The sequence below is a fragment of the Podarcis liolepis genome (genome assembly GCF_965112155.1).
Source record: "Podarcis liolepis genome assembly, chromosome: 4".
In the NCBI taxonomy this organism is placed as follows: Eukaryota; Metazoa; Chordata; class Lepidosauria; order Squamata; family Lacertidae; genus Podarcis; species Podarcis liolepis.
Genome location: NC_139558.1, coordinates 82,407,529 through 82,551,707, shown reverse-complemented (window position 1 = coordinate 82,551,707; position 144,179 = coordinate 82,407,529). Strand labels below are relative to the sequence as shown.

The window sequence follows — 144,179 nt, the reverse complement described above, 5'->3', positions numbered from 1 at the left end:
TGTCTTCTCCCCTGTCTCTGTCTACACTGCCCTGCTGCGGTTCCAGTCTTTTTCTCCGTGTCCAACTTTTCCACCTCCACATTTCTGACTCATCTCGACACTATCTGCCTTCTCTTGCTAGGTTTGGAACTCTTCTGAGATGTCACCTCATCCTCTGGCTGTTTATGTTCCTTAGTTGTGTCATCAGCATGGCGCTCCCTCCTCAAATCAGGTAGTCAATCCCATGTGCAGCTGTGGAGCTGGCTCCTGGCAGCTGTGTTCCTGTCAGACTCTTTCCCAAAGGTGTGAAAGCTTCCAACTGGCTTTATACCAACCTTTGCCACCTGGTGCCCTCTAGATGTTTTGGACTGTAAGTTCTATCAACTTCCAACCAGCCAGCATGTCCAAAGAAGTCCAAAAGTTCACCAGGCTGGTGAAGTCTGCTTCACATACATACGGACAGGTTTGGGCCCTCTCATACCCTCCAGCATTTCTCCAATGAAAATAGGGACGTCCTGAGGAAAAGTGGGACATTCCAGGCTCAGATCAGAAACGGAGACGTCTTCTGTAAAACCAGGACTGTCCCTGGAAAATAGGGACACTTGGAGGAGAAAATCTGAGATCAAGAGGAGCCACTTAAAGAAACAAATACACAAGTTAACGCAGAAGGACTTGTTTATGGACCCATAGTATCAAACGTCAGGAGCATGCCCTCCAACATTTCTCCAATGAAAATAGGGATGTCCCGTTCCATAACGTTAATTTTACTATTGATACCCCACACATCTTACTGGGTTGCCCCAGCCACTCTGGGCAACTTCCAACATATATAAAAACATTAAAAAACAGTAAAAAACTTCCCTATACAGGATTGCCTTCAGACAGCTCAGGAGTCTAATAACTCCATACCCTCCAACATTTCTCCACTGAAAACAGGGACATCCTAAGGAAAAGCGGGAGATTCTGGGATCAAATCAGAAACAGGGACGGCTTCTCTAAATCAGGGACTTCCCTGGAAAATAGGGACACTTGGAGGGTCTTTCTATGGCATATAGATACTTTTATGATATATTTGTCAGGAGCCAGCCAGCAGTAAATCACACAGAGTAAGTGAAGTTAACTCTTCATTAGGGAAAAAAAAAGAGATCTGCACAGGGCTGCCCAGCCTAATGAGCACAGCAACTCTTCTTCGATAGGTCTTGCGCCTATGAGACAGTTGCAGAGATTGAAGGTCCCTGCCATCACCTCTAAGTCCTTTCCTATCCAGGATTTTCCCTGAGCAATCTGAGCGCCTGCCTTTTAAAAGGGAATCTAATGAGAATTTTATATGCCTGTTGTCTTTGTCCATGGAGTTTTCTTGGCAGGCATACTGGAGTGGCTTGCCGGTTCCTCCTCCAGGTGGATCATGTTTGGTCAAAACTCTCCACTATGACCTGTTCATCTTGGGTGCCCTGCTCATAGCTTCTCTGAGTTATTCAAGCCCCTTCGCCATGGCAAGGCAGTCATATCGCCATGTCAGGGTGAAAGAACTCACTTGCAAAAATGGCACTGTGCTACCCTTAGTATCACGTTTGCTCACATATTGAGATCACAACTGCAAAGCTGTTATTGCTTGCAAGGGGTCCACAGGGTGGCCCTGGCTTTCAGCTTTCAGCTTTGCCCTCCTTCGTGTCAGTGCAGAAATCAGCAGCTAGGAGGACCAAACACGAATTAGCCAGCTCTGCCTGCCTGCCTTGGCTCTGGCACCACTTCTCAGCCTTCCTCTTTACCAGCCTCAATGGGCACCAACCGCCACTGGATCCTAAACCCTGGAGAAATGGGCCTCTCTCTTCCCTCTGGGCAACATAAGAACAATATTATGATGATGCATTTTCCACTTTGCAGCATTTTAAAATGCTGATAACATTTACGAAACAACCTCCCGGCCCAGTCTCCTTTATTATACACTTTGGGCTTGAGAGATGCCTCCTCCCTGTGCTGTTTTGATCTGTGTTTCCAAGACGAATATTGTAACACAGTGACATTCACACCCTGCGCTTGGAGGTATTAAAATTGCAGCTGAGATTTCAGCTCTCTGGTGCATCTTGGCTTGGCGAGTGATTTCTCATCATTCGGAAAGGGAGGCCTGAGGTTCATTCTCAGCTTATCACTGAGCTCAGAGATGATACATTGGGATTTAATGCATTTGCATAATGAGTCCTCTTGTTTTCTATTGCTTGTCTTTGATGGCATGCAGCTGTAGATTTTAAGCAACCATTCCCCCCGCTGCAGCCCACCCTGGCTCAGTTGCACCGCTGGGGTTCAATGGCCATCAGCTCTTTTCTGTGCAATATTTTTGTGGTGGCTGGATTCCATTGCAAATCACCTGAAGGGTTTCTTTTAAATTAGCCACAGAACAAGTATCACTGCTGGCTGTTCAGGTTGTCCTTTGTGAATATTTTAGACAAAGACCATATTCCTAAATCTACACTGCATTAAATCCTGCGTTGGGTTGCTTCACATATTACTTTGTACACCAGTCTTCCGCAGCTTTGTGCTTTCAATCAGTGATTGCCAACCTGGTGCCCATGGGTCACCAGTGTGCCTGGTAATGCCGCCTATGACATTGGTGAAAGGTCTTGGTGAAAATCTCCTCAAAAATCCAGAATGCACGAGAGGTTCTTTCGTCTTCTTCTTCCTCAGTTCCTGTTTGCACTTGCTCATCCTCTCCTACACTAAACAAACATGGCCCTCTCTACTAATTGTATTTCTATGGTCTGAGTATCGGCCTATCTGCAATACAGTTCTTTGGGATTAGCCCCTTCTCTAGCAAGAATATGCATTTGTTAGGTTTGGCTGCTAATCTCCCACAATCCTCTCCTGCATCTGGATGCCGGGGAACAAATGTTAGCAGATGGAGCTTCTGCTGTAGTGGTGCTGCAGTGATGAGAGAAGTCATAGCTATTGAATATTTCCATGTTAATCAGCTCTTAAAATCAGAGAACTGAAGTCAATCTAGTCAATCTAGTCCAGCTCCCTGCTTGATGCAGGGAGTCTGAAGCTAGAACATGGATGGTTGCCATGCTTGAAGACCTCCAGTGATGGAGAGCCCACCACCTCTCTAGGTCCTTGGTTCCATTGTCAAACTGCTCTTGCTGTGGAGATGTTTTACCTAATGTCCAACTAAAATGAAGACAGGGAATCTGTGGCCAGATAACGTTGGACTACAGCTCCCATATTCCCTGATGACTGACCATGCTTGCTGGTGCTGATGGCAACTGTAGTCTAACAAAGCCTGAAGGGCCACAGGTACAAAAATCTACCCTTTGTAAAGTAGTTGGTTCAAAGCTGGCATCCCCAGCCTGCTAACTCACACACCTACTCTCTTATCCACTGGTCTCCATGATTCAAACACAGTAAGACCTGGCAATTGTGGGGGCAAGGGAGATACATGCCTGGCTGAGGATGGCTTGGTCCACCCTATCTGGTGGTATTGTGAACTTCATAGGAACATAGGCATAGTGAAAGCTGCCTTATTGGTGTTACGTATCTGCACTACTGACAACAGCTCTCTGGGGTTTCAGCCAGAGGATATTTCCAGCTGAAATATACTCGGAGTCAAGTGTGGATTTCATGCTGTTTATTCAGCTCATAGTAGTGAGGAATGAAAGTTTCCCTAAAATATCTGCTTTATATACATTATTTACACAATGGGCCGCACGTGACTGGCTAATTCCGGGATTCTCCCGTAGGCCAATCAGGTTGCGGATTCACTTCCACCTGGAACTGGATTGGGTGGCTCCTGTGGAGCAATCATACTGCTGCATTGTTCTAGGACCAACCCGACTGCTGCATTTTGGATCCTATTATTCTAGGACCAATCAGACTGCTGCATTTTGGATCCTATTCAACTCAGTACATAACACCAGCCTTACCTGGAAATGCCAGGATTTGAACCTGGGACGTTCTACATGCAAAGGAGATACCTTGCCACGTAGCTACAGTTGTTCCCTGAACCCCAACTAGCAAACCACTCCTAACATACATGACTAAAACACCCTGTTATGTCTCTCACAATATTCCTCACTAAATCCTTTCAGTGCCACCGTTTCTTTCCTAAATGCAAGACTTGGAAGTATAGGCATCCCCTCCCTTCCCTCCTGCTTCTTTCTGATGTGCAACCAAAATATTATGAATATATCAAAACAATGTGTTTCCCCTACTGCTAATCAAGCATATTTCTGCTATCTTTGAATAACACAACACAGCACAAGTTTCTCATTTTAGACCGTGTCTATTCATTCTCTTTATAAACATGCACTAAGGAGAAAACTATTTTCTGAACATATGGCCGTTGTCTCTGTTTTGGACGGAAAAACGTCTGGCATTTTGCTGACATCACTGCATTGTGAGTCATTAGGAAGCCCTGTATAAACAGCGAGGTATTTTCATCAATTAGAAATAGCTGGAATATTTTTAATGCCGTCTATTAAAAAGGTACAGTGAATTATTATTGCTCTAGCACTTATTCCTCAGGGGTCTTGGTGGAGTTTCTTGGGATTGGTATGTGCTGTGATGGGTAAAGGTCAACCTTCCCCAGCTTGGTGCCTCCCATGTATTCTGGACCCCATATTTTGATTACCTTAGGGATAGCTCAGTCGGTAGAGCATGAGACTCTTAACCTCAGGGTCATGGGTTTGAACCCCACATTGGGTGAAATATTCCTCCATTGCAGAGAGTGGGACTAGATGATACTCATGGTCCCTTCTAATTCCACGATTCTAACGCCCATCAGTTTTGGAAATTGTACTTCAAGACATCTAGAGGGAACCAGGATTTAGAAGGATGGTCTAGAGTCTGGAGATTAGACTTCCCCCATTGCACTTCCTAGTGTTGCAGAGGGACTTCTACTATAGCTAGGTATAGTTTAGTGGTGGATGCCAGGTACTATATGAAATCCACACACAGCACCTCAAAATGAGGGCCAGATCTGCATTTCACTATGCATGTGGCGTGAGCCTCCATCCATGGTTGAGAGGCATGTACCCAACATCCTTTTCTATACTTGGATCCCAGTCCACCAAGGGAAGCTTATGCTGAAGCCTGCCTTTTTTGTATTACCCTTACTAGATCAGGGTAGGTATACAATCACAGCCCTGTTGGATTTGGCCAAAGACACGTTGAGTCCAGCATCCTGTTTTCGCAATGGCCTACCAGATACCTATGGGAAGCCTGCAAACAGGGTGGTTGAGTTTACTGATACTCCAGATGAGTCTGATAGATAGTAATCAATATTATGTAGGGTGAGACTTTTGTTCATATACAGTCGTACCTCGGAAGTCGAACGGAATCTGTTCTGGAAGTCCGTTCGACTTCTGAAATGTTCGGAAACCAAAGCGTGGCTTCTGATTGGCTGCAGGAAACTCCTGCAGCCAATTGGAAGCTGCGGAAGCCCCATTGGATGTTTGGCTTCCAAAAGAATGTTTGAGGTACAACTGTATGACTGCTTGCTTCTACTGGTGTTCTGATATTATTACTGCTACTGTTAGTAGTGGTGTTAAAAATAGATACTGTTTGGGTTGTTGCTAGATGAATGGTGCTTTAAACAAATGAAGAATTAATGGGGTGCATAATTGGCATAAAGGCTATAGTTTTGGAAGCAAGGGATATCCTATGTGGTAAGATATGGTTGGCAGTCCTCCTCCAGATCAAAACATTGTTCTTGGAGCTGTGCTTGTCACAGAGGTTGACTTCCTCTCTGCATGTTGTTTTTGCTTTAATACTTTTGCCTACCCTTTGTGATTACTTTGTCGCAGTATTTGTGGAGGACAGCTTTCTTGCATTACTGCTGTTTTCCCTGAAATTAGGCTCCTAGAATCAGTTCACCATTGTATTACCCTAATTGTTATTTTGGAAGGAACCTGGGTACGTTTTGTACGGTACTTGCTCAAAATGCCAGAAGGAAGGATAATGGCAATCTATTAATTAATTCCTCCGCCCCCACCCCCAAAAGAACCCTCACAGAATTAAAAAAAAATTGAAAATGTATGAACAACCTCCCAATATCAATACTGGCAGTGGGGTTCACAATAGCAGTTTGTGCGGAAAAGGGGAAAAAAATAAAAAATAAAACTCTCTCTCCAAATGTAGGATACTACTTTCTTTTTATGCTAATTAAGCATGACTTCACTCTCAGCACAATCAAGACTATTCAAAGTTTCACAAAGACCCGTCAAAGGAGATGATGAGCAAAAAGCAATGTTGGTATTTACTTTAAGAACATCCTGGCTTGGTCTTCCACCCAACAATTTCATTTGATCCTTTGCATTGGCAGAAATGCCCTGTCATCATTAAAACCGTCTCTGTGATTACATTAGACGCACTCCCCCCCCCCCCACTCCCCATTCTGTTTATTGCTAAGCTGAAGAGGGACTCAAATGTACAATGCAAACTTTCAGCTTGGGATAAAAATATGTATTACCAAGGGCAACATATTCCAATTTGGGCAATAAGGAAGTCAGAATGAAAGGTTTGGTGGATCATCAGGGCGCCACGTCATTCTCCCTGATGGCCTCATTTAGGTGGAACTAAACTGTAATGGATTATCAAGCCAGACATGGCACAGGCGAATCATAAAAGATTGGCCGGCCACTCACTTTTGTGGGATGGGTGCTGCAAGTCAAGTCCAAAATCTAATCTGGTGTTACTGTGCTATGTACTTTACACTGCAGGTGAAGACCTTTGTCTTGCCCATAAACCAGCTTTCTCCAGCCAGATGCCTCCACCCAGATGTTTTGGGCTGCAGTTCCCAGCAGCCATAGCCAGCATGGCTAATGACCAGGAATGATGAGAGTTGTAGGCCAAAACAACTGGAGGGCATCTTGTTGGGGAAGGCTTGCCTAGTTTACAGAGGTGGAGAGCAAGCAACTAAGCTTCTGAGGGCAGTGCAACTACCAAGAGTGCTCCCTCTGCTGATCTTAACTCCCAAGAGGATTTGTAGAGAATAAGGCAGCCTTTCAGGTCTTTGGGGCTTGTCTCCATCCACTAGATTCCAGCCCGGTGGATCTCATGGGTATAGCACAAAACCAAGCAGATCCTGAAAGTCTAAAGCCCCTCATCTAGTTGAGTGTTTTGTCTTCAGCAATGACCAGGCAGACCCACGTAGGCCATGAATGATGGTGTAGTTATTCCCTCTTGCTTTATCCTGGCATCTGGTAATGTTTGTATATATTGCTTCTCAACACTGAACCTTTATAGTTTTAACTTGATTTAACACTTGGATGTCACTTTTCCAGCAACCAAGCTCAGAACAAAGAGGCTCTCAAGCATAGCAAAGCATTAAAAGAATAGTATTTCCAGAAATCTCCTCCTCTTCCTCCTCCTCTTCAATAGTCATTGAGTATTTCAGTTGCAGACCCGAGAGCAATGAACTACAGTAACAATTAAAATATATAGAAAAAAATAAAACAAAATGCAAAAATAACAGACTCCATAAAACTAAGCCCAGTAAATAACATAAGCAAATTAAAGGTAAAGGTAAAGCGACCCCTGACAATTAAGCCCAGTCGCGGATGACTCTGGGGTTGCGGTGCACATCTTGCTTTAAAGGCCGAGGGAGGCGGCGTTTGTCTGCTTTCGCAGACAGTTTTTCCAGGTCATGTGGCCAGCATGACTAAGCCACTTTTGGCAAGCCAGAGCAGCGCACAGAAACGCTGTTTACCTTCCCAGCCGAGCGGTACCTATTTATCTACTTGCTTTCATGCTTTCGAACTGCTTTCGAACTGCTAGAATGGCAGAAGCAGGGACCGAACAACTGGAGCTCACCCCGTTGCTGGGATTTGAACCGCTGACCTTTTGATCAGCAAGCCCAAGCAGCACAGTGGTTTAACCCACAGCGCCACCAGCGTCCCTATTAGCAAATTAACAACAAACAAATCTAAATAACAATGAGGGCAACAGTTATAATTTAATCAAACACCCAAGTAAACAAAACAGGACACCCATCCAACTAAAACAATCAAATGACCTTAGCAGAACTTCTCACCATATCTAACTATAGTAAAAGCACAGTGGAATATTAATAAAGCAAAAACAAATAACGCAGTCAGCAATTCATAGAGTTCAGTATACTTTTTTAAAGTTGCAACATTGATCAGAAATGTCTGCTGAGCAATAGCTTGATGTTGGTTGATAAAGTTCATCTCAGGCTTCCCCACTCAGTGCTGCAACAGAGACCTAGACAGCAATGGGACTAATTTGGTCCACATCCAACTCACTGTTGTACTTATTTTTCACCTGCTCCAAACCTGTAATGGCCACTAACTTGGATGGCTTTAGAAAAGGATTATACAAGTTCTTGGAGGGAAAGGCCATCAGTGACTGCTAGCCTTGATGGCTATGCTCTGTCTCAAGTCTATGCTTCTGAACATTGGTTGCTAGGAACCACAGGAGGGGAGAGTGATCTTGTGTTGAGGTCCTGCTTGCAGGTTTCCTACAGGTATCTGATTGGACACTGTGAGATCAGGATGCCGGACTAAATGGGCCATTGGACTGATCCAGCAGGCTCTTCTCATGTTAACCTACAACCCATCAGGGACATGATATCACCTGACCACTCATGTAAGCTGATGCTTCACAGCTTGCACCCAGAAAGAGAAGCTCTGCGTCGTTGATCCGGGATAACACATCTCCAGGAATGACCTCGGTATCCATGGATTGTGTAAACAAGCCCACAGTGGAGCTTGGCAAGACATCTGAAGAGGAAAGTAGGACATGGAAAAACATGTTATTTCTGTGAAGTCTTTTATATCCCTTGACTCAGGCAGGCGATTTTGCTATTTAGCTCTGTCTGAAAGCAAAAAATCCTAACACTCCCAAGAAAGAATGCCGAAGAGCGTTTTGGATTCCAGGAATAAGAAAAGACGCAACGTTGGAGCTGTTGAGATCTGTCACTTCTCCGTGATCACTGTGAAGTTCTTAGTCCCTGCAGGACTGAACCTGTAAATCTTAAAGCAGTCTGAGGGGCTAACGACATGTGACCTGCAGGTTGAAGCGGGATTTTTTTTTTATCTTTGTCTGTTTTATGGAAGGTACAGGTGGGTGTGTCCTCATCTGGCAGCTCATGTTGCTTCACAGACTGATGTTTTAACCTCAGTTGAGGTAGGTTTCACAGGGGTGTGGTGTTGCTGAGGGGAACCGATCTGATGTCTCTTAAGCTGTGAAATTTTGCAGTTTCAAGGGGTAAGTGAATCTTACCTCATTTCCAAATATGTCATTCAAAGAAACAAGCTGATAACAAAAGAAAGATCAAAATGGGAAGCAAATAGTCTTGGCACAGAAAGAGTCCCTTTTTTTGTTGCTTATTCAAAGGTTTATTGGCACTGATGACTTAAAAAAAAAGAAGCAGGTTTGTTATGATGATAACACACTGTGTTGCTAGGCAGGCTTGTGAATTCTGTCTTCGGTTTTTTTTTTTAATGATCAGAATGCTCAAGTTTGAACATAAAGGCATAGTTCAGGGATACAGCACATGCCCATGCCCCCAGGATCAGAGAATGTAAGGCCCCACCTTTACATTTAAGGCAGTATCATACCACTTCGATAGCTCATGGCTTCCCTCAAAGAATCCAGAGAACTGTGGTTTGTTAAGGCTACTGAGAGTTGTTAGGAGACACCTCCCCTCAAAGAACCACAATGCTTAGAGTTCCCTGGGAAGAGACATTGATTTTTAAACTACAGTGGTACCTCAGGTTACAGATGCTTGAGGTTACAGACGCTTCAGGTTACAGACTCCGCTAACCCAGAAATAGTACCTCGGGTTAAGAACTTTGCTTCAGGATGAGAACAGAAATTGCGCGGCAGCAGCACAGTGGCCCCATTAGCTAAAGTGGTGCTTCAGGTTAAGAACAGCTTCAGGTTAAGAACGGACCTCCAGAACGAATTAAGTTCTTAATCCGAGGAACCACTGTACTCTGAGAATGTGGCCCAGGTTTTTAGGATTTCCCCCAAAACTTTGATACATAGCATCAATTATCACCTTCCCCCCAAAAGATAAGCACTTCCCCTCCATCCTTCTGTGGTTTCCATATCTTTTGGGAAAACCCTTAAATAGAATGGATGGATGGATGGATGGATGGATGGATGGATGGATGGATAGATAGATAGATAAATAGATAAATAAATAAATAGGACTGTAGCCCCATGAGGGTAATAAAGTAAAGGGGCCCCTGACCATTAGGTTCAGTTGTGACCGACTCTGGGGTTGCGGCGCTCATCTCGCTTTGTTGGCCGAGGGAGCCAGCGTACAGCTTTCGGGTCATGTGGCCAAGCATGACTAAGCCGCTTATGGCGAACCAGAGCAGCGCACGGAAACGCCCTTTACCTTCCCGCCGGAGCGGTACCTATTTATCTACTTGCACTTTGAGAGGAATAGGAGTCTCCTAACGATTCTTAGCACAGCAAACAAACTTTCCAGGATTCTTTGGGGGAAGCTACGGCTATTTAAAAGTGGGTATAAGACTGCTTCAAATGCATAGTGCAGGTGGGACCAAAGCCAATTAATCATTACTTGGATAGATGAACCAAATGTTCAGAATATAAAAAGAAACCTCCTGTTTGAACAGTGCTCTATCAATGGGAAGAACTTGAGAAGGACACAGCGGCAATAGCCCCCTCCTGCTCATCACCCCCAGTATACAACCTCTGATGGTGGAAGGAGAACATAGCCATGAATCTGTCTAACCTCCTTTTCAAGCTTGAGCTGCTTTGTCGAACTGGACCAGCATTTTTACAGTGGGAGCTAAATATTTCTGGTCGTTTATAAGCAGGGCATGAAGCACTGGCAGTTCCCGTTGTGACTGCTAGGTTGGAAAGCAGGGAGCCTAAACAGGAGGTGGAGCCACAGCCAATGGCAAGGAGAGAGAACTAATTCTAGTTTTGTCCCTGCCGTCTTCCCTGCTCAGTTCTTCAAGGGTAAAAACCGATACTTAGGAGGAGGAAACTGACTGGCAGTGCCAACCCCTGGACTGGTTTTAAACAGGGAGAGAGGGAGGTGGAGGCTAGCTGAGGGCAGATTGGGGTTGGTAAGGCAGCGCTTCATTTGTGCTCATGGACCAACCTCCACTGGTATGGAAGTGATGGCCTGCCACTATCATTGCAGTGTCTAGTAGTAGACACTGTCTAGTAGTAGTATATTTCATTTTCCATTGAGCTATCATAGCCAGTGCCCATTAACAGACTGGCCGTCCCTAACTTTGGCACATCAAAGATTCTGGCCATCACCACATCCTGTGGTCCACAAAAACTCGCTCAGCTTTGTTTGCTTTGTTAGAATATTATTTGGGAGGGAGGAAAATGTTCTCTGATAATTTTAAAGATTTTAATGTATGTAAAGGTAAAGGGGCCCCTGACCATTAGGTCCAGTTGTGGCCGACTCTGGGGTTGTGGCGCTCATCTTGCTTTATTGGCCGAGGGAGCCGGCGTACAGCTTCTGGGTCATGTGGCCAGCATGACTAAGCCGCTTCTGGCAAACCAGAGCAGCGTACAGAAACGCCGTTATCCTTCCCACCGGAGTGGTACCTATTTATCTACTTGTACTTTGACGTGCTTTCGAACTGCTAGGTTGGCAGGAGCAACGGGAGCTCACCCTGTCACGGGGATTCGAACCGCTGACCCTCTGATCGGCAAGTCTTAGGCTCTGTGGTTTAACCCACAGCACCACCCACGTCCCGCTTTAATATATGTAGAGTGCATTAAATGCAACAGTTGCCATACAAATATGGCCAACCAAGCCTTGGTTCATTCAATGGGGCATAATCGGGCTCTTCCCTTCTCCCAGAGCAGAGGTGTGGGATGAAATGTGATTGGGGTATAACATTCTCTTTTGCAAGCAGTTACAATTTAGTGGATGGGCCTCTGCACTGGTCACATTCCTGGTGGATTGTGGCCCATGAGTGTGATATTGTTCCTTTATTTCAATAAAAGCAATTTCTGTTTCTGAAAATGACAGGAATTAAAACTGATTGCGTGTTAGTGACTATCTACAATTATTCAGGATATGATGATGGTGTTAGCATCATTCTTCAGCCAATCTAGACAAGTTTATGAAATTGTCTAAGAGGCAGAATTTTTCTCATATGCGTCAACATGCATATCAGCTTAATCACAGACTTTTGTAGACATTGCAAAACATTCCTCATAATTTTGGCAGACAAATGGAGCACAACAAACAGCAAAAAGCATTTGTTCACAAGGTGGGCTTTTTTTTTGATAGAGTATAAGCGTATAATAATAATTATGAATTTATTTATATATTTTTAGCAACTGGACTTCATTTTCCTAGTGTATTCCCAGAGGAGAGAAATTCCCCTGAAAGGGGAGAGTCAGTATTTCTCAAATAACATCATGTTACCAACTCAAATAACATCATGTTAAACCACAGAGCCTAGGGCTTGCCGATCAGAAGGTCGGCAGTTCGAATCCCTGCGATGGGTGAGCTCCCATTGCTTGATCCCAGCTCCTGCCAACCTAGCAGGTCAAAAGCACAAAGTGCAAGTAGATAAATAGGTACTGCTCTGGCGGGAAGGTAAACAGCGTTTCTGTGCGCTGTTCTGGTTTGCCAGAAGCAGCTTAGTCATGCTGGCCACATGACCCGGAAGCTGTACGCCAGCTCCTTCAGCCAATAAAGCGAGATGAGCGGCGCAACCCCAGAGTCGGTCACAACTGGACCTAATGGTCAGGGGTCCCTTTTCCTTTACATTACCAACTTCATTCACTGGCCTGTTTCCTATGGGCCTTCTCACTGTCCAATGTCATATTAAAAATTTCCTTCCTTCCTTTTTCCTCCCTATTTCCCACCCACCCCAATTTAGTTATCATTGAACTATAAGGAAGTAAGAGGGTATTTAAGGCTGCAGTACATGTTTACATGGAGTGGAAGACAGGAGTGCCTGGCGTGCTCTGGTCCATGGGGTCACGAAGAGTCGGATATGACTAAACGACTAAACAACAACAACAACAACAGCAACAACAACAAGCCCTGTTGAAAACAATGGGTCTTACTTTTAAGTAGACATAGATTGCACTGTAAATTCAACTTTATGCCTTGAGCACTATTCATGAAAAGTAAAGTTTATTTGCTTATAGCATTCAGGGCTTGCGAACAAGACACCAAACTGGGCTTCAGCCACCTGTGGCCTAAACTAAAGAAATACTTGGGTAGTGTGTTTTTTTAATTAAAAAAGGAAGTTTTCATAAAAAGCATGAATGTGAAAATATATTCACTGTGTAGATAGTGCCATTATACAGACCCTCCAAGTACCCCTATTTTCCAGGGACAACCCTAGATTTACAGAAGCCATCCCAGTTTCTGATTTGATCCCAGAATGTCCCACTTTTCCATAGGATACCCCTATTTTGCTCTGAGAAATGTTGGAGGGTTATCTGAACCCCAAGCCATCTGAAGGCAGCCTGGTATAGGAAAGTTTTTAATTTTTAAAAAATGTTTTATGTTTTTATATGTCTTTGAATCTGCCCAGAATGGCCGGGGCATCCCAGTCAGAAGGGGGGGGTATTATTATTATTATTATTATTATTATTATTATTATTATTATATAGGACATCCTTATTTTCCTTTACGAAATGTTGGAGGGTGTGCATTTTACAGTTTAGTCATTAGGTTTCACTAAACTTAGTTGTATCTTAGTGGAAACTTTTCTACTTTTCCTACTTTTCCTGTTCTGCTCTTACTACTAAAAGAGACAATAAAGTCTCTTAGGGAGAGCCATTCATCACCGCATCTCTAAAACAGAATAGGTTTCTCTCATTCTGTTCTAGAGTGGGGTCTGGACCGGCCGCTCACTGCTCAGAATATTGCTTGTTCTCTTCTGATCCATTTCAACAAATCTCATAAGATTTTACAACATGCATGTAAATACCTATTGAGCCCTAGTTTTTCCTTATGTCAACAGGCTTTCAGTTGGAGGGGGGTTGACCTTTAAGGCTGGGGAAATTATCCCTTTCTCCCCCCCCCAGCTCCTTGAGCCCAGTGGGTGGGGGCAGTGCCTGGCCTGCCTTCTTTAAACAGTGCCTCTGATCCTGGCCTTTAAGCCAAGGAAACCTGTGTTGACAAAAAGGCAAAACAGAGCAGGATGTTCCACAACGGGAGGGTCAATGAAGCCATGAAGGGCAGCAGCAGAGGTACTGGTTCCCTGGGGCCCTGGGTGCCCGACCAACTGCAAAATTCCCCATGAAGGGACAGGGCACCCACAAATTTTGGCACCAGGGCCATGCACACCGCATGGACACACTCTACTTGACAGTGTCTTCTGCTTGAAGAAGCATAACAAGGGAGGAAATGGGCCTTGAATTTTCCAAACAACAGGTGGACAGGAGACTGAACACACACATAGAACACCTGCCCTGAGTTTTCCCTGCTTTGATGAGATGTATTGCAGTTCCAGGGACGCGGGTGGCACTGTGGTCTAAACCACTGAGCCTCTCGGGTTTGCTGATCAGGAGGTCAGCGGTTCGAATCCCCGCGACGGGGTGAGCTCCCGTTGCTCGGTCCTTGCTCCTGCCAACCTAGCAGTTTGAAAGCACGCCAGTGCAAGTAGATAAATAGGTACCGCTCCAGCGGGAAGGTAAACGGCGTTTCCGTGCGCTGCTCTGGTTCACCAGAAATGGCTTAGTCATGCTGGCCACGTGACCCGGAAGCTGTCTGCGGACAAACGCCGGCTCCCTCGGCCAGTAAAGCAAGATGAGCGCCGCAATCCCAGAGTTGTCTGTGACCGGACTTAATGGTCAGGGGTCCCTTTACCTTTACTGCAGTTTGATTTCATTTTCTTAATTTGTTTCTAAATTGGCATCAATACATATAAATTAGCATACACGATTTTAATGCAAATCTGTGTCCACCTCCTCCCTTTTTTGAGGAGGTAAGGGTGATACATCACCCCATGGATCCTGAAGACTAACAAGAATTCATGTTAGTTTTGAAGGTAACAAACACTTTCACGACATGTGACACGATAACTAGCATAAATCCTCTGATTTAATAACCATTGAGCAGGTTGTTTCATTTCATTTCTTTTCCTCCCTATTTAAATTATTCAGGGGATTTTTTCCCGTTTTCTCTCCCCGCTTGTGAAGTGTTGCCCTGTTTCTAATTCACACTGACTTTCTTTAGAAACGTTCACACTTTTTTTTTGCTTTCTGCTATTCTTGCCTAATTAGTATTTTATCTCTGATTACTTCCAAGGCATTTGATTATCTGAAGACACTCTTTTCCTGCACAGCAAGATCCTTTCTCTGCTTGAGAAAAGTTACTTTGAATAAACTAGGGGCGGGTGGTGGTGGCAGTCAATGCGAAAATAAAAACCCCTTTTTTTGTGGGAGGAAAACTCCTTTACAACTTAATAAGGTCTATTGAAAAATCCTCATCAAATCTGCCACCTTTGTATGATATTATAATATTATCAGCACTCTATTTCTTCAGGGCTTCTTCAGACTACTCATTTAATCTTTTTTTTTTAAAAAAAAAATGCAATTGCATTTATAGCCTTTACACCTTCTCTGCTGCTGTTCTCGTTGCAAGTGAAGAAAACCCACAAAGCCTTCCAGACTTTCTGGAGACCTCTTCATAAGGCATACTTGAAGTATGTGTGTGTTTGAGTGAGTATTTATGTTCAATTGGATGTCCTCTCACCAAACAGCAGAAATTTTACCTCAGGCGAAGATTAGAAACACTGGCATTATTTCAGCAACTAACAGGAGCTTTGTCATAGAGCCAGTGCTTAAAAACACACTTTCTCCTGCTTTTGAACAGGTTTTTATAATTATAACTTCTTCAATAGTATCTTGCTTTGTTTATTCAGGTGATCATTTTAATAGAAATGATGCTAAACCTTAGTTTGTTATTTTTTTAATTTCTTTTTTTTATTATAAAAAAGCTAAGGTTGCAATCCTATCCATCTACCAGAGAGTAAATTTGCTTGAATTGAATGGAACTGAATAGACATGTATAGGATTGAGACGAGGCTAGTTATGTTCTCAGTGAAATCAGTTAAGTTATAACTAACTTGTCCCATAGATTTTAATGAAACCTAGGTTCAGCTAGCTCGGTCTGGGTCCAACCAGCAATTTGTGTTTGAGTCTCAAAATGTACTTAACATCTTTCTTTTTTTCTAATGCTGTAACCTCTGGGTTGGCTGGGTTGACGTTGATCTTCTTTTTCTTATCAATATAGGGGGATTTGGAGGACTTTGCCCTATACCCTGTTGGGCAGGCAACAGCAAGGATCATTCTGTTTGCAACTTAAGGGTTAATTCCATGAGGAAGGATGTCAACTGATGTTTGTGACTTTGCTAGCATGCCCATCAGTCTCCCCCCCCCCCCCCCGTGCAGATCGTTGGGAAGAGACTGACACAGGATCTGGAGCAGTTATGTTCTACCCCCTCCATGCTTTTGTTATGTTTGTTGCCCTTGCGCTTAGAATAGGCATAGGCATTTCGGTGAGCCCTAGTGCAAGACCATGGATTTAAATGGGTATGTTTCTGCACCACCAGACATGGTTCTCAGACCCAATGCAGACACCAACATCAATTGCAAGCATCAATGTGGTTATACAGGTTCATATTTTATTTCTTCCATATGACTGCATCCTTGGGCCACTTCGTATGGAGGTTTTAAGAGCACGTGCATCTGTCTTTAAAAAACACAGTTGTCACACAATAAAGCTTTTAAGTACCCTTAGGTGACTGCTGGTCATTTGTTTCCACCCGAAGTTTGGCTAGCTTCAGAAAATTAGAAATATTTGTCTTCTCAGAATTTTGTCATGTTTGTGATGGTTTGTTCTGCATGTGCATTTCGCAAATGTTTTGCTTTGCATACCACTGACACTAAGCCGTCTTTAATTATTATAAACAGGAAAGTGAAGACAAGAAGGAACATATTTTCTATTACTCTTTCACTAGTTTTTGCAACATCAAATAGCATTTTTTAAAAAAAAGATGGACCATTCTATCACAGCAAAGGCCTACCATTTCTTCTTTGTCCTGAGCAAAGCTTGAGATGTAATGTCTGTGTTTTTATAATTTTTCATTTCTTTTTTACCATTTCATTGCAATTCTATGGTATTCTTTATCGACAGAAAAATGTAAAGAAATGTGTAAGCCCTTATATGTACATGACTGAATAAATAACCAAAAAGGTTAGGCCAGAGGTGGAGAACTGTGGTTCTCCATATACTGTTGGACAATTGCAACCATTCCTGAACTTTATATATGCTGGAAGGGGCAGATGAGAGTTCAAGTACAACAATATCTGAAAGGCTACAAATTCCTCACCTCTGGGTTAGACAATCTAGGGAGCTACTAGAGGACTATCTTGTGCTCGTCAATCACGTCTAGCAAGTAAATAGAGCTGGACTAGTGTGCTGAAGCCTTGTTACTTAGGTCAAAGAAAAAACATGGGGCAGAGCAGTGAAGTGTTGAGTTTAATGAACTGCATTTCTAGTTCTTTAGATGTGTGATATTCTAGAACAGTGATTTCCAATTAGCTAAGGACTGTGGACACCCTGTTTCTCAAAAGCCAAGCCATGGGCCCCCTACTTTTGAGCATTTTAATATATCCATGGTAGTTTTTGTTATGTGAGTGGTGCCATGGACCCCCTGGGCGGGCTACGCAGACCCCCTGGGGTCCACGGACCATCAATTGGGAATGAGTGGATGAGACTAATAGTGAGTCCAACTGTCAAGAAGTGAGGGGCAGATGGTGCTTGTCAACCTGGGAAGAGAGCCCATCCAGGAGAAGGAAAACTCTGATCCTAAACCTCTGCTCCATTGCAGGATATCTTGGTGAGAAGAAAAGTCCAAGGAGCGAACTCTACACAAATCCAGAGTGGAGTCTGTAAGATGGTTGGGTGGCGCCCTGTACGCCTCCTTCTGGCAACTTCTGCAGCTGAGCTGGTGCCAAACGTCTTGCTCTGCTTTCCTTTGGACCACATCAGCGAGGCAGGGGAGGAGGTGTCTTGTCGCCAATCCAGGACTTCCATACATACTGCCCAGGCTTGTGCTCTGGGAAGGTCACTTCAGTGCTGCTAACACAGCAGTTTGACTTCATCCCTGGAGGCACACTCCATTGTCTATTGAGATAGATGGATGCCAACATCAACAACGTTTCTTACAATTAAGATAATCCATTTTTATATTATCTAGTTTATGAACAAAATGAGTCAGTGGAGTCTACTGATATATATCTGAATATTTGGTACAGACAGCACGATGGCCTGATGTTCACAAGTAAACAGTGAATATTTATGTATCAGGAATTCGATCACTCACACCAGTATTAAATTCAAATCAATATTTCAACGGCACAACTTTAGTGCAGTTATTTTTTAAGATGCAGTTTAAAGCAGGTCTGTAGGAATAGTTTACTTTCAGTTTTGGTGAAGTAGCAATTTTTCCAGAAAAAGCACTGGGTTTGTGCAAATCTCCTTTTAAAATCCTGTTCGAAAACACAGTTTCTGTATGTATGTGTATATGTGTGGGTGTGTGGGTATGGAAAAAGCATTGAAGGATCTTAAAAAGGGTGAGTTTTCTAAATAGATTATTTAGATTATTTGTGCGGGGAGGGGAAACTGCAAGTAGGTTGAGTTCAGCTCTACTTTGAAGCAAGGTTTTAGTGAATGCTATTTAATAGTTGAAAGACAGTGTAAAATTGGATACAAAATGTAGTTTATTAAGACAGTTACTATTATTAGGTGTGACATTGAGAAAGTATTATCCACCATCTACATATTTTATGTCCCTGATCACTATTTATGCCAAATTTTATTACCTCCTGTGCACAGCACAGCGGTAAGAGACCCAAGATATGACTCATGGTTTTACGATGCCAGTTTTCTAATTCTCCAAATTATGGCTTCGTCCAATCCCCTCCTTCATAACAATATGGTCCTGCTGCAAAGCCATCGCAAATGCATTGGAGAGCCATTGAATTATACCTTTCTTTCTAATAAGAGGTTTAACATTGTCTTTGTTCTTAAATATAATTTTTTCGCAGGTGCTCATATGTATATGATGGTAGACACAGACTACAAAGAGGATATGGATCTACTGGTGTGATTAGACTCTCTTTAATTATAATTTTTTCATAATTTTTGCTAAGGCCTTCCCCCTTCCCCCCAAGAGTGATTTGCTTTATACTCTACAGAAGTCTTCAGTGGACTGATTCATGTTTAAAAACATAGCTCAATAGCCTCCTATAATGGGATTTTCCAGAAACACAAACTCCACAAGGGGGTTATTGATTTACTGTAAACTAGGAGACCTTTCCTTAAAGAGCAGCGTACGTAAAGTTGACGGGCAGCTAGCTTTGCTCAATTATAAGGTGAAAGCAGTTATTGCCACAGAGAGATTCTGACACTTTGAAAAAAATTAGGTGTGGCTGCTCTGAAGACTTGGTTGGTATGCAAGAGCTTCAGCTTGCCTGTTTATTTACATTGCCCTCCTCACATGACAAAAAAAGAAAAGGGATTTGGAGGGAATGTGGTGGTGGGGGGAGCAAACTCAGCCCACAGGTTCTTGTTACAGAGTTCTTCTCATCATCAGATGGAATGGAAATAGTTTGAGGAGAGGAGGCGCCAAAGGTGAGATGGTGGAGAGTAATGGATCCACCTCAGCAGAACCAGGGCAGTGGCCCTGTTTCCCTGCTCTTGCCCTGCTATAGCATGACAGAATGGCTGCTGTCAGTTGAGATGGAGAAGGCCCAATGGAGCTAATGGCAGGCAGCCCTGCTTCCCTTCTCTCCTTCTGCTGAAACCAGATGGGAAAGCAGCTGCCAGGTGATGGACGGAAGCATCCTACGGAGATGGTTTCTCAGCAGAAGAGAGCATCATCCCATAAAGACATTTGGTTGGCTGTGTGGCACTCCTTTCCCTGCATGGCCACAGATGAGATGGGATCGCTCATCTGACTGAATCATAATAATTATAACAATAATAATTTATTATTTATACCCCACCCATCTGGCTGAGTTCTCCCACTCATTCATTAATTCATCGTTTTATTTGTATGCCGCCTTTCCATAGTTAAAACAATGCTCAAGGCAGCTTACAACATGACAAGATTTACATAATTACCAACATAACAAAAGTCATAAACAAAAATTCATAAAACACATCAAAAAGTACACAACCAAATGGAAAACAATTTCCACAAAAATCATAAAATCTAAAACTAAGAATGCAGCATTAATATCAATCACAATTCAAAATGATACAGATAAAAAATAAAAGCAATTTAAAAAGAAAACAAAAACAAAAACTGTGCCCTCTCTGCCCAGCAGCAGCAGCAATCCTTTATGTAGCCTGTCTGGCCCCACCCCAAGCCAGGCGGAAAGAAGCAGGACAGGGCGCAGGACTTCCAACAGAATATTAAAAACACAGTAAAACATCAAACACCGAAAACTTCCCTAAACAGGGCTGCCTTCAGATGTCTTCTAAAAGTCAGATAGTTGTTTATTTCCTTGACATCTGATGGGAGGGCGTTACACAGGGCTGGTGCCGCTACCAAGAAGGCCCTCTGCCTAATTCCTTGTAACCTCACTTCTTGCAGTAAGGGAACTGCCAGAAGGCCCTCGGAGTGTCCGGGCTGAATGATGGGGGTGGAGATGCTCCTTCAGGTATACTGGGCTGAGGATATATTGGCATGCTTGCCCTCGGCTCCTCTTCTGGCTTGGTTATCATTTCAAGGAAAACAGGGGAAAGCCCGGGGTGGTGAACTAGCGGCCCTCCAGATGTTGGCAGACCACAACTCTCAACACCACCAACCATTGGCTGTGCTAGCTGGGCTGATGGGAATTGGGGTTTCACAACATCAGGTGAGCCACAGGTCTGCCATCTGTGGGTTAGGAAAGAAGTCAACGATGCTTAGTTCTCATTGCTTCTTGAGAATTCTAAAATGAGGTGGTGAACTCAAACGCATTTGTTCTTCAATTAGAAGGTGACCATGTGAACCAGCCCTGTGCAGCTCTGATACTACACCTAATGTTCTGCACCAGAGTGCAGGAAGCCCCTGTAACCAGCAAAATTATAAAAAGTGAGAGGTATTTAAAATGAAGCAAATTATGCTGTACACAACCCAAAATAACCAGTCAGCTAGTGAAGACAGAAAGTTATTCTTCTCAGAGAGGCACACCCATCTACCTACGGCTGAGCTCTCTCTTTAAAGGATCAAAATATGTTAGTGGAATCAGATCCCTATCTTACTGAATAACAAGCAATGGAACAACAGATTCCTGGTAGCATTCGGTTTTTAACATTTAATCATGAAAGAATATGTATTTCTAAGAGATAAACGGTCCACATGATAAGGTAATTAATCATTAGAGAAAACACGAGAGCACAACTTAACCATCAAAAATAAAAGAGAAAGAATGGAATGTTCCACGAAGGAATGTAATGGAAACTCCTAAAAATGTCAGAAAGGAAAATTTGGATTCTGCTTCCTACATATATGAGTTCTAATCGGAAAAGGGGATGTTGATGTTACCAGCTGCCCATAAGTGGACCCTGATGCATTTGACAATGCATGCATTATTTCCCAGGGGTCTTTACATTGACTTGTATCCAGATCCCTACTTCAGATGTGATTGGGAATAACTTTTGTTCATCCATGTGTGTGTGTGTTGGGAGAGCAATATTTTCTGCACCAGCCCTTCAAGTTACATAGGTGTACCCCCAGCTTATGGGGAGATTGTGTGGGTGTAGGAGGGCTGCCACGGGGAGCAGAACATCACTCATAGCACTTTGGAAGTTGATTGCTGTCTGCTTACAATTCAAACTGTGCAAGGCTGGTTTTAAAACCCTGAATGTTAGGGACGCTTACCATATTAAATACCAGGGCTGTTTGAAGTGCCCCCTCGCTTTGGGGCCTGCTTCAGCACTTTGGACTGGACCCTTATTCACTTCAGATCCCTTCAGCAGGGGCCTGAATCTGAAGAAATATTTGGAAAATCCAACCTAGTCCTCCCGTTGACCTGCACTGGGAAACCAGAAAGGGGGCAAATGTGCAAAGGTGTATGAAACTCACAAAGTAGTCACCTAAGAAGAGACTATCCTGCACCAATTTTAAGAGCAGTAGATGCAGGCATTCCTCTGGGTTTTTTGTTCGTTTATCCCCTCCCACAAATACCCATAATAAGTAAAACACTAGAGCTAAGTTTTGGGGAGAAGGGGAGCAAGTGAGAACAGAAGACTAATTAGTGTAACTAACTAACTATCAAGACACAGATAAATGACAACACATATTTTATAATAAAGTAGGGATTGTGTTGGGTTGGGAAGGATGGAAAGGCCTGAAAAACAACTGAAGGCATAAGATTGATTTAAAGCAGGCATCCCCAACCTTCGGCCCTCCAGATGTTTTGGACTACAGTTCCCATCATCCCTGACCACTGGTCCTGCTTGTTACGAATGATAGTTGTAGTCCATCCTGAGAATGCAGCTGTAAATAATGTGTAAAATGTGGTGGCTCTGTCGAAGTAACTATTCTGACTGAAGAATAATAGCATGTAATTAAACCCCATCAGCACTGTGCATTTAAAGCTGTATCATACCACTTCAAACAGTCAAAGAATCCTGGGAACCATTGCATGTTCCGGGTGCTGAGAGTTGTTAGAAGACCCCTCTTCTCCCCACTGAACTACAGTTCTCAAAATGGTTTAACAACCAATCCTTCTACCCAAGGAACTCTGGGAACAGTAGCTCTGAGGGAGAATAGAAGTTGCCTAAAAACTCTGACGAGTACTCTGAGCAAACCAAATTTCCCAGGATCCTTTTCCTATACGACTTAGTTCCAGTCTATCAGAAGGATTATATTTTTCCCATATGAACCTGGCTAGCTTCTGAGATCTTAAGGGAAGGCCCTTCTCTCAGTCTCTCTACCTTCACAGGCATGTCTGGTGGGGATGCAGAAGAGGGCCTTCTTGGTGGCTGCTCTCAAGCTTTGGAATTCCCTTCATAAAGAAGCTAGGCTGGCTCCCTCCTTGCTGTCCTTCTGAAAGCAGGGGAAGACTTTTTAAAATTATATTTGCATTTCAGTAGATATGGTTTTTTTTACATTGTTTTAAGTCCAGAGAGTTTAATTATTTTTTAAACAATAGCCTGTGTGTTTTATCTCTGTGTGTTTTTGTGAGCTGCCTTGAGCCCTGGTTTTAGGGAAAAGGCGGAATATAAATAAATAAATTTGGGGAAGCCATTGCTGGTATGAGAGTCCTTTAAATGTATAGTGTGGATGTGATTAGAGACGGATGGCCAAGTAGGACTTCTCCAAGTCCTCCCCCCACCCCCAGTTGCTGGTTCCTTTGTGTCTTTCAGCTGTGCAGCTCAACATCTGTAATAAATAATGAACCTGTGCTGGGTGTAGCCCTTGCATCTGTTTGCTTTCAGACTGAGGACTCTGCCACACCTGACATTTTTTCCTACAAGGCTGTAGGAAAACCTTTTATCTTAATGTGTACCAGAACAAAGCAGTCAAAGGAAGCGAGGCCCAGCCAAGCAACTGGAGAAGGAATGAGAGAGAAAGAGAGAGAGATTGTTGGGAAGACAGAAGCAGGAAAGGGAGGGCATGGTAGTCAAACTGCACTTCTGAGAGTACTGCAATTCTGAGATCTGTTATGCTTGTGTATTTATTTCATTGAATACCACCCATGGTGTTTGGGTTTTATTTGCATTTTATTTTGTTTTCTGCAAACTGCCCTGGGAGCTTTGCTGAAGCAGTGTAGAAATATTTTTTAATAAATGGGCAGAGAAGGTGAAACTCAATAGCTTCCTGCTACCCAGGCAGATCAACGTTGGGCAAACCACTTGATGCAGATCTTCCAGACTGACTTCAGACATCCGTGCACTAACCTTCCTGTAAATGCATCCAGGCACTTACTGCTCCAGCAAGAATGTCACCTTAGAGACACAATGACCCATATTTGGGTGATGGAGGAACCAAGATGAGCCGGGGTAAATGGTACATCAGAGCTGATTATGTTTTATTACGAGAAAGGAACATCCGTATTGATTTTGCCATTTCAATTAAAACCCATATAGGAAAAATGAAATATTGATGCCGTATTGTGTTCTGTGCCGCTTTTAGCAGGTCCATTGAATTCTCAGTGGGAACTTCATCATGCAAAGAGAATGCATTCTGGGTTTCAAATGACACTTGTTCTATATATGTGATGTATGGCCGGGCCATCTGTTTGTTAAATATACATACTAAGGAATCTAACAGGTCTATCTTTGTCCCGTAGGCAATGCAATGATGAAAACAGCCCAAAGACAAATATAGCAATAATTCTATGGAATCTGGAAGATTTGGAAACTTCGGTTAATTTTGTATGTGTAGTTTTTAGCCCAAAGGGTGGCTGAACAAGGGATGCCGAGATCCACAAACGACTGGTCCTTCTGGAAGGCATACTATAATCAAGAACTGCAATTTTTAATAGGGGAAAAAATCCTATCATTAAGAGCACATGTCAAATAGCAAATTAGGTCAGGAAGATTTGATATGTAGGCATTCAATGCTCCCATGGAAATGGGAACTCAAATATGAAGTGGGCAGGAGTAGGGAAGTGAGCACGCTATTCTCCCTAGAGAAGATAACTAGATTCATTCTAATGTTCCTGCACTTAATATGTGTACAGTGGTACCTCGGGTTACATGCGCTTCAGGTTACATACACTTCAGGTTACGGACTCCGCTAACCCAGAAATATTACCTCAGGTTAAGAACTTTGCTTCAGGATGAGAACAGAAATCGTGCTCTGGCAGCACAGCGGCAGCAGGAGGCCCCATTAGCTAAAGTGGTGCTTCAGGTTAAGAACAGTTTCAGGTTAAGAACGGACCTCTGGAACTAATTAAGTACTTAACCCGAGGTACCACTGTATTGGGGTGCCATTCAGAGAAAGTGACAGATAGGCTGGGGTGTGTGTATAAACTAGCTTACTGTACTTTTGTTGTCCTGCTCACTTTGCCTCAGGTCTAGAAGGGAATGCAGGCTTCAGGCTGAAGAGGGCTCCACACCCCTCAGTTAGGAGTCAGGTCCTTTAAAGGAGAACCCTGTTTCTTCTGGCTGTAAATCTGTAGGTAGCGGCAGCAGGTTATTTGTGGGGAATGCTAAGGTGAGCCTGGACTCAGTGGACCAGTGGAATGAGTTACCTAGTGACCTCTAGGGATCCAAGGCATTGTAGGGTTCTCTCAGAACACCACACAACATTCATTCTTCCCTACATTAAAAAAAACTGCCTTATCTTTATAACTTAATGTTTTATATCTGTGGCTTTCAAACTTATCTACTCTCAGGGAATCCTTTCAGGGAACTGACTTGACTTTGGGGAAACCTACCCCCCCCCCCAGTTTGTGGAGGATTCTGGGATGTATACTAAGCAAGGTTGATTCAAGCAGAGCACTGGTCCAGTCTGCTAGACTTCACAAGTAGCCTTGAGCAAACAGAAAAGGAAAAAGGATACAGGATCCTAGAACACACACACACATCTCTTCTGTGCCTGAAGATTGCCAAAGAGAATAGATAGTGGTAGCCAAGCTGTCTTTCATTGGAGGAGGAGTGTGGTTTTGCATGTGGAAAGATCTTTGGTTCAATCCTCATCTCCAGTTAGGAATGGGAGCACCCCGTCTGAAACCCCAGAGAACTGCTGCCAGTCTGTGTAGACAATACTGAGCTAGATAGGCCAATGCTGTGACTTGGTACAAGGCAAGTTGCTTTGCCCTTAAGTTTTACTTGCTCAGAATATATTGTTTATCACTGCTGATCTTATCACTGAGAGTTCTTTGGTTGGAATTTCCGAATTACCCCAGGGTTCCCAGTCTGAGAGTTTGCTACTGTTCATGATCTGTGATTACAAAAAAGAAATCCACATGTCCCAGATGAAACTTTGGGGTTTACATTCCCGTAAACCACAAACTATGGAGGTTTCCTTGAATAAATACCTGGTATGTTCCTACAAGGGGACGCGGATAATGTTGTGGTCTAAACCACAGAGCCTAGGGCTTGCCGATCAGAAGGTCGGTGGTTTGAATCCCCGCGACGGGGTGAGCTCCCGTTGCTCGGTCCCTGCTCCTGTCAACCTAGCAGCTCGAAAGCATGTCAAAGTGCAAGTAGATAAATAGGTACCGCTCTGGCGGGAAGGTAAACGGTGTTTCCGTGCGCTGCTCTGGTTTGCCAGAAGCTGCTTAGTCATGCTGGCCACATGACCCGGAAGCTGTACGCCGGCTCCCTCGGCCAATAAAGCGAGATGAGCGCCGCAACCCCAGACTCGGCCACGACCGGACCTAATGGTCAGGGGGTCCCTTTATCTTTACCTATGTTCTTACAAGACTCAAGCTGTGATCCACAAATCAGTGAAGCCAGCGTACTTGTGTTTATGCTAACAAAAAAGAAAAGAAAAATAATTCATCTTCCCTCTACCATGTAGTTTCAGTGATAGCAAGTGTGGGGCAGTTTAGTGCAACAGTAGCTGCCCATCATCAAATGACTGCAATATGTTTTTTCTAGCTTCTGTGAGTATCCGCTGACCGAGTGCTGGAGTTTAACTACATAGAAACTGCATTTAGCAGCTTTTTTACAGGCTCAAGAGGAGTCAGAGATCAGACCAAAGAGTGCTTCTGGTTCCATGCCAATGTTTAACTGGACCACATGGGATTCCTGTACACACAGGGTGCTTCACGGAGAGCTTCGTTCCATACCCAGGAGAAGAATAATATTATTTTTCCAATCCTAAGTAAAATGCTAACATGTGTTCCAAGTAGGTTAAGTTGTTGTTACCCAGATAGGAAAGTCAAGACAATGTATGTTTTCTTAATAATGTAATCAGTTCCTTTGGTTCCAAGGTGGAGAGAGGGAGAGGCCTCATAAGCCACTATATATTTGAAGCACATCACAGTCACAGCTTCCCTCCGAAGGATTCTAGGAACTGCAGTTTCTTTAGAATGCTGGGAAATTGAAGACAAAATTTAAAGAAGTTAAGCAAGGAATATTTAAATTTGTAGGAGGGTCAGAAGAAGTTCAATGCTAGATTTACAGCCTGCATGGAAATCTCTAGCACATCCAAATCAAGCAGGATTATTTGTGCACCTCAAGCAAGCAGGATTCAATCCTTCTTTCTGTAGGGTTTGGACATGGACCTGAACACAAACAGCATTGAATTCCCTGTTAACCAGCCGATGCACAGTCACAGTCTTTTATATATTTCAACCAAAACATAGCACCCTGTGCTGTACCTGAGGGCAACAGGCGAATGGTGGTGGCTACACAACACACCCTTCTATCTTCCAACAGTAGGGCTCAGAAGGAACTGCTGCCTCCCAGCATTTGCCACCTGAAGCAATTGCCTCACTCTTTCTAATGATAGGGCCAGTCCTAACTTGATAGGATTACTGTTTCTAAAACTACATTTCTGCATACTCTGTGTTGTTTGCATCCTGCTTTCTCACGAAGCTGGTCAACAGCATCAAGTTGCACAGGGCAATATGTAACGACAGCAAAAGTTCTGAGCCAGTCCAAAGCAACGGAGCTTAGTTAAACCGGGAATGCGACAGCAGTGCTAACATAGTGACTTCTTCCCTGTTGAGAGCTCTCAGCCTACATCACGCTATGTAACCCTATAACACATCACCATGGAACTCAGTAAGTGTTGTCCGCAGCATTTTAACAACTAGAGGTTTTAACTAGGTGATGATAGAAGTGTCCATGGGCATCACCCTATCTCATGCAGAGGGACACTTAACACGGTACGAAAAGCATGTACTTGATGCTGTCTGGCCCTTGCTATTTTTAAACGACACCAGCAGAGTTCAAGAGCTTCTTTATTCCCTGAGTAGTTTCAGGGAAAATGCAGGAAAGGTCTCTGCCCTAAAGGGCTTACAAATGAAAAAGAGGGAGGCAAGAGAAATTTTCTTTACATGATTTTAGTTTGAAAAATTAGCTTCTTATTTGAAAACAGCTCCCCCCATCACTGGCCCCATTATGGATCTCTCAACAGATTGATTTTTGAATTATGGCATGCAGAGTTGAGTACATTACAAATACAGTGGTACCTCGGGTTACATACACTTCAGGTTACAGACTCTGCTAACCCAGAAATATTAGCTCGGGTTAAGAGCTTTGCTTCAGGATGAGAACAGAAATCGTGCTCCGGTGGCGTGGCAGTAGCAGGAGGCCCCATTAGCTAAAGTGATGCTTCAGGTTAAGAACAGTTTCAGGTTAAGAATTGACCTTCGGAACGAATTAAGTACTTAACCCAAGGTACCAAGGTATAGACATGTAAAATATCAGAATCGCTTAGCTTGGATCAGACCAGACCAGATGTTTAGATGTTCTTAAAATGTTAAATGTTTCAAATTTATCTTTATTTGATTTTTTAATTGTTTTGTTTTTGCTAATTTGTTGTTTGCCACCCAGGGCTCCTTTTAATTAGTAAGCGTGGCATCCTGTGGCCAACTGTAAGCAGACAAATGCATTTTTGTTGGTAACAGCAACAGGTGTATTCTCTAAATGCAGAGGTTTCATTTTAGCTATCCTGGTTAATAGTTAAGTGGATAGACCTATCCTCTGTTAATTGGCCCAACTTCCTTTTAAAGCAATCTAAACTAGTGGCATTAATAACACCTTGTGGCAATGAATTTCATAAGTTAACTACATGTTGTGGTGGTGTGTTTGTTGTTGTTGTTGCTGTATAATAATAATAATAATAATAATAATAATAATAATAATAATAATAATAAATTTATACCCCGCCCATCTGGCTGAGTTTCCCCTGCCTCTCTGGGCGGCTCCCAATCGAGTGTTAAAAACAATACAGCATTAAATATTAAAACCTTCCCTAAACAGGGCTGCCTTCAGGTGTCTTTTAAAGATAGGATAGATTCAGACCTACTGCTGACCAGTTTCACTGGGTGACCTCCAAGAAGGTGGGGCCCTAGCAAAATGACATTTGCCATGCTCTCTCAGTTCCAGGTTTCAACACAAAACGAGAGGCTGCCCTAGCAGAGAGGGTACTCTTCCATATTCCTGTGCACGGGGTGCCTGAAGTTTGAGTGAAAAGCAGCACTCCTCACAATTTCAGGAATCCTAATGCAGCTTCCACCCCTGACGCCCTGTAAATTTAGACTTGGTAAATAAAATAAAATCGAATCTGTGTTGCCAGAGTTTGCATGCTTTTTATTTTCCTCATTTGGCCAAGATTCCCCCCCTTTAATAGAAAACCTCTTTGGTTCTGTAATTTCCTAGACATAGCTCATTCACCATGCTGGCACCACCTTGCACTTCTTTGTACCTTTCCAAATCGGTGGCATACATTTTATGCCACAGATTCTATCACAGGAGTTTTAAATTCAGGAGAGGTTGAGCTCTTCTGACTTCCTTTCAACTTGCTTTTTACCTGACCACTCATTCCTGAAACGTTTCCTCCCTCAGAATTAGATATGGCTGTTTTGACTTTCTATTCTTGGTAATAAATCAGATATGCACGGTATTTATTTTCACGTTTCACTCATACACACATATCGCACAGTTTTGATATACAGATAAGGAACATCGCTCGAAAAAGAGCACGGAGCATGCAAGACTTCATGCGTAAGATTCACAAGCATATGCACGTATATTTACACTGTAAAATTGTTCTATATTGCTTTAGGGGTCTTCTAAGCGCACAATAACCACATTTCCCCAAGATTTGTTGTGTTCTGCATATCGCACGCTTGAGAAAGAAATTTCAGCCTGTGTTTTCAAAATGCCAATGGCGATCTGTCCTTGAATCCTTCGAGGATAAACGAGTTAAAAAATAAATAAATTGGAGACAGAGATGGTGTAACATGAAGTAGGGAGTGTGCTGGAGAATCATGATTTATGTATGACAGCAGCAGGCTGGTGATAGACTCATGCAAATCCCCTGTGTTTTCCCCAAGCCTTAGTTCAGATGCGTCTGCTGCTGAAGCAAGAAAGGGAGGGAGGACTTAAGCTAAATAATGAAAGTGAAAGCTTATCCTTGGTTCATTGATCTGTATTTCTTGCTGCTCCGCCCTATGCTGCCATCCTTATCCACAAGAGATAACTTACAGCCGTCCAGAGAACTACACAAATCCTTAGCATCTCAGATGTTGTCCTTCTGTTGCTTAAATTGCCATTTCACACAGCCAGTGCGGCTAGCGTTTGAAAGTCTCCATGACTTTTTAAATCAGCTGTCTGCGAGCCGTTTACTTCCAAGAACTTTCACTGACTTCAGTGGGATGAATTTAAAATGAGACTAATAGAGCTGGCAGTCCGAAAAGCGCTGTCGACAGTATGAGTGCTGTTATTTATTTGTTTGTTTCGTAAGATTTGTGCGCCGCTTGATTGTTTCTTAAAAAAACAACAAGCCTCAAAGTGGTTTACAAAAGATAAAACAGTAAAATCGATTAAAAAAAAAAGTACAACCCTGTTTTAAAACATGCAGAAGTTAAAATACTAGAACACCATTTCCAACCCTTCCCCAGCAGATCCCTGTCTCAACGTATATAGTTATTGGCATGAATTGTCATAGAATCATAGACTTGGAAGGGACCACGATAGTCATCATGTGGTGTAGTGGTGAAGAGCGGTAGTCTCGTAATCTGGGGAACTGGGTTCGCATCTCCGCTCCTCCACATGCAGCTGCTGGGTGACCTTGGGCCAGTCACACTTCTTTGAAGTCTCTCAGCCCCACTCACCTCACAGAGTGTCTGTTGTGGGGGAGGAAGGGGAAGGAAAAGGAGAATGTTAGCTGCTTTGAGACTCCTTTGGGTAGTGATAAAGCGGGATATCAAATCCAAACTCCTCTTCCTCTTCTTCATCTAGTTCAACCTCCTGCAATGCAGGAATCTTTTGCCCAATGTGGGGCTTGAACCCAGATATAAATTTAAATATATGTTAACAGAAGAAGATTCCAGCAGCCTAGTTTGGCCCAGGAAGAGAGCAGCTGCTCTAGTGGGGATTGAGACATTGTTGACTTGCACCCAGGTCATACGTGTATTTACCCAGAAATAAACCCCACTGAGTTCAACAGGACTCGCTGCCATCTTCGTATACCTGCCTAGAATTGTTGTCTCAAAAGGTTTAAGCCAGTGGGTTGTGTTGAGTGTGATGTTCCTGATTTCAAATTCATCTTTTGGCCATGGCTTATAGGAATCAGATGTTTAGGACCACAATGCCCATCAGTCCAGTCAGCAAGTGCCGAAACTCATGGCTGTGGTCCAAAGCAGCTGCAGAGCTCCAGGATGGTGAAGGCAGCTTGATAAGAGTTGTGTTTACAAACGGAGAAACATTTGGACCGAAAGAAAACACAGCTACTGCTTCCCTGCTGCATTCCTTAGGCCTGCAGGAGGACTTTCACAACCCCTGTCTCAGGTGCTGTATCCTTTAACCTAGGATGTTAAATGATGCCCAGAATAAGCTGGCTTTTATGCATTTAAATAATAGCATCAAAGCCTGCTGCTGTCCCACAACTGCAGTGGCTATTCCTCCCTCCTGTTAAGCTTGCAAAGTCACAGCTATCAACTGCGGCACACTCTGTGCCAAAATCGTGCTGTTAAAGAACAAGTGCATTGCCCAGTCAGCCGGCTGGCCAGTGGGAATTTCAACGAGTCCTTTGCATTTATCATCTCATTGTCCATGATGAGTCAGGTGAAAACGATTGCTCACCTCACTGCGACAGAAATACTCCTATTCTGTCCTTTGACTAGCTACTCCTTCCCTGATATTGACGACAATATCAGCTCTCTGCTCAGAATTTTTCTCACACCAAATATTGGGTTTATTTTCTAACTGGGGTCCCTTCAGACTGCAGGTTGTGGGGTGGAAAGTCTGTTTCCCCTTATACACGAGCTTCCTGCACATAAAAAGCTGATATGTTACAGGGAAGGTTTTCAAGTTAACCCTTCCCATGACATCTTAGTTTTCTGAATATAGACAGACTTCTTTTTTTAAATGGAGGAGCAATGAAACTTTGAATTCCATCCCCCAGCATACTGAAGTAGCACAGTCCAGAAAGATATATTCCATATGAGCCTTCCAATTGTGTAGCTCCAATGGTGAAACATTGTTTATTTCCATAATTTATTTAAATAGTTTATTTAAATATTCCACATCTCCCCTTTCTGCTCCACAATGTGGATAACAAGCAGAATTTGAAACATAATAGAAGGGGCCGCCAAACTTTTTTGGACCAATGAGCATATTTGGAAGTCTGTCACAAAATGGCTGTTGTAGGATGTTTGACATAACACAAAATGGCTTCTGTGGGAGTGTGGCATAATGCAAAATATCTGCCACATATAGAAGAACAAAAAAAAGAGATGGTAACCCATTAGCAGGAAAGGCATGTATATAAGCAACCATGACACTCACAGAGAGAAGCACTTTGCACTGAGACCATTCGCAGGCAGCGCAGAAAGTATGAGCCACAGGCGGCAGGTTGGCGCCTCCTAAAATACAAAAATATCAACAACATAAAAATTAAAACAGCAGCAGCTGTACAAACAGATGAGCGAACTAAAAAGGAAGGGACGGACCATTTCAGTTGTTCTTTATGCCAAAGGCACATTGGAACAAAACAGTCTTGATGCTGAAACACCAACAGAGAGCAAGCAAGTCTCTCATGGGGGCCACAACTGATGAGGCTGCTCCTCACTGACCCACCAGCTGCACCTCTGCAGCACAATCTTGATTTGGTATTTTAAATAGTACAGTCCTGGTTGGGTAGTTTAAACAGTACAGTACTGTTAGGTTATTTTGATATCTGGACATGGAGAGGATACCTGGTGTCAGCTGGCTGGCTTTCAATCAAAGGAACAATGTTTTTGGTAGGATAAACTTGATATCAAAGGACTTACAAAGGCAAGCCCAAATCTACCAGGCGTCCCTTTGCTTTGATCAAGAGGGAAAATGTGACTTGTGCTCCCAAGTGTCCCTTTTTAGTGGACTTGACACAACAAAGCACCCAAAGTACCTGACAATTTCTTGTAATGCCTTGAAAGACAGGTGTTCATTCCTGGGGAAGCTTTGAAGCTAAAAATAAAATACAAGAAAATTAAAATTAAAGGATATTTCCAGGTACATAGCAATCATCTTAATACTTACATTTCAGGGGGTTTCTCTCTCTCTCTCTCTCTCTCTCTCTCTCTCTCTCTCTCTCTGTGTGTGTGTGTGTGTGTGTGTGTGTGTGTGTGTTGCTGACAAAACTCCTGAAATGGAATGCAGACAATGAGGTAGAGAAAAGCTTTTGTAAGTCATTTGAGATCAATCAACAGAGAATGCCTTTTACTCAGCCATGTCATTATCAGATTAATAGCCGAGTTCCAATTCAAACTGGAATTATTTGGATAATGAAATCAAAAGGGACATTTTCACAAACAATTTGCCTTGGAGCAAAACTAAAAGTGCTCTCTCCTACCCCACTACAATTTCTATTGATTTTTTTTTTGCCACCACACCCCTTGCAATTCCTGCCACAAAGTGCTGTTTCACAAATAAGCCACCAGACCCTTACCTTTAAATTCTTTGTATTTTCCCCACCCCGCCTCACGCTTTAATGTAAATTGAGATAGCTAGTCTTCTCTAAACTTCCATTGGAGACTTATTTACTTTGTAAGCAGAGGAAAAAACACCCCCCCCAAGGGTAAGGCCTTTTGTAACAACCATCTGAGTCATCTGAAGGGACTCCCTATATTAGATGGGGATCGGCCAACTTCTTTTGGGGTTTTACTGTATTCTCCACCAGGGTGGGCCCAAGACATTTCAGCAAAATGGCCCCCTTCCCTGCCAGGAAATGGGGTGGTGGTGGTGGTCAGGGAAGATCTACTTCAAGACCAAGGGTGGAGAGAGAAAGAAGGTTCAACATTGGGATCTGCTGCCCCAGGTAGACCCTGCCATCTGAGGTGGTTGGTCACCTTGCCTCATGGGTGGGCCGGCACTATGCTTCACAAAGCGGGATGAAAAGTGTATTTTGCTGCATCATTTGATCTCCTTTGGAAATGGTCAGGGAGCCCAAAATAAAGCTGGTGTTGTCTAGCCCCAAAGGCTAGGTATTATTTATGTCTTTGTAGTAGATTTATATCCCATCTTTAACCTTGAAGTTCAAGGGCTGTATTCCTCATGGCATGGGCATATTTCCCTTCCATGTCCTCAAATCCCCTGTGGCAGATTTTGAGGGCACGAGGGGTGCAGGCAGCAGTAGAGAAAGGGGAAGGTTGCTTTTGCGCACGGAAATCTGTTACACGAATGGAACTGCAGTGTTGGATCCAACCCCAAGATGGCATGCATGAGGTACACAGGTAGCCTCTCATCCTGGCACTGAGCAGATCCAAACCTGCTCACATTTACGTGACCCCAAACCATGTCCTAGGACCTGCACAGTTAAGGAACACTTGCTCTTACACATACAGGTACAAAAGTCACGTTTACGTACAAAATCTAAAAGGTAGGGAATCAAGGTAGGGAATATATTTATTTCTTACAACTTGAAACTATATTTTTATTCCTTACAAGTGAAACCATGAAAAACCTTTTGCCATTATCTTGGTGAAAGAGTGGACTTTGGGGCATCCTCACCACATAACGTGTGTCCGTAGTTTCTCCAATGCTGTTCTGTATTGTTTCTGTTCATCTTACTCCAAATAAGCTGGTGTGATTCATTGATTATATAGTAAATTCAAGGCAGTTTACGAGAAAATTCATAAGACGTATGGAACGCAGTACAGTCAGAATTGTTGAAGTCCTATGTGTTTGTCAGTGCTCTTTTTCCTGCTCTGGTTTCTTCAGATCATCTGGTTCAAGAGCATTTAGGGTTTGGGGCAGAGACAGGGAATCTCTGGTACCCCAGATATCATTGGACTACAACTCTCATCCGTTCCAGCATGCATGGCCAATGGTCAGGGATGATGGGAATTGTAGTCCAACAACATCTGGAGGGCTGGAGGTCCCTGATTTAGTTCTTTAAAAAAAAATGTAGAGAAAGGGTGGCCTTAAGTGAATGGGTGTGTGTGTGTGTGTGATTATTTATAGGGAGAATTGGGGGTTTGGCACTGAAATATTTATAAGAACATCCCAGCATCCCATAGTACACTTGGCCACAAATACAGCTGCATTTCTATATTTCAACAAAATTCTAGGCAGTTTGCAACGTAGGTTGAAACATCTTAAATAAAGACAGCAAATACAGCCCCTCATTAATTCCTATATTCAATGAAAAGCAATTAACAACTAAATATAGTGTCCTTAGATCTTTAAAAAATCAATATACAAAAATAAATTATTTCTAATTAAACAACAGCAGGACTGTACTGAGCTGGAGCAAAGTAGCAGGAATAAACAGGACGAGGGCACATTCAATCCTGAGATGTTGGGTAATACAAATATGTACATTTTTCATTTTAGAGACCTCTGAAACCACCTGGAGCTCTTGGAGCGAGCAGGCTGTGAATCCCAGGACCCCAGCCTATCACTCTGCTTCATTTGCTGTTGTGCATCAGGCCCCATCCGTTGAAACACTCTCCCCATGGGTGTCTTGTCAGCTCTGTCAGCCTTTTGCTTTCACTGACAGGTAAACGCTGTTTTATTCTCAAAGGCATTTCAGTCTGCGCTGTGCTGTTGAGGCTTGGTTTATATACTGCTATTTGTTGAACTTTGCTACAGTTTTTCCATTTCCTGTTTTTCTTGATTTTATCAGTAGTTGTCACCTGTGTTGTTGTATTTGTATTCTTCAAGAATCATGAATGCCGGCTTGGTCCCATGACGGTGGGTGCCCAGGGCCGTGGGAGCTATGCAGTGTGCATGGCCCCTTCATGGGGAATTTTGTGATGTCCTTCTGTGTGTTGGGGGGGGGGGTATTAATAGCTGTCCTTTATTTACACCATCTGGTGATGCTGGGAAGTACAGTGGTACCTCGGGTTACATACGCTTCAGTTTACATACGCTTCAGGTTACAGACTCCGCTAACCCAGAAATAGTGCTTCAGGCTAAGAACTTTGCTTCAGGATAAGAACAGAAATCAAGCTCTGGCGGCGTGGCGGCAGCAGGAGGCCCCATAAGCTAAAGTGGTGCTTCAGGTTAAGAACAGTTTCAGGTTAAGAACGGACCTCCGGAACGAATTAAGTACTTAACCCGAGGTACCACTGTATAAAGGATGGCATTTCCCATGGTTCCCGGCATCCCTAAATACTGCAGTGAGCATTCAGGAGAAAGGAAGTAAGCTCAGGCAATATTGCAGCCAAGAGAAAGACCAGATAAGAACTGAGCACCACCACCACCAACCCAAACTGTTGACCTTCTTGCCTGCCTCTTTCCCCTGCTTTCTTTTACTGAGTGCTGGGAGGTGTGAGATAGAGAAACTCCAGCAGGTGCAGAATGCCATGGCGAGACTGCTTACAGGGTCTTCGCTGCGAGATCACATTCACCCGGTGGTATACCAGCTGCACTGGCTCCCAGTGGAGTACGGGATCAGGTTTAAGGTGCTGGTCTTAACGTTTAAAGCCCTATACGCCCTAGGGCCCTCGTACCCTCGGGACCGCCTCTCCTGGTATGATCCACGGAGGACCTTACGGTCTTCAAATAAAAACATCTTGGAGATCCCGGGCCACAGGAAGGTTAGGCTGGCCTCAACCAGAGCCAGGGCTTTTTCAACCTGGTGGAACACTCTGTCACAAGAGACTAGGGCCCTGCGGGACTTGACATCTTTCCGCAGGGCCTGCAAGACAGAGATGTTCCACCAGGCCTTTGGCCAAGGCACTGTCTGACCCCCTCCTTCTGTAATCCTCATAGAACTCTAGCCCAATGGTTGCCATTAATTTGACTCTGGATTGATTTTAGAATGTATTTCAATTAATTGATTGTAAATAAAATTTTATTGTTATTACTGTGAGTTTAAATCACCTTAGATGAGTTTGTATTGCATTATCAGGTACAGCGCAGGAGCCATCCTGGTGGACTTCTAAGACCCATTTCAGTGGCAAGGTTAAACCTGTTCACCAGTCTCTTCCACTAAAATCAATGGGACTCAAGTGGATTGTGATCCACGTTTGGAAGCACCAATTACGCCTATTATCGTCTCTTAAATCAGCCAGAGAATTTATAATTAATAAGCAGAGCGGTATATTCTTGTAGTATAGACATTCTCGGCTAATTTGAGGGCTTAAAATATTTTACATCATAACGCACGCAATCCCCATGTGTGACTATCTTGGTCCAGTGTATATATAAACCTCTTTTCCCTGGAAAATGTGACTGTCGTCGCTAAATTTTAGAGATGGCACTCTCTCATCTAACCTGAAATTACCATGGATTTTTTTCTTTATGAAAGGGAAGTGTTGGCAGTTCTAAGTAGCTCCCAAAGCAATCATCACTAATACGCAGCTGACTGGAGCGAAGACATAAATTTTAAAGACAAAGATAATCATCTTTAGAGCTTGCAAGCCCCTTATTAGTATGCATATAGTGTTACTAAAACTTCAAGCTGTGTATTATGAGATGGCCTTTTAAGCTGTTTAATTTCATTTTCCTCAATATTTAGTAAGTGGAATCTGAGAGGCTGAATGGCACCTCACCAGCTGGACTCGGCTCCTGTTTAGGCAAGGCTTCTAAACTTCTAATATGAAGATGGAACTGGTGGAATTGAGCCAGGGTGAAACATATGGAATTCCAGTTCAGACATCACTTTTGAAAGAAACCATTCTCCTAGTCTTTTCTCCCACCTTCGGTGACTTTTGAAAAATAGCAACAACGTTGGAAAGGGGTAAAAAAAACAACCAACCCAAGTGTGTGGTCTTTCAAGCCTATGAAGAAGAAGACGACAGTAAGGATACTTTCAAAGGTGGAAAAGAAGAAGGCAACAATGGCCGTTCCTACCATTAGGCAGAGTGACACTGCCTCAGACAACCAACAGTGGCGAGCTGCTGCGTTGACCACAAAGCCTGCCTTCAGTTCCCTAAGTTGACCAACTGTCCTCAGGTCTGATGAAGGATGCTCTCCCACTGCCAGTAAGATTCAAGGGCCCACCCAGTCACCTTTCGAAAGTGAAATGGGAGGTGTTATTTTGTTCATTTTCGCAGACCGCATAATGTCCTGGGCTGACCCTGTTCTACGGCGTATGCAGGTCAGAAGCTCTTACAGAAGTGCCCAAGTTGCCATGTTGGTACATGACTTAGATTTTTTTTAAAAAGCATTAAAGGGTTTCAAATTACCTTTAAACACTTCAACCCGCAATATGTAGATGCCATCATGTGAGGAACCCCTAGCATGGTGTAGCAGTTGGAGACTAGGGAGACCAAGATATGAATGCCCAGTCAGTCAGGAAGCTCACTGAATGACAAGGCAAGTCACCTTCTCTCAGAGTAGCCTTCCTCAGATTGTTGTGAGGATGAAATGGGGAGAACCATGTTTGTTCCTTGGAGCAAAGTGGGATATAGATAAATAAATGCTGGTGGCTCCTCGCTTCAGATGTTTGACCTCCTATTAGTGGAGACCAATGGAAATGATGATAGCGGGGTGGAACTTTGTGTGCTCATTTGCTCTCCCAAACGGGTTGATTTTATGTGCATGTACTATGGGTGGCACTTTTGGTTAAACCACAGAGCCTAGGACTTGCCGATCAGAAGGTCGGCGGTTCGAATCCCCACGATGGGGTGAGCTCCCGTTGCTCAGTCCCTGCTCCAGACAACCTAGCAGTTCAAAAGCACGTCAAAGTGCAAGTAGATAAATAGGTACTGCTCTGGCGGGAAGGTAAACAGCGTTTCCATGCGCTGCTCTGGTTCGCCAGAAGTGGCTTAGTCATGCTGGCCACATGACCTGGAAGCTGTATGCCGGCTCCCATGGCCAATAAAGCAAGATGAGTGCTACAACCCCAGAGTCCGTCACGACTGGACCTAATGGTCAGGGGTACCTTTACCTTTTACTATGTCTGGACAGCTTTTGTTTTGACCTTAAACATTTGATTTAGTGCATCTTCCTGCAACAATGGTATAATAAGGGCACTGAAATTCTTCTGTAACATGCTAATCTTATCTTATCCTAGGTATTCTTTTTCAGTGTAAAAACCCCCAGGATGAGTTATGTGAGTGAGCTCCCACCTCCCCACTTAGATCTCCAGAGTCTGAATGAACAAAAGAACATCAGTTGCTACAAAGCTTTTTGAAAAAGCACATTTTCAGCCATCCCACATGGGTCTTGGGCTTAAAGTACTTTTGATCCATCATTTACATTTTTATTTCATGTTTCCAAGGAGAGCAAAAGTTTTGAGCTCTGGAAAGACGTGCATTTAATGGGAAGATAGACCTCCCTCATGCCTAGCAAACCCTTGCTTTGGGTAACCAGCAGACAAATAATGTGTCTATCAAATTTATTAGACTCCTCAAATAATAAAACAGGAGACTTTAGGTTCAAAGAAATCCAGGATGACTTTATTTCTGAATGGATTGGGGGAAGTTGTGCATTAATTCTGACATCAGCTGGTTGAACTCACAAAGGACTAGTGGTAAGACTTACAAATAGTTCTGCACCACATGAAGAGGGGACTCCTCAATGTGTGGTTATTTGGGAAGGAAAATGGGAGACGATCAACGTGTTTTCCTCTGACCTGTTGGATGCTTGTAAAGTTTGTGGTCAGCTTTATCAATCTTGTTCTCTGGAGAGGTTTCCGAAAGTAGCTAACCAAAGTAGCCTGAAGGGAGACGATTGAAGGGGGAAGGAGAATCAAATAGATTTGCCATGTCTCTTGTCATTTTTATATGATGTTTGACGTACAGCCATTTCCTTTCACAATGCATAGTTATTTCACCCTTGTCTTGCTTTCATTTATGCAGCCAGACTCTGAGTCACACAGGACTTTGAGGCAGAAACCCCATTCAGCGGAGGCACTCTAATAAGGCCACTAATGTAACCAGGGGAAAATGGTTTTGAATTTGCACAAAAAATAAAATCCTTTCTTCAAACTGGCACAGAGGGGAGTACGTAGCTGCTGAAAATGCAGTTTCAGAAAGAGAGAGAGAGAGAGAGAGAGAGAATAAAGTAGGGGACTAGTGTGAAAGAATATCTCATACTAAGATTCCTCACATGTCCAAAATATGCATATAATTTAAATTACTGCCATTTATACCCATTTGTTCAATTAATGGGGGCGGTACCTTTTCTCTGACTTCAGTGGAACTCCTCTTTGCAGGCATTTCTTTAGGGCTGCCACTTTTATTTCTCCATAATGGCTCAGATATTAAATGACCTTAAATTTCAATTATGGATGCCTATATTTCCCCTATTACAATGCATTTTTTGTTATTTTCACTCATATAAAAATGTATATATTAATGAAATTAACATATATCATCACACTTTGGGCTCCCCTCCCAATTTTGTTTTTTGAGGGCGCCAGGCCCCCTCAATGTTCAGAGGGCATTCACCTCCGCCCCTTGGCCCCTCACGATGTTGCACGTGTGATGTCAGGATGTTGCACTGGGGCCCCTTCTCCAATCATCTTGAGAAGCTGGCACCTCTGGTTGCAGCGTCTGTTTTGCTGCAGCTGGGGCAGATGAAGGCGTCTGGTGCTGCTGCTGCAGATGCATCATGGTGTTTCTTCTCTCTGAGCTCCTCCCAGCAGTCATTTCTCCTCTGGTCATTTCTGGAGACACAACCTGTCTCCAGGCACAGCAGTCCTCTGTGATGGATTCCTACATGCCAGTGTGGTGGAGTGGTTAAGAGCGGTAGACTTGTAATCTGGTGAACCGGGTTCGCATCTCCGCTCCTCCACGTGCAGCTGCTGGGTGATCTTGGGCCAGTCACACTTCTCTGAAGTCTCTCAGCCCCACTCACCTCACAGAGTGTTTGTTGTGGGGGAGGAAGGGAAAGGAGAATGTTAGCCGCTTTGAGACTCCTTCGGGTAGTGATAAAGCGGGATATCAGATCCAAACTCTTCTTCTTCTTCTTGGTGTTGCCAGCCTTCGTGTCATGTTTGCAGACATCTTTGTAATGCAGAATTGGTCTGCCAATTGGCCAGGTGCTGGAAGCCAGCACTTCCAAGACTACTCCTCAAACATCTAGAGAAACTCACTGTGTAATATCTCATCACTGCTGTTCCCTCTTCCTTTCCCCACACCACTGCCCACTACTGGTGACAAAACCCACAGGGCAATGATATCATGTCAATCAAAGCATGTAACGAGCTTCACAAAGTGTGACAGAGAAGCGGGAAAAGGAGGCTCAAGGGTGCCATGTCCGGTTGTGCCCTCGTGAAGCAGTTAATAGGCTCAGACATCTGCTCAGTGTGAGTGTGTGATGCAAGACACTGGCAGAAGAATGAAGGAAACCATGAGAAAATTCAGGCAGATTCTTTCACTCCTTGGTTTCTTGTGAGTTCTGGCAAACGCCTTCACATTCTTTATGATAATTCGCATTCGCTCGCAAGCTTTTGCATTTTTAGCAGGACATAGTCATAAATAATTCCATTTTATAGTGCAGGAGACATTCTTGGTTTCAGTGACCCTCAATCCTTTTTTTTTTTTTTAAGCTGTGCAAGTTGAAACATCCCTTAGTTGTGTGTATGTGCTTGTGTGTACATGCACACCCTGGGGGGAAAAACTGGAGGAGTAAAAAGCAAGCTTTGTAGTTCAGAAGCTTGCAAAATATTGCTGAGGTCAGTGCCCGACCCCACAAGAGGGTTAAAAAGAGGGTTAAAAAACCCCACCATATTCATATACACCCATTTTGACCGTAAGTTGAAACATACTCTCTTCTCCTTCATGCGTGTGATTTTGCTAAGAAGCATATATTATTGGCAGACACAAAGTGGCATTTCTTAAGACTACAGTGGTACCTCGCAAGACGAATGCCTCAGAAGACGAAAAACTCGCAAGACGAAAGAGTTTTTCGTTTTTTGAGTTGCTTCGCAAGACGAATTTCCCTATGGGCTTGCTTTGCAAGACGAAAACATCTTGCAAGTTTGTTTCCTTTTTCTTAAAACCGCTTGAAGAGGTGCAGTTGCGACTTGACCATGCTTCGCAAGATGAAAAATTCGCAAGACGAAAAAACTCGCAGAACGAATTAATTTCATCTTGCGAGGCACCACTGTATAGCAGACAACTACACTCAACAAACAAAATGAGCAATTACTATTTACTGGGGAAATGTTACCTAAGAATGAATTTGTGATGGGAACCCCACTAGTTCATAAGCGGTTGGCCTTTGTGGGAAATGGTGTGCTGCAGTGGTGACCAGTGCCCTGTTGAGATTGGCAGGGAGGCCAACAGTAGATGGCGCCAGAGAATGAAAGGCAGAGTCAGAGCCAACTCATTCTAGTTTTATCTCTTGTCTTCCTCCCTGCTGAGTTCTACAAGGAGAACACTGAGACTAAGGAGGAAGATGACAGCCAGTGCTACCCACTGGACTGGTTGTAAGTAAGAAGTCAGGTGGGTGGGAGAATGACTGAGGTTGGTGGGGCAATGCCCTATTTACCCTGTGAACCAGTTGCCACTGAGGTGCATAACTAAATGATTACATAATGATTAACTAAAGAACTGAGGGAGGGGCGCAGGTGGTGCTGTGGGTTAAACCACAGAGTCTAGGACTTGCCGATCAGAAGGTCAGCGTTCGAATCCCCGCGACGGGGTGAACTCCCGTTGCTCGGTCCCTGCTCCTGCCAACCTAGCAGGTAAAAAGCATGTCAAAGTGCAAGTAGATAAATAGGTACCGCTCCGGCGGGAAGGTAAACGGCGTTTCCGTGCGCTGCTCTGGTTCGCCAGAAGCGGCTTAGTCATGCTGGCCACATGACCCGGAAGCCGTGCGCCGGCTCCCTCGGCCAATAAAGCGAGATGAGCGCCGCAACCCCAGAGTTGGTCACGACTGGACCTAATGGTCAGGGGTCCCTTTACCTTTACCTAAAGAACTGAGGGCAAAAACTGTCTGGGTGTAGAAGGCCAAAATTAAGCTTGAAAGGCAAGTAAGGAAGATGCGAAAGAGTTGGTTAGTTTTAATTTGAGGATGGATGGGTGTTGAAAGAGGCTTGGTGCAATGTCTAAATTATAAGGAAGAAAATAAAGAATTTTTCTTTCCTCCATAAACACCACTAGATGCCTTTTCAAAGGGAAACAACATATTCACAGAGGAGAAAGCTATCAATGGCTACCACCCCCATTGGAGGCAATATATCTCTGAATGCCTGTTGCTGGGAATCACAACTTGGGAGAGCCCTGTTGCAGTCAGGGCTTCCAAGGGGAACCCGGCTGGCCCCCGTGAGAACGGAACGCTGCATGAAATGGGCCTGTTCTGGCAAGACTCTTCTTACCTTCTTAGGAAACATTCTCCCACGAGTTGATGAATATTGCCATTTCTGATGTTATTTCCTGTGCTTCTTTATTCTTTCGCACACAGAGCCTATGTAGAACATAGAAGGAAATTGCTGGCAGATGATGGCATAAATCTACAAAAATGTTTATATTCAAATAAATATGCAATAAGATGCTACATAGTTGGCCTTGGTGAAGATTTGATGTTTTGGTTTGAGTTTCTACTGAAATGGGGCTGCATTTTAATGTTGTATTTTAATCTTGTTTTTAAGTTGTATTTTAATCAATTGTTTTTATACCTGGTGTTAGCCGCCCTGAGCCCAGTTTTGGCTGGGGAGGGTGGGGAATAAATAAAATTTATTATTGTTAAAATTTATTATTATTACATCACAAACTGATGTGGAAATGCGAAGTACAAGAGTAGGGGGAAAGGGAGAACTGAGAAAATAAAAAATTGTCCATCTGTATTCCTAGTGTAGGGTTTTAAAGGTCAGTACCAGCACTTTAAACTCAACCCAGAAAATAATTGGCAGCCAGTGAAGCTTTCTTCCTGCTGGTGTAATTCTATCTATCTAGACGAATGGTCATTTATGGACTTTATTTAACAGGAAGGTTATAGCAATTGAATCTAGAGGTTGCAAAGGTATACGTGACAGTGATACACAATGAGAAGAGAGCTAACGTACATGTACACAGAACCTGTGGCCTTCCAGATGTTATTAGACTACAGCTCCCATCAGTCCTGACCATTGGCCCTGTTGCCTGGGACCGATGGGAGTTGGAGTCTGGTAACCTCTGGAAGGCTAGAGGTCCCCCATTTCTGGCATAGACTCTCCTGGACTACATGGACCAATGCTCCTGTAGAAAACAACCACAACCACTTTGAGGGTGTTATTTTTATAATCAAGTGGTATGTAAATGTGATAAGACAATAAATAAATAAAATTTTACACTTTGCATTCTCCAAGAGGAACGTGGAGTGAGTTTTCTGTGTGTCATCAGTAACATGGATAAACTCATTACATATGTATTATGTAATATTATTTATTAGATTCATATTACTGATTGCACAAACTCATTGCTTATTATTCACCTCATTAAAGGCTACATTAATTATGCCTAGGCTAAACAAGTCAATAACAAAGAACCTGTTTTCCTTTGTCACAGGAAAAAGAGAGAAGAAACAATCCAAAAATCTTCTCTGAGCTATTCAGCTCACAGAGACGAAAGCTAGAAAACACATTAATTCTTGGTGTTCTACCTCATGGAACAGATGCGTCTTATTCCAAGATGAAACCTGAGAGCTATAAGCCTGTGAGCCGTCAGTGAGCTGGAAGTCAATGCAAATTCTTAGACAGTCTCGGTCCTCAAAAGATTCTCAAAATGGTCAAGTCTTCCAAGGAGTCATGTCTTGCAAGGTTCTCTTCCAGGATTACAAGGGTTGAAGAGTTTTCACCACTCCATTTGGAATTTTAAAAGCCAGGATGTGTTTATGCTAGTTTTGTACAGAATGCAAAAGGATGCAAAAGTTATAGACAATATGTTTGGGTTATTATTTCAGGTTTTTTTTGATATTGCAAACCCATTTACATGGCTGAGAGCAAACCCCTCATTATTTCTGAGTAATGCCTAGGATTGCACCCTAGATCTCAGTTCCATTGTCTGATATCTGATGCATATGTAGACAATTAAAAAAATGCAACATATGTTTTTCAAACATATTGACTGTATGTTTTAACTTGTTTAAAATGCTTAACTGTTTCTTTGGCTGTTTCTTTGTCCCAGAATGTTACCAAATGAACATGTTTGGTGTCATTTGTTTAAACTAGTGAATAAAACAAGAGTCACAGGTTTTTTGTTCTTTTTTACCCATATGAAGGACAGAAATGTCTAACTCTTGGCAGCCAGCATGAAGATCACATTTTCAAGTGTATCAAAATTCCATTTTATCAGCAAGAAAGGGTCACATTGTCTAACTAGCATAATGAGCACGCAGAATTTTTGCTTATGTTCCAGATGGAACTAATATTTTAAAGTGTTTCTCATGGTGGCTAAACAGGAGTTTGATCGCTCTTAAAAGCCTGTTACAGTTGTAAGTGATGAAAATTGTGATTTCATTCTATTCTTTCTCTGCACACAAAAAAACCCCAAAATATGTGTTTGGCTATATTATGTTCTTTCCCCTAGGAAAATTGTGAACTTGATTGGATTATTCTATTTCCCTGATCAGTCAATTGCCTGGAGGGAAGAAGTGTGCCTACTATCTCGTTCTATCTACTAAGCCTCCTCTAGTAAGACCATGCATTTATCCACTGGGATAGAATGTCTGAATATGGTCCAATTTTGGGAAAGCTAATATTCTTCCATCAGTCACCTGATTTCTGTCACCAAGGGATCAACTGCATCATTTTGCCCTACATGTGAGCCAACGGGCCAAATATAAATACCAGCATAAAGGTAAAGGTACCTTTAAGACCTTTAAGGACAGTTAAGTCCAGTTGCGAATGACTCTGGGTTTGCAGTGCTCACCTTGCTTTACAGGCCCGAGGGAGCCGGCGTTTGTCCGCTTCCACAGACAGTTTTTCCGGCTCATGTGGCCAGCATGACTAAGCCGCTTCTGGAGAAGGCAGAGTACAAAGCCCTAAATGGCTTGGGACCCAAGTACCTATAACAGCACCTCCCCAATACAAACCATTTCAGGCCCTACGATTGACAGGGTCCTCTTAGTGGTGTCACCACCAAGGGTGAAACCCTGGAGAGCCACTGCCAGCCAGTGTCACCATTACTGGATGGAGCAGTGGTCTGACTTCGTATTAAGCAGCTTCCCATTCTCCTTCCTGTATCCTCCCAAGGATGCAGACACAATTGAGAAGGGAAGATGACATAACCCTGAAACGGTTGCTTTTATTAGCAACTGCCTGTTAACTGCAATATGTTTAGTGGGGAAGATCTATATGGGCTGCATATAAAATGCTGGTAAACAAAGATGCCTGTTGACTTTTCACATTCTTCTTTTGCTGGTTTTGCCATCCAAATCCAGCATTTCTTTTTTGTTTGCTATAAACATCTGGACTCAGTTTTCTTCTGACATCTTATCCTCCCACATGGTTTTTAAACACCAGGTCCAGGCTGACTGTAGGTTACAGACCTACTATTTGGGGGCCATGTTGTTGCTAGGTAAATATGCTTTCGAAGATTTCAATTTCCTCTGTGATATTGGAGATGCTGTGGCCTACATATAAATACCAGGATCCTTCCTACGCATCCAGAAGGCCAGGCTTCTTTGCAAGATTTCATTGCTTTAGCAACACACTTGTTTTCTTTTATAAGAGAAGCGCAGAAAGGCTCAGGCAGGCTGTGTATGCTCGAGCTGGTGGTGAGAAAACGATGGCAGAGAAAGAGGAGGGGCCTTTAAAGAACATCTCCCCCTTATCTGCTAGAAGGAGAGATTCCTTTTAGAGTCAGATCATTGGTCCATCAGATTCTGTGTTGCTGACTTTCATTGGCAGCAGCCCTATAGGGCCTGTCAGGTTATTTCGGAGAAGAAGCCAGGCCCAAATGGTTGTTTTAACAGCGGAACAACTTTATTGTGAATGGTCTAGAACAGTCTGTTGCGAACAACCACATGGCTCACTGCTTCCACTGGACACAGCACCACCTAAAATTGAAGCAGCAGTATAACAAATAACTTTACATCAAAGGGCCTAAGCGGGAGTTCCCCCCAGTTTGCTTACCTGAAACCATTTACTTGGAGATGAGGGGGAATGAACCTCTTGCACTGACACACCCTACTCATGAGCTAGAGATTACCTCTACACAGAAGGCTAAAGGTAAAGGTAAAGGGACCCCTGATCATTCGGTCCAGTCATGGCCGACTCTGGGGTTGTGGCGCTCATCTCGCTTTATTGGCCAAGGGAGCCGGCGTGCAGCTTCCGGGTCATGTGGCCAGCAGGACTAAGCTGCTTCGGGCGAACCAGAGCAGCGCACAGAAATGCTATTTACCTGCCCACCGGAGCGGTACCTATTTATCTACTTGCACTTTGACGTGCTTTCGAACTGCTAGGATGGCAGGAGCAGGGACCGAGCAACGGGAGCTCACCCTGTTGTGGGGATTTGAACCACTGACCTTCTGATCAGCAAGTCCTAGGCTACTTTGTATGAATTTAGACCATTGGTCCATCTAGCGTTTGCTCTGACTGGCAGCAGCAGGAATCCTTGCCAACTCTACCCAAAGAACCTGGATGCTCTACCACTGATCTGTGGCTCTTCCCTTCCCTTCCCTAGCAAAATTTGGTGGGGAATGGAAATGGAAACATAATCAGATATTAACCATAAACAAACATACAACCAAGATACCATTGGAATCTTTGTCATGCCAAGAAGAAAGGGTCTTGTGGAACTTAAAGACTTACAACAGATCTATTGTGACATAAGCCACGATTGTGGACATTTACGTCACTTGTGAAGTGGCACAATCTGTGGCGCAAGGTCCCTTCATTGTCGCAATAGCATTCCTGCTCTCTGCGTGATAAAGGTGGTAAATAATTTTACATTTAAAAAGGTTGTCGGTTGATAACTCAAATTCTGTCATTGAAATAAACGGTAGGATTCAATCAGTGACATCATTTCAGTGGTTAGGATAGCTCAATTGGTTAGAGTGTAGTGCTGATAATACCAAGGTCACAGGTTTGATCCCCATATGGGACAGCAGCATAGTCCTGCATTGCAGATGATCCTCAGAGTCCCTTCCAAATCTGCAATTCTATGGTTCTAAGTCTGGGCTGCAGTGTTAAAAATGGACAAGCATTAGTGGTATATGAACAAACAGATAGGAACTGGGGCTTTCTGGGGAGACTGAGATCTATGCTGACAGAAGGGGGTGTCACCTACTTCTCAAGGATGCCCTGAGACTATGTCTAAGAAAGAAGATGCTAACAGATTTTAATTTTCTATAATAATGAGGATTAGAAACTTGCTCTGTTGTTGTTTTTAAAGCTTAGGTTCTCATGACCCTGTGCAATTCATTATTTTCTGTGCTCAGCGCTGTAGTCATAACCTCATATATGTTAACAGATTATCTTGCTTGAGATATTGCCACACATGCTACTAGGCACTGCAGGAATAATAGAAACACGGGGAACTCCATCTAGTTCAGCATTGCTGACACGGACTGGCAGAAGCTCCTCTGGGTTTCAGACTGCGGACATTCCTATAGTAAGGAAGAGAGATAGTAGCATCAAATAAATTAATTTGAGAAGATCCAGAAACCTTTTGGCCCAAGGACAGATTTAATCACAACCTCTGTTGACAGGATCTTGGCTACCTCTATCAGGAAAAAATGCTGATGTTTTCTCACAGTACAGGGCAGAGCTGTGAGTATGATATTTCCTGCTGCAATTCCACATGTTAGGACAAAACTGGCCATTTCGGTATTTGTAATATCTCAGGGCCTCTTGACTGGAAAATCTTCTTTGGCCTGAGGGCTACATTCGCCCTTGACGTGCCCTCTGGGTGCCACATGTCAGTAGTAGACAAGGCCAAAAACTGTGTGGCCCAAGTGGACAGAGGTCACGCAGGCTAGAAGTAGTACCCAACTATAAAAGTTCCACCAGCGCAAGGAGATTTAGCTTTCTAATGGAACTTCCCTCCTCTTTCTGTGCATTCCCATGTGCCCCCTGAATTTGTCTCACAGGTTCCCCCAATCCTTCAAATCAGATTTAAGGGAAAACCAAGTGGATGAGCACTCAGAGAGGAGAGAATATGGAAGTGCTACTGTGCAGCTAAAACTCCTTGTGCTAGTAGAACTGTTTAGCTGGATACTACCTGAGTTGACGGCCAGAAGATTTCTCTAGATCCCCCTCTCTAGCCAGAGGCGGGGGGGGGGTACAAGGGGTAACTTTTTGTGAAAAAGGACAACAGACTCCAGTTTCAGAGAGAGATGAGGAAAGTCACAGAGATGTGATACTGCTGAGTTTGGGTTTTGAAAGCTAACAGCATGGGTCTATCTCTGGTGATCTGATATGGGAGCAAGTTGACTTTGGCTGTCTGTCGGGGTGCCGGCAAAAACAAGTAGGACGAAACTGCATACAAAAATGTGGTTTTTAATGGGAGAAATTAAAATGCTGATTACTTTTCATGAGGACCTGCAAACTTGCTGCAGATTAAAACAAACAAACAAACAAAAAACCTGCAAAATTGCTGCGGAAGTATGGAGAACTGAATTCAAGGTTGGAACGATGAGACTTTGAGAGAAACCAAAATTGACAGATTTGTCCATCTTTACCATAGTTGAGCTTTACCAAAATGATCCACTCTCATAACATTACATTGCGAATCTACTAGGTATTTCTCTGTCCCCCCTTTAGCCAAAAGGATTTTAATAGGCAGCATGAAGGGCTCTTGTGGACTTTTATGCTGTGGTCCATCTCCCAGAAACTTGGAGGCTGAAGGTGGTTCTATGGCTGAGAAAAGATGACAACCAGTATTGATTTGCTGGCAGAGAGGATTTCCTGAAATGGAACTCCCCATTCCCCAGTATGGGCTGCCACCAGGTCCCAAAACAATAAAACAAGTTGGGCTGGGGGGGGATGTACCCAACCCAAATAACCCATGTATATAATAATTCCAGTGACTGTAACATTTGAGGTTGGTGAAGCTCTTGTGATCTACCAATAAATCTTGGTAGGCAAAGTTCATAAGTAAGCATTTCATCAAGCAATTTAGATAATGAATTCCAGACTGTTCAATTCCTGGCTATTGAACACAGGTTGAAAAGCTGCAGACCACACATTTCTTAAATGGATGCATTTAATCAGATTTATCTTCTTAACAGTACAGAACTAATACGGAGTATAGGAAATGCAAGAGTGATCAGGAGGTCTCATTTTGGACTTGCAGAAAAACAACACAGAACAATCCTAGTTCAGTGCTGAGAAAGTAAAAATTATATGGCAAAACAATTTGATTTGGCAATATTGTAGCTCTCTTAACTTTCAGGGATCTATAATATACCAGCTTCGCAAAATCAGTATTCAATGTCAGTTGCAACTATTGATCAGACTGTGTCTATCTCTATCAACCATTGCTTTCTAACTTAGATAGGATGACCCCTGATATACCAGCCTTAAATTCTAACCACCACCTAGCTAGGAAGATAAGAATTGGCACATTTATAATTCTACTACAAGTTGATGACATGATCATTAGAGCTAGCTGAGGCGAGGGAGCACAAACTGATTCAGCACGAACAGGGTAGATGACAGAAATTAGTTGCCAAGCAGATTGTGCTAAGGGCTGGCTCACAAATGGATGTACCTCCCTTGAACTCTCATCACTTAATTACTCAGCACTTGACGAATGTCAAACGCATTAACTGTTTCTACTGAAAAGAATTGTGTTTGAGTTGATATTGGGTTTATATGGAAGTGCTGTCTACAGTGATTAATCAATGGTGGCTGTTTTATACAGCCAAGCAACGACTTGATGCAACAGTTAATGGGCGGTTGTGAACTTGCCACAATTTAATATCACAGAAACAATGTTTTTTTGAGTTGGTGGTGTGCAGAATTTACAAGTTATTCTTTGGGGTGTCGAAAGAGTTGAGAGTCCTAGACTGCAGGAGTGAGGTTTTGGTGTAGCTAATCCCAACATGGTGAGATAAATCCTCAAAGCAAAAGCAACGAGAATGAAAATCGTGATAAAATTGTCCCGCTTATATTGCAGTCCGCAGATGCCCATCTCATGGTAGAACAGGAGCGAAAGCCTTCTCCGTTCTTGCACCCAACCAATGGAACCACCTTCCCTCAGAAACCAGACAAACCGCAATAATATTGTGCTTTTGGTACTTGTTAAAAACTTTTTTGTTTAATTCAGGCCTTTGGAGGCTATTAGTGCTTCCTGCATCGCCATCATGCTTTCTAATGCTTTATTATTTTCACAGGGACTACCAGCACACATAGTGTAGGCCTTTAGTATGGATAATAAATACACATATGGGTGGGGGGACCTTGCTTTCCCTCCCTTCCTCTTGACTGAGAGCAGGTGGGGGGAGGTTTCAGTCCATGGCACCCTCCAAAGGACTGAACCCCAACTCTCGCTCCTCAAATACCTCACTGCCAAATATCACCTCAGCCTAATCCCTAAGCTCCATTGCCACGGCAACTGCCCAGGCTATTCTCCATCTGTGCACCCACTCTGCAGCAAGTCCGGGCTCAACCTGGGCTCTGCCAGCTAAGGCGCCCTGCTCACTCCACCCCTGTCAGGACCTGGCACCTCTGATGTGGACAGTCCCTTGCAGCCCAGCGGTGGCTGGTGGTAGTAGGCCTGGGAGGTTGCTGTGGCAACCAGGCCTTGGGAATAGGCCTGGCAGGGGAGTTGGGATTTTGTGGAGTGCTCCTTCGCAAATACCTTCCCTGTAGGAAAGGCATTTGTGATGGAGCATCGGGTACCCCACAGGATCAAATCCTCTGCTTACCAACCAGTGAGTAGTAGAGGATTCAGTTCTGTGGGGTTCTGCTTCCGCAGCATGTTCACTGTATGGAACACTCTGGCAAAGCAGATCCCTGCAGCTTTCCTGCCCAATGTCCCCTGACAGTTCTGGATCACTATGGGTGGCCTGAGCACAGAGATCCAGGGCTGTTTCTATCCAACTTAGTCAAAGCCCAGATCTCCCCCACACCTGAATCAACCTGATTTGTTCTGGGCTTCAGGCTTCAGGCACAGCTTTTGTTAATCTAGTGTCTTCCTCTTCAAATCCCATTGAAATATAGTCCACTAGCTTGCGGGTGGCACTGTGGTCAAAACCACTGAGCCTCTTGGTTTGCTGGTTGGAAGGTTGGCGGTTTGAATCCCTGTGACGGGATGAGCTCCTGTTGCTCTGTCCCAGCTCCTGCCAACCTAATAGTTTGCAAGCACACTAACGCAAGTAGATATATAGCTACTGCTGTGATGGGAAGCTAAACGGTGTTTCAATGCACTCAGGCACTTGTCATGGTGTCCCGTTGCACCAAAACCCATTTAGTCATGATGGCAACATGACCCAGAAAGCTGTCTGTGGACAAATGCCAGCTCCCTCAGCCTGAAGCAAGATGAGCACCACACCCCATAGTCAAGTTAGATTGGATTTAACCATCCAGGGGTCCTTTACCTTTACCTTTTACTAGCTTGCCCTGATGCAGTAGTGTACTCTTGTACAACTTGCATTAATTTCAGGGAGACTTGTACAGGAGATCCTCCAAGTGTATTGTGCTTTTGGACATAAATGAATCAGTGAAATGGCTTTCATGGGTTATATTTCACTTTGCTTGTGCCTCTTGCCATAGAATGATCCTAAAGGACGGCTTAGCGGTGAGTGCGCGTTTGTCATACAAATGAAATATTTAAGCTCCTTGTAAGTTCCAATAAAAGAAACAGTCTCTGCATTGTAGGAATGCAGTGTTTTAATCCCCTTTCTCTAGAATATGTATTTCCCAAGCACTGCACATTGACGCAAAACACATTAGTGCTAATGTCAGAACTCTTACAATCCACCTGGCATTAAAGAGCTGTAAAATGTTGCCATGTGGACTTTCTGGACAATATCATTTTAGAAACAACGTGTGCTATGGAATTAATTAACAGGGCTAACATGTATAAAACATACATTTTTATTGTTTCTTATGTACTATAAAATTTGCAAGAAAGACGGGCCTGGGAAAGCCATGCCGTCTTGCAAGGCATTGTGTTGGAAAGGGCTGGGCAAAAGCAGATGGAAAGTCTGAAAATGAAATGAGAACAGATGGTGAGTATGATGGTGAAATTCAAACAGGAGTAATTTGGAATTTACATTGCTGAGCTCAGACATGCATTTATGGAGTTCTGATAAGGAGAAAGAGTTAAAATGTATAGGCTTCACTCTGATTCAGAATACCTCACAGAATCCTTGTGTCTCCACAATCCGGAAATCACATATATCCTTGGATATGTAGCAATCAGTGGTGGAGTAGTGAATTTTGAACTTCAGCAGCTCATCAGGACCCACAATCCCAAGAAGTGTCCTAGCATGCAAGCAGCTATGTTGATTCAATACAGATAATAAACACACACAGTGAGAGGGACTTCTCAAAGGGCATCAGCATAATAATTCATTAGGGTTAGCTGACAAACTTAGAGTAGATATTTATAGAATAAAGTCAGCTTCTAAAAGATGGTCAAGCTTTAACAAAAAGACCTTCAGCCAACTGAAATGCAACCCATTCACTTTCAATCTTGCAAAGGAGTCTTACCATTTAAACTCCTAGCATGAAGCAGGAATTCTACCAAAAAAAGAGGGAATAAGTACCTAGCCTTTGCTTGATTATTTTCCTTCTAGAGAAACACTGATCTTTAACAAAAAATACCTTCAGCAAGTTGATGAATTACTAGCACTGTGCTAGATGCTCTATATATTTAATTGAATTTTTATTGCTTCTTCTATTTCTTATATATTAGATTGCAATCCAACTTCATATAATTTTTTTTAAAAAAATAACATAAATATTTAATGTGATGGCTGTACCTGTTGTGTCCGTCCTGCTTACCTGCCAGGTGGACTACTGGGTTCTAGGAATGACAGAGCATCCACTGGGCCCCTTTTCTCACAGCTGCTTCTGCTGTCCTTCCCAGATGTGCCTCAGACCTTCGGAATGAAGATTATGAGCCACTGGTTGTCTGCAGACCACATTTTGGGAATCCCTGCTTTATGGCAATACTTATCCATACTTCTGGAAGTTGACAAAGGAGTGATAATAGCCTGGGATAGTCAGGTGATACCACTTATTGATACAGGACCATTTGGGGATTGTTTGAACAGGAAAAATTGATCAGAGAAAAAGGTTGGGGTCTACCTTCCCACTACATTCCGCAGCCAACAAAGGATGATATAATCTAGGTGTATTTGTGGTTATTCCAGATGGAGCCTTAATGAGGCAAAGTGATCATTTGGATATTGCAAACAGGTATCTTTCTTTTACTTACCAGGTTTTCCATGGAAAAGGTACCATAAATCTTGTTTAAATGCCGGTGTGTGTGTGTGTAGTTTGGCATTTGAATGTCATTGATATCATGCTTAGCTTGGAAGACTGAGCAACCTGTATGTGTGGACAGAATGCAGTTTTTTAAGACAGACAAAGTCGCTACTATTTTGTCTTCTTGTCTGTCTTACTGTTGCTTTTAATGGTTTTACCTCTTTCGTTACCATTTTATTGGCTTGCCCCTCCCTTTTCGTTTCTGGGCTGCTATTAGTGTTGTGTTGTTGTTTTTTAAAGGGGTATACACATCTTGAAATAAATAGGCAGATAAATAGATGTCATTTGTGATGGTCCACTTTGGGAGATGAAATACAGAATGGCACAACACAATGTTTCAAAGTAAATGCAGATGTATAATTAACAGAGAACTCCTACCTTCCTTGGGTGGGGTGGAAGAGTTTCCACTGCATCCAGAGATCTGCTGCCAAACAGTGTCTAGGTTAGGATGGCAGCTGGTTTATTGTTTGCCCCCTCCCATTGTGGCCAAGGGAATGGAATTAACTACAGCAACTTCAGGGTTGGCATAGTTTTAGGTCCTGAGCGCAGGTATGTCAGGGGAGCAAGGGAACATAGGTCTCCCTCCCCCAACTGCCCTTCCTTCCTTTCTACCCCCCCCCCGCCAGTGCAAAGGGAAATCGGCTGCATCCTACTGTCCTCTCAGAGCCACCTTCCCAAACTGAATACTGTTACAGCTTTAATGGAGGAGGATCCCCCTGAACCCTATAAATTAATAAATGCCAGGGTTTTGATTAATTGGGATATGGATTAAAGTGTAGCACTGTGCCAGATAGGGAATTCAGAGAATTTCTGGGCTGGCTTATGCAAACCAGCCTCAATGGCCCATCTAAAGGTGTTGATGGGCCATTGAGGAGTGAGATGTTACCAAAGTGACATGTTTGAGGGTTTCTGGAAAGGAGGAGGAGGAAGAGGCACTGAGATCCACCTTTGGAGGAGACTGACTACAGGCTGCTTGCACTGCTACCTCTTGAAATGACCATGCTGTAAGATCTACCTCTTGAAATGACCATGCTGTAAGATCTGGACTACCTCTATGAAGACTGATGGTGTAAATAGGTGAATAAACCATACTTCTTAAAGCCACGGCAGTCCCTATTATCCAAAGGGACACAGACCCTGTGTGTCTGCCTAGGACCTCATGGGCCAGCGGTTCTCAACCTGTGGGTCCCCAGTGTTAGGATATTTCCGTTCCACCTTAAAAGGGAGCAGGCTTTGTGAGTCACAGAGTCTGCGTATTTCCTGTTCACAGGAAGTTTATGTTTTCTGTTGCTTTCGTTTCTCTCTCTCGGTGCCTGAACAGTGAAGCAGGCGGTCATGTTTTTTCTTTGTTCTGACCAACGCTGAATAAACTTAAATAATGCTCTCCTGCGTGCATCTTTCGCTGTGCATTATCTGCTGATAAGAGCGTGCATCAGCTCTGGAATGTGGCAAGCTATTTCTGGAGCTCATGTCGCTAATTGCTGATACTGCGTGTCTACGGGAGACCGATGGACGTCCGGAGGCGACGTGGGGCCATGATGGACTTTGTCTCCCTGGCAGTATCCCAACACCCAGATGTTGTTGGACTACAACTCCCATCATCCTTGAGCTCTGGCCTTGCTATCTGGGGATGATGGGAGTTGTAGTCAAACAATATCTGGGGACCCACAGCTTGAGAACTGCTGCCATGGGCTCTTGCCAGCGCTTGGCAGAGAGAGGGGCAGGCACATGCTTTGGTAACAATACGATTACTCCCTAAAATAGTAATTGAAATATAGCTGTTGTTGAGCATAGAAACATAGAATGCTGTCTCATACTGAGTCAGCATTGACCCATCTAGCTTAGCACTACCTACACTGACTGGCAGCAGCTCTCCAAGGTTCTAGGCTGGGTTCTCTCCCAGCCCTACCTGAAAATGTGAGAGATGGAACAAGGAGATTTACCAGGGATTCAGCCTGACGCCTTCTGCATGCCAAGCAAGTGCTCTGCCAATTGATCTATACTGATAATTTTCATCTTCGCCTTCCAGAAAACAGAAAAGCACCTAAGGAAACAGATAAAATCTAAAACTTGGTTTTCTGCTGTGACCCTCAGGTGAGTGGAATCATCTAGTTTTCCAGCTTAGGTATTGCTAGCCCCAAATGGAAGGGGAGATTTGCAAATCTCCTTCCCCCTGCAGCTACAGACTCAGACTTTAAATCCAAGGTAATTTGGTGGGTTTATTTCATTACAAATTAAATTGTTTATGATGCTTTATGAAACACCCATTTCAGCGTGCACAAAAATGGAATGCTGTATTTACGAGGCAATACATATGAGAGGCAGTATAATTTTAGTATTTCAGAGTTATGGCATACCAAAAATATACCTTTGTCATTAGGGAATTGTTACGGCAAGCAATTGGAAATAGCCAAAACTGGAAGGTCCTAATAGCAAAGTAAAGTTTAACAATGCATTGTTCTCTGGTGGTCCAGCAAAAAAGAAAAACAAAACGTGGCTGTCCAGTCATCCATTTGTTCTGCTACTGCTTGGTGCAAATCTCCTCTGAGTGCCTGCTTTGGCAATGCCCTCCTGACTCTTGTCTTCCATTGGAATAGAAGAAGAAGAAGAGTTTGGATTTGATATCCCACTTTATCACTACCCGAAGGAGTCTCAAAGCAGCTAACATTCTCCTTTCCCTTCCTCCCCCACAACAAACACTCTGTGAGGTGAGTTGGGCTGAGAGACTTTAGAGAAGTGTGACTGGCCCAAGGTCACCCAGCAGCTGCGTGTGGAGGAGCGGAGATGCGAACCCGGTTCACCAGATTATGAGTCTACCGCTCCTAACCACTACACCACACTGGCTCTCCAACACACTGGTGGAGTCTGCTCCAGTGCCCCAGAATCTCTGTGGCTGGTGCGACTCACCGGTCATACTCTCTTAAAACTGCCTCTGATCTCTGGCATCTAGGTTGTGTGGCTTCCCCTGGGCACTGCCCCACTGCACTGGGGAAACCTACACAATAGTCTGTGCACAGGCTTCTGCGAGAGCTGGGTCCTGCAAAGATGGAGGGTTTGGGACAGGGGATACAGTTTTAATGTCCCTTGATATTGTTTTCTGAAGGGAATGGACAGGAATGATGGGAGACGTAGTCAAACAACACCTGAAATTTCCCCACCCTGGTTTATGGTGAAGCAATCACTCACGTGACAATGTAATCTGCACCGGAATACTCCAGGCTTTTCTGAAGAAGGATGCAGTCACAATGCTAGAACAATGCATGCCATCAAGTGTGCTGGTGCCATTCCTGCCAGAAATAGATCCGGTCTCACGATTCTGCTTTGATCCTGTAAATCTGGTGCAGAGAAGTCCAAAAAATGCCAGGCAAGCCCCAGTACAGAGTGGCGATTGCTCTCATCACTGCTCAGGATGCCACTCATAAAACATTTTGAGAGGGTTCCCCCCCCCCCAACCCTGGCATTGTGAAGACCTCACGACAATGCGAAAGATGCAAAGGGAATGCTTTGTAGCCAACAACGCAGGAACAAACTCAGTTGTGTCATGGAACCAAACACAAGGAACGTGACCGACTTCAATAAAAGCAAGCCACCAGGCATGAATAGTCCTTTTCTTTCATTTTGTAGAAATGTAATAACACTGAGATTTGCAAGAAAACGGGGGGGGGGGGGAGAGAGAGAGAGAGAGAGAGAGAGAGAGAGAGAGAGAGAAAAGAAAGAGAAAAGCTAGGTTAATAGCATTGTGGTGACGACAGATGGCAGCTGGTAGGGTTCCCTGAAAGAGAAGTAATGTACCCTGACACAGCTCTGATGCAGCCCTAGAAGAATTTATCCCAGAAATATTGGGACCACACATGTACTGTGATTACACTTAAGTTAAATTCCTTTCTCTGTCTGCCTGTTTCAAATACTCCAGTGTTTCAATTTCATTCCCTGTGTGGTTCTCTCCCCACCCCACAACCCTCTCTGCTCACATATATCCCAATTCCTGGACTGACCTGTTTTACATCATTTTCCAGGTCTTTCTAGACCTTCCAGAAACTGAAGACAATTAGGGTTGGATCGGGACTAATGAAATCAGTGAGACTCGCGCGAGAGTTTGGCACCGAAAACAGACCATCCAATCCGAAGCCGGAATGGCTTCTGTAATTCCAGGATGTCTCAGTCAATTCGTGGTAGTTGACTGGTATTGAACATGTGCTTGAACCCTCATAATGATACTTGTTTGTCTGTATGGAAGATGGAGAAAGAGGTATATGTAGAAACGAGCCTGCAGTACGAAGGTAAATTTCATGTTTGTTGCTCCAGCCACTTTTGCTCTGGTCCTGTCCACTATTGGCATGTGCCACCCCCGTCCCCCCGCGAAAGAAATCCCATCACCAGCCTCAAGTTGCCTCAGACTGTCTTTTAAAGAAGCATTGACAGAAATTCCCTTGGCAAAGAGATTCTCTCTCTCTAAAAAAGGGTCAGGAACGTAACCATTTTTGCAGTTGTCTTTTATTATTATTATGATAATAAGGATATCGCTTCCTGAACCCCCCACTGCTGCCGCCACCCCTCGCCTCCACTGCCAAAAATATCCTTAGATAATTCTTCTGCCACCCACTGTACCACCAGCACTGTACTTTTATGTTGTCATATTTTGAATCGGAACGCGGGTGAAACACACAAATAAAACCAACACACAATGTGATGATTAATAAGCCAGACACAAATATTTGGATGGCTTTTAGCACGAGCATCTGTTTTGCTTCACAAGCACGCTATATTGGAGTTGACAGAGAGGGGAAAACACTTCTTTAGTAATTTGCACTATCCAGCTTTAATGCAATCATCAAATGCACCTCTGACTCAAACACTAGAGTAGCGTGAGGAATTTCTTGCTTCAACTAGAGCTGGGCTTGTTTTTCTTTGTGCCAGGAAAGTGCATAGCCGAATGCACTTGGGAGGCAAATATAGTTTTGGGGTCATTACACCTGATGTGCTGCTTTCTGAATTAAAGAGCAATCTTCCATTAGAAATGTCCATCCTATTTAGGGTGTGATACTTCTGTGCCATGAGTTGTTCACCCTCCCCACCTCTGCACCAGACTCATTTCCTTCCTCCTCAAGCTCCAGCTGTATGTTTACCTTTGCAGGTGCATGCCTGGAAGGCAGCAGGAAGAAAACCATTATTGATTATTTATTAGTTTTTTTATGCCACCCTTCATCAAAACATCTCAGGGCGGTTCACAAGATAAAAATACAAGATAAAAGCACAAATAAATTGTTAGCATGAAAACAAAACAATACCCAACTCTACCATAAACACATTTATAAGCCCATAGAATATTAATCAGCCAAAGGCCTGGCTGAAGAGGAACATTTTCGCCTGGTGCCTAAAGATGTACAGTGGTACCTCAGGTTACAGACACTTCAGGTTACATACACTTCAGGTTACAGACTCCGCTAACCCAGAAATAGTACCTCGGGTTAAGAACTTTGCTTCAGGATGAGAATAGAAATCCTGTGGCGGCAGCAGTGGGAGGCCCCATTAGCTAAAGTGGTACCTCAGGTGTCAGGGAACTGCCATCAGCTCAGAGGTGAGAGGTGGAAGGGCAGTTGGGTTACAGGGAGCCTCCGAAGATCGTGTGAAGCAGCTCTTCCCCCATCGAGGAGGGAAGCCCCGCCTCCAGTGGAGAAGGGATGCAGGGATCGGAAGATGCTAGAGAGAGCCACAACACCGAGCCTGAGCAAAGTGGGGGAGAGGCAAGTCCCCCTCTTTGCGCAGTCGGTTTACGCGCAGAGAGGGGAGGAGAAGGATGGGGGTCAAAAGACTGTTATGCTGGGGAAAGTTTAAGGTCCGCCCACTCCCAGATTCTGTTAGCAGACATGGACTTGAGACGCTCTGCACTGTAAATGTTTTTGTACAGACAATAAAGCCTGGAAAAGACCAGCGGGAGTCTTGCCTGTTGGCTCTCGAGCAACCACGCCGGCACATAGCATCAGGTTAAGAACAGTTTCAGGTTAAGAACGGACCTCCAGAATGAATTAAGTTCTTAACCTGAGGTACCACTGTATAATGAAGGTGCCAGATGAACCTCGCTTGGGAGAGCATTCCACAAATGGAGAGCCATTGCAGAAAATGCCCGTCCTTGTGTTGCCACCCTCCGGATTTCTTGTGGAGGAGGCACACGAAGAAGGGCCTCGGAGGATGGCCACAGAGCCTTGGTTGTTTTACTTGGGGAGAAGCATTCCTATTGCGGTCCTAACCATGAGGTGGGGTGAAGTTGCTGCAGAAAATCAGCAGGTAGGGAAAAGAGGTACAGTGCCCCTGACACTTCTCTAGGGAAAATGCTGCTCTTTGTAATGGCTATTGGGTCTTTGCAACATGCATTTGCATGTCGTGTCATGCGCATGTCATGTGTCATCTGTCCATGGTGCTAGCTTAATTGTGTCAGGTGTCCGTCCCAACTTCTGACAAGTTGGTCGGGGCAAGGGGTTTGGGGTCAGGCAAGGATTGGTATGATTTGGCAGGGATGCAGGTGGAGGCTGGATGCAAAGACAAGGGCATCATTTCTATTGGTTAACCTTTTGGAAATAAGGTCATTCTAACTAGATATAAAGGGACGCGGGTGGCGCTGTGGGTTAAACCACAGAGCCTAGGACTTGCCGATCAGAAGGTCGGTGGTTCGAATCCCCACGATGGGGTGAGCTCCTGTTGCTCGTTCCCTGTTCCTGCCAACCTAGCAGTTCGAAAGCACATCAAAGTGCAAGTAGATAAATAGGTACCGCTCCTGCGGGCGTTTCTGTGCGCTGCTCTGGTTTGCCAGAAGCGGCTTAGTCCTGCTGGCCACATGACCCGGAAGCTGTACACCAGCTCCCTCGGCCAGTAAAGCGAGATGAGCGCCGCAACCCCAGAGTCGGCCACGATTGGACCTAATGGTCAGGGGTCCCTTTACCTTTACTAACTAGATATAATATTATATCATCATGATCCGCTCAAAATGGTGGATTTATTTAAGCATCAGTATACTGCAAACTCATGTAAAATATCAAGGCAGTGTGCTCCACATAGTAAAATATAAAACACGATTAAAAACAATGCAGAATAATCATTGAAATGACAGGCTAATTCATAAAATTTGAACAGCTACATCGTAACAATGTTTACCGAGGAGCAAGTCTCATTGAGTTCAGTGGGGTTTGCTTAGGATTCAGTCTGCATAGGATTGCACTCTGCAGCGTTTTCTGTTTCTGTGTCACTGCTTGCTTTCCAAGATACAGTGGCCCTGCTTGTAAGTGTGACCTACATTATCATTATATAATGGGATGAAATTAAGGGTAATTGACGCTGATCATCGGGGCAAAAATGTCCAACAATGAGGTCTATTTGAATTGTCAAATCTCTTTTGGGAAAGCAATGAAAGACTCAGCGCTGCAGCATTTAAAGTTGCCCTGGACAAATAATGTAAAGTGGGAAATACTGTTGCATTGGCTGGGGAAGAAGGTAAATGATTTTTTTCTTTCTCCACATAAGTACATAGAGCCTTTTAAACCCTTCCCCCACTTGCATAACTTTCTGAAAAATTCTTCTGCTCTGTGCTAAGCTGATGAGAGGTTGTAATTAAATATTGTTAAGTATTGGCGATCGTTAGCATTCCTGGGGCTTTCCTGCATGCTTTGTTTATGCAACATGGAATTGAGAAACGTTTCTTTCAGCCTTTATGAAATATTGGCAGTGTCATCTCTCATAACCGTCAGGCTGTCAATTATTTGACAAAATGTGCTGATGATTGTAACTGGGCTGCAACTGGTTCCAGTGCCAGAATACTATTAGCATGTAGCCTTTTCTGCTTAGAGGACAAAGAAGACATTCTGGGAGCCTCTCGGGATATTGCCACATGGCATACTCTAAACTTTCTAGACTGTTGTATTTGGAATCTACTTAATACTGAGAAATGTTGCTTCTTCGATCCCAAAAGATAGGCTGCAGTATTGATGTCTAGTTAATGTAATTTATTGGGCCACCTTCTGTCAGTTTTTTGAGATATTTGCATTGCTGTTAACTTGCTCAACACACCAGTTCAGCTTTAATCTGGTTTGCATCTCTGCACTTTCTTGTGCTTTTCATCCCTGCCTGAAGAAGGGCTTTGTGAGGCTCATATGATTGTATACGGTTTCTCTGACAGAAGTTATTTCCATATAAAGAAAGTCTTAAACAGCTTGGGCTTTGATGCTCTGCAAAAAGATAGTTAGTACAGAACATGACAGAGACTTGTAAGATTATATATGGCTAGAAGAGAATGAATAGGAGAAATTTTTCACTCTAAAAATGTACCTCTACTATGATGGCTGGATAACAGTTCTCAGACAATAAAAAGTGCATCTTCATCTACAACAGGGGTGGCTAAAGTTTGACTGTCCAGAGGTTGCTCACATAACCCTTATTAGCCATGCTGACTGAAGATGATGGAAGTTGTCTAGGGGACCACAGGTCAGCCTGATTGAAAACTTCACTAACATATTGTTATGAGTTGTGTGTGTGTGTGGGGGGGTCAGTTTGGATGAAACCCTGGGTCCCGTTCCAACTTTCAATCCCGTATCCATGAGGATAGAACATATAAGGTGTAACTTGCCAGCCCAGTTCCTTATGTTAAGGTAATGGCTTTGCTTGGCTAGTTAAGTACCACCATTTAGCATATCCAAAGAAGTTGCCCTGCGCCATAAAGGTGAATGGGTGGGCCTTTCCTCGCCTCCTCACCTGGCTGGTAGTAGAAGAGAAACAGCCAGAGTTGTGTGTTTGAGCTGGAGGACACAGAGCCATGTCTCGCTCTATGCTGCTCCGTGCTGGGTTTTGGGGATCCTCTGGAAACCTAAAGGGGAATCATGGCCTGTAGGAGTGTTAATGATGTGAGCCCATTCATGCAAGTTGTATATCTGTGTAAATGAAACCCCATCGCTTAAGACACCTCCACTGACCTTCATTCCAAGAAAACAGAACCTGTGCAAGTGCAGGTTGATCGGACAACTGAAGAGAAGAGACAACATCAGAACTAGAATCAGGTGGTTCAACATTAGCTAACAAGTTATTTGGACAACCAATGAGAAATTTGCCCCTTGTCTCATTGTGCATCTTTTTATATATAAGACAGTACAACATTCAGACTGTCTAGATGATTCACAGTTGTACCAGTTTGGAGGAAGAGGCTGAATATAACCAGGTAACTGGCCCAAAACTAACAAAATGAATTTCAATGGTGACAATTGTAAGGTTCTCCACTTAGGCAGGAAGAACCAGCTGTACAAATATAAGATGGGGGACATATGACAAGGATCTAGGGGTCTTAACAGACCACAAGCTTAACATGGGTCAACAGTGTGATGCAGCAGCAAAAAAAGCTAATGCTATTCTAGGCTGCATCAACAGAAGTATAGTGTCCTGATCAAGGGAAGTAACAGTCACTGGCGGGGGGAGCGCACCACCCCTGGCAGTGCAATCCTGGCAGGGTGCCATCACGGCTGCCCCCTGCCTGCGCTTGGTGCCCCACCCCCGCAGGCGGCGCCCCCACCCCAGGACACGCCCCCGCCTGTTCTCCACCCCCCGGTGCCAGAGCATGAAGCTCCGCCACTGGTAATAGTACTGCTCTATTCTGCCTTGGTCAGACCACAACTGGAATACTGTGTCCAATTCTGGGCATCACAATTTAAGAAGGATGTTGACAAGCTGGAAGGTGTACAGAGGAGGGTGACCAAGATGATCAAGGGTCTGGAAACTAGGCCTTATGAGGAATGGTTGAAGGAGCTGGGTATGTTTAGCCTAGGAAATAGGTTCCCACAAGGTGCAGGATAAGATGAAGTACAAGAGGAGGGCAAGGAGGAGGAGTGGAGAGAAAGAACCTAGAAGGGGTTCTCACCAAGGACCAGTTTTTCAAAAACAACCCCAGTGGTGTCTTTGTGGTTAGCCTCCATCTGAAAAAATATATATCATTGAGCCATTGTAGTTCGCAGATGAAAAGGGCATGCAAAATTGACAAGAGGCAAGCGCTTATAATCCAAGGCTATCCGCCTATGAGGGTTAACATTAGCCGGTTGGACGTTTTTTTCAGACAGGCCCTTCACAGATAGAAATACACACACACACACCTCATGACCTTCAGGGATTCGAAACTCTCATCCTGTTGGGCTTATTTTAAATCAAAGGCCAGCATGCCAGCAGCTGTGCAAGTGAGGAACGCCTAAGAAAATAAATACTAGTTAGAGTGCTATTTAATGCCGTTAACTGCAGTGGGAGGAGGCTGGAGGGCAGTAGCTTTTCACAAGTTTTATTTGAAAGACTAACTCTGTGCGGTTGTCACGACAGTTGTCTTTGTGGCCGGAGCTGTATTGCTAACAGATGGAAATCGGGGAGCTTTCTCTAACTGATGCAGGAGAAGGACATGGGCTAAGTGAATCCTTGCATTCACCTTCATGCAAACCTTTGCCCTGACCCTGTTAATAAACAGAATATTAAGTAAATATGATTAGTGACATGTTGGGAGGAACAGTAAACATATGATTGCTTTGTGTTATTATATAAGGGAATATTTACAATCTATTTATTATGGTATTTCTTAGGTTTGTTTAATGTATTATTGTATATTGTGTATTGTTCCTATTTACATCTGTTAGGATTTTCTTAACAACAACAACAAACAACAACAACAACAACAACAACAACAACAACAACAACAACAATTTATTATTGGTACCCCGCCCATCTGGCTGGGTTTCCCCAGCCACTCTGGGCGGCTCCCAATAGAATATTAAAAACAGAATAAAACATCAAATATTAAAAACTTCCCTAAACAGGGCTGCCTTCAGATGTCTTCTAAAAGTCAGATAGTTGTTTACTTCCTTGACATCTGATGGGAGGGCGTTCCACAGGGTGGGCGCCACTACCGAGAAGGCCCTCTGCCTGCTTCCCGGTAACCTCACTTCTTGCAGTGAGGGAGTCGCCAGAAGACTCTTGGAGCTGGACCTCAGTGTCTAGGGGGAACGATGGGGTTGGAGATGCTTCTTCAGGTATACTGGGCCAAGGCCCAGAATTATTATTATTATTATTATTATTATTATTATTATTATTATTAAAACAGAATGCTTGAAGGCCATTCTTGTGAGGGCTGTTCTAACAGAAACGTATAGCAACATCTCTGTCCCCCCCCTCAAAACCGAACAAGAATATTGCCACAAGCAGAAAAGGCCTACTCAGCTGGAAAGCAAACACACCTTGATGATCAACCAGGTCTAGTGCAGGTTCTGTTTGATGTACAGAAAAAAGGGCTTCCCCATTGCCTTGGATGTCAGTGTCCGCTCCATTGATAAAGTGTGGATGTGCTTACAGAATGCAAACATCAGCTAGACCCTGAATGTCCTGGCAAAACCAGCTAGATCAGTCCCTGCAGGCAGCACCTTTTCAGCAATACTTCACTGCTGCTATTTGGCCCAATGCCTGGTTTTCTTGTGGCCTTGGCTGAGCTGACCAGTCAGAGCAAGAAGAAAAATCCCTTGGTGTGACAATACTTGCTCCCCAAGTCTATATATAGTACATTGAATTCTCCATTCTCCTCCTCTCCCCCTCGCTCTCCTTCATTCTGTATACTTCCCATGCACATCTTTGCTAAGAGAGCAGGAAAAGAAGCGAGGCACTTTATGGCTTGGAGCCGTTGCAGTGTCAGCTGCATATCAGTTGCCCTTGGAGTCCCGCAGAAGTCATTGTTCTGCTGGATCCTGCTGTATGACAGCTACACCTATTGCTTCTCATGCCTGCTAACAGAATGTGTTGCTAAATTTAGCACAAGATTTAGACCAGCTAGTCCTATCCCTACTGATTAGCCTGACTGTCTCTCCTTAGCTGGCTCTGATAATCAACTAAAACCACTCACATATGCAGTAGGAGGCCAGCTAAAAGGCTGTTTTCAGCCTTTTTCAATTAATATGCTTTGGAATAATAATTGACTTCTTGCAATCCAGTTCAGAAATCTGCTATTCTTCATAACGTGCAATTTACTTTCTTCAAAAGAAGCGCATAGGGCAGCAATCCATTTACTTAATTGGTTTGCCTATTATGGCAGGATGCTTTCATTGTAGGGTGGTTCATGGCAGGGTGGTTAATCAAAAGAAAAAGGTTAAATGCCCAGGAGAGCAAAGCATTGTGTTCTTTTCAATCACAGGGTAACGATTAGGACCAAATGCTGATGCTTCCTTGCACTTCCCTTCCTGTTTTATTGGAGAGATGCTCACCTCTGTAGATGAACAGGGCACAGGTCCGAAACAGCAGTGTGGCTTCTTTTCTTTAGCTTATGGGTTGTCAATTTTGTTATCAACACAGGGGTGTCTCCAACTAAGTTCTGCTGAGAGTAGTCCCATTGAAATGAATGGGCCTAAATCATTCCTTAACCATTCTGTGCGACTGCCATAAAACTTAGGGAACAAGCTGTACGACCAAAATGATTAAGGTTTTAAATGACAATTTTAGGTTATATTTTAGCGATCAAGATTTAATATATATTTTTAACTCCCACTATATCTGAATTGTCTCTGTTATACCTAATTGCAATTCAATGTATTCCTGTTGTGTTTTATGATTTTCCTGATATTTTAAGTGAGCCGGAACTGGTCTGTGACCGTAATAATAAAATTCAAATTCAAATTCATAGCCATTCATTTTAGTCATTCTACTCTGGATACAGCCCATCATCTGGGAGTCCCACTCTCTAAAGCGAATGGAAATTTTAACAGAGTTGGAAAGAATGGTGGGGGGTTTCAGAGACCTTGAGGGACAGGTGATCTTTTGGAATTTTTAGGAGGGGGTCTTAAATATGATGCATTTGCTCCCCTTCCTGCCTTTTTATAAAACTGGAAAAAAAGAAAAGAAATCTGTTGCTGCTTTGAGTGCTGCCTTGGGTGTTCATCAACATTTCTGGGTCAAAAAATGCCACTCTGGAAGTTATGACATCGTGAGACAGCATAATTCTCAGAGTCATTCTGTCCCAGGAATGTTGCCAAGCTGCCAAGCTGCCAGCTTTTTGTATGAAAGGAAGATAATCTTAACCAAGCTGTTTTGTAAGCTAAGACCACTCTTTGAAAATTCTTAAAATTTGCCCACTCTTGAAAGATGAATCAAATATTCAGGGAGTATTCTCTGTTTCCACCCCCCTGCAAATTGCAGAAAATCACCAGGTAGAATACTTTGAGCCAGTGCTATCCAATTCCTGAATTGTAAGCTGTCTGGGACAAGAAGGAGGTTGCATTTGCCAGGGCATAATGCAAGAAGACACTTAACTGACATGTAACTAGGTATGGATAAATCTGTCAATTTCAACTTATTTAAGTCCATTTCTCCAATCATTACTTCACTTTGCCACATTTCTGCATCAGTTTGCAATTAAAAAAAACACCTCATGAAAATTCATCAGTGCCCATTTCTTCTAATAGACAGATTCTTGCAAACAAGTTTCTATAATAAAATTTATTTCAATAATATAGATATTTCAGGCACACGTCCCCTTTAGATATGCAGTTCTGGTGGTGATCTGCATTTGAAAGACAGCTGTATTTGTGTTCATGCATTATTTCATGTAGCTCAGATTTGATAGGTTTGCATTAAAATATGAACTTGACCAAATTTCTCCACCTCCCATCCATCTACATACCTTCCTGCCTAGTTACACCTATTTTGACCACATTCTGATATGATTACGAATAGAACCAAGGACGAGGGCAGCCGCAGTTCTCAACGCAAATAGGAGCAAGTCTGATTTCCAGTGGCTGGCGTCACAAGTGGCGTCACTAACCTCTTCCTAATGCTTGGCTCCAAGTGTACCTCAGTGTTTTATATACACAAATGGCTGCCGCCTTCATTCGCATTGATGTCCACAGGGGAGGTGCAATTGAAAAGTTATTAGGGATGGGTGAACACGCAAATTTTGGGTTCTATCTGTTTCTCATTTTCCCAATCTTAAATTGAGTTCTCCACATTTCCACATCAGTTTGCGATATTGACTCATGGAAATTCCTCAGCATTTTAGTGAGAATTTCTCCTCATATACACATTTTGGTATGCAGTCTTTCCTAATAAATGATTTTGCAAAGCAATTTTCCAATAGTGCATTTTTTATGTTATTCACTGATCTTTGCATTCATAGGCACACTTTGCCTCAGTATATGCAATTTTTGGGGGGTACACATTACAGTGGTACCTCAGGTTAAGAACTTAATTCGTTCTGGAGGTCCATTCTTAACCTGAAGCTGTTCTTAACCTGAGGTACCACTTTAGCTAATGGGGCCTCCTGCTGCCGTTGTGCTGCCGTCGTGTGATTTCTGTTCTCATCCTGAAGCAAAGTTCTTAACCCGAGGTACTATTTCTGGGTTAGCGGAATCTCTAACCTGAAGTGTCTGTAACCTGAAGTGTCTGTAACCTGAGGTACCACTGTACTTGGCTGGGGAACTGAATTGTACAATTCAGTGATGTGTGAATTTTCAAAGGATGGCTGTGTGTTGGTTTGCATTTTGTTTCAAAAAGAGTGAATGGAGCAAGTTTGCCTTTAAATGTGAACTGAATTGAGTAGCTCCCCCATCCCTGTGGTAGATACATTAGATCTCTCCAGTGGGCTAGGGAATGGAGGGCCGTGGAGACAGCAGAGAAGGGAAGACAACAGAGGTTTATAAAATCATCAGTGATGTGAGGAAAATGAGCAAGCAGGGATTATTCACTTTCTCCTTAATTACAAAAATCTGGGGCCATCCATGCAGATGGCAAGTTTAATAAAAACAAGAGGAAAACAGCATTGGGAAGGGTGTAGCAATTGTATCTAAGACTGAATGGCAGGGATGAGAGTTGAACAAATTAGGGATAAAGAAAGAGTAGTAATTAAGATGAGAGAATTCTAGGCAATAGATTAATGCATTCATTAAACTAATAGGAATTAAGCATTACAATCTCCCCAGCTTTGAAACTTCAGCCTTGCCATTTTAAATGTCATGTCATTCTTGGTTACTTCACAGAAGCATAGGATTTATTTATTTATATTTATTAAATTTGTATACTGCCCTTCATCCAAAGGTTACAGGGGGGCTCACAACATAAAAATGAGAAGACAAAATACATAATAAAACAGAAACAAGAACAAAGCAATCACCACACTCCCACAAACATATTTAAAAGGCAATAAAATGTTAATCAGCCAAAGGCCTGCATATCCTCCAACATTTCTCAGATGAAAATAGGAATGTTCTTAATAATAATAATAATAATAATAATAATAATAATAATAATAATTTTATTATTTATACTCTGTCCTTCTGACTGGGTTGCCCCAGTCACTCTAGGTGGATTCCAACATATAAAAAAAATAAGAAAACAGGGCTGTCTTCAAATGTCTTTGAAAAGTTGTATAGTTCAGCTTGCAGGTCGCATAACTCAATACCATCAGATGAAAACAGGGACACTCTACCATACCCTCCAACATTTCTCAGATGGAAATAGGGACATCCTAATGAACAGTGGGACATTCTGGTAGAAACCGGGATGGCTTGTGTAAATCTGGGACTGTCCATGGAAAATAGGGTCTGGACCTGGTTATACAGAAACATTTTGTTTCTGGCACCTAAATATATGTCATGAAGGCTCCAGGCAAGCCTCCCTGGGGAGGACATTCCACAAGAGAGGAGACACCACAGAAAAAGGCTCGTTCCGTGATTCTACTCACCGGTTACTGCTGTGTTTTTGACTGTGAAGAATGAAGAATATCCTTATGTATTACTCTTGTTACAATGGTTAAAAAAATTGTTTAGAATATCAATAACAAAAAGATAGAGCTGGCCTACTTGGCTACTCTCGACAGAATTACATATTTTCCACTTGAGGCGCAGGTGGCCTCAGTGGTTAGGAGCAGCATTTACCAGCTGTAAGACAGCTACAGCCATTCCAGGACCAAGATAGCTTGACATTCTACTGCATCACTTAACCGTGAACCTGCCATAAATGTTGATCAACTACTTGTTGCTTAACATCATTCAGTTCATCACTTCAGTTTATCTGCTACTAGCTGAAAGCACCCGGTGTTGCTCAGGAATTCTAAAGAAACCGAAACAATGAAGGGGTAATGTAATTGGTTAGTTTCTATAGTTGCCCACACCCCTTTCTTTTCCCAACCTGAACTGGGTAGACCTGGGGAACACACAAACCAATCACTGCTATGTTGTACTGACTGTATGTGGTCAGTAGCTCTGCTAGACTGAAGGAGGTAGAGTGAACATCTGAATGGTGAGACCCATGGGTTTGGAAGGGGCCCCTGAGCTTACCTGGGTGCTTCTGGAAGACAACAGGGCAGGCTGGAGCAAGTCCACCTTCAGACTGGAAGGAGACCCATCCCTTGTAAGTGGGGTTCCAGGAGGCTTCTCTGATTGGAGCTAGGTTGCCCTCCATCAAACCAGTACTAAGCAACCTTCCTTTTAAAACTCCCACAATGCTCTGGAGTTACTTAGCTCTCCAGTGCATTGTGCAAATGTTAAAACGCGTAGCCACGTGTCCTGAGGTCAGCGTCTGTGAGCTGCGCTGGGGAGTGCCGGCCTCAGCAGCTGCCTGAAGATGTCTGATGTCTACGTTGGCCTTGCATGTTGCAAGGTTTTCTGTTTCGAATTTCACAAATAGTTCTGAACTAAACATTTACTCATGGGCACATCAACATACCAGTACCTTCTTCTTTTTTCATTATACATGCTGTTAAGCTTAGCTTTTTAATGTCACTATTAAGGATTTTTTTTATTGTATTAGAGTAAGGGGTTTGGGTAACTTTTTTTTGTTGAAGTTTTGTGGGAGAGCATCTCAAATTTACAGAACTGCCACCTGGATTCCTGGAAAAATCAGGGAAACATGTAGATATAGAATTGCAAAGCAAAAAATTCATTGCTTCCTTCCATTTTAATGATGAGAGAGAGAGAGAGAGAGAGAGAGAGAGAGAGAAGACAACAAAGGAAATCTTAACTCCAAGGGAACACCATGGTAATGAGGTTATAAAATGGTTCTAAAATGTTCCACGTAGCCTTTCCATGAGTTTCTTTCAGCTGCCAGGCGGAAGTGGAATGGAAAGAGGTGGGTTGTGTGGTAGTAGAAAAGCCCTCAGGCATCTTTTTAAAAGTATTAGACTGGGAATCATTAAATTAAACAACTCCCTCAATACTTATTTCTAAGTGCAATGAATAAATAATATTCCTTGCTTTTATTTTCACTGATCAGCAATTTGCTGGCATTAGTCATTGTTCCTAGGAGCAACAAACCTAGAGAACTTTTGTGGTGTCATGCGAATTCTAGACAGTTTGAAAAAGTTCCAGACTTTGTGGAAAACATTTCAAGATGCAGAATGCAATCTAACCAACCTAAATACTTCAAATCCCTTTGATTTCTGATGGGATGTGAGAACTGGTATAGATATTACTTTTGCCACCGAGAATTTCCCACCGAAGCTCAGCCGTATCATCTGGTACAAGGATTTCCTGATCCAAACTGTATGAGGGTGCACTCCAGGACCTATGAGAAGTTTGAAATGTGGAATCTACCATTCTGTGTCCATCTGAGTAGTGACAACATTGACACACACTGTTTCCAGTGACCCCAGTATGAGCTATGACCCCAATAAGGGTGGTAGCTCAGTAGTAGAACATCTGCTTTGCATGCTGAAGGTCCTAGATTCAATTCTTGACATCTCCAGGTAGGGCTTGGTGAGGCCATCCATGCCGTTAGAATATTCTGTTCCACCTTAAGAGGAACAGGAATGACTGTTGTATGTCACATGCCTGTTTACACTCCAGCACAGCTTGCTGGGAACCTCTGTTTGTGTATAGCTATTGCTTATGCTGCTTGCTTTTGGACATGAAGGGGAGAAGACATGTTTTTCCTTTTGTCCTGATGTATGCTGAATAATCTGCTTGTAAATATGCTTTACACAGCCTCTCCCTGCCACGTCTGTTGTGTGTTTACTCTGCTGAGTTGCGTGCCCAGCTTCTGAAGCTTCTGAAGCTCTGGGTCGCAGATTCATGCTGCGCCAAGGACTGGAGTTTGACTGGCATGTCGGCCAGTGGGCTGGAGCCAGCTGGGGGCTTGCCAATTGCCCCCAATTCCTTAGCAGCATCCCAACATGCCCTACATCAACATCATCCCAAACTTGCTCTGAGGGCCCCTCAACTCTAAGAAGTAGCTTTGGGAGGGACACACACAGGGTGAGCAATTCCACTTGTGCAAGCATGACTATGCTCATGCAGCCTCATAGATTCCCCACCTCTTCTCCATTTATACTACTGTCAAGCATTCAGTTTATATCACGTATAAGAAGTATGCACCAGCATGGAGAATTTTGTTTGGAGCTGCTGATCATGGGGGAAGCAACATCTACACCAGGTGTGGGGAAACTTTGGCCCTCCAGATGTTACTGAACTGCAACTCCCATAACCCCTGACCATTGGCCATGCTTTCTGGGGCTGATGGGAGTCATAGTCCAGCAACATCTGGTTCCTCACCTAACTCTGAATTTGTATAGCTAAATGTGTGATGACGTGATAAAAAGGAAGCCATATCAATTTCTGGTTCTCCAAGGCAAGTGCAGCCTGGTGGTTAACTATCCACATGTGAAAACATGAAGTTTATTTGAGCCCCTGATAGGCTGCCATATGTAGCCAACAAACTACATTGAGCTTGGTAGGTCAAAGTTGTGTGAGTCTCTGGAGAAATTCCCCCCCATTGTAGGTGATCAGCGAAAAAAGCCTTCACGACTTAGTTCTGAAGCTCCTTGTATTCTGTTACGCTGTAGTTTTCATCCTTTGCCCTGCCAGCGTCTACCTGCTGTCATCAGCCCGTTTAGGGTTACAAACAATAGCAAATGGTCGCCCCCAAATACAAAGACACTTTCCACCACAGTATCTTTAGTTTCAGCAGCCTCTATATTGACTCAATGGGAGTTTTGCTTTTCCGAGTGTGTTCAGTGTCACCAGCTTCAGAGCTACAGTATCGGAGTTCAGCAAAACATCTGCTCAAGAGATTAGAATTACATCGATGCTGGTGGCATTGCAGGAGAAATGGGCTGAAAGTCACTTTGAAGATTAAAAAGTCCTATTCAAATGTTAGTCAGGCACAAAAGTGATTTAGCCAGCCACAGAAATTCCATCCTCAGTGTCTCCTTCCCCATGAAATGTCCAGCACAGACACTCCAAATGTTAGGAAATCCTGGTCTGGCCTCATACCAGCTAAGTTATATATGCATACCTATAGCAGATTCTGCCCATTCAGGCAGAAACAAAGGATTATTCATGGATTGTTAAGGGTCCCTTTCTATTCATTGGCTTCCATAGTGCCAAAATTAGTTGTGAATGAGGGCCAAATTAGATGTTACATGGAGATGCACTGAGGTAACTTAAAAATTAACAACAGTCTTAGGAGGCCCCTCTCAGGAGTGGAGGAATAATGAAAATCTCCACATCTCCAAAATGCCATAACTAATTTTAACTGGACCAGGGACACTATCTAGGGCCAATGGACACCTTCTGCCCTCTGGGGAAGAAGAAGATTGTGAGGAAGACAGGCCAAAACCATAACAGGACCTGCTCAAGCCAGACTGGTCCCCCTCCCACTGGGCCAACTTTGCATTTTATATTATTTATTTCTATTAGTATTTTAAAACTGTAAACTGCCTTGGCTGCCTTGGCAGAAGGGTGGTATATACCTGTAATCAATTAAAAATAAAGAAATCATACATGGATACTTTATCTTGACCATATAATAGATTTTTTAAATAAAGAATCCTTATCCCATATTATTTCTATGGTGGCCTCTTTCAATTATCTTTCCCTTCCCCAATCTGTCTTAAATCCCATCTCACTATTTTTTGTGTCTTTCTGCTGGTTTTTACCTGTCTTCTAAACAAGATTTTCTTTAAGAAGAGTGTTTCTGGGTTTTCTTCATTTACTCCTCTGTCTTTCTAAGGGGGAAATGCACATGGGGTGAGGAACAAAGAGAAAGGGAATCCCAGCATTCCCAGTGGGACCTGCTGTATTGCATTGAAAGCACATGGCACTGGGAGGAAGCCCAAGGTCAGCAGAACAAAAACTAAGCAAAATAGTTTCAAAAAACAAGACAGCCCAGTGGAGACTATGTGTGATAGCAATGCGATGTTGATTGTCAGTTGCAAAATAAAAATGGGTGGGAAATAGGGTTGGGGAGAAATTCGGTTTAGTGCTCAATTACAGCTGGTTTTATAATATTCACACTCTCCAAAACGATATGAGAACTGAAACACAACCATCCTTTAAAATCTGCAATTATACACATTTTGCGATGCAGCTCTCCAACAAAAGAGTGTTTATTAAAAGGCACATATTAGGGGGAAATATGCATAAAAATGAACGTATTGGCGAAAATAATGGAGAAAAAAATGCATTGTATTTGGAGAAACGGCATGCCTGAAAATTGCACTAAATAGCTGGAGAAGTTTCATTAGTTTTTGTTGTTTTTAATGCAGATTGCTGCAGAATTGTGGAGAACTGAATTTATCGTCGGGGAACGTAGAAACCAAGAGAACCATCACTGACAGATCCTTCCATCCCTAGCAGGGAAGGAACGGAAGGGGATATTCTGAAAAGGGTATGGCTGTCCTGAGTCCTGCTGGCTGGTGGTAAGGAGACGATGCAACTTTTTGTGTGTGTGGGTCCCACTTGTAAGAACAATTCACAGATAAGCATTCTGCAATGCGTGGGCATTGTCCGCAGGCGTAAAAGGTTTGAAGTCTAAGGGTAGGAATGATTCGCGAGTGAATATTGCCAGCATTTGCATATCAGAGCGCTGGAACATGACTCATATACACCCAGTGACTAATTTTATTTCTCCCCTTATAGTAATAGAGGGTTCTTACTTAAAAGCTTTTCAGATCTATATGAACAATGTCAAGTAAAGTGATTTCTCTCTCTCTCTTTCTCTCTCTCTGTCTAGAATAATGTGTTGACTAATAATAATAACAGGACTGACTGATTGAGAAGGCTAGGTAAGAGACCTGGTCTGATGTAAGGATGACTGTGGGAGTATTTTGACATAAGGCTGTTAAGGAAAGGGAGAAGATGAGTCTCTGCCATTTGCCTGCCTGCCTGCCCACCCACCCGCCGCCTACCCCTGTAACTGATCTCTGTGTCGGAGGTCACAAGCCAGCTGTCTTGCTTGCTGTTTTTGCTTAGCATTCAAATGAATTATATTCCCTTTTAGTCACTATATCTTGGGTGGCTGGGGCTGGTTAAATGCTTTTGTTTCTTAAATTAACCTCTCACAAAGACATTGAATGAAAAACGCAGTGTCAGTGCATAAGATTTCATGCCCACAGGTTATCATAGCAGCAGGAGTCGTGGATGTCATAATTTGGGTAACGTTCGAATTACCGGCGGCACAGGAGAACCTTTGATCTTGACCATGTTCTGCTAATTATTTAATCTTGAACAATATAATAACATGTTCCAGCCCATACCTTAAGTAAGGGCACAGCGCTTACGCAAGGCCTCCTTTGTACACACGAGCCTGCAGCCTGCACTGTGCAGAAAGGCATTGTATAAAAATCTTTTGGGGGTGCAACTTTATTTTCTACACAGTTCATTATTCTGTGTAAATACAGTTCTCTGTGTAGCCATCGTGTCCATTTCTGTGGCCCACATATTTCAATTTTTTAATGGCTGCAATTTCGTTTCTTCTTATCCTTGAACGAAATGCTGAGAGCAATTCTATTTTCTCTCTCTTTTGCCCTCTCACTTCTTGAAACAGGAAATGGGGGGGGGGAGGGCAAAGCAAAGGATTGTGGCATTGCCATGCACACACGCACACAGTCTCTCTCTCTCTCACTCTTTTTAAAAAGAGTGAAGTTTGTGATTTCCCCAGTTCAGTTCTTTTATTAATTCTCAGGTTTGTTCTGCCCTGCCTCCCACGCCTTCCCAATCCCAGTTTAACTAGGACATTTCAAAAATTAATTCTCGGCCAAAAGCATGTGCGACGTGCCACAACTTCCAGCTTCTTTAGTACATTTGCATCTTTGTCTTCTCCCACTTTACTAAAGTGAATTGTTTTTTTAAAAAAATAATAGTTTTAAAAATTTATATCCCATCCATCTGGCTTGGGTTTCCCCAGCCACTCTGGACGGCTTACAACATATATAAAAACACAACACAACTGCAAACATAAAAAGATATCCTATGCAAGCCACAAATAAGCCAATAAATCAATAGAAACCAACAACAACAACAACAACAACAACAACAACAGTTTACAGTTATACCCAAACTGAAATAACTGCCAACCCCAACTAAACATTTAACCAACACCAACCCAATAAAAACAAAACAGAGGAACCAAAATTAGAACCATTAAAACATTTTACAACATTTTAGCCAGTTGCCCCAACCCAAGAGTTGTTCCAGGAATGTCCCAGTGGCCTCCCAGGAGCCTTGCAGCAGAGAAGAGCAGTCCTCCTTCCAGCACTCTTGGCAGCAACAGTGTCGCAACAGCAGCAGCAATGTTTATTGAATTTATATCGCACCTACACTCCTAAAGAAGCCCAAGGTGGTAAACAATAAGTGATAAAACAAAAAAAGTATTTACAATCAATTCTAATACAGATGTAGGCTAGGATGGATCTCTACTTAAAAAGCTATTTGAGAAAGAAGAAGGGATCCAGAAGACATTGAAAAGAAAACAGAGGTGTCACCTGTCTGAAATTTAATGGTGGTGGTGGGGAGTCCAAAGGGCAGGTGACACAAAACTAAAGCCTTGCTTCCTACATTGGGCAGAATGGACCTCCTGATAAAATGGTATCTGCGGGAGGCCATCATTATCACCTGTGGACCAAAGTGATGCATTAGGTATCTAAGAGGTGAGATGATCTTTCATGTATCCTGATCCCAAGCTCTCCAGAGCTTTATGCACCAAAACCAGCAGCTTGAACTTAGTTAGACATTGCCAATCCACAGGTTGGGCTGCCCAGATGATGTGCCTTGCTGATGTGGTCCAAAGGAAAGCAGAGCAATATGTTTTGCAACAGCTTGGCTGCAGGAGTTGTCAGAAGGAGCCACCCAACTGTTCTAGGAACGCCTCTCCAGATTTGCGTAGGGTTTACTCCTTGGCCTATTCTCCTCCCAAAAGGCAGCAGAGGTTTAGGACCAGTGTTTTCATTCTCCTAGATGGGCTACCTTCTCAGGTTGAGGAGTCCCAGCTACCCCTCACTTCCCTTTACAGCACATGCAGAAACTGCCTTCTTGGCTGTTGGGTCCACTTTTGGTCTCATCCTCTCAATCTGCCAGAGCCTGTATGCATTGAGGAAACACTCAGTAAAGCAGTTTTGATGTGATTAGTGTCAATATTCTTTTTGTATGGAGAATGAACAATGCAAACACGAGTCCTTGCACAACAGCATCGTGCCGCACAAAAAGAATATTATTAACTCATATTTTAAAAGAACAATTTTATACCACTTTTTGGCCCTATGGGTAGAGTGAGCAGCATACAACAATTCTTCTCTGTTGCCTGTCAGAAGCCGCTGCTACAGAATGGACTGACTAAAACCCCAAATGCCTATTTGCTTCCAAAGTTCTGAGAGCCCCCAAGATTTATAGATCTCTCCCTGGATGCTGTATGGGCCTGCCTGTTATCGCAGCTTCTTTTAAACCTGACAGATCCTCCCTTACTAACTTTAGCTCTTTATCTCAAAATCCAGCACGGTGCAGAGGGTACCTTGGGAATGTCTGCCGTCACACCGCCAGCGTGCCTTCTCAAGCCCATTGCAGAGAGGCCAACCCCCAAGGGTGAGAGAGCCTCTCTGTGTTTGTCCTTTGTGTGGAGACAGTGAACAAGGGCACTAATTAGTGCATGGCCTGAGTATTCCAAACAAATAGAGGAAGGAACAACAGAATAAAGAAAGATATGTGTTCACTACTGGAATTGTGTTTTGACATTTATTTTGGACTTCATCAAGGCAACAGTCTTCTGCATTAATTGAAGAAGAAAAATAAACAGTCTCATTACCATCAGATCTGATGATGGGGGGAAATGGGCTGGAAAAAAATCCTGGATCTTGGCTGAGTCCCGTTCTACATTTAACAAAAGGGTAGAAGCACATTCTTCACGGCTGTGCCGTTTGGCTATTATGTTTAACAATCTAATTAGAAGGGCTGCGTAGTGTTTCCCCATAATAAAAGCAAAGACAGCACACACAAGCAAAACCAATTAGATAGCTGTAGTTCCACAGAGCTGGACTGCCCTCCAGCTAGTTTCTAACAAACCATCCAAAGGCAGCTCCTGCCCACTGCCTGAACAGGAACATGGCAGTGGTTTTAAGGGACAAGGCACTGCTTACAGACCCTCCAAGTGTCCCTATTTTCCAGGGACAGCTCCAGATTTATTTTTGATTCCAGAATGTCCCACTTTTCCTTAGGACGTCCCTATTTTCATCAGAGAACTATTGGAGATTATAGAGTTATGCAACCTTTGAGCCAAGGAGATAAGTAACCATACAGCCTTTAGAAGACACCTGAAGGCAGCCCTGTATAGGGAAGTTTTAAAAATATTTAATGTTTTATTATGTTTTTATATAAGGTGGAAGCAGCCCAGAGTGACTAGGGCAATCCAGTCAAATGGCTGTGGTATAAATAATAAAATTGTTGTTGTTGTTGTTGTGGAATAGGACAGCCCTGTTTTCATCAGAGAAACATTGGAGGGTATGTGCTTATTAGTGGTCCAGTGCCAAACCAGTGACAGGCTTCAGAGTTTACTGGTTTTCCCCACAGTCATAACTTCTAAATACCCTACAGTCAAGACCTCCTAAGCATGAACAAAACGTTACTCAAGTAGAGGAATTTCCTAATATTCTTCTACATGCAGTGTTGTCAGAAACAGGCCAACATGCATCTTCTTCAGACTGTTTGGAGTTGGCAAGCCTAATTCAAGAAAGCAAACATTTAAGCCTCCTCAAATTGTTTTATCCACGGGGGCCACTGTGGATGCTGCGATGATTCTCTGCCTGCCCATTTTAGTGAGCTCAGCATCCTCCTCAGAAAGCAGCAGGATGTCTTCGCAGGTTGACTGAGCTCTCCCAGCTCAACCAATTGAAGAATCCCAGGGTTACTATTAGCTCAGTAGCGGAGCATCTACTTTGCTTGCATAAGGTCCTCAGTTCAGTCCTGGGCATCTTAATCCACAGAGGCCATGTGAAAGAAGCATGCCACTGATTTACACTTCTGAGAGCTAGGCTAGCTCTCCAATTTGAAAACCATAGGCCTAGTCTAATGTTGCTAATAACTAACCCAGATCTCTAGATTCTCCTAAACTTTACTCTTGAAAAGAGTATTTTTTTGAAATACCACTGCCTTAAAAAATCTGTTCACTGAAGCCATGGTGAATGGTAATTCAGATAACATCTGAAGCAGGGAAAGGTATCCCACAGTAAAGGCAATTTTCAGGTCACCACCTTATTACCGGGAAACACTGGCCTGCAAGCGCTCCAATTGGAGAACAGCCTTTACCAAAGGTGTCATGGGCTTTGAAGACACTCAAACTCCAGACGAAAGGGAGAAATGTGCTAAGAGGAAGGCACGCTGGGCAAACCCTCCCATGATCAACTCCCACCCGGAAATCTATGTCCCCACTGTGGAAGGACGTGTGGATCCAGAACTGGCCTCCACAGTCACTTACAGACTCACTGTTAAAACATTGTTTATGGAAGACAATCTTACTTGGCTATGAGTGATCGCCAAAGAAGAAAGAAGAAGAATAACCTGAAAATGTAGAGTGAGGTACCATGAGTAGAATTTCCCCCAGATAATCTAAGTGATCTTTTAAATCTATGCAGGTGATATTTCAGGGAGGAACATATGAACAGGTGGGAACATATGGACATACTTTCAACTGAGTCAGACCATTGGTCCATGTAGTTCAGTGTTGTCTACACTGACTGGCAGTGGCTCTCCAGGGTTTCCCACATGGAGATGCCATGGATTGAACGTGCCAAGCAGATGCTCTACCACTGAGCCATGCCCCCTTAGTTGGTGGGCAAATTGCCAAAGATCTATGAAATGCTACCTTAATGCCCACCCCCCCTTGAGATGCATTCCAATGCCCATCCCCTCCCAAGTTCAATAGCATGCAAACAGGTGACCATAAATCAAAAACGTTGCTTTTGCTTTTATGAACATTAGGTTCCGTACACAAGGGACTCCTTTTAATTTGAAACAGGACCAGAGCTATACATTAAGCAACATAATTGCCATGCTCCTCTCGGCCCCTTTTCCCTCTGCCGCCTTCGATCATGTATGAATTAAATTAAGGCAAAACTGTACTGAGCGGATTGCTCCACTGCAAGCTTAGTCATCTGCTTAGCATTTTGTGTGTCCCACAAGGCAATTGTGGTTATTCACAAGTCTATTAATTAAAACGAAAACTTGTAAGGAAACGACTCGGTGGGTAGATGGACCACTCAACCACTTCAAAATAAGGAAAACATAAAAACAAATGCAAAGAAAGGGGGTTCTTGCATTCCACGGACTGAATTATCTGATAGCGCCAATTGTTTGAAGTAAACTTTTACAAGCCTTGTGGACAGCGAGCACTTGTCATTGCGGCGTTTACACACATTTTTAATGCCTGAGAGTTAATGCAGGCAATGCAACGCTTGCTAGAATCTTGGAGATGGTGTTAATACCGACAGCAGAAACAGAAAACCTCTGGGTCTGGGAGGGTTTTTTATGCTGTGATTTGCAGGCTGTCTTTCCATACAGATTTGAGGTGGCTTATAAAAATAAAACAGTAACATCATAATAGGTGCTGGTGGCTTATCAGCCACTGAACCAATTTTAAGGGCTTGCTACTTACATATAGGGACGTGGGTGGCGCTGTGGGTAAAACCTCAGTGCCTAGGACTTGCTGATCGTATGGTCGGCGGTTCGAATCCCCACGGCGGGGTGAGCTCCCGTCGTTCGGTCCCAGCTCCTGCCCACCTAGCAGTTCGAAAGCACCCCTAAGTGCAAGTAGATAAATAGGTACCGCTTTATAGCGGGAAGGTAAACGGTGTTTCCATGTGCTGCGCTGGTGCAGGCTCGCCAGAGCAGCTTCGTCACACTGGCCACATGACCCAGAAGTGTCTTCGGACAGCGCTGGCTCCCGGCGTCTTAAGCGAGATGAGAGCGCAACCCTAGAGTCGGACACGACTGGCCCGTACGGGCAGGGGTACCTTTACCTTTACCTTACTTACATATAAAGGGACGTGGGTGGCGCTGTGGGTTAAACCACTAAGCCTAGGACTTGCCGATCAGAAGGTTGGTGGTTCAAATCCCCTTGCTCTGGCGGGAAGGTAAATGGCGTTTCCGTGTGCTGCTCTGGTTCGCCAGAAGCGGCTTAGTCATGCTGGCCACATGACCCGGAAGCTGTACGCCGGCTCCCTTGGCCAGTAAAGCGAGATGAGCGCCAAAACCCCAGAGTCGTTCGTGACTGGACCTAATGGTCAGGGGTCCCTTGACCTTTACCTTTACTTACATATAAAGCCATTAACAACTCTAGAATGGGTTACCTCAGATGGAATATGGAAATCTTCGCCTACACTGCCCAGTAAGAACATCAAGATCAGCGGCTTTTAGTATCATTAGTTATGGTGTTCTTCTGGAGCAGCTTTCTGAGCTGAGGGTGGATGGCACCACTTTGTGATGGTTACAGTCCTACTTGGATGGTTGTTTTCAAAGGGTAGTGCTTGGGAGTGTTGTTCATCCCCATGGTGTTTTATGTGCGGGATTCCACAGGGTTCATTTTTTACCCCTGTGACGTTTAACATCTCCAGGAAACTGCTGAGTGAGGTCACCTGGATCTTTGGAATACTTTGTCAACAATATGTTGATGACACGCAGCTCTGCTTCTTCTTTACGTCTGCAGGTGTGGCAATGAATGTGCCAGATCAATCATTTCAACTCTCTCAATTGTTGCGCCATTTTATTGTTGTTGTTGTTTAGTCGTTTAGTCGTGTCCGACTCTTCATGACCCCATGGATCAGAGCACGCCAGGCACTTCTGTCTTCCACTGCCTCCCGCAGTTTGGTCAAACTCATGCTGGTAGCTTCGAGAACACTGTCCAACCATCTCGTCCTCTGTCGTCCCCTTCTCCCTGTGCCCTCCACCTTTCCCAACATCAGGGAGTCTTCTCTTCTCATGAGGTGGCCAAAGTATTGGAGCCACAGCTTCAGGATCTGTCCTTCCAGTGAACACTCAGGGCTGATTTCCTTGCCATTTTATTGGGCTTGCTTTATTCTGCATTTTCATTGTGGGTGTTTATTTTGATGAAAGTGTTCTAATGTGTATTTCTATTATATGTGTGGCTTTATACTTGCAAATGGCTTAGAAGCCACTTTGGCAAGTAAACAGCATACAAATAAATAAAGATGCAATTAAAAAACAAAAACAAAGTAGCTGCTTTGAAACAGGATTCTTTCTCCTATATGCAGCAGTATTCTGGTGCCCAAGGCAGAAAAACTAAATGGTGCCACACCCAAAGTATAATAATAGGTAAATATTTCACAATCTGCTGCCTTCTTTCAGTATCTCAGAAACTCTCTCACCTTGCCTCACCCTACCTAACAGTGAGGTTGACCTTCTTATGCTAATATTATTTCAAGGTAGAAGGGGGAAAGAGCATAGCTGTGTAATTTACTTTTGTAAATGAGGTATTGGTTATGAAAGGCGGTCAACCTAAACCTACACCAGATCCACCAGCAAATATTATTATACCTGATGATCAAGGCATAGGTTAGCCAGCTAAACCAATATTCTGTATGATGTTATATACCAGTGAATGTGTTTCTTGGGGTTCCATGTCTATTTAACTGACTCCCAATGAATATTCTTAAATAAATCTTTAGAATAATAAGCAAAATGTGTCTGGAATTCCTAGGAGGTTAGGAGGAAGGCCAAATATACTATATGAAGGAGTTGGTAAAAAAAGAAGTGTGTGTTTGGGGGGGGGGGGGAAGAGGTCAGATTACTAAACCAAGAATGTATCATGTATTTTTTGTACTGAATGAATACTGTTGTTTGAAAGAATAAGGTGAAGGAACTGGATGGGCAAGACTTGGAGATTATTGCAAAAATTCCTTCCCATTTGTCTGTAATTATCCCACACTTAGTAACTGAGGTTGCAATGGTTATGATTATGTCCTTATGCTGTAGTATTTCCAGATAGGGGTATGGGAGATGTTCATGTTTAAAGGTGAACTTGCCTCATGCATGCTTTCCAAAACAATATGGAAACTGAAACTCTGCCATGCTTGTCAGTGGCATTTTTTTATTCAGCCTGCCTGTTATTTTTCCTCAACCCAGCTACCATGTAGATATATATATATATTGTTTGTTTCTTGTCTGTACCTTAAAGGTAAAGGTAAAGGTAAAGGGACCCCTGACAGTTAAGTCCAGTTGTGAACAACTCTAGGGTTGTAACGCTCATCTCACTTTACAGGCCGAGGGAGCTGGCGTTTGCCCTCCCCACAGACAGTTTTTCCGGGTCATGTGGCCAGCATGACTAAGCCGCTTCTGGCGCAACACAACACCGAAACCAGAGCAGTGCACAGAAACACCGTTTACCTTCCTGCCTATTTATCTACTTGCACTGGTGTGCTTTCAAACTGCTAGGTTGGCAGGAGCTGGGACCGAGCAACGGGAGCTCACCCTGTCGCGGGGATTCGAACCACCGACCTTTTGATCAGCAAGCCCAAGGCTCAGTGGTTTAGACCACAGCACCACCCGTGTCCCCTAGTGTCTGTGTCTTAGTGGTTTATATTATCTGTCTTTAGTTAGAATAGTTCCTTGGGCAGGCGTCATTTCTTTCCCCCCTCCAGCAGCCCCATCCCAATTTGGCCATTGTGTTAGTTGTTGCATTTTATTTAAACTGCATCCTCTCTCAATCAATCCTATTCATTTATTCATTAGTTTATAATGAACATAAAAACGTAACTAACCACCCTTGCTCTCTTTGCATGAAAATACTTAAGGTGGTTGTCGGGTGTGCAGCATGCAGGAGCCAGGCTCTGTGACCAAGAGGACTCTGCAGGACTGGGGCGTTCCTAAGTTTGTTCTGAAGAGGCAAGGCGCAGCCTCAGGTGAGGCTGATTGGTAAGTCATAGCACCTGGTGGCAAAAGCCGGGAAGGGATATAAGGTCAGCATTTTCCCTTCGCCTCTTTGCCACAGCAACACGTTCCCTGCCTTGCTGCTTTTGACTCCTTGACCCCTGACTTCTTGATCCTCAGACCTCAGACGTCGTGACTCCTTGCTTCTTGATCCTTGCACCCCTGACTTCGTGACTCCTTGCTTCTTGATCCTTGCACCCCTGACTTCGTGACTCCTTGCTTCCTAACCCTCGGACTCTTGACTTTCTGACATCTGGCTTCTGGACTCCTGTTCCTGCTCCCACCCCGCCATCTTGACCCAGTTCCCGACGTCCCCAGCCAGGACTTCAATCGCCTGTGAACCGGACCGTGACAGTGGTAATCTGAATAACTGGGTGTAGGTTCCCCCCCCCCAGACAAAGCCTACTTACTCTTGGAAGAGTTCCAGTCTATTTCCATTGACATAATATTAAAATTCATTTTACTTTTAATGGGAAGAGGACTGCAGCTTATGGGGATGATTAAGTCAAGCACAATCTGGAAATATATGAAGTTGCTTTTTACTAGGTCAGATTCTTTGTCTATCCCTGCATCATCTACTCCAGACTTACTCCAACCTTTCATCCTCCAGGTGCTGTGGACTACAAATTAGGGCTCTGCATTGGATCCAGCTTAATCCAGGGTACCAAACGGAATTGGTCTGATTTGGATAAGCCCAAGATTTGGCAGGATTGGATTAAGGAGGCCCAGGATCACCCTGGGTCAGATCGGCTCCATCTGGAGCAATTCAGGGCTGCCAAAAGGGGTGGTGGTCTAGCAATAAGGAGTGGGGAGAAGGAGATCCACAGGCAGCCTGCATGTGTCTCCTTTTCCCTGTTTAAACATGTCCTTGGGCACATCTCTTTCTCCCCCTGCAACCATGTGACATTGCAAACCCCCCAAATCAGCCCAGGGCCCAGATCTGATTACACCCATACTCTACATCCCATTGGGACCTGGGTGGCGCTGTGGGTTAAACCACAGAGCCTAGGACTTGCCAATCAGAAGATCAGTGGTTCGAATCCCTGTGACGGGGTGAGCTCCTGTTGCTCGGTCCCTGCTCCTGCCAACCTTGCAGTTCAAAAGCACATCAAAGTGCAAGTAGATAAATAGGTACCGCTCCAGCGGGAGGGTAAACGGCGTCTCCATGCACTGCTCTGGTTCACCAGAAGCGGCCTTGGCAATGCTGGCCACATGACTCAGAAGCTGTACACCAGCTCCCTCGGCCAATAAAGCGAGATGAGCGCCGCAACCCCAGAGTCGGTCACGACTGGACCTAATGGTCAGGGGTCCCTTTACCTTTATACATCCCATTATCCTTAAACATTGGCTGTGCTGGCTGGGGCCAATGGGAGTTAGAGTCCAAAACATCTGGAGGTTGGCATATGACATAGGAAACCAAGACAAGAATCAAAGGAACCACACAGCTATTTCCCCATACCCAAGCAAGCTTTGAGCTTGTGTTTTCCTTTATCAGCAGCCTCCTTACCAGTGGCGTAGCGTGGGGGGTGCAGGGGGGGCCGGCCGCACCGGGCGCAACATCTGGGGGTTAGGGTTAGGGGGCGCAAATTACTTGCCTTGCCCCGGGTGCTGACAACCCACGCTACGCCACTGCTCCTTACCCCATTCGTGCAAGGCAAAACCTTCTGAAACTAAGAGAACTTTCAAAAACATTTTTATTTTATTTTTTGCATGGCATGGCAGAGGGGCCTGCTGTTTAGAGGGGGCGGGGAAAAGAGAAATCCCATTGGTCACGCCCAAGCACTTGGGCATGCCTAAAGCAGCTTTTGTTTCGGATCCCAGCCAATGTTAGGGGAAGAGTCCATTCAGTATCTTGAAAGTACTTCATTTTACTTTGTAAATGACAGCCAAAATCAAAAGCAGATTGATTGCCCTGATGCTCTAGAAAAAAAAAATAGAATCACTGTGCAGAGCATCCTGGTAAACCCAGTATGGTAATAATAATATACACAGGAATACTCTTTATTCAAACACATTCACACTGACTGTACCCTGGGTTAAGTACTTAATTCATTCCGGAGTCTGTTCTTAACCTGAAACTGTTCTTAACCTGAAGCACCACATTAGCCAATGGGGCCTCTTGCTGCTGCTGCGCCACCACTGCACGATTTCTGTTCTTATCCTGAAGCAAAGTTCTTAACCCGAGGTAATATTTCTGGGTTAGCGGAGTCTGTAACCTGAAGCATATGTAACCTTGAAGCGTATGTAACCCGAGGTACCACTGTAACTTGGTTACAATAGAAAGAAGAATAAACCCAAATCAGACTATTTCCCTAAACTAAAATGATATTTTAAACAACAAATCTGATGGTAGCTGACTTAGTATGGACTTCAACAAGTTAAGGTGCAATCCTAACCTGTCTTACCTGGGTGTCAGTCCCATTGAAGTTCATGGTATTTACATCTGAGTAGACATGGTCAGGACTGCAGCCATAACTGTTTACCAGCAGCAAAACTATTCAAGGTGCAGTCGACTTGATGAATGTGATCCCAAACTTTCTCCAAGGTGTTTTGAGCCTGGGAACATTTACAGTACATCTGTTATTATTTTGGCTCACCGAAAAGCTTGTTTTACAGTTTCATTTGATGGCTGCTTGTACAAATTACAGAGGAGGAAGGGCCCAGTGACTATGCTGCAGGCCCAGTTATTTATTTATATGGTGCCAATTGTGGTGGAAGATGGTTGGTTAATGATGAAATGATGATGCCACAATTCCTTGTCTTGCTCAGCTGTCATAGGAAAAGATATTGACCAATCATACTTGACAAACTGGATGGTAGCAACAAGAATCGGAAAGGAAGGGGCAATTTAGTTGAATCAGGAAGGTTTCTTGGGAGGTGGTTCCAGCCTTTGCTATGAGCTCATTAGCTGGGGTGGAGGGAGAATAAGACACAATTATTCTCTGATTCTTCCTGGCACACAAGTCATCTGTCCTTGAACTATGGCAATCCCTCTTCCTTGCCTGGACGCAGAGTGGAAAGATTTTGTGTGTGTTTGTAGAAACCTAACTTTTGCATCACTGAAACATCGCCTATTCTACAAAGAAAAGAGCCACATCTGTGGCTACCTCTGCTTCTGACCTCACACCCACCACTTGACATGTGACCTTTGGAAGATTGTCCACGAGAGGATGTGGTCCCCCCAGCTGCAAAGTTCACCACACCTGATACAAACCCTATGACAAATTCTGTTTTTCAACATCTGATAATGGAAACAGAGACGGGAGTCTATTCAAGGATGGTGGTTCTCCTGCGCCAGTATTTGTGGAGAGAAGATGAGTGCAATAAATGCTGCATTTGCTGTTTCATAGCAAGACATTTGGATATTAAATAAGTACTCTGCAAACCACTTTTTCACTACAGTGGTACCTCGGGTTAAGAACTTAATTCGTTCCGGAGGTCCGTTCTTAACCTGAAGCTGTTCTTAACCTGAGGTACCACTTTAGCTAATGGGGCCTCCCGCTGCCACCGCGCAATTTCTGTTCTCATCCTGAAGCAAAGTTCTTCACCCGAGGTACTATAGTGTGTAACGTGAAGCATCTGTAACCCAAGGTACCACTGTATATAAAAGCTGGATATTATGGCAGGTGAGTACATTTCCTGAACTTTTCAGCAGAGGAGACATTCTGAAGTGTCTTCGTTCCACTGGCCACTTTTCACGCCTTTAAATAGCCCTCCCTTCTCCTTTCACTATTCATGCTGCAAATACTTGTCCACTTTTATGTTTGCCCCATTAGCTCAGCTGAGTTTGCCGTCTGCGTTTAGCTCTTTAAATCTTTGCTCACATATTTCAAGCCCACCTCCCGCCCCCTATGCTCAGGCAAGCAGGCCAGTTGGGAGAGAGAGAGAGAGAAAGAGAAACCCTCCCATGCAGCTGCTCTGTTCCTTTTTCTGCATCGGTTCTGCAGAAAAGCAAAGGCACTCATTTCACAGCAACGAGCTCAGGAATTCTATTCCTGACTCTGCCACTGATTTTTTTTTTTTTTTAGGGGGGGCCTCCAATCCAGCCAAGCAGTTCAGCTGCTAATTCAAACACGTTTAAGGCTCATTAATTTGATTGAAGTTTTCGTGCGCTGCGTTACGAAATTGCCTTGCTGATTTGAGAAATTATAATTTTATTGAATGTGTATTTGGCGGTTATATGTACAAGAGAGCATCTTGTTCCTGGTCTGTGTATAAATCTGCTGAGAGCAGTGTGGCGGCGGGAGGGGGGCTGACTGGGGAAGACACTGCAGTAAAGATCTGCAAAAGGGGAGGGCCATAGCTCAGTGGTAGAGCATTTCATAGATAAATACCATAAGAAGAGCCTACTGGATCAGACCAAAGTCCTATGTAGTCCAGCACTATGCAGTCACAGTGGCCAACCAGATATCAAAGGGAAGCTTGCCAGCAAGATCTGAGCACTACAGCACTGTCCTAGCCTAGCACCTTTTGTTCAGAGCCATTGCAGCTAGTAGCCATTGATGGTCACCTAGTAGCCTTATGTCTAATCCTCTTCTAAAGACATCCAATTTGGTAGCCATCACTGCCTCTCATGGAAGTGAATCCCATAGTTTAACTGTGTGGAGAAGTCCTTTTTTTTGCCTTGACTCTTTCAACATTGAGCTTCCTTGGAAGTCTCTGGATCCTAGTACAGTTGTACAGTGGTACCTCGGTTTACGAACTTAATCCATTCCGGAAGCCCGTTCTTAAACCAAAACCATTCTAAAACCAAGGCGCGCTTTCCCTAATGAGGCCTCCCACCGCCAGTGCCCTTCCACCGTTTGGATTCTGTTCTTAGACCGAGGTAAAGTTCGCAAACTGGGACAGTACTTCCGGTTTTGTGGAGTTCATAAACTGAATCGTTCGTAAACAGGGCTATTCTTAAACCGAGGTGCCACTGTTCCTTGGATCTCAAATGCCTTGGGTCTCAAACAAATCAGCTCCATCAGCTCCTGGAAGTCAGTGTTCTGGTTTTCAAATGATTTTTGAAAGCCGAACATCCGGCGTGGCTTTTGCGGCTTCCAATTGGCTGCAGGACGATCATGCAGCCAATCGGAAGCCGCGCCTTGGTTTTTGAATGGCAACGGACTCCTGGAACGCATTCTGTTCAAGAATCAATGTACGACTGTACTGTGTTATGTAAGACGGAGAAGGAAGAACAACTTTGCCCAATTTCGGTGTGAAAGGATAGATGCCTCTTTGCATAGGAAATTCAGTGTACAAAGTTGGCTCCATCTCCTGCACAGGGATGCTGCAAGCTTAATCACATTAGGTGGTTTTGTTGGTGCTATTAAAATTGCCATGACTTTGTGGAGGAACAGTGTGGCATTTGCCCTCCTAGGTGACATCATGCTGGGTCATAAGGAAAGGGTTAAATGAGTGTGAAGTGATTGGCTGGTGGGAACCCAAGGGGAGGAGTTAGAGTTAGAGTTAGTGTTGTTAAGGAGTCAGTCAGGTGTTAGAGAAGAGAGAGGGAGTATAAGTCTGTGGGTTGAGATAGTTTGATGTGTGTGTGAGAGAGAAGAGGAGTCAGATAGACAGTTGGGATAATCAGTTAGGAGTTATTAGGAAAGGTATAGGCTGGTAAAGTAACTTAAGATTAAGAAACTGACAAGAAAAATTATCTGAAACCATAAACTGGTTAATGCTTATAAAATAAACTTGTTTATTTGGTTTAATGTTAAAAACTGTCTGGACTCCGTGTGTACCCAAGAGAAATGGGTTGGTGGCAGCGAGGAAGCAATCACAGTGGTAGCACAGGGATCAATAGACCGTCAAACGTCTGGGGACCCTGTGTGATTGCCACAAACAGGTTCGCACAAATCACCTCCTGTGTGGAAGGGCAGCCCGTGTGGTTATTTTTCAGCCAGTGCCATCCTTCAGAGTCGAAGACCTGTAGCAAGCATTCAGAATGTGATGCTGATGCTTTGCTGTAATAAGTTAATAGAAACCCCAATAAAAGCCGTCGAAATGTGTTGGTCCACTGCAAATGCGAGTAGCCTTGAATCAGTTTAGCAATGTTTGAGTGCAGTCAGCTATTTTTGCAATGCTGTGTGGAGAGAGAGTGGATTTACACATTTTACCAGACATCCATTTAGGAGAACTTTAGGGTCTTATTCTGTGAGTTTGAGTTTGACACCTCTTATATGCTGAAGAAACTACTGTAGTATGTTGAGGCTTGCCAAGTCTACTGTTTCTCCCCAGGGACTTTGGCCTTTTGGCTTTCTCTTCTGGGAAATCTAGCCATTCTGCAATTTTTCACTAGCACTAGTTTTAAAGCTTAGTGCAGAAAATGAGAGAACAATTTGCCTCTACTAAATAATAGGCCTGGCGCTGAATTGCATTACAGTAATCTTTTGTTCCCTTGTGTTTTCTGAAACCTTAAATGATCCAGAAACACATTATCTACATTTTCTCACAGGACCTCATTCTTCTCGCCAAATATTTTCTTTCTCTTTCTGTTTTCTCCATCAGTTTTCACATTTCTCCCGCTTATTTCTCATACGGGTTTCGAGTTTGCCACAGAAATCTCTAGGGATTAATTGTGCTGGGCTGTGTCCAAATCATGCCCTCTGGTTTAAGAAGGAAAAGAATAGTCCAAAATTAAGCTACTTTTAAGATTCTGCGTGACTTCAAAGAGAGAAGTGGGCAAGCCGAGGAGAGGGCATCTCTCTGCTTAAAGCAAAAGAGAATTTAAAGTGTTTATATTTGGTTCCTATTTCAGACATATAAATATAGGCTGCCATTTTTTTCCAGTCCCATCCAAATCCCCACCATCTAGGCTCTGTAAGAGCAACCAAGCCACTGCTGAATCCACAGCTTGGTCACAGGACAATTGAGCTGGGGCAGCAATCAGGTTCCTTTAGGTCCCAATGCCAGTCTCTCTTCTGCCCCCATTTTGTGTTCTGTGCCACCCCCAGATCTGCTCTGGAGGGTTGTGGGATTGTCCAGAACACATTTAGGGAGGGTATGGGGGTGAGGAGGGGGGTAGAGTCCCCTTGCACAATTATTAAGTTGAATACCACTCTGTGTCCAAGTGACTGATGTGGCTGGTCAGCCTGCTGCCCAGGTGCTAAACCTTGATGGAAAACATCATGATCCCCTCTCCTCCTTCTTACAGGTCTTTATCTTAATAATAATAATAATAATAATAATAATAATAATAATTTATTTATACCCCACCCATCTGGCTGGGTTTCCCTTTGTTGGGCGGCTTCCAACAAAACACTAAAATACAATAACCTATTAAACATTAAAAGCTTCCCTAAACTTTTAAACTGAAACTGGATTGGCGAGGAGTCCTTCGAAGAGCAGACTGCCCTCCATAAGGTGGAATCCATGATCAACCATTTCTTTACTATCTGGTGGTTCCTGGTGTATTCAGCTACACCTGGACTAGCCAACATGATGACCTCCGAAATTTTGGGCCAGAGCTCCCATCACCCCTGCCCTTTGGCCGTGGTGGTTGAGGCTAATGGGGACCGTAGTCCAAAACCTTAGCACTACATTGGCTATCCCTGTGCCACATAAACTTCGGCTGTGTTCTTTCTTTGGTGTTCAACAGGTTGTGGGTGTTTATTCAACACTCCCCTTCTTGCCCCTGGTCTGAACTTGTAGGCTTCCAGCGTTCTAAAAATCACAGTGCCTATTTATTTCCCCATATTAGTTGGAAAAGCCAACAAACACACTTGCTGTATCTCTCGCAAAGGTAAAGAAAAAGCCCAGGGATGTGAATGCAGACATTCTCCAATTACTGTTCTTCATTGAGGGAGCCACCAAAACACTATTAAATCACAGTAACAGCATTACTAATTCGATTTCCTGTACATAAACAATCTTCCCCGGGCTTTGAAGAGTTTAACTGAAGGTACAAATAGGTTCAAATTGCAATAATTCAGCTGAAAGCATAAGGCTAATCCATCTTCCTTATAAATCAGTGACACAGAAGTTAATTAAAATGTAAACAATGGGTTGCATTGTTGCTGAAAGCTCTAGAGAAGGAAGCTCTGAAATTCTTTCTGTAATGGCTTTTACCTGACTGTTCTCACCACTGTGGGCGAGGTTAAGTACAAGATCACATTACCAAACTCGTCCTTTCTTCCCCTTTAAATGAAATACAATTTTCGGTTCATCTGACAACAGCATGGCAAACTGTAATCAAAGAGATGAAATGCCTTTGGTGATTCCCCCACCCGCTGCCAGCAGATTATCCTGCCTTAAATTTGCTTCCAAATAGCTTTATTAAATAAATATCAACAAATTGGTTAATTTGGGGGAGATTACTAATTAGAGAAGCAACAGCACATAACAACCCCTCCAAAAAGCATTGCAGATTCTTTCTCTCTCTCTTTTTAAAAAAAGTTATATTCTATTAAACTTCCAAATATTTCAAACAAGCATTCCAATACATAATAGATTTTTCTTTTGTCGACTTCCCATCCCATTTTCCATGGTGCTTTTATTTATTTATCCCCCTTGCTGCACCCTATCTTCCCTCTCTTATATCATAACAACAATACAATAATTTCTAAATCCTTCTGTGGCTCACAGTTCAAATCCTGCTCACGAATTCATCATACTATAACATTTCTTTATATAGTTCAAAAAAGTCTTCCCTCATTCCATAAAGCAGTCATCATTTTCTCTTGTTTTAGCTGTAAACTTTGCTGATTTTAATTGTCTTGCAGATTCTTAAAGACTAAAGGTGTTTTGGCTTCATCAGATGCATGAAGCGTTAATATCACTGGCCTGCCTATCTATCTATCTATCTATCTATCTATCTATCTATCTATCTATCTATCTATCTATCATCTACAGCTACACACTGCAGTATTAATAAAAAATATAAACAGTGGGGCCAAAAAGTCATGAAACGCAAGAGGTATCTTTACGCAAAATTCTACTAGATAAGCACAGTGGCCATTCACAACTGCAGTAATTGCTGCTATCTTCCTAGATTAATTTAACACTTGCAATGGACAGGAAAACCTTGATTTTAACTGAGTCCTGAGTTCCTGAAAGATCACTTAGATCATCTGGGGAAATTCTCCATATGACCCTACACCATACAGAATATCACAGAGCAGTAACACGAAAACAGGCCTTTTCTGCTGCTGCCCTTGTGGAATGCCTCCCCGTACACCATGTGGGAAGCAACAGCCTACAGCTGCTTCAGGTGTAAAGAAATATCTTTTTGCTGAGGTTTCCCCTGCCCCTGTAAGAGATCGGACCTCATTTTACATATTTGAATCTTCTGAATTTCTGTTTTATTCGCTCTAGTAGGCTTTCATGTGTTTTTATATACCCGTTTTATTGATTTAAGGTTATGCTGTCGATTTTCCCTTAACGTTTTAATCGTATTTACATATTGTACACCACCAAGAGATTTTTTTGGGAATATTAAGTGGTATATAAATGATTTTAAATAAAGTAAAACAAATGCTGGGAAATAAAATTTGCTGATAGGGCCTAGTGTCATAAATCTTAATTCAGTGCTACAGTCTCCCTTTGAATTCCCACCCAGCCACCCAAAGAATGTTGATTTCCAGTTGAGCATCAGAATGCCCTGGGAGATTTCAGTGTTCTGCTACTGAACAGAAGTAGAGAGCTGGAGCTGGTATGCTAGCTTCCCAGCAGGAGGCCCACTGTTGTTTACTAGGAAAGGGAGGGATAAGGAGGTCAGTGCAGTGCAAACGCATTGGCACAGGCAATCTGGCACTCCCTTCCAGGGCATTTGCAATGTACCAGCCTCCTTGCCACCTAGCCCCCCCCCCTCCTGGTAAGCAACAATGACTTCCCTACCAAGAGGCTAGTGTAGCCTCTCTCCTCCACCTGGTGAGCTGCTCCTTTGTGTTAGATATACAGCCATTCATTCTTCTATACTGACATCAATCTATTTGTTCTAGGTAAGAACTGCAAAAGGACGTTGTCGACAGGTGACGACAGGCATAACTGAAGATGAAGAGGTGAGTGGTATGACAGATGTTATGTGGTCCTGTAATCATGTTGCTTGGGTTTTATATATTGCAGAATTAAGTTTTGCTCGCTATGGAAAAGAGTTTTAGGCCAATACAAGGTGTAAAAGCCTTGAGCTTAGCATGCTGATACTGAATATTATTGCTTTATTTCGTCATTTGGAAACTGCTAATCATATGACGTTTCATAGCAGTGTGCTAGTAAAAAATCATTCCCTGGAAAAGACCCTGATGTTGGGAAAAATGGAGGGCACAAGGAGAAGGGGGTGACAGGGGACGAGATGGTTGGACAGTGTTCTTGAGGCCACAAACATGAGTCTGACCAAGCTGCGGGAGGCAGTGGAAGACAGGAGTGCCTGGCGTGCTCTGGTCCATGGGGTCACGAAGAGTCGGACACAACTAAACGACTAAACAACAACAAACAACAAGTAAAAAATCATAGAATTGGAGAGTTGGAAGGGGCCCCAAGGCTCATTTAGTCCAACCCTCTGCAATGAAGGAATCTCCACTAAAGCATCCATGACAGATGTGTTAGCATTCCTGCTCCGTGATTACAGTCATGGGATTGTTGTCTTTCACATGACAGTGTATGTTTTGATTCCACAAAGTGGGAAGTGACGGAGACAGGATGTTTGTGTTACTGTGTTCCGTGAAGTGGGACTATTGTCCTTTGTTCATTCTCTTTGCTGTCTGGTGATAGAGAGAGAGGGAGCCATGTTGCAGTGCTCCGTGTGTATTTATATGTAAATAAAGTAGATTAGCTAAAATGCTGAGTTGCTGAGGTCTGTTACACAAGCTGCAAAGACTCTGTGGATCCCTAAGTGTGCCGGTGTCGGATGGCATCGGTCGCTGTGATGTTCAGGCAGAAGAAAGCTTTTGAAGCTCCTGAACGATTGACCAGGAGGGAGGGAACATGTCAGTCGGACATGTGTCTCTGCCAGGGTCCTACTCAGGAGTAGGATGAGCTCCTGACAAGATGGCCATCCAAACTCGAGTCCACAACTTCCCAAGGGAGTCCATTCCATTGTTAAACAGTTCTGTTCAGAACGTTCTTTCTGATGTTTAGTCGGGATCTCCTTTCTTGTAACTTGAAGCCATTGGTTGAGGTCCTACCCTCCAGAACAGGAGAAATCCTGTTTTTGCTGCTCTTGGAGGAAGCAAAGATGTGCCAGAAGATGGAGCAGAAATCCTGGCATTTCGAGCCTTGGGGGGGGGGATACCTGCCAACCTATTCCCATCCCTTTATTTTGGCCACAAGTTCTGTAAATAGCACACCTTGTAACTGAACATGCACCCCAAATATTCATGAAAGTTGCATGAGTTTGAAGGGAAAAGGATAAACCACCGAGGTAAAAGCAGTGCACTACCAATTGCCAGCACATGCAAGCAAGTGAGAGCCTATCTGTGGCTTGCCTCCTCCGTGGTGTGCAGCTTGCTGAATTATTTGGATCACCTCATGTAACCTGCCGCACCGAAAAACCATTAGAGCAAGAAAAACTCCTGTATATCACCGTTGCTACGCATCTCATATAAAAGAGGAAAAGAAAAACAAAACAAAAGTTTGTTCCATGTACAGTACTTCTCCTGCTGCTCTGGCAGTTGCATTTATCTCCCAATGTTGCCATTATATGTGAAAAAGTCAGGCTTGCGGTATTTTTCTCTCACCCCTCACCCCAGCAACAAAACATGTCATTATGTCCAGGAAAGGGTAGGGCTTTTGCAAATGAACTTTCTCTCTCTTTATTTGCAAACTGTCCGGCCTCACTGTTTGCTTATTGCGGCTCTAACTCACAGTGACCTTGTAAAGCACATGAAGTATGAAGATGTGGCTAAATAAATAAATAAATAACAGCAATAATAATAATAATGCATTACTGTAATTAAAGGCCATATTAAGTTGGAAAAGAAAGGAAGAAAAGGTTCGGCAAATGCATGGACCAAATACTGACATCTTCTCTCTGAGGAAGGATTCTAGGTTAAATAAACAAAAGGGACCTCTTGGCTTCAATATCTCCTCTCTTGGTCAACAATGATGAATCTTCCCAATATAGTGCTTGCTGAATGAAAGCAAATGAGCCTACACTCTATATCCCAGCCCACCTATGTTTGCAGAGGTGACTAATGTTTCTTCTGGAGTTGAAGACGAAAACCTTGAAGAACAGCTAGCGAGAGCAAGGGATGGAGAAGGAATGTTTTCTTATACAGTGGATTTGGCGGTTCCTACACAACTGAGCTTTGGCCACATCCAACTGCCTTGTCCATAAAGTGACGAAGGCTACCAAATTTCAGAATGATAGCTGTAGTGGTTCTGTCACTAAGGCACCTATGACACACACCCCAAATCCATGTGGAAAGCAAATATGGTTTTTAATTCCCCCCTCAAATCATTGTAATTGGAGTGCCCTGGGAAAATATTTCACTGTGATTGAAAGCTAGACCTGCTCATGAAAAGGAAATGTTCCCTCCTCTTTCCACAGTTTTCCTCTCAAACTCTGGACATTTCCACAGTTAGCTTGGTTTAATTTCTCTTGCGTGTGGGATATAAAGCTGTCAGTCAAGTCCAACATTCTGAGAGGACTAACTGCCTCTATGTGGCAGGCAGTTTTGTCAGTTGGTCAGTTGGTCGGTTGCTGCTAGGAGTGTTAAATGATAACTGCTCAGATGCAGTCTTCTCATGACTCACTACTATCTAGTATATAGTTTACCTGTTATGTAATCTAAGCCTCCCTTCAGGAACAACTCTGTAAACCTGAATGAATCTGATAGTAAGGTAAAGGTAAAGGTAAAGGTAAAGGTAAAGGTAAAGGTAAAGGTAAAGGTAAAGGTAAAGGTAAAGGTAAAGGTAAAGGACCCCTGACCATTAGGTCTAGTCGCGGACGACTCTGGGGTTGCGGCACTCATCTCGCTTTATTGGCAAGGGAGCCGGTGTACAGCTTCTGAGTCATGTGGCCAGCTTCTGAGTCATGTGGCCAGCTTCTGGCGAACCAGAGCAGTGCACAAAAACACCGTTTACCTTCCTGCCAGAGCAGTACCTATTTATCTACTTGCACTTTGACATGCTTTCGAACTGCTAGGTTGGCAGGAGCAGGGACTGAGGAATGGGAGCTCACCCCGTCACAGGGATTTGAACCACCAACCTTCTGATCGGCAAGCCCTAGGCTCTGTGGTTTAGACCACACTGCCCCCCGCGTCCCTGATAGTAAAGTAGTTTATGTTAATATGATTCAGATTCATGTGTGTTTTCTTTAAGAGGGACAGAAAGGATTATCAGCCAGGACGGTATCATTATTGACAGGACTCAAACAAAGTAAGCAACCCGCTTGTCGCTGCATAAACTCAAACGGGATCATTTAAACTCTGCTAAATTATATAAATGTTCTCACAGTGCACAGGGGGAGAGGGTCAGGATGAACAGCCATGGGGTGGGGTTTGTTTGACAGCTGAGACCATAGAGCCTCTCGGAAGCTGAGTGAGTCCCTGATCTGCCTAGTGATGCCTTGGACTATCCAACTCAGAAGTGTGAGAACCTTCCCCAAATCATTCCATTTCATCTTGTCATTTGGGGTGCACACAGATCTAATGCAGTGGAGGGAGGTTTCTTGCCGGTGCCCAGGGTGGGCACACTGGGACCGTGGGGTGGGGTGCACTGTGAGGGCGGGGCAAGCTGCCAGAGCGAACCCTGTCCACTGGAGCCAAGTGGGGCCATGTGTGGCGCCTGCCCAGCTGTGCAATGGGAAGCCCTGCCGGCCAACTCATGGTGCCCTGCGACCCCAGAACCATTTTTCAAGACTCACAAAAGTGGCATGGGGCTGGCAGGGCACATGCCTGTTGTGTGCCTCTCATGCAACAGTTCACAATGCCCTGCCAACCCCACGTGAGAAGCAGGCAACAGCTCACGGTGCTCTAATTCCCCCCATTACATTTTACACTACTGTTCTGCCCAATTATATATTGTATATTTTTTCTTACATTTTTGCTTTTACTTCTAAACTGCCTTGAGAAGCCCTTTTGCTCTGAAAGGCAGTGTAAAAACCTTTTAAATAACAGCACCGTCCAATGCTGTTCCCCAAAATTGTCTGGATAGGTAGCAAAAGAAGGATCTCTGTAAAACAATGCCCCTGCTGCCAACTCCTTCAACAGGCCCAGATTTAGATTTTCTACCACATCAACAGCTGCAGCGATGTAATTCTATCATTATTAATTATGGATTGTGGCTGAGAGTACGACAAAGAGCGAACACTTTCTCAGACTGCAGATTATTCATACACATTGAGGTCCTTCAAATAAATTGGAACAGCAAGTAAGAGGGACCACCTGCATTTACAAGGTCCTCCTCTGTTTTCTCCATTTTCAGAATTGAATAAAACCTCTCCTCTGTTTTTCTTAGATTTTGAGAATTTTTATTGTCTTTTATAGTGGGTTTTAATCATTGACTGTCCTGAATGTTGCATAAGCTCTATTTTTTCAATTCACAAAATTTATATACTGCTTAATGGTAAAAAACAAAACAAAAAACCAAACCAAACCCTCATAATGAATTTATCAGAAATTCATAATGAATTTATCAGAAAAAAATCAGTTAAAATCAGCTATTTAAAACATTAAAAATAATTAAAATCAGTGATAAGCTAAAAACCAGATTAAAACACATGCCAACATTCTAAATGTCTGGAAAGTTTTTTGCAGGTGCTCAGAAGAAGAGTACAGTGGTACCTTGGGTTGAGAACTTAATTCGTTCTGGAGGTCCGTTCTTAACCTGAAACTGTTCTTAACCTGAGGTACCACTTTAGCTAATGGGGCCTCCTGCTGCTACTGTGCCGTGGCGGCGGCGGCAGCAGCGTGATTTCTGTTCTCATCCTTAAACAAAGTTCTTAGCCCGAGGTACTATTTCTGGGTTAGCGGAGTCTGTAACCTGAAGCGTCTGTAACCTGAGGTACCACTGTACAGTGAAGGTGCCTGTCTGATGCCAATAAGCACAGAGTTTCGAAGTGTGGGTGCTGCCGCATGAAAACATTGATTTCTTATGGAGGGTGATGCGGGGGCAATATCGCGCATGTTACGTCAGGACCTCACCTCCTGCTGCTGCCACCACTGGTGGGACGCTGCTCTGACCCTCCTTTCCCTCCATGGCAGCAGCAGCAGAAGGAGCTGGCCGCTAGAGCCACACTGTGCTCGGCTCCTTGCTTCACATCTGTGCCAAATATTGGGGGGGGGGGGCAGAAGGACTCAGCCCCAGGCGATGGCACCCCTGGTTTCTTACAAATGCAGAATAAATATTATGTGGCACCTGTAACAGTACCAGTTCTGCACTAGGAGGACAGAATACAAATGTTTGAATAAATATAGAAGAGAAGAAGAGTTTGGATTTGATATCCCAGTTTATCACTACCCTAAGGAGTCTCAAAGTGGCTAACAATCTCCTTTACCCTTCCTCTCCCACAACAAACACTCTGTGAGGTGAGTGGGGCTGAGAGACTTCAGAGAAGTGTGACTGGCCCAAGGTCACCAGCAGCTGCATGTGGAGGAGCGGGGAAGCGAACCTGGTTCACCAGATTACAAGTCCACCACTCTTAGCCACTACACCCCACTGGCTCTCTTCAAACATTTTGGAAATTCGTGCAGTAAGCACTCAAAGGGGATGTGGTAGTAGGAATGAGTCTGCTTGCTTTGGCCACCTTGTGCCCTCTTTGACTTGAAGCATCAGAGTTCTAAAGTGTGCTGGGAGCCTCCATGGTTCTAGAAGGCTCCTTATTTCACACAGGCACCCTCCAACCTCCGGGGGTGGGGGGATGAAAGAAACAAAGAGGAGGCTAGAGCTATCATACTCAGTTCCGGCACCTCTCAAGTGGGCACCATTGCCATTGTAAGAGCACAAGGGAGGTGTTCATGGTGAGTTGCAGCACCTCGTTTTCTAGAAGAATAGCACTACTTGCCCCCACCCCGCATGCTTACTGTACACTGTTCCAGAATGCCTGAAGAGGGTTATAAATAAATATGAACAAGTAAATTGTCCTTCTGCTTAAGTGGAGAGTTCTCCAAAAGAAGAAAATAAATGGTTTGGGAAGGGAAGGAACTGTTCTATACAAAGTGTTGGGTTCATTTGCTTTTACAAAGCAGCCTCGCTTAGAAAAGAGCATTTCATCAAAACCCAGCCTGTCTCTGGAGGCCTCGTGACATTCTTCAGCAATGCAGAAAGTGAAAAATCAGATGCCAGTCAGAATGTGCGCATGGAAGCCAGTTTCCATAATAAAGTACTTGATCTTCTCAAATAAAAAGCAAAAATCCCGATATGTCTCTATAGGAATAAACTGGCAAGGAACAACAAACAATATATTACAAGAATTGTTTTCTCCTTTAGTCTAGACAAGAGAAGGTGTGATGACCTTTGCTGCTTCTGCCAACACCAACAGTTTACGTCGCAGCTGGAAGGACGGTCCTAGCTAATGGGGAGTCCAGTGGCTTGTCAGCCCAACAATCCACTCGGGACACTATTTCAAGCTGTCCTTTGGCATTTGGAGATGCGAAGGCCTTTTGTGCTGGCCTTTTGTGGGTTCATTTGTTGTGTCCAAATGAGGAAGGCTGGCAGAATGTGAAAATTTATATAAATGAGGGCATTGTGTGTTCAAAAGAAGAGAGGTACGTTTGATCTTAGCTGTTACTGATTTACCTTTTCCTCACGATAACATTCATTAAGCAGGATAAGGTAATGCCGCTGAGTCCCCTTTATATTGTCAACAGTTAAAATATAGGCATCATATAAGGTGTAACATCAGTCATGTCTCAAGGCAACATCCCCCCTCCCACCTAACCATGATTTGAAACTTGTTCTGCACCAGGCGTTTTCTTTGAACATACAGTCCCTCCTCTCTGTTTCTAGATATTTGCGGCTTCGCTCAAATATACACAGCAAGAAATGTTTACTTCGTGTCACGTCAGGGATTCTGGAGCTTGTTTTGGTATGCTCAGAGTCTGAGGCTAGGATCTAGCTTGGGGAGCCACTTGGGACCACAGCTTTGGTCTAAGCCTCCTTTAAAGCCATCCGAATTTGTGACTATCACTAGTTCTTATCCCACTATTGTCACTAGGCACTGTGTGAAGAATTTTGTCCATCCCGAATCTTCTGACATTCAGCTTCACTGGATGTTCCCAATATTATGTGAGAGGGAGAATTTTTTTAATCCATTTTCTCCACAACATGCATAATTCTATACATCTCTCTCACTCCCCTCCCCAATATCCACCTTTCTTTAAACAAGAAAGCCCCAAATCTTACATCCTTTACTTGTAGGGGAGTCACTTCATCCCTTTGAATATTTTGGTTGCCCTTTTCTGAACATTTTCTGGCTCTAGAATCTCCTATTTTAAGCGAGGTGACCAGAATTGTACACAGTATTCCTAGTGCAGTCATTCCATAGATTTGTATAAAGGAGTTTTATTTCCATTTTATTTCCTAATAGGTCCCAGTGTAGAATTCACCTTTATTCACAGATACCACAGTCTGGTCACTCACCACCAGTTCAGATCCTATAAGCGTCCATGTAAAAATATATATATATATATATATATATATATATATATATATATATATTGCCCCAACATACATCACTTGCTTAACACTTGCTTACAGGTCAACTGGTCACAATTTACCCCACTGTGGTGAGATTTTTGTGTGTTTCTATTAAAATTATTGTTATCAGAATTACAGTGATTTTAAAATTTGCATCTATAAATATAAATTAACATATGCAATTTGTATGCAAATCAGCGTGCCCCTCTCTTTTGGGGGGATCATAGAATCTTAGAGCTGGAAGAGGACCAAGGGTCATCTAGTCTAACCCCCCTGCTATGCAGGAACCTCAGCTAAAGTATCCATAACAGATTGCTGCCCAACATCTGCTTTAAAACCCCCAAGGAAGGAGAGTCCACCACCTCCTGAGGGAGACTGTTCCACTGTTAAACAGCTCTTACTGCCAGAAAGTTTTTCTGTATATTTTGTTCATTTTGGCAGTGTGTAAATGGTCAACCTACTTAGTTTTGGGCTAAGTAGACATTATTTTGTAAAATTACCAATGGATTTCTATGCTAATTTTAAACTTGGAAGGCCTTCTTACTTCACATATTGAAGACTTGAAGAGGGGTACAAACTTGTTGGTAAAAATGGGGTAGGTGGGTGCATTTTCTGAGTGTTCCTATAGCTTTTCTCCAGACTAAGTTTTATACAAGTTTGTTTTTTTTTTAAAAAAAAAAAAAAAAGATTGGAAAGGGAGGAATATGTGCTGTACAAGGTGCTGAGATCATTCACATTTCAAATGCCAGTCAGACACACGGGAGGTGTTTGTTTTGGGAGATAATTAGATGGTGATGTAATTAGAAGCAGTGGCTGGTGCTAGGAAGCACAATCTTCTAGAGACAGGCATTTCTGCTAATTTGCTGCTGTTCAGGCTATTCAAATGGGAGCGGCCGCTAGGATAAGAACTAGGGGCCCAGGCTTAGGAGAAAACCTGCAGAAGAGAAAAACAGGTTGGGTGGCTGTTGCCCATGCATTTGCCAACTGCTTCTCATGTCCCTCGTGTTTTAAAGGCAGGGGGGTCTCTGTATTATAGTCACAGAAACCTGTGGCGAGAAACTCTGGGCTCACGCCCCTGTTCATCACCATGTCGTAGAAGAACTTCAAGCGACTGTAGCATGCTCAGCCTGGGCTGAAGCATCTCACTCCCAAAGTTCTCACTTGTTGTTTTGCTTATCAAATATACCACTCAACCTGATAATATACCGCTCAACCTGTTAATTTGGTGCTGACCTTTTGTTCAGCCCGGACACTGAGATCCAGCGCCGAGGGCCTTCTGGCAGTTCCCTAATTGCGAGAAGTGAGGTTACAGGGAACCAGACAGAGGGCCTTCTTGGTAGTGGCACCCACCCTGTGGAACGCCCTCCCATCAGATGTCAAGGAAATAAACAACTGTTGGACTTTTAGAAGACATCTGAAGGCACTCCTGTTTAGGGAAGTTTTTAATATTTAATGCTGCATTGTTTTTAACACTCGATTGGAAGCTGCCCAGAGTGGCTGGGGGAAACTCAGCCAGATGGGTGGGGTATAAATAATAATATTATATATATATATATATATATATATATATTTGTTTTCGTAGATTTTCACGGGTACAGGAATGCAGGTTTTGGTGTCCTCGGGTGTCTTCCCGTGTAAAAGTTGGGGTGTCTAGGCGACGTTTCGACGAGGTCTCACTCGTCATCTTCAGGCTGGTGCTTTCGGCTTCTTGTTACTGGAACAGAGCGGGATCTCAGTGTTTGAGTTCCTATAAATACTGTAGAGGGGTGTGGTGTATTGCCTCAAAAGTTCTGGGCAGAGGGGAAGTTCCCAGGCTAGTGTTCTTTTCTTCTTTTGTTCCTTAATTACTTGAGGGATATCTTGAGTGATTTCTTGAGTGATATTCTGAGTACCACTTAGGTGGGTCATTAGGTGTGGATTAGTTGCTAAAGCCTTCGTGTCTTGACCTCTTGAATTTGTGAAGAGTTTTTCTGGGAAGATGGCTGTACTGCACTTAGTTGTGCTTTGGCTTGGCTTCGTGTATAGGGGCGAGCTGTGGTTTTGTGCCCTGTGCCAGCCAGATCTGTGTAGGGATTGCAGGGGGGTGCAGCATCCGGAGGTGCCACTATGGTTTGGTTACTGGATGGTGTCTGTAATTTATCTGTGGAGAGGGTCTGGGTTTGGGTCTGGTGTGGTTGATTGGTGGTGGCGTTCTGTGTGCCTCTGGATCTGGTGTCGGTTTTTGTGGGGAGGGCTAATTTCCAGATGTCTGGCAGGCGGGACGTGTCGTCACGCTTGTTCATGTTGTGAGGGTGTTTCTCTATCTCGATGGCTTCCATGATTATTCTCTTGTGGTGATGTTCCATGTTAAAGAGCAATTTGGAATCTGCAAAATTAATTTCGTGTCCTGTTTCTTTCATGTGTTGGAAAAGAGAGGAAGATTTTTCTTCTTTTTTGACGGCATTCTTGTGTTCTGCGATACGTGCATTTATTCGTCTGTTTGTTTGTCCAATGTACGTGGCTGGGCAGACTTTGCAGGGTATTTCATAGACCCCTTGGTTTTCCAACTGGATTTTATCTTTGGGGTTTCTGAGGATATTGGCTATTTTTTGGTTGGTGCAAAAGGCTGTTTTGATATTGTGTTTATGGAGGATTTTGCTAATTTTATCTGTAGTGCCCTTGATATAAGGAAGGAGGGCCATGCCATTGTTTTCTTCCGTGTCTTGGTTTTTGGGGGGTGTTTCTTTTTGGATTAGCTTCTTAACCCTGTTTTGCTGGTATCCATTGGCGATTAACACATTTGAGAGATTCTGTAACTCAGTTGTCAAGTGGTCTTTGTCAGCCAGGCGTTTGGTTCTGGAGATGAGGGTCTTGGCTACGGAGTTTATTTGTGCAGGGTGGTGGTGTGATTGAGCATGTAAGTAGCGGTTGGTGTGTGTTTTTTTCCGGTAGATAGTGTGTCCTAGGGAGCCATCAGGTTTTTTGTAGATTAGGACGTCAAGGAAGGGAAGCTGGTTGTTGGCTTCTATTTCCATAGTGAATTGTATTTTGGGGTGTAGGCTGTTGAGATGTGTGAGGAAGCTATCTAGTTTTTCTTTCCCGTGTGGCCAAATTACAAAGGTGTCGTCAACATATCTGAGCCAAAGTTTGGGTTTGTGTTCTGACTTGTCTAAAGCATTGGTTTCAAAGTGTTCCATGTACAGATTTGCGATGACCGGTGAGAGGGGTGATCCCATAGGTGCTCCTTCTATCTGTTTGTATCTTTGTCCATTGTGGATGAAGTACGTGTTGGTTAGGCAGTGGTTGGTCAGGTCCAGGATGTATTCGGGGGGATTGTATTTGTTTTGAATGGCTGTCAAGGCTTCATTAATGGGCACTTGTGTGAAGAGAGATACAACATCGAAGCTCACAAGTAGGTCATCGGGATGTAGGTTTTGCTTCTTTATTGTTTCTATGAACTGGAAGGAGTTTGTAACGTGTGAAGAGATGGATTCTGCATAGGGCTGAAGTTGCTTAGCGAGAAATTTAGCGAGATTTTGTAGAGGTGAGCCTATGGAGCTGACTATTGGTCTGAGTGGTGTTCCTTCTTTGTGTATCTTGGGGAGGCCGTAGAGTTTGGGGCATCTGGATGATTTTTCTCTGGGGATGATTCTTAGCTGGATTTCTTCACTGATAGGAGAGGCTTTTATTTTGGATTTGGTGGTTTTTTCCAGATAGGTGGTGGGATCTGTTTTTATAGGTTGGTAGGTAGGGTCTTGGAGTAGATTTGATAGTTTTGCTTGGTAGTCCGATGTGTTCATCACAACAGTGGCATTACCTTTGTCTGCTGGGAGAATGATTATGTTGTTGTCTTTCCTCAGGTTGGTGAGTGCTTTCTGTTCTTCTTTGTGTAAATTGCTTCTGGGTGGTTTGCTGGAGCAGAGGATGTTGGTGACTTCAAGTCTGATTTTATTGGCTTCATCTGGGTTGATTTTGGTTAGGCTAGCTTCGACTCCGCATATGATGTTTTCCGTGGGGATGCGTCTCGGGGTAACTGCAAAGTTGAAACCTTTGGAGAGTACTTTGGTTTCAGTTGAGGTGAGGATCCTGTCTGATATGTTATGTACTGTTTGTTTCATGGGTTGTTGTGGAGGGTGGCTGGGCTTCTGGCGTCTCTCTAGTTTGTGGAGTTTGTTGGTGTGTGTGTCTGTCTTATGTGAGGTCTCAGTTTCAGCTCTCCAGACGGCTAGTTGTTTGCATTTGTCCCAGAGTGCAGGGTGGATTTTGTTACAGAGTTTGAGGTGAAGAGTGAGCAGATCTTTGTTGGTTTGGTTTAGTAGGTATCTTTTCTTATGTAGTTCGTTTCTGATTAGGGATAGTTCAGTTCGTTTCAGGATCCTTTCGGTAGCTGGGGTTTTAGAGTGGAATTTAAGTTGGAAGCATGTGGGAATTAAGTTGTTGTCTCGGCAGTTGCGTAGGAACAAGAGATCACATAAGATGGTGGCTCTTCGGATTTCTAGTTTCTCGTAGGTTCTTGTCAGCTGGAAGGTTTCCTCCCCGTAGAGGTGAGATATTTGTTTTCGTAGATTTTCACGGGTACAGGAATGCAGGTTTTGGTGTCCTCGGGTGTCTTCCCGTGTAAAAGTTGGGGTGTCTAGGCGACGTTTCGACGAGGTCTCACTCGTCATCTTCAGGCTGGTGCTTTCGGCTTCTTGTTACTGGAACAGAGCGGGATCTCAGTGTTTGAGTTCCTATAAATACTGTAGAGGGGTGTGGTGTATTGCCTCAAAAGTTCTGGGCAGAGGGGAAGTTCCCAGGCTAGTGTTCTTTTCTTCTTTTGTTCCTTAATTACTTGAGGGATATCTTGAGTGATTTCTTGAGTGATATTCTGAGTACCACTTAGGTGGGTCATTAGGTGTGGATTAGTTGCTAAAGCCTTCGTGTCTTGACCTCTTGAATTTGTGAAGAGTTTTTCTGGGAAGATGGCTGTACTGCACTTAGTTGTGCTTTGGCTTGGCTTCGTGTATAGGGGCGAGCTGTGGTTTTGTGCCCTGTGCCAGCCAGATCTGTGTAGGGATTGCAGGGGGGTGCAGCATCCGGAGGTGTTGTGATGAACACATCGGACTACCAAGCAAAACTATCAAATCTACTCCAAGACCCTACCTACCAACCTATAAAAACAGATCCCACCACCTATCTGGAAAAAACCACCAAATCCAAAATAAAAGCCTCTCCTATCAGTGAAGAAATCCAGCTAAGAATCATCCCCAGAGAAAAATCATCCAGATGCCCCAAACTCTACGGCCTCCCCAAGATACACAAAGAAGGAACACCACTCAGACCAATAGTCAGCTCCATAGGCTCACCTCTACAAAATCTCGCTAAATTTCTCGCTAAGCAACTTCAGCCCTATGCAGAATCCATCTCTTCACACGTTACAAACTCCTTCCAGTTCATAGAAACAATAAAGAAGCAAAACCTACATCCCGATGACCTACTTGTGAGCTTCGATGTTGTATCTCTCTTCACACAAGTGCCCATTAATGAAGCCTTGACAGCCATTCAAAACAAATACAATCCCCCCGAATACATCCTGGACCTGACCAACCACTGCCTAACCAACACGTACTTCATCCACAATGGACAAAGATACAAACAGATAGAAGGAGCACCTATGGGATCACCCCTCTCACCGGTCATCGCAAATCTGTACATGGAACACTTTGAAACCAATGCTTTAGACAAGTCAGAACACAAACCCAAACTTTGGCTCAGATATGTTGACGACACCTTTGTAATTTGGCCACACGGGAAAGAAAAACTAGATAGCTTCCTCACACATCTCAACAGCCTACACCCCAAAATACAATTCACTATGGAAATAGAAGCCAACAACCAGCTTCCCTTCCTTGACGTCCTAATCTACAAAAAACCTGATGGCTCCCTAGGACACACTATCTACCGGAAAAAAACACACACCAACCGCTACTTACATGCTCAATCACACCACCACCCTGCACAAATAAACTCCGTAGCCAAGACCCTCATCTCCAGAACCAAACGCCTGGCTGACAAAGACCACTTGACAACTGAGTTACAGAATCTCTCAAATGTGTTAATCGCCAATGGATACCAGCAAAACAGGGTTAAGAAGCTAATCCAAAAAGAAACACCCCCCAAAAACCAAGACACGGAAGAAAACAATGGCATGGCCCTCCTTCCTTATATCAAGGGCACTACAGATAAAATTAGCAAAATCCTCCATAAACACAATATCAAAACAGCCTTTTGCACCAACCAAAAAATAGCCAATATCCTCAGAAACCCCAAAGATAAAATCCAGTTGGAAAACCAAGGGGTCTATGAAATACCCTGCAAAGTCTGCCCAGCCACGTACATTGGACAAACAAACAGACGAATAAATGCACGTATCGCAGAACACAAGAATGCCGTCAAAAAAGAAGAAAAATCTTCCTCTCTTTTCCAACACATGAAAGAAACAGGACACGAAATTAATTTTGCAGATTCCAAATTGCTCTTTAACATGGAACATCACCACAAGAGAATAATCATGGAAGCCATCGAGATAGAGAAACACCCTCACAACATGAACAAGCGTGACGACACGTCCCGCCTGCCAGACATCTGGAAATTAGCCCTCCCCACAAAAACCGACACCAGATCCAGAGGCACACAGAACGCCACCACCAATCAACCACACCAGACCCAAACCCAGACCCTCTCCACAGATAAATTACAGACACCATCCAGTAACCAAACCATAGTGGCACCTCCGGATGCTGCACCCCCCTGCAATCCCTACACAGATCTGGCTGGCACAGGGCACAAAACCACAGCTCGCCCCTATACACGAAGCCAAGCCAAAGCACAACTAAGTGCAGTACAGCCATCTTCCCAGAAAAACTCTTCACAAATTCAAGAGGTCAAGACACGAAGGCTTTAGCAACTAATCCACACCTAATGACCCACCTAAGTGGTACTCAGAATATCACTCAAGAAATCACTCAAGATATCCCTCAAGTAATTAAGGAACAAAAGAAGAAAAGAACACTAGCCTGGGAACTTCCCCTCTGCCCAGAACTTTTGAGGCAATACACCACACCCCTCTACAGTATTTATAGGAACTCAAACACTGAGATCCCGCTCTGTTCCAGTAACAAGAAGCCGAAAGCACCAGCCTGAAGATGACGAGTGAGACCTCGTCGAAACGTCGCCTAGACACCCCAACTTTTACACGGGAAGACACCCGAGGACACCAAAACCTGCATATATATATATATATATATGGCAGATCAATATGTTGATCTAGCCAGGCCTGAATGTAACTTTCCTCACAAGTTGGCCCTTTTAATTTGTTGGTGAATCCATAAATTGAAGAGTCAAGACTTTCTCCTCCCCATCCCCCGCACCCGGCTCCCTCTTCTTTCATTTCCCTGAGCTGTAAGTCCACCTGTCACCACTCCAGTAAAATTACTGGAATTTGTCTTTGCCTTTTCTCTGCCTTTCATGAATACCCTATTCATGCCATAATCACTTCCTATCTCATCTGCTTCAATTGCATTGCAAATATGGCCTTTCTTTCAAAATCCTTCCCTTCTAAGATATAAACTCCATCTCACTGGAGTATGAATGGCTGGATTCTGCCAAGAGAACTACTGAAAAGGGGAACAGAGGCTTCTCTTAGGAAAGTGTGGCGCACCAAGCAAAAGGTAGCCCATGAGCTTGCCAGGTATCTTGCAACCCCATTTTTGTAATCATGGGTGAGGAATAAAAACAGAAGATTCACCAAGCTCCTGAGAGGGTACATACATGCCCAGTGGTTCTCTGCCCAAGATTTGCCCAAACCCTATCAGGTGGGTTGCTGTAGCCATGAGAGGGTTAAATTTAGAAACTCTTTATTTCTAAGAGCCATTGACAGGGAGAGCCAACTAATTTTGTCCCCATACTCCCCCTTGGATTTGGATTTGATATCCCGCTTTATCACTACCCGAAGGAGTCTCAAAGCGGCTAACAATCTCCTTTCCCTTCCTCCCCCACAACAAACACTCTGTGAGGTGAGTGGGGCTGAGAGACTGCAAAGAAGTGTGACTAGCCCAAGGTCACCCAGCAGCTGCATGTGGAGGAGCAGGGAATCAAACCCAGTTCACCAGATTACGAGTCTACCGCTCTTAACCACTACACTACACTGGCTCTCCCTTGGCCTGGTTGCAAGAAGGCAAGCAGGTGTAAATGGATAGGGGGTGCAGATTGAAGTTGGAGGGGCTGTGCCCCATTTGCCCTAATGGACAAGCATCTACTGGGGATCCCAAACGTTTTCCAAAGTACAAAAAATATTTAGGAAAAAACCCTTTGGGGAGGAGAAGGCCCCAAACAGCCCACTGGGGTCTCAAAGACCATGCAATGCTGCCTGGTACCATGAGTTAAAAGTAGACCACTGGAGAAGAAGCAGAAAGAGAGTTGGCTGGAACCCTGAACAGGTCCCCCTTGTATTTGTTAAAACAAAGCACTGCTTTTTGCAACCCACTTAAAGCAAACATGCTTCATAAAAACTACACATTGAGTTAGCTGAAATTTGCTTGGAATCGGTTTATGCCAACCCCGGCCTCCCTCCCTCATTCTCCTTTCCCCCCCGCTCTCCACAATCCCATAAGCAAAGGATCAACGTGTTGCATATCCTTAATGGGCATGACCACTGGAAGGATTAAGGTAAGGATCTTAACAGTCGTCAAAGTTCTGAACAAATGTTCATGTTTGCATTGTTCCCCCCATGTCTTCACCTCGTTTAACAGGAAAGGAGGGATTTTGTTTCTCCACTCTTACTATGCTCCTTCTATTTCCCAGAGACTGGCTGACTGCAACAGTGACTGACAGCTTGAGTCAGCAGTGCAGCTGGCTTTTAAGAACGGAGGTATGGAAGACAAGGCAGCTAACCCATGATGGCTACGTTTGACCACAATTGTTGGAGGCAGGATGGTCTGAAAACCAGCTCCTGGGAATCACAAGGAGGGAGACTAGCCAGGGAGTGCTCCTGGGTCCACTGTCATTGCCAGAGCGTCAGGTGACCTCAGTGACTAGGAGTGCCTTCCACTAGCTTTGACATCTGTGGCCATTTCTGGACTGGGGTGGCCTGACCACTGTTGCCCATGCACTGATAACCTCCAGGCTGGATTTCTGCAATGCCACACCTTCCTGGTTTCCCTATCTTCCCGGGACAGTCCTGGTTTTACAGAAGCCATCTCCATTTCTGATTTGAACCCGGAATGTCCCACTTTTCCTTAGGACTTTTCATTGGAGAAATGTTGGAGGGTATGGAGTTATGTGACCCCTGAGACAAAGAAATAAGAAACTACACAACCTTTAAAAGACATCTGAAGGCAGTATTATGTTTTTTATATATGTTGGAAGCCACCCCGCGTGACTGGAGCAACCCAGTTACCGTATTTTTCGCCCTATAGGACGCACATTTTCCCCTCCAAAAATAAAGGGGAAATGTGTGTGTGTCCTATGGGGCGAATGCAGACTTTCGCTGAAGCCTGGAGAGGGAGAGGGGTCAGTGCGCACCGACCCCTCTCGCTTTCCAGGCTTCAGAAAGCTCTGTGCAACCCTCGGGAGACCGGCTCCGAGGGTTGCGCAGAGCTGCCTGCAGTCCCAGGCTCAGCGCAGCTCTGCGTGGCCATCGGGAGCGGGGCGCGAAGTCCCGCCCGGCTCCCGGTGGCTGCGCAGAGCTCCCTGCAGTCCCGGGCTCAGCGCAGCTCTGCGCAGCCATCAGGAGAGGGGCACGAAGTCCTGCCCGGCTCCCGATGGTTGCGCAGAGCTGCCTGCAGTCCCGGGCTCAGCGCACTTCTCCCCATTGCCAGCCCCACAAGCTCGGGGGACAGCGGGGAGGCAGAGTGCGCCTTCCCGCTGTTCCCCAACCTGGTTCTTTTTTTCTTTATTTCCCCCCTCAAAAAACCAGGTGCGTCCTATGGGCTGGTGCATCCTATGGGGCGCAAAATACGATAGATGGGCAGTTTGCAAATAATAAGATTAGTAGTAGTAGTAGTAGTAGTAGTAGTAGTATTGAATAAAAAGGTAAAGGTAAAGGACCCCTGACAGTTAAGTCCAGTCACAGATGACTCTGGGGTTGCGGCTCTCATCTCGCTTTACAGGCCGAGGGAGCCGGTGTTTGTCCACAGACAGTTTTTCTGAGTCATGTGGCCAGCATCACTAAGCCGCTTCTGTTGCAATGGAACACCAAAACCAGAGCAGCGCACTGAAACACCATTTACCTTCCCGCCGGAGTGGTACCTATTTATCTGCTTGCACTTTTTGGCATGCTTTCGAAATACTAGGTTGGCAGGAGCTGAGTCTGAGCAACGGGAGCTCACCCCGTCGTGGGGATTTGAATAGGACATCCCTATTTTCATCTGAGAAATGTTGGAAGGTATCCAATCTACTTTATAAAAATATAATTAATTGATAATCACAGGCCAAGGACACATCATGGCTAGACAAAAGCCTTCAAGCAGGGTGTGGTGGGGAGTCATGTTTTTGAAGGATGTGCTGGGGAGAGTGGACATGATTTTGGAGGAGTTCTGAGGGCCAGGTAAGGGAGGTCAGGAGGTCTTGGGTTCTAGGGTCCCCCGCTCATGCCTTGCAACACTGAATTTGCCTCTGATTTTGTAGAGAATGGAGAGGAAAAAGAGGCACCTTAGCCCTTCTTTGGGAATTCCAAAAACGCAAAAGGTTAAAAAGAAAAAAGAATTCTGTGTGTTTTGGTGGCATCAGTTTTATCTTCATCTTCTACACTCTTTGCAGGTGGGTGTATTGCCAAATTATATACATAGTTTACTTTCCATAAGGATTTCTTAAAGGGGAAAAAATTGGCTTAACATTTGTTTACAGTTTGCAAAAACTATTTTAGTGATTCATTTTGGCTGGGAGGTGAAAACAAATCAAAGATATAACAGTGCTATAAATTCTCTAAGTGAAATATAATTTGAAGGAAGAGTGCAATTGCTAAAAATTCACTCCAGGTCAAATATACAATTTGTTGATTAGGAGGTTGAACAAATGCTTTTGATATTTTTTTTTCAAAGGGAAGAGATGGTTTCATTTTAGTTCATATTTATTATATGGTATGTTCCAAAGCACAACTAGCAATTTCCTGACCTTCCAGCTGCTCTGTCTGTGATCCTGGGACACACCTGCAGATCACAGAGTCACAATTGCTGTAACCTAGTTTTTTTTGGTTTTGTTTTGTTCTCACATGCCATCTAGGTCTAGAGGCTTCCAGTGATTTTCTTCCAAAGCACAAAGAATTCTATGTATCTCAAAGCTATTTTAAAACAATTCATTTTGTTCCCACCATCAAGGCATCAACAATACTTTGAATCATCTATGAGCCAGAAGACTGAATTTTTAAACATTTTATTAGCACCTGCTATCCCAGTTTTCAAATCACATTATCATTGTTGATGCTTGTGCTCAGGATACTGTTAAAGTTGTTCAGTGGAATCCCTGAGCTGGGCCTTGTGTATGATGAGCTTTACATGTCAAGAATGAGTTTCAAAGCTTTACCGCAGAACAGTCTAAAAACTATTTACATATAAACATTGCGTGGACAAAATAACAAAGCAACACGTTGCAAACTATCAATGTGGCTCAGTCCTTTATGGAATTCTTTGTCCGAGAGAGAGATTATAGCTTGTTCATCATTGCAAAGCTTCTCTGCTACTGCTGCTACTAGCCTTCTCTGACTTCTCAAGTTTCTTCACCTACTTTGAGAGCTGCAGCTCAGGTTTCCTGTGATGAGTCATCATCACACCAGCCTTCCGCTTTCACCCAGAGTGGAACCTTTCGGTTAAGGTAAATTTCGGTGATTATTATTTTTTAAGTATTTTAAATGTTTTGTTACAATTAACCAGAACAACTTTAACAAGCGTTGGAGTACTGATGTGGTCACACAAGACATTTCCATTTTTGAGTTCACACTTGTTGCAACTACGAATATTGAAGAAGTCTGATAAAAATGTAAGTGGGAGAAGAAATTGCTAATCTTTGCTTAGTTAAACCATCTATGGCCTTTTAAAGTGGTGGGTATTGTTTTGTTTGTTACTATGTTTTGTATTTTTTGTGTTTATATCTGAAACCATCCTGTGATCCTCGGATGAAGGGCAGTGCAGAAATTCAACAAACAAACCAACAAATATCCACCTCATGTCTGGAACGGAAGTCAATCCAGTGAATATGATCGGTTGTTTTTGTTGTTTTCAATCTGCAAACGATATGCAATTGATTGCACACCCCATTTGCATCGTATTTCTTTGCATTTAAATGAATGGGGTGGCATAACACAATGGCAACATAATGTATATAATTTGCATAATTAATTGCATAAATCATATGAGTTATATAATTCTGCTACAGTGGACAGTGAAACAAATAGTGTAGTTTTTGGTAGAAAACGAACTGCAGTGGTGGAGAAACAGTGTTGTATGTGATGAATACAGGGTGGAACGGGCAAGGGTGGCTTCTTGCATCCCTAGCTGCAACACATTAAAGCCTGAACGAATCTGTGAACTCAACACAAAGACCTCCATAGTGTCCCAGTCAATACATGCAGGTGGGCCTGGATGAGGGCAGAATGACATTATTATTCTTAAGTTATTACTTGCTTTACTCTTATGGGACAGTGGCCCACTCACCCTAATGGACACAATCCAGGGGGAAGAGGGAGAACTGCATGTGGTGTTGGTGCTGGTGGCAATTCAGTGGTCTCCATCACCCTTAGTTCCATTCTATAAGAACATAACAATATTACAGTGCAATTTGTCTTAGAGTTCTTTTGCTCTGGTAAACGGCATATGAAATTTGTTAAATGAAAAATGCAGGGTGACTAAGTCCCATTGAGCTCTGTGAGGCATGCTCTCAGGTGTAAGTGGTGTGGTATTGCAGTCTCAAGCCCTTCTATATATTTGTGAGACTCACTTTCACAGCTTTTATGTTCTCCATTCCTTTTTGCCAAGTTTTGGAGGTGGTGAGCTATTTTTTGTTTTGTTTTGATACATTTGACACTAGAAGTCAAGATTTCCAGACACTCTTCCGTCAGTGCCAAAGGGTTAAAGAAGAAAGTTGGCTCCTTCAGTAGGTTTTTCCAAGTTTTTATTGCTCTCTGCTCCACATATCCAAAGGAGGGGGGAAAACCCCACCAAATCAAAATGTACCTATGTGGAGGTTTTCAATTAGCTCTTTTCACCCTCATGGGTGCACAAGAGTACTCTGTGGGAGTACTTCACTGAAGACCTGTTGCTGTTGCTGTTGATATTGCTATTATTATTATTAGTAGTAGTCATTTGATGGCTACCTTGATTTTCTTTTAAGTCTTAATTTCTCTTTCTAGCACAATGCCATTTTCATGGCCAACCTTATGAATCAATATGAAGTAAGCCATTTCAGGTGGAAGCTTCTAGAAGGGTAGCCATCTTGCTGCCTCTACCTGTGTGTGCCATGAAAGAAAAATGAATTCCACTCACATGTTGAGTGGGATCCCAATGAACCACAAGTCCATGTTGCTTCAGATGAAACAGTCAAAATAGGCAGTGTCCTGCTTGGCTTCATTTCTTGACAATAGTGAAAAAATGATGTAGAAGTTGGATATAAATCCATAAGTGACCTAAAGGAAAGGATGGAGAACCTGTGGCTCTCCTTATGTCACTGATCTGCAACTCCCACCAGCCTCAGCCAGGATATTGGACGCAGTATGCTTCTGAATACCAGTTGCTGGGACAATCAGTGGCCCCAAGGTCACCCACAAAGCTTCACGGCCGATTGGGGATTTTAGCCTCCATTATCTCAAGCTGAACAATCCACATGCTATATACAGTTCTAACTCCCCCAGTATCACGAAAACAGACTTTCCAAAACTGTATATAATGTGTGCATGCACTTCAATGGTGTATGTCACCGCTGAGGGATATTTTAATACAGTTTGAGCTCTTACATGTTCAAATCCAGCATTAGAATATTTTTAAAAAATTAATGGCTATTGTTTTAACCTTGTGATTTTTCTCTGCTGTTAGGAAGAAAATGAAATTGTATCTGCTGAGATTCATTGCAGAGGGTAGTGTTTTAATAACACAGCGTTTCTTTACCCCCCCTTCTTCTCCTCCTTTTCATTTGAAAATCTCTCAAGATTCAGGGGGCAAAAAACCACTGACTTAATATATGTGCAAATTACTCATAGCATTCACATCCCTTGCTCCTACAAAGCTGCTCTGATGACGCTATTAAATGAAGGGCATATGGCAACCCTTTCGGCCTTCCTGGTTAATTGGAAAATGATTCAGTAACTATTTAATATAATCTTGTTACTGTTACTAGGGAAAGGGTAGTTTCACCAGCAATTGTGACTTTAGTTCCCAGAAGGTTAGTTCTTTTGTACCTCTTCCCTCTACCCAAGGAAAATTCCTGAACTTCAGCCGATGCAGAGGAACACATCTACCAGCTGTGAGGCACATGTAGGATTACAGCAGGATTGGCCTGGAAAAGCTCGAATTCACAAGTATGGTAAACCATACTCAGCATGGTATCTTATTTATTGGGAACTTTACAAAACACTTTCATCATAATTCCTTTCAAAGACAGACTGAGCATGGCATGCCTTCTTTATGCATTCCTTATTACATTATAATCACAAGCTGTCTTAGTGAAACATAATACTATAAGCCTAAATTTTGAAGGAATGGTGAACAAAGCATTTTTATTTTATTTTTTTACATTGTAAATTAGCTGCTCTTGTAATGAAATAATAGAAATAGCCTGAATCAAAAGTTGAAGAATATGATTATTGGGATCTCTTGTGAATATATGGTGGCTGTCAGGGGTGGGGTGGGGGGAACTCAACTACTTCTTGGATACATTTGAGAGCAAGGAAGCCTTGTTCATGTATGATGCACGACACTAGCTATGAAAATAAGAATGCTTTAGTCACACAACAAAAGCTCATCACTCCAAATAGCCAGGGTTCTGATAAGCAAGAGTACCATTCAAATAAGGGGTGAGAGACCACTAGCTCATAGGACAGAACTGGCCCACCAACCCTTTCTCAATAGCCCACCAAACTCCTGCCATTTACCTTGGCAACTTCCTGTACCTGCCACACCCCAATCTGCTCTGGAATTAAGGGATCTGTCCAGTAAAGCATGGGAGGAGACAGAGGGGTCTGCAAAGGGAATGGGGAATCAGTGAAAACCTTATCCTCACCACACATCCATTTACAATAGTCTTTGCTGGATCTAGGTTCTTCCATTCATGGGTTAGCAGTCAATAACACAACGTTCACCTTGATGAAATTGCTGCTGCTTGCCAAGTGGTTGCAGTAGCAACTGCCTAGGTAGCCACTTAAGTCTTCTGCTCCAAGACCTGAAGCAGCTTGAATGTGGCTGATTTGGGTCTTACCAAAGGTGCTCGCACAGCCATCATAGACAATAATAATACTTTATTATTTGTACTCCATCCGTCTGACTGGGTTTAATTTGACTGATTAAATTTAAGATGGATGTGAGAAACTGGTCCACAAACCAGGATTTATTTATTTTTTGCAGCAGAACCTTGCTCTGTAGGCTTTGTATACAGTCCAAACATATTGAAATTGGAGCAAGTGCATGACATGTTATTTTATTTTATTAGCACATGTATATACCACTTTTCTTCCATCGTGGGACTCAGAGAAGTGAACATAGGGTTTCCAGGTGGTTCTCCCATTCAGCAACTGATCTGACCCAAACCTGTAAGGTAGCTGCATCATGTACTTAGACTATGTCCTGGGAAACCACGCATGAGCATCTCTGTGTTTATCCTGAAAAGGGTTGAGACTTGTGTCCAGCTGAAAACACACAAATCCCTCATAGGCGCTTGAAAAAAGTCCACTGTGTTGCTACCTCTGCTTCCTTCCTCCTGAAGGCAACGAAACTTGCCTTTGGGCAAATAAAAGGACGGGGCATGTGTGTCTTTTGGTGCCTTTTCACCATTCCAAAATTATTTCTCTTGTCATGTAAAAAGAAGTTGAAGACAGTCCTTGGGGAAAAATATCTCACAGTTGTGGAATGAGAAATTATAGGCATTGGAACACATTGTGTGGATGGGCTTGTTTTATCCCTTCCAGTTTCTGATCCATAAGAAATGTTTTCATAACTTTTTTCATCCTTCTGTCTGAAATCATAAGGACTGGAATCAGACTTACAGTGTTTTAACATCTATGCAATGGTTGAATAGCAATTGCCTATGTTGAATGGCAACTGCAGGAATTGGTATGAATGTGCACATTACTCATGATCCATGAACCCTCAGGCCCTCCAGGGACCCAAGGAAGACTTGAAAGGGGGCGAGGCACTGGCTGCTGCAAGCAAGAGGAACTTTCACCAACGCCATCCCTGATGGAAGCTATGTCCCCACCAGTCCCCAGCACAATTTCCATCTCTTCAAGCTTGCAGAAGTCAGGAGATACAGAATGAGGCAGAGACCCACTAAAGAACATAGCCAGCTTGTTCAGAGAGGCAGTGACTAATGCAGAAGAGCACTTGCCTAAATTTAGGAGGCTTCAGGAGGCCTCAACTCTCTGCTGAGGCAACATTGCCTAAAACAGGGGAAAGAAAAGCTCTTGAGCTAATACACGTTCCCTTGGAGCTTTCCATGGTCCTGATATGGTCTGCCTGAACCTGAATGCACCATGCTGCAGTTTCCTGAATCTGCCTTTACCTGATGTGATACTACAGATTGCGACATTACCTGGTGTGACCCTGTTCACTGAGACTCTATATAATAAGCTTCAGGCTTCTGCGTAGCAGGGTAACTTTGAGGAAACCTATGGTTGCATCAACATACTTTGTATATGTGGCATTTTAACATTGTGTACATGAGTATATGGGCACATGACAATAGGAAGTACATTGAAATTGGCTTTCTTTTCTTTTTTTGCCAGTATTTTATCAATGCACTGATCTCACTAGTAATTTAGAGGAAGAATAGAGATGGAGGAAATGGAAACTGCAGCCAATAACTTGTGCTCCAATCTAGGAATTACTATTAGAAATATTTCCAGTTAATTCCACGTGTGCATCCCCCAAGTTAAATTGGAGTACACTGGAGTGCAAAATGGGGGGATAGGAGAGTGAATCAGGAGAGCAGTAAAGGAAGAATGTAATGAATGGAATTCATTCATCCCCATTTTAACTGTAAGGCTTTCGGGAGCTAAGCTGGAGCTCTATCCCTTGAGCCACTTGGTCAATCCCAGTGGAATGAGCTGAAGGCAGAGAAAGAGAAGAGAAGCCTGTGGCTGGACAGAGCAGTTTCTGTTTAGAAGTATTTATAGGGGCAGAGAATATAACTTGATCAGCTCTCATCTAGAAGTCTGAAGAGCAGGCCTGGTATTGGCATATGGCAGTGTTGGGAGAGAGCCAGAACTGGGCTGTGATGTACAGACAAGTCTCTGCCTAATAGTTCTCATGCAACTAGTTGGAGACTTGCTGTGGTTCTAGTCCTCTCTGGCTGACATGGCCAAAGCAGATTTTCATGCTTTTGTCTTGATCTACTTCTTCTCACTTAGATTTCTCCCTCTGTGATGTACCATTCATGCTAAGGGAGAGGAGGGAAGGATAACTAAATATATGGATAGAGACTATTTACACTTGCCAGTTAATAATAATAACGATGATGATGATGATGATGATGATGTGCCGCTAAAACAAAACAGACAGACAGATGGACAGATAGACATGCTTTTGAATTATGGTGGTGGAGGAGACTCTTGAGAGTCCCATGGACCGCAAGAAGATCAAACCTATCCATTCTTAAGGAAATCAGCCCTGAGTGCTCACTGGAAGGACAGATCCTGAAGCTGAGGCTCCAGTACTTTGGCCACCTCATGAGAAGAGAAGACTCCCTGGAAAAGACCCTGATGTTGGGAAAGATTGAGGGCACAAGGAGAAGGGGACGGCAGAGGATGAGATGGTTGGACAGTGTTCTCGAAGCTACCAGCATGAGTTTGACCAAACTGCGGGATGCAGTGGAAGACAGGAGTGCCTGGCGTGTTCTGGTCCATGGGGTCATGAAGAGTCGGACATGACTAAACGACCAAACAACAACAACAAGGGCAGGGAGAGCCAACATGGCGTCCTCCAGATGTTTAGGACTCTGACCCCGACCAGCTCCAATATGTATGGCCAGTGCTCAGTGGTGATGGGAGTTGTAGTCCAAAAAATCTGAGGGGCACTACATTGGATTTGCCTGAAGAAGAAATTTGCCTGAAGAAGAAAAGCAGGTACCATTAAGAACAGCAAATGGGGGGGGGGGACGACACTCTGTTTTTTTATATCTAGTTTTACTGTTCATCGTGAGGCTTGTCTCTTGACAGGCATAAATCACATTTGCAGATTAAACTAATTTTCTGTGGCCTAAAAGGGCTTTTCTGGATCCAGTCATTACAATTTTAATTTAACCATTTCCATGTGTGGAGAAAACATGTCTCGGTGCAATGATGTAAAACTTTATTACAGCAATTGAGAAACTCATCTCCTCATGTTTCTTCTGCACTTTCATATGCCTTGGCTGCCGGGAGGTAACGTAAGGAACGTAAAATTTAATGATGCAGTGATCCATAATGATAACTTGCCCATAAGTCATGCAAAGAAGGCCTCAATGGGGAACAGCTGGTGTGAGAGAGCATCATCTCTTTCTAATTAATGCCTCAAAAAGGTGTACAGCTATGTTCATTAAGGAGTTCACCTGAATTCAGCAAACTGTAAAGCTGAAAGGTTGCCACTTGCCACATTATCATTAAGCTATAAGACCCCCTAAGGTCATTTGCTTAGATTCAATGCTACTTTTATTCAAGAAAATGTGTTTAGGGTGGATGGATCTCCTTGTTTCATGTCTGTTTTATGTTCACATTTCAGCCATAATTCCATTCTATTTCACCCCCCTGCAGATCACCTTTTTAAACTGTTCCTCTCATCGTAGCATTTAAATGCGCATTTTCCTTCAAAATGCAATTTAAATGTGTGCTTTTTCTCAAAATACGTATTTGTTTGCATAGTTTGGTATGTCTAAATTGCCAAGAGTTGTGTCACAACAGTCATAAAAGGGCAACATCTGTGGGATAGCTAAATTACAACCTGCAAAGGTAAAGGTAAAGGACCCCTGGATGGTTAAGTCCAGTCACAGGCGACTATGGGGTGTGGTGCTCATCTTGCTTCAGGCCGAGGGAAGCTGACGATTGTCCACAGACAGAAAGCTGAGTCATGTGGCCAGCATGACTAAACTGGTTCTGGTGCAACGGACACCATGCTGGAAGCCAGAGCACACAGAAATGCCGTTTACCTTCCCGCCACAGCGGTACCTATTTATCTACTTGCACTGGCATGCTTTTGAACTGCTAGGTTGGCAGAAGCTGGGACAGAGCTCACCACCGTTGAGTGGATTTGAACTGCTGACTTGCTGATTGGCAAACCCAAGAGGCCCTGAGGTTTAGACCACAGCACCACCCGCATCCCCTTACCTTTTACCTTTACAACCTGCACAATAGTTGAAGTACAGTTCAGGATATTTCTTATAAGAACTCAATAATACCTAATTCACCAAGGATAGCTACAGGATAGCAATGTCCAAAGTGTTTTGCTTAAGGATTCTCAGGCTTATCTTTTAGCAGGAGTTGAAATTCAACTTGTAACATATTTCATTCATCCATTGCCATTCACAGATCTGGAAAAAAGGACTGTGGTCCAGACAATGGAATGGAATCAAGGACAACTGAAAAATGCTGAGATAAGATGAACATTAAAAAGAAGCAAATCTGATGGAATTTAAATAAAATGCTTTCATAGCATACTTTTAAAAAAGAAGTACCGTATTTTTCGCCCTATAGGACACACTTTTGCCCCTCCAAAAATGAAGGGGAAATGTGTGTGCGTCCTATGGGGCGAATACAGGCTTTCGCTGAAGCCTGGAGAGCGAGAGGGGTCGGTGCGCATTGTCCCCTCTCGCTCTCTTGGCTTCAGGAAGCTCTGCGAAACCCTCGGGAGCCCGGCACCAAGCCGCGCCGGGCTCCCAAAGGTTGCGCAGAGCTGCCTGCATTCCGAAGCCTCGGGCGCACTGAAGAGCGTGCCCGGGCTTCGCACAGCTCTCCGCAAGCCTGTGGAGACCGGTGCAGCTCCCTAGGCTTGCGAATAGCAGGCTGTTCTGGGGGCTGGGGTTGGGGGAAGTTCGGGCTTCCCCCACGCCAGCCCCATGCCTGGGGGGGGATAATTTTTTTCTTTATTCCCCCCCCCAAAAAACCCCTAGGTGCATCCTATAGGGTGGTGCGTCCTATGGGGTGAAAAATACGGTAATAAAGACAATTTTGCTGGGAATCTGAAGTGAGATGGCCACGTAGGAGAAGTTGTCTCTAGTTCCAGTCACCACACAGAGGCAGCTTAAGGTCCAAAATAGTTTATTGCTGAAGAAGGCTTCAGAAATACAATTCTGGACATTGACATACAGCTTGTAGGCTTTGCAGATACAGATGCAGATATATACAAGCACATAGTATCTCTTTTCCTCCAGCTTCAAGACGTAACACAGACTCCAACTCACATACAGACTCACTGACTGACTAATGAGCTGACATGCTTTAATCACTTATATAGATGGCACTAGGTCATTGCCATAGCAACTGGCTTGGCTGACCATGCACCTGTTGGCTTATCTCATACCTGGGGCAATGTGTGCTCATGCCCAGTTCCTTCAACAGAATCTGAGAAGAATCAAACAAAAACAAGGTGCCCTTAGTGGCATTTGAAATATAACTTGAAGAAGTACAGTCTTCATTCAGGGTGTGTTCTATCTCAGGTTTCCTGGAGGATTTATTTATTTTTAAAAACACAGGCCCTTTACAAGGGAAAGGTACTCTGTCCGAGCTCAGAGGCACCATGCCCTTAGGTCCCTGGGGGAGAAAATCTTTGTGCCAGAAGTTCTGGAACCAACTGTTGGCAAATGTGTCTTGGAGCTGAATTTGAAAAGACTTTGGCCAAATGTTTGTGAAGAAAAGGGCTCTGAAACTGTAGCCATTTGCTTTTCAAATGCCAAGCTATTTCTGACTAATTGGATTAAAATCCATTTTATTGAAAGATGTCTGAACTAGTCAGGTCCTTAGTGATACAAAGTGAAGGAAAGTAAAAACACCAATGATGATAGTGATGCTTTCTATCAACATTTCACATCTGTCCTTAATGTGAAACAGATGCATTCTGGAACAAGCCATTGTTTTCTACTCGAATGTGACAATATGCTTTGATGCTTTCTCCTTAATTGTAACATCATGTAATGAAGACCTCTCACTGTGTGTGTGGTAAATTGCTGAAGACTTTGGTAAAGGAAAGAAAAATTGGTAAAAGAAATTCTCATGGACCTGTAGTCATTGTTCTTCTTGAAAATCAGATGATTCCTTTCAAAGCTATGGAAATGCCAAATGGGAATTTTGGAACAACATTGACAGACAGCAGCATACACAGCTATGCTTTTATTATTCCCTGCAAGCTTAAGAACATAGTAAAAGCCCTGTGGTGTCAGACCAAAGACCTATCTAAGAGGTTAGTTGGACTCCAACACTCATCAGCCCCAGCCAGGATGGCCAGTGATCAGGAATTATGGGGTTTCGGTTCAACCCCAGCTGGAGGGCTACAGTTTCCCTGCCTCTTGCCTATCTAGTTCAGCAAATTGTTTTCCACCCCTGGAGCTTTCATGAGAATGTGAATACAGATGAATAATCAAGAGAACATTATTCTTGTATGGCAGAAGTGTCACCACCGTTGCAGAGTTTGTATGGGGGCGGTGTCCAAAGAAGGAAGTCCCCCCCCCCCAGCAGGCAAAAGTGTGGATCATTATGTTGCCATGCAGAAAAGGGAGAAACAGGTGTATTGTGTACCCACGTTCAATGCAGGATTTACATATAACCTAAACAAGCTATAGCTTAGGGCCCCACTCTCTTGGGGACCCCCAAAAATTTTAAAGGAAAAAACCTGGATGTACATTTCCAAAATATAATATAAAAAACAAATAAAATAAAACCTACATACAGCAACAGTGTTTTGTGTGGTGTAGGCTCCTATATGTTATGTGCAAATGGCTTTAGATACCTGTTAGGTCCATAAATTACCATATAGCATATATTCAACACAAAAAACAGTGACGATTTGTTGTTGACAAAGGACAGCTGGACATATAAAGGGCCCCATTACCTTCATTAGCTTAGGGCCTCATCAAACCTAAATCCAGCCCTGCCCACATTACAGAGGACAGTCCTCATTTTGAAGAGGTCTTTTAATTGAAAGGCTGTCCAGTTCAAGCCAAACTTGATATATAAAGAACTCTAAAGAGGGAGAAAAGGACCATCAACAGTGAGCACCTAGGCAGTAGACTTAGCAGGTATACATGTACTGTATCCTGGTTACAGTCTTCTCCACTATGGAGAAATGTATTATGTTTCAATTATTCTATTCTATACTACTATTACAGCAGGCATAGGCAAACTCGGCCCTCCGGATGTTTTGAGACTACAGTTCTCATCATCCCTGACCACTGGTCCTGTTAGCAAGTGATGATGGGAATTGTGGTCCCAAAATATCTGGAGGGCTGAGTTTGCCTATGCCTGTATTACAGCAATTATTTTTAAACTTTCACCTCGTACCTATTGGTTAGCATGCTAAGATTCTCTCTCTCTCTCTCTCTCTCTCTCTCTCTCTCTCTCTCTCTCTCTCTCTGTGTGTGTGTGTATGTGTCTGTCTGTCTGTCTTCATTTGTCTTTTCTTTCGTTGATTGATTTCCTCTGTTTCAGCAGATGCCTAAACAGTCACCCTACACTTTATGCTCCCTTACCGCTGTAGAATTCCACTAGATTAGAACTGGGAAGACTGCAGACTTGTTCGATCTAATCTGTTGTGGGTTTTTTGAAAGCTTGAACCCCAAGGTGGAGCCAAGTGCAAAATGCTAGCTCAGGTGCATAGCAGGAAAGGAGCAGGGTGTCTCTGAGCATAATATTAGCCTACAAATTTGTTTCCACTGTCAGAACTGAGACAAAAAATCCACTCCCCTGGTTTCTTCATTTCTGGTATCTTCATTTAGGAGGAGAGAGGAACACTTTTAGTTGTTTTTGTGGTTAGGGAGTCAGAAAACGTTGTTGATCTGCCACAAATCTCCCAGAGATCTACTAGTAGATCGGGACTAGCAGAACCCAATTTTCCTTCTGCCTATCCCTACACAAGATGGCTAAGCTGTCAATATGCATGCAAAAGCCTTCTTCCTCATGCCCTAAATGGATTAGGTAAAGGTAAAGGGACCCCTGACCAGGGTCCAGTCGTGACCAACTCTGGGGTTGCAGCGGTCATCTCACTTTACTGGCCGAGGGAGCCAGCATACAGCTTCCAGGTCATGTGGCCAGCATGACTAAGCCGCTTCTGGCAAACCAGAGCAGTGCACGGAAACGCTGTTTACCTTCCCGCCGGAGCGGTACCTATTTATCTACTTGCACTTTGACGTGCTTTTGAACTGCTAGGTGGGCAGGAGCAGGGACCAAGCAATGGGCGCTCACCCTGTCGCGGGGATTCGAACCGCCAACCTTCTGATCGGCAAGTCCTAGGCTCTGTGGTTTAGACCACAGCACCACCTGTGTCCCCTAAATGAATTAGGATTGTTCAGAACATGGCAGGAGCAGCAGAACCAATGATAGCAGCAGCAGCAGTGCTTTAACAGCAGAATAGCAGGCAGGTATGCAGCGGTGACAGCCCCAGCAGATTGAAAGTGACACTTTTAGGGCCACACTTCAGGGCAGAGGTTTGGGTCCTCCAGCCTGGGGCCCTGAATAAATGTCAGAGAGTGAGTGATGCATGATTGGGGAATATTTTAAATGTGTATGTAGATGTAGTCTGTCTGTGGCAGAAGTAGTGTGGGAGAGAGAGTGAGAAAAGAGAAATATAGATGTAGTTTTGCAGTAATTTATGTTTGAACTTGTGGTCCTAAATTACTTCTGAAAAATTAATCATGAGCGGGAGGGAACCTTGGTGGGAAAGTGAGCAAAGTCTTCACTCTGTGTGTGTATCCTTGCCAGTAAACAGCTTTCTTAGGACAGGACAGCCAACAGGCACTTGTCTGAAAGCCCAGACTCCTTCCAATTCCACAGCTCTTTCACTGCCAAACATTTGGTGGTGGGGAGTAGACTGCTACTCTCTCCCTCTAGATGCTTCTTAATAGTTTCTGGGGTTGTTAAAATTTCATATCAATACATTTGTAAATAAAAAGAAACATTTTGCAATAACTTTTTTTTTTTAATTCGAGAAGTTCACACAGGCAACCATTAAACATTTCATAATCTCCCAACACTGTTTATGCTTCTCATTCCTCACTTGTCATCCGAAGACTTGTTCACACATTCGCACAGAGTATTCTTATCTTGTGGTAAGCTTCGCTGTGGTTTCCTCTCTCCCTCTCATGCTAAGTAAAGACCAGATGTTCTGTGTTTTTGGTGCTGCTTGGGAAGCCTTCCATTACCTTTCCCCCCTGCTCACTTTGCCAGCATCTTTTGGGATGAGACGATGAGAGGCATCTTATAGGTCAAAAATCTTCTTAGCCCATGCTCCTCTTCTCAACAAACCACAAGCTCTCTCTCTCTCTCTCTCTCTCTCTCTCTCTCTCTCTCTCTCTCTCTCTCACACACACACACACACACACACACACACACAAACAAAAGATTGCACAGTTTCTAAAAAAGATCCAGTTCTGGAGTTGCAATATGATGTAGCTATGGATTTTCAAAACAAATGGCAAGCGTTTTCAGGTTGAGGTCTGCATTCCCACATGGGCAACCTTCGATGGACAACATGCCAGAGTGGGTGAGATCAGACGGGCACAAGTGTGTAAATCAAAGCCAAGAATGAGCAGAGCAACACTGATTCTTATGCTTGTCAAGATGTTGGTACAGACAACAACCATTTTAGGTGTGTCCAATATGTGCGCCACTGCGCATGCACGCATCAGCCGAGCTTGGAAGTGACACCAAAATGCCACAAAATGCCTGTAATATCATATAAGTCCCTCTACAGTTCAGGACCAGATTGCTTGAGAGGCTGACTTATCCCTTATGCGCCTGGTAGATCACTGTGTTCTATGAGAGAGTTTCTCTCGCAAGTTCTGAAGATCTCAGAGCCTGCACCAGAGTAACTCAGAGCAGGGTTTTTGTTTTTTTAAAGTGGCTGCCTATTGGAATAGCATTTCTGTTGAGGTACAACAAGTGTTCACATTCAGAAAATGGTTGAAGGCCTTTTTTGTTCCAGCTTTCCCAGCTTTACCACAAGGTTTTTTAAAATTTTCTTGCTTGTAAGTCATCTTGATGCAGTGGTCCGGAAGGCAGTTAAAAAACTAATTGTAATAATAATAATTATAAATAATAATATAGTCGGATACATTCCAACGTCCAGATAATTGTGATGAAAATCTCCATTCAGGCCTTCCTCCCGATGCAGAATAGTCTGAAGGGAGTCAGCCTGTTTGAGGACATAGAGGGTGGGGCCTGGTGTATCACCACACTCACTTTTCACTAAGCCCACACACGTTTGCTCCAAATGCTTTATAGGTATATGTCAGTGGGAATACCAGTATCCTATTTTAGGATACTATTCAACTTTAAAAAACAAACAAAACCCAACTAATATATCAGGGAGAGGGTTAAGCACAACATATCTCTCTGATGGAGAAACTGGACTTTAAAAAGAAAAAAGGCAGTAGAGCATTCCAATATATGACACACATGGACTCCACTGTAGCCTGATGTGGAATTTTAATACTTCAGCCAACTTCTTCATTCTGCATAATCTGTCCTCTGGCTCTAGTCTCTGAAATCTGTGCATGTGTTGCAGAAGGACTAACTCATTCCAGGCACCTATTTAAATAATTGTTTTATGTATGTTTGTAGTATATATATATATATAGAGAGAGAGAGTATATGTCTGTCATCAGTAATGGTCTGAATGAGGGTGAACAAATTGAAACTCAGTCCAGACAAGAAAGAGGTGCTCTGAATCAGTCGAAAGGCAGAACAGGCAGTAGAGATTCATCTTCTGCTGGATTGAGATAATACAGTGGTACTTTGGGTTACATACGCTTCAGGTTACATACTCTTCAGGTTACAGACTCCGCTAACCCAAAAATATTACCTCGGGTTAAGAACTTTGCTTCAGGATGAGAACAGAAATTGTGCTCCAGTGGCACGGTGGCAGCAGAAGGCCCTGTTAGCTAAAGTGGTGCTTCAGGTTAAGAACAGATTCAGGTTAAGAACGGACCTCTGGAATGAATTAAGTTCTTAACCCGAGGTACCACTGTACCTACTAAAATGAATGGAGCTCAGTTAGTCATGCTTATTTATTTAAATAGGCCTGCTGACTAGCATTAGATTTAACCCATTTGGAAGTGGGAGGAATTCAACATAGCATCAGAGCAAGTGTGCTATTCTGAGGGTTCCCCCAGCCCCTCTGATCTATTTCCCCGGGCGGGGGCGGGGGGGGGGGAGACAGGATGAAGAAAGTGGGGAGAGCCTCATTGCACTAGCAGAAGCATAGCTGTCAACTTTTCCCTTTTCTTGCTAGGAATCCTATTCGGAATAAGGGAATTTCCCTTTAAAAAAGGGAAATTCTGACAGCTATGAGCAGAAGTCCTGCATGAGCTTATGCTTGTGGGACTATTCAGCTGAATCCCATCCAGTGTGTCCTTCCCATGATGCGAATGGAGAAAAGGAGAAAAGGTACAAGAAATGCTGTCTGATTTTAAGAAAAGGTTAATATTAGTTCAAGCTCAACTGCAAACAAGAAAGGTTCAAAACTCATAATATCAATGCGTAGTCATCAATCAAACTGATATGTGTCTGTCCCTTAGCAGCAATGACAGGAAATAAATCAATAGCTGATAAAAGACTGCATTTCCCTAAACCTTGGCTAAATCTTTTGACAGTTGCTTTATTTTAATCGAAGCCAGAAAATCATAACATAGTGATAAAAACAGTTGAACATTATTAAAAGCATTGCAACTGAGATGAAAGAAAAAACATATAAAAATTAATCTATCCTGACAATCAGCATATGATCTAGTGAAAACAGAGACATGATTCACTCCAGGAATGAAATAGTAGGGCAACCCTTAAACTAGCACTGATTGGTTTTTGCTGTTATTGTTACTGTTGTTATTATTATTTGGCTGTGCCATTCTTCCCAACCAGGGGTGCATGTGGGATTTGGTTTGTTCATATTGCATTATGAGCTGACCTAATCCAAACTTTCTGGACTAGTATACAGATAAAAACAGATCAAAACATCCCTGTCCATCACATCTTGCTCTTCTCTGAATATTACATACTAATAATGTGGAAACAGACTTAATAATGAACACATGCAAAAGTGGCGCAATCCGGAATTATCTTGATCTGACCATTCCTATTCTGAACACACTAATCCGGGAATTATACAATGCAAATGATATGACAAACAGTTGTGGTGCATAAAACTCACTACTTTAGAATTTCCTTTGATATCTGGATCTCATAATTGAAAACTGGGTGCTCACAACATCTCTTACAGCCTGGTCCTTTTCATGTTTCCTGAGGGTGTAAGTCTCACTAAATTCACCTCCTCTCAAATGTGCATATGATGGCAGTCCTGGGCATCTGCTTATCGTGCTTTATCCAATACCTGTTTTGTCCTACGCAGAGAGTAGGGACGGGTGAATTTGTCAATTTGTTTTTTCTCCTTTTCTCCTTTTTCCAAATGTCATTCAGTTCTCCACATTTCCGTGTCAGCTTGAGATTTTTTAAAATCTCATAAAAACCAATCAACATTTTAGTGCAAGCTTTTCCTAACAGCCACATTTAAAAGAAATTTTGCCTAACCTATACATTTTTGCAAAGCAAATACCCACTAATACAATGCATTTTGTGTATTACTTTCAAAAAGACATGCACATTTTATGCACATTTCCCCTAATATATCCATTTTTGTATGCATTATTAAGTTGGAGGACTGCATCATCAAATTTTGAGAATTGTGATTTTCAAAGGACAGGAGCATTTTTGTTTGCAAATCATTCTAGAAAGTGTGGATTATGTAGGTTCGCCTTAGCATATGAACTGTATTGAACTGTATTGAATTTCTCCTCCATCCTTAGTAAAGAGCACTGTTTCTTTCCATGCTGACTGCTGGACTGTTTTGCTAAACCATTTGGGAACTAAAGTTGTTCTGTGTTGATAGGTGCATTTGAGTGTGTATATATGTTCTGTTTTCATAAAAGCACTGCAGATCTTACAAGAATAAGAGAACCTGCCTGGGATGTCAGGAATGGGACCAGGACTGCTTAGTGCTCCTGTCATAAGATGAGACTCAAATTTTTCATAACTTCTGGTTCTGAACAACTAACGCATTGGCATTTATTAAAGTCCCCAAACAGAGGAGAGATGAAACTTGTTATAGTGACTCTTTCTCACAGAGTCATGTCCTTGTTTAAAACTGTGCATTGCAACGATTTCAGGTCCATACACATCAACTGGGTTAACATACGGCAGGCATTTGCTATCCCCAGATGACCCTTGACACGTTCATACATTTCATTCAGGAAATAATACATGGCAGAAAGAACAGACAAAGCAGATGTATTGCTGGTTTTGATATTTACATTCAGCTTTGAAATGGAAATAAAGCCTAACTGAAGTAAAAAAAAAAAAAAAAAACATAGCAACCCCCCCCCCAAAGAAAGTCAACAGCATTTTTAATTCCATTATCATGTTTTAAAGGCCTGGGTATTTGAAAAGAAATGAAACAAGAATTCAGTGATGCTAGAAAGACTCACATTAATCAAATAAAGATTGGAACTACACTCCGGAAAGCCAAACCCAATTATTAACAAATTGCACAATTTCTCCTGATTCTACTCATATGCTGAACTGAACTTTCTTGCTCCTGTAACTTCAGAATTTATCAGTATCCAATGTTGTTGTTGTTGTTGTTGTTGTTGTTGTTGTTGTTGTTGTTGTTGTTGTTATATGCTTCCTCTCTCCCTCCTCTGAAAATGTTTCGGTGTGGTCCCCCAGATGTTGCAGGACTACAATTCCCATTACCCCCTGACTATTGGCAATGCTGACTAGGATCTGGTGTCTAATAAACACCTGGAGGGCCACAGGTTCCCCATTCTTCATATAAGGCTACATTTGGCTCCCAGGGCCAAAGGTTCCCCATCCCTTATCTAGGAGGACTGAGGGACTGAAAGCATGGGATATCATGGAGTGATTGAATATATATATTTACCTGCTGGTGTGGCAGAAAAGCATGTGCATAAGTAAATATAAAATAAGTAGCACGTAGTTCTATGCCAATATCTCCAATCTTCTGGTGTTTAGACAGCACAGTGGCTTGGGTAAGCTATTTCTCCATTTCGGTCTGGTTTTTGTTTAAAGCACTTCATAACCACAGCCATAATCCAGGTTAAATGTGACATTAATCAAGGAATGGATTAAGGCCACGAACAAGACTGAAGCTTACTGGCTTTAGTGGAGCTTTCCATTTGGCCACACACACTTTGTTCTTAAGAGAGCCTGGTGCACTCTCTGTTTTATAGCAGTCCCTGAATTAGTTCTCGTCCTCTCCAAGTAATGGGGAACCAAGCTGTTTTCAAAATGGCGGGACTCGTAAATCAATAGGAAGCTGTCATGTGCAGGTGTTCTAGAACAGTGCAATCCTGTGCATGCCTACTCAAAAGTAATTCCCACTGAGCTCAATGGGTCTTACTCCCAGCCAAGAGCATGCAGGACAGCAGCCCAAGGGCACAATGTCATGTGTGTTTCTCTGAGAGTAAGTCCACTGCATGCTATGGAGCTTACTTCCTTGCAGATGTAAGGGATTGCAGCCTAAGGAAACACCATTTTCCTGCTGGATCAGGAACCCTATTTGCAAACGTTTGCTTTGCACATGATTCCCTTAACTGGGGTTCTAAAACAACAACAACAACGTCTCTCCCAGGCTGTCAGTATTTTGCAAGATGAATTCAATTCCATACCAGAAATTTAGCTTTCTGCTATTGAAGTATATTAAAGTGCTTTGTCACAACAAATCCTTTTTTTTAAAAAAGGTGATTTTTTTTTTGTGTGGTTAGGAATGTCATAGGGAAATGCACTGAAAAATGTGGAATGAAGAAAGGATTAACAGGAAGACATAAAAACACCGTGCAAGCAAATCAGAATTTATATACTCATTATTGTATGAACTTCCTACAAACAAATCAGAACAAATGCTCATTAAAGAACCAGTATAGACTAACCACTGCATAAGCTTTGTGTAAGCAAACCAGGATAAAAGGTTCAATTAGCAGGTCTTATGGAGAAGCCCTCAAAAACATTGCAATACCATGAGGAGGCATAAGGTAAAGTCTGAAGCTACCTCAAAATAACAAAAACTGAAAAGTTCTCTGCTCCCCATTTTATTTCTGGCATTAAAAAAATTACAACAGGTCTCCAAAGCATGGACAAGATTTGTTCAGAAATATAACATTTTAAAGGCAGTCCTCTTTGAATAATATTTGTGAATAATTCGGAGCTTGGAAAGTTCATTTTAAAAAAGGACTAGTTGTAGTTCAGCACATCCCAAAATGAATCAGTTCCAGTTCACGGCCATCCCTTTACAAGATGAACTAGTTCAGTTCATGTTCAGTTCACAGTTCAATTCCAGTTCATTTTTCCTGCATTCAGAAGGTTACAAGCCGCTTTGCCAAAGTATAAAATATACTTAAGGAGATTAAGAAAACATCTAAACATTGGGAAGTGAATTGTTCATTTATTGTTCAGTATTTTAGTTTAATTTATAGTTTATTTTATTTTATTATTATAATTGTTTTTATTTATTTATCCCAACAATTATGGTCTTTAAAGGCCCAAACAGTCTAAAGAATTAAAAAACCAATTTAATAGAATTAACTAACTTTAATTCTATAATAAGAATTAATCAGCAGAAGGTGTAGCTCTTTACACTACCTTTTAACACTTGAGGAATATATTTTTAGCACCCAACTTATTTTTTGTGATTGTAAGTTGTTTTAAAAGTTTTATTATTGTGTTTTAATATTGTAACTTCCCCCTGCTGGGACCTCAGGGTGAAGGGTTTGTAACTTGAAGATGATTTAGAAATTGTTCATCTACCCCAAAACGCACATTTCACCCAGCAATTAGGAGAACTGCTTTCAGGTACAGCTCTGAGATTTTTGAAATAATTCAGTGAACTTTATTAAACCAAACCAGTTAATTCCAAGCATTGGGATAACTGCAAGACTCAATTACCAAAAATACAAATAAATAAAAAAATCACCCCTAAAACACCCCTACTGATTGCAGAATTATTTTTCCTCCTCTCATAAAGGAGCAATAACCAAGTGGGGAAAAATCTCTATGAAGTCATCTTGCAGATCAATGACTTGCTATCTACGGTCTAACAGATGTGTTATGATGACTTTATCTCTGCAAAGCATAATTTTTGGAGCCTGAGGAAGGGCCGGGCCTCCCAAAGAGAAAACAAGCAAAAAGTGGTAGAAGAGTTCAAAAACTGTTCATGGAAAAATAATGATTATACCTGTAGGGCAAATTGGAGACTTTGTTGAGTCTTGGTCTCCAACTCCCATTTTACAGTTAACCTGAACCCCAGACTCTTAGAATGCTGGGAACTCGAAAGTTTAACATAATTTCCTCTTCGCATTGTTTGTATATCCATTGATATAAATCCCATGGGAAGTGACTCAATACCATTAGCATGAGTCAGTTTGATTAACAATATGTTTCTAAATTGCTGACACTTTTTTCTTTCCAAACCTTTTCCCACACTCCTGACTCTGTTGCTAAAACTGAATATCGAACAGTGCAATCCTACGCATGTTTACTCCGAAAAATGTCCAATTAAGTTCAATAAGACTTACTTCCAGGTAAGCATGCATAGGATGCTGAAATCATTGAAAATAAAAGGTTTTCCACTCCTGTTATGCATACATACATGGAAGTAAGTCTCATAGAACTTAACGGTGTTTATTTTGAAGTAGCGATTCAGCGGATCTCACTGTAAGGCTGAAATCCTGTACTGCTTATCTGGTAATAAGCGCAATTGGGAATTATGGTTACTCAGCCTGGCCTACCTCACAGGGCAGGTGTGAGAAGAACACGAGGAAGCTTATGCACTGCACACTGACCTCCTTGTAAGATGGGCGAGATCCTAGTGAAATTGACAGATAGGCTGGCTAGCAGCAGCAGCATAAACCTGTCTAATCCCCTTTAAAGTCATATTATGTTTTGCTAAAGAGACAAAAAACTTAATATGGAGTCCAAATGGCCAAAATATTGTGAAATTCTAGAACAAGATGGTGAAAGAGTTAAACTACAGAGTTATGACAAATTAAAGTCTAAAGTACGAGATTGGTTGCATTACCATCAGATAAACGAGGTATTTAAACAGGACAGGAAAATAGGTTTCCAGATGGAGAGGTCGAAACTAGAAACAGAATTGTTAGAACCCAATACTAAGAACTTGTCAAGAATGTATAATTTGCTGCTGAAATGGAATACACAAGATGAAACAGTAAAATCAGCAATGATCAAATGGGCACAAGACATGGGTCATGACATTATGTTTGATGATTGGGAACAGTTATGGAATATAGGTATTAAGTTTACGACTTGTAATGCTTTGAGAGAGAATATAATGAAAATGATCTATAGGTGGTACATGACCCCAGTTAAAATTTATCATCTGCCCAATAATAAATGTTGGAAATGTAATGAGACTGAAGGAACCTTCTATCACCTTTGGTGGACCTGCCCGAGGGTAAAGGCCTACTGGGAAATGATCTATAATGAAATTAAAAAGGTCCTTAAATGGACATTTCTGAAAAAACCAGAGGCCTTTCTCCTGGGCATGGTGGGCCAATTGGTGCCAAAGAAGGACAGAACATTTTTTATGTATGCTACTACAGCGGCAAGAAATCTTTTGGCAAAGTATTGGAAGACGCAGCAGCTACCCACTCTGGAAGAATGGCAAGCGAAGGTGATCGAGTATATGGGAATGGCAGAGATGACCGGCAGAATCCACGACCAGGGGAGTGAGACAGTGGAAGAAGATTGGAAGAAATTCAAAAAATATCTTAAAGACTGTTGTAAGATTGAGGATTGCTGAGATGTTACGGTGATAAGAAATAGAGAATTGCAGCTGTAAATCATAACTTTAAGGAATGTATAAAGAAAATGAGGGAATCAATTGAATGGAGGGTTGCTGAGAAAGGGTAAACATAAGGATGCAGAAAAAGGGGGGTATGGGGAAGTCCGGGAAACAAGGTGTATGAAAATATGTTTAAGAAATTATACATGTTTATTTGTTTGTATGTTTTGTTCTGTTTTGTTTTATTATATGTTTGGAAAATTAATAAAAATTATTTTAAAAAAAATAAAATAAAGTCATATTATGTTTTAAAGCTGTCGTTCGGTTGCTTTAGACGGTGGAATGCTTTCCCAAGTGAATAGCTTTTTGAGATCCCCTGCCCCCTCAAAGAGCTCCACTTCCTAGAGTTCTCTGGGGAAAAGGTTGATTGTTAAAGCACTCTGGGAGGCCAACAGGGGTCTTCTAAAAATTCTCAGCGCCCTTAACAAATTACAAATTTCCCAGGATTCTTTGGGGGAAGCCATGGTGGTTTAAAGTGGTATAATACTGCTGTAAATGTATAGCGCGGACGGGCTGTGGTATTGTAGGAAACCTTGTTCAGCCTGAGGGCTCCATTACTCAGGGAAAGGGGGATTATTGGGTTGTTCTTGGTTTTGGTTTTATTATGCATTTTGTATTTTTATATTATTGCGAACCACCCTGAGACCTGCTAGTATAGGGCAGTATACAAATTTAAATAAGAATATCAAGAATAATAAGAATCAAGAATCAAGAATAATAAGAATGTGGCTCGTGGAGCCACATATCAGGAGTAGGGCAGTATACAAATTTAAATAAGAATCAAAATCAGAATCAGAATAAGAATGCCCTCTTGAGCCACATATCAGGAGTAGGTGTAGTAAAAGTGGATCTGACCAGACACAAGGTGTTAAAACTGTGGTCTCTGTGGTAAATAATTCTCATCCCCTCCTATGTGTAGAGATTGTAAGGCTTTGTGAGGTATCACTTGTAGATTTTTGTGATATTGAAGACAAATGAAATGCAGTAGCTGTCGAATTAACTGTAAAGCCAAACCTTCAATACTTATGCTGAATTTCCATTATTCTTATTGAAGGAATTGTTGCTCCAAAGCTCAAGGAAAGGAAGGAAGAAAGAAAAAAACTCTCTTGCTTTTTGACACCTTCCTTGCAAAGCTTCTTTGTTTCCATGGAGAAGTTTCATGCAAAGCTGCTTTTTGTCAGTAGTTGGCACCTCTAATTATAGCTGACAGGATACTCCCAAATTTGACAAGTTTTTTCCCCCCCTTTTCTTCCACCTTTAGCTTTCAAATGCAGTCATGTGTTTCTGGAGGAACCTAGGGAGGGATCCTGATCTCTTAACCTCCTTTTAAAATTCTTCATTGTTCAACAGTAATGTGGGGGAATACTCCTAAATTCTTGAGCGAAAATTAAGTTTGACGCAAAATCAGCTCCATACATTCTAGGTGAGTATTTATTTCTTGGGCTCTCAAGCAGACAATGGCTGAGGGAAATCAAGGAATCTTAACAGCGTTTTCATTCGCAGTCCTAGGAAACGTATCACGTATCTTTCTCTCTTGCACTTTCGTGTTACACATGAATGCTGTTAAAGCAAGAGAGACTTTGGAAGGAAGAAAAAAGTATACAGCTACTGCATATATTACAAGTGCCTTAATGACCAAATTGTCTTTTGCAGATCTAAAACTAAAGCCCCAATTAAGACAATATGGCTTGGTTCAGACGCCATGTGGCGGAGGAAGAAGAAGAAGAAGAGTTTGGATTTGATATCCCGCCTTTCACTCCCTTTAAGGAGTCTCAAAGTGGCTAACATTCTCCTTTCCCTTCCTCCCCCACAACAAACACTCTGTGAGGTGAGTGGGGCTGAGAGACTTCAGAGAAGTGTGACTAGCCCAAGGTCACCCAGCAGCTGCATGTGGAGGAGCGGGGACGCGAACCTGGTTCCCCAGATTACGAGACTACCGCTCTTAACCACTACACCACACTGGCACTCGGGGCGGGACTGCGCACATGCGGCAGCCCATACGGATATAGTGCATGCGCCCTCGGCTGCTCTACAGCTGGGGGGGAGGCAGCGGGCCATCTTGTCACCCCCCCAGGGAGGCACTCGGGGCGTCCTGTCCCCCTCGCCCCTGCCTTCGTACGCCACTGGTTCTCAGTCCAAGAAACCGTGGTTTGTTGGAGCAGGCATAATAATAATAATGGTAATAAAATTTTATTCATATCCTGCCCTCCCCAGCTGAAACCGGGCTCAGAGCAGCTAACAACAATAAAAGTAACGCTGTTTACATAAAATCACAATTGATTAATTAAAATACATTCTAAAACCAATTCATTCTAAAATCAATTCAGAATCAAATTAATGGCAACCACTGGGCTAGAGTTCTATGAGGATTACCAAAGGAGGGGGTCAGGCTGTGCCCTGGTCAAAGGCCTGGTGGAACAGCTCTGTCTTGCAGGCCCTGCAGAAAGATGTCAAGTCCCGCAGGGCCCTAGTCTTTTGTGACAGAGCGTTCCACCAGATCGGGGCCATGGTTGAAAAAGCTCTGGTTGAGGCCGGCCTAACCTCCCTGGGGCCCGGGACCTCCAAGAATGTTTTTGTTTGAAGACCATAAGGTCCTCTGTGGGACATACCAGGAGAGATGGTCCTGTAGGTACGAGGGTCCTAGGCCATATAGGGCTTTAAAGGTTAAAACCAGCACCTTAAACCTCAAATGTTTCTCCCTTCCTATCCCATCTCCTTTCACATATCCAGCTTCAGAGGAGACTTTCTGGTTTGTTAAACCATTCCCATGAAGTCAAAACCAGTTTCATTCTCACTTGGAAAATGAGCTTGTGAGGAGTGCTTAAACGACAAGTTCCTTCTTCAGGCCTCAGGTGAAACTACAAAAGCCCTATTCAGGGGAAGGAGTGGGGAGGCACATATGCAAGGTCTGCCCTCCATGTTCCAGCACACACCTTTCAAAGCCCACTGCAAGAGTCTAAAGGGGGATTCCAATAACCACTGGTTTCAAAACCGCACTGATTTTTTCGTTAGAATTCTTGAGCAACAAGTACAAGGTTGTTAGTATAAGAATTATTTATTTTACTTATTCTTATATTGATATCTGAGCTTCTCTTGAGAGGGAGTTCTGCAGCCAGTGACAACGCCCTCCTTCTGGTGGTAAAATAACCCAGGGCAGATCTACACTCGTAGTTTATAACATCAACAATGCATTATTAAAATGTGACAAGGGAGGGCGCGGCAGAGCAGCTAGCCACCAGCAGAGGGAAAATGCATGTTAAACATTATAGAACGTTGCATCTAATATTGTTCTCATAACGTTTTAAAGATTGATGTAGATCCAGCTTTAGACTTCAATGTAGTGGGAATATTGAAAGAGGGACTCAGCTCATAGCTGTTTTGATTATTATATTTGGCCCATTTTTTAAAAAGTCTGTTTTTATCACTATATTTTAATGAATATTTTATAATATTAGGTTAACAGCTTAGAAGTTGTTGTTTTTTAAAATTAAGTAGTGTATAAATATTGCTAAATACAATAACAAAAACCCAGGAAAGGAATGCTTGAGGAAATTTAGGCTTTGTGACTTCCAATATTCCCTGTTCCGCGTCTCCTGGACTGAAGTGAAGAGAGAAACTTGGGCACCTGGGCTTCCAGACTTTTCCAATTCAGTTCTCAGCTCAAACAAAAGCATCATTTTAACAAGCATATTTTGATGGGAAATATCTTTGGAAATGCATGTTTTGAAGCTTTTGCTGTGTTTTTTTTTTTATTCCAGCATATAACATCATGTTCTATTTTGCCTTGGATCACTGCTGTGTTTTATTGTTTTGTGGATTTTTATTGCATTAAATTGTTTAATATGTTTTATTCCTCTGCACAGCAATGTAGGATGCAACATGAACAGTGATTAAATAAATAAATAAATAAATAAATAAATGTTATCCTATTTAAACTCACCTTTTGGATTTAGCAGCAGTTCTTCTGACAGAAGGCGTTCGCAATTCCTACAGTTCTATTAAAAAAAAACCAGGAGAGAAAAAGGCCCGGTAACAAATTTGCAGCCCGTGCAGGTATCTGAACAGAGGTGTAAATATGTTGGCAGGATCTTGCTCTTGTCAGAATACTTTTGCTAACTTCAGTTTCCGGAGCAAGCTCAAAGTTGTGGTGTGCGCTTTGGTTGTGGTGTGTGTAGTGCCTGTGACAGTGCCCACAGTTTCCAAATGTGCCCACAGGTCTAAAAAGGTTGGCGACACCTGCACATGTAAATATAGCAGTAAATGATGGCAGCGGGGGAAATGTGTTAGGTGCAGATTAAATACTGCAAGCCGTTGGTGACCAAAAAGGCATTCCAAAACTGCATATATTCTCTAGTCTGGCATACCTATAGAAAAGGCCTGTCAACACAAACCTGAGGTATGGCTGGTTTGAAGCTTATTAATTTAATATGAACAACTTGTGAGGTGATGTGTCATGAGGAATGCCAAGGCAAAGAAAATTAATATTCTTTCCATCTAGACTTTTCTGTTAGATCACTTTCTGTTTAAGCTTGTTTTCCGTCAGGATCCTGAGGCATTGCTTGACTTTCTCAAATACGTTTCCCTTGTATCCTTTGAACAATTCCGCCATTGTTCGCCGGCTTGTTGTATATTATTCTAGCACATTTCAAAATCGCAAATCAAAAGCCTATCAACATGCATTATGGAGATCCTCAATATTATGGGCGGGTTTGTTTGAAATGGCTTTATCCTAATTACAAATCTCTCTACAGTGGCTTTATTAAAAGGACAAGTTTCACATGTAAACTTACTCCCTTGCACGGTGGTCTTGTCATATTTTTATATATCTAATAATACTTTGCCTGAATTTCCTTCCTGGCATCACACGTGCTTGAACAGGGAGGGGGAAGAAGGAGAGTATGTTGGCATTCAATGCTCCACCATCTTAGTGTGTTCCAATAAGCTTGCCAATATGGATCATTTTTTTTTTTTTGCCGCACTTTATTAAGGCAGTGTCAGGTGCTAGCCTCTAGGAACACACCTGCCTCATGCCAGCTCACACCACTGATTCCTCCAGCTCAATGTTGTCTCTGTGAACTGGCAGAAACTCTTCGGGATTTTGGAGAGGGGTCTCTCTCTCTCATCCCTCTGTGGAGATGCCAGGGATTGGAGACCCGGGGTCTTCTTATGCAAAGTGTTACATTGTGGGTGAACATATCAGACGACACAGTGATTCTTCAAATAGCTCTTGTTTATTCACAGGCCAGAACAGAACTGAACTGAAGGGTTCAGCCAGCCTGCTAATACAGAGCTCCACTACAACGCAACTGTAACAACTTTCTGTAACTATCCAATCACTGAACGTCACTTATTTGCATATGTGGACCTGAGTGAAAACTATCTACAGTATCCCCCTGCTGGCCCAGGGTGAGAACTTCAGTACATAACACAAAGCAAATACTCTACTAATGGCCCGTCCCCATGAGCACATGACATGGTTGCCCAAAGTGCAAGAATTATCTTTTGGGTATGAGGAGTGCAGGTCTGAGTATGAGACCCCTTGTCCTCTTGCATATTTGCAAAAAAGGATTTATCTAATTTATATGGGAACCCCTACCTGCTAGTTAGGCAAGCTTCCTCTCTATATTGCCTTAGACACCTGTTGAAAACCTTTTAAAAAAAAAAAAATCAGCAAGCCTAGCCACACACACAATTTACTTACCTATATTTGTTTTTAAAATTTTACTGCTTTGATCTGTTTTAAAGATAATTATTTTATGTGTATAGTTTTGGGGAGCTTAGATGGGTTTTAAGTAAAGTCCACCATTTAGAAAGATCTTTGATTAAGCAGTTTATAAAGGAGATATATTTGTCATGCTACAGTGATAGCAAAAAGAGCTGTTTCTTAAGATATGTAAGCACGAGGCTGGGTGCACATCACACATTTAAAGCACATCACCCCCCAAAATTACTGGGAACTGATGTTTGTTAAGGGTGTCGGGATTGTAGCTCTGTGAGAGGTAAACGAAAACCCCCAGTGTTCTTGAGGTGGATGCAGCCTCAGTGAGGCTAATAGGAAGAAACTGGCACAAGGGTTCATTCTTTTAAATGCAAATACTCCCCTCACTGCTGAATGTGAATTACATACTTTTACATCAGGATGCGGGTGGCTCTGTGGTCTAAACCACTGAGCCTCTTGGGCTTGCCAATCATAAGGTTGGCATTATGAATCTGTGTGACGGGGTCAGCTCCTGTTGCTCTGTCCCAGCTCCTGCCAACCTAGCTGCTTGAAAGCGTACCAGTGCAAGTAAATAAATAGGTACCGCTGTGGTGGGAAGGTAGACAGTGTTTCCGTGTGCTCTGGCTTTCGTCACGGTGTCCCATTGTGTCAGAAGCAGTTTAGTCATGCTGGCCACATGACCTGGAAAAGCTGTCTGTGGACAAATGTCAGCTCCCTTGACCTGAAAGCATACATGAATGCTGCACCCCAAAGTCAAATTCAACTGCACTTAACTGTCCAGGGGTCCTTTAAGTTTACATACTTTTACTTTCTGCAGGTTTGTTAGGAGACCCCCATTTGCCTCACAGGTATACAATTCCCAGAGTTCCTTGGGAAAAGGGATTGATTGTTCCACCGCTGTGGGACTTGTAGCTCAGTGAGGAGTATAGGGGTGCCCTGACACCTCTCAGCACCCTTAACAAACTCCAGACCCCAGGATTCTTCAGGAGAAGTCATGGCTGTATAAAGGGGTAAGAAACTGCTTTAAATGTACATTTCAGATGGGAATCAGCTGGCAGGGGGGCACAGAATCCCCATCCCATACCCTCCAACATTTCTCCAATGAAAAAAGGGACGTCCCATTCCATAATGATAATTTTACTATTTATACCCCTTCACATCTTACTGGGTTGCCCCAGCCACTCTGGGCAGCTTCCAACATATTTAAAACATTAAACATTTTTTTAAAAAATAATTCCCTATACGGGATTGCCTTTAGACGTCTCGGGGGGTCGGATAACTCCATACCCTCCAACATTTCTCCAGTGAAAACAGGGACATCCTAAGGAAAAGTGGGACATTCCGGGATCAAATCAGAAACTGGGAAAGGTTCTCTAAATCAGGGATGCCCCTAGAAAATAGGGACACTTGGAAGGTCTATGATCCCAGGTGTGCAGAGCTGTTTCACATCCCTGTCTCCTTCAACAGTGACTCACCTGGTGCCTCTGTGACATAAATTCAGGTGCCAGGCAATAACATTCCGCTTCTCCCAGGCCTTTGGCTAACTAAACAATTCTGTGGCCTTTTAAACTGGGGGGGGGGTATTATTTTTGTTTTTTTTACTATGGTTAGCTTTTTGTGTTTTATATTGTATATATAAAAGCCCTGGCGGTATAGAACTTTAATAAATAATAACAAACCACCGCGGCACTGCAGCACCAAATGTTTGCAAGGAGAAGATGCATCTTTGGGTAGACTCTGATGTTAGTTATGCCTTTCAGGTACATGAAGGGAAACAAGGATGAATGGCCCGAGATGCAGTGCTTTGTCAGTACATGGTTAACTGCTGTGCCAGAAGCAGGCACGAGAGACAATTACTTACCACTTGTATAATTTATGTGATTCCATTTGCAACACATGCGGATTCATCTTAAACTGAGTAGCAGGGGAGCTGCATTGATTTTGAACTCCACAATCGCTGTCATGTCAGCACAAAACCCTTGTGAGAAAGTGCTGCTCTGGTCTCTCAGTTTTTTCTCCTATCCTCAGTGACACAGCATCTGGCCGTATAATATATACTTGACATCACGTTGTGTGTGTGTGTGTTTGTGTGTGGATAATGCAATTTTGATAACATACAAATCTACACTAAGTGAATTAGTTCACTAACAGTGACTCACAAGTGGGATCTGCAGTTTTGGATGCTCCTGTTACAGTGGTACCTCGGGTTACATACGCTTCAGGTTACAGGCGCTTCAGGTTACAGACTCCGCTAACCCAGAAATAGTACCTCGGGTTAAGAACTTTGCTTCAGGATGAGAACAGAAATCGTGCTCCGGCAGCACGACAGCAGCGGGAGGCCTCATTAGCTAAAGTGGTGCTTCAGGTTAAGAACAGTTTCAGGTTAAGAACGGACCTCCAGAACGAATTAAGTTCTTAACCCGAGGTACCACTGTACTGTTAAAGCCGGCCATGCCTTCTTTCAGGAAACGCCATTCCGCTCTCCCTTTGGCTTTTCCCCTCATAAGGCAGCCGTTATTCTGTGTCCACAGAAGAATGCTGGTTTGGAGGAGACATTTGAAGGAAGTAAGAGAGGTGTTGTCACGTAGGCTGGTGCTCTGGGATGCCACTGCAAGCCTACAGGGCAGCAATAGAGAAATACATATTTGGCACAGCACTAACATATCCCTTTCTGTTCTCATATGCAGATTCAAAGGATGGGTGGTGAACCTTAAGCCTGGGAGTCTAATGTGGCCCTCCAAATTCCACTATCTGGCTTTGGGACTTTCCATGATCCACACCTCCTCTCTCCAAGCCCTGCTCCACTCCCCACTTGAGTGCTTTCCTGTGGTTGGAGATAACCTTAAGCTGTATTAATGTCTCCTGCTTGTCTGGATGTAGGAGTGTATGTGAGTGCAGAAACCGCTGACTTTTGTGCAGTTGGTGTTATGTATTCAGTGGTCTGAGTTTGCCTGAGCTTGAGTCTGGACTAAGGATTCTGAGCCCCTGCGCTCTGATTCGGTACATGATATCCAGTCATAGAACTTTTCAGGATTTGGGCCTCTGCCATTGGCCCTTAAACTCTGAGTTATGATACGCAGCTTGGGAGTTTAGACAGCCAATCACGTTG

General features: G+C 43.3%; 3 long non-coding RNA genes across 3 annotated transcripts; 2 read left to right on the top strand and 1 right to left on the bottom strand.

The window, feature by feature from the left end:
- Positions 1 to 86,203: 86,203 nt before the first annotated feature.
- LOC310704954 lies at positions 86,204 to 87,199 on the bottom strand. Its single transcript, XR_014525116.1, has 2 exons — positions 86,932 to 87,199; positions 86,204 to 86,446 (listed from the first exon to the last, which is right to left on the bottom strand). It is a non-coding gene; the product is annotated as an uncharacterized lncRNA (long non-coding RNA).
- A 4,692-nt stretch (positions 87,200 to 91,891) lies between these two features.
- Positions 91,892 to 121,941, top strand: LOC310704943. The gene is made up of 5 exons (XR_014525105.1): positions 91,892 to 97,297; positions 100,880 to 101,157; positions 110,909 to 111,125; positions 113,327 to 116,609; positions 121,803 to 121,941. It is a non-coding gene; the product is annotated as an uncharacterized lncRNA (long non-coding RNA).
- On the top strand, positions 112,130 to 112,919 carry LOC310704948. Its single transcript, XR_014525111.1, has 2 exons — positions 112,130 to 112,490; positions 112,733 to 112,919. It is a non-coding gene; the product is annotated as an uncharacterized lncRNA (long non-coding RNA).
- Positions 121,942 to 144,179: the final 22,238 nt, after the last annotated feature.